The following is a 144179-nucleotide window of genomic DNA, read 5'->3' as shown; positions in this document are numbered from 1 at the left end:
TAACGTTGGAGCGCCTGTTCAATTGAACGGATATGACGAGCAACTGTTGCTCGACTTAAATAGTCCAGGGAGTTAATGGGCTTTATCTCGTTTTCTTCTCATTGCCCCCACACAGTCAGAGATGGTGCGGGACCCTGGCGTCTTTGGCCTCAGTAGCCCTTCTCCCCAGTAGCTCTGGTTAAGCACATCATGTGGAACGTGTGTGTACTGATGTTTGTGAATCCCGTGATTTTACAACTTACATGCATGGATGGAGATCTCGAGGGTTTCATAGACCACCCCGATACACTGATTCCCCATTTGAGTTGGTTGGGGTGCACTAGACTGTCTGTGGGGATTTTTTCATGGGTGGGCACAGACCCCTCTGACCGCCTTTGAGGTGTTGAATCCTGGTACCATACTGGTGGTGTAGGGGGATCGTTTGCTATGTCCCCAAAGGTTTGGTATATGTGTCTTTTTATTGTGGCAGGTCGTGCACACGATTGTGGCACGCGTTGATGCATTAAGTTGTACTGATGCACATACTGTATGTACTCTATCCTGTGTTTCTTTTTCTAGGTATTCATCAGGAGCAGTTTCTACTTTTTGCCACCCTGTATGAACTACAGGAAGCTGGCTCGCCCTGACTTATTATGAGGGTATACTTTTTGTTCACATCACTGGTATCACGTGCACTTCATATATTTTATCTCTGATCCTGAAGAAGCGCCAACGACCTCTGTGGCGACAGGGGCGCGAAACATGTTGATCCATGATTTGCTACAGGCATACATAGCCTGTCAGGGCGTTTTTACACCATGGGGTTCTAATTCTGGTGTCTGACGGTCTGAATCCAGCTCTATCTGTTTGGTTTAGTAACCCCTGATTGTAATTTTATCTTGCACGCACTTTGTTACCCTCAACACTGGACCCACCCCCCACACACCCACAGGCACCATCCGGCATTTCTCTTGAAAAAAGATCTCCGATAAAGTGACCCTTCGGGGGACCCGTAGGGCATTGCAGTGCTGGGCCCGATGAGGAGCAAATGCCCGATTATGAAGCATGACACCCTTCCAGGGTGTGTGAGGGCAACAAGAGGCAAGACTGGTGCCTCCTCTGTGTGATGGGATCTTTCTCATACCTAGGTCTTTTTGCCTTTCTCTTTTTTGCTTTGCTATAAGGCTTGTGGGTGACCTTTGGCGCCCTGCCTTTGGAACAGTGTCCTCTTTTTGGTGTTAGTATCATATTAGAGGAGCTTGGACACTGGACCGTAATGTGCTCCTTGGTCCCCCCTTCTCTTGTTGATGTACTTAGTGTTGTTAACCTATCATCTAGGATCTTGAATGATAAAGAGACCAATGTACTACAGAAAGGCCTGAATTTTTGTATAACTAAGAATTGTGACTTTGTCAATGTACACATAGATGTATTTAAATTTGTATGCAAATGACAATTAAAAAAATATTTTTCGGAACATTCGTGCACTCCTACTAATGTTTTAAGAAATGATAACTCTGAGACATTGTTGACAATTAAAGAGTTACACGATATACATTTGTTAGCGACACTTGATGAGGATGATTTGGATGTAGACATAGTACAGATGGCTGGTCTTTTAGACATAAGAGAAGATACAACCATAGATAGTGGTTTAAGAAACAAATCCAGGTTTATACCTACTGGAGTTCAAGACATCCATATCCAGGAATTCATGGAAAAGGTAACACAGCAGTTACACAAACTAGAGGATAGACATGGAAAAAATTCACACTGTTCACATCATCATAATCTCTCAAAAGAAGAGGAAGCGCTTCTCAAAAACCTACAGGAAGATCCCCAATTGGTGATACGCACAGCTGATAAAGGGGGGGATGTAGTGGTTATGGATCTAAAAGACTACTTAGGTGAAATAGAAAGACAACTAAACAATGATAGTTCTTATGAGAAGATCATTACAAAACCTATCCCTGAAATAGAATTAACAATCAATGCTAAACTATGTGATTGGCATGAAACAGGACTGCTCTCTGAGCACGAATATCGCTACCTACAGCCTCATAACTCTAGACATCCCTGTATATAAATACTTCCTAAAATACACAAAGGGGGAGTATTTCCACCAGGTAGACCGATAATATCTGGCAATGGCGGTCCAACTGAACGACTTTCAGAGTATGTTGATGGTTTCCTACAACCCTTTGTGAAAAATGTACCCTCTTACCTTAAAGACAGTAGGGACGTGTTATGTAAACTCGAAGACTTTGAATGGGACAGCCAGAATCTGAGGTTTGTCACCATGGACGTTGAAAGTCTATATACATGCATCCATATAGAACGTGGTATGGATGCATTACAACATTTCTTATATAGAAGAAATGCTCAACATCTGGAACATTCGATTTTGCTTTTGGAAATGTCACGTAAAATCTTGACAATGAATGTCTTCCTACATAATGGACTTTGGTTCCTACAAAAACAGGGTACAGCCATGGGATCCAGGTTTGCTCCGTCTTATGCAAATCTCTTCATGGGTTTGTATGAGGCGGAGCACGCCTGGGGACCAGGCGCAAAAAAATGGATCAATAATGTCATATTTTTTGGCAGGTACATTGATGACATTTTGATGATATGGAATGGTTCTGAAAAAGAACTTTTGGACTATCAAACTTATCTTAATATGAATAGATTCAATGCTAAATTAACTATGAACTATTCACATGAAAAAATCGAATTTCTGGATTTAAAACTGTATACAAGAGATCAAAAGATACAAAGTGAAGTATACAAGAAACCCACTGCATGTAATAGTGTGCTCCATGGTGAAAGTGCCCACCCCAGTGCAACCATTAACGCAATACCTTATGGCGAAATGGTTCACACACGAAGAAACTGTAGTGAGGAACACTCTTTCAACACCAACCTGGGGTCTCTAAAAAATAATTTTCTAAGGAGAGGGTACTCTAAGAAATCTCTTGAACTTGCTGAGACTAAGATCAGGAAGCTTGATAGAAAAGATACACTTATACAGCTACAGAAACAAGAGAATAAGACAGACAGGGGGAATGTGATATTCATAACTGAATATAATGCCTTTAGTAACCATATATACAGCATATTACGTAAAAACTGGCATTTATTAATGAAAGCACAACTCCCTGAGGGTACTGTTTCCGCAAAACCAAGGGTGGTTTAGAGGAAGGGTAAAACCATTAGGAATGTCTTATGCCCCAGATATGTGAAAAAACAGAATGAATGCACCAGTATGTGGCTTCCCCAGAAACCGATGGGCTTCTTTGTCTGTGGCTCATGTAATATTTGCCAATTCGGAGTGCACAAAAAATCGAAGTTCAGATACAACACTGAAAGGGAATTCAGGATTAACTCTTTCATGAACTGTAACACCACACATACCGTATATATAATCAGATGTTCCTGTGATAAAATCTACGTGGGTAGCAGTACTCGCTGCCTTAAAATTAGAATACAGGAACATGTAAGAGCAATAAAAAACAGGGATGACAGATATCCAATTGTAACCCTTATCTCTGAATCACATTTCCTATAGGACAAAAATTTGGTTTCATGCAATTGATCACATAAGGGCTCCAGAAAGGGGTGGAGACAGAGAGAAAATGCTTAAACAGGCTGAAGCAAGTTGGATATGCCGTCTTAGAACCATTAGTATGGGTTTGAACATCAACAATGAAATGTATCACTTTCTTTAGAAACCTGTAGAAATGTGTTTCCATTCGACATGGCCTGTGTAATGTAAAGCTTCAGTAGCATCTATACAGTTTCATATAGATTTTACGCTACCTTGATAGGATTAATCCTGAATAGACCACAAATGTAGTTACTAGTGGTCTCAGTTTTGAAAAAAATCATGATACTAACTTAGTCCAGTCGTTATCTAAGACTGTATACCAAATATTGTCCATAATAACACTCTGTGGGCATATTGAATCCCTATTTTCTGAATAATTGATGAACAATGATACTAATCTATGAAGGCATTGGAATTTAAGAATAAAAATCTACAGTCATTGTTCATATGGAAACAACATACATTTCCAAATCTGAATCAGATATAGTGCAAAACTAGCTGGTTTCCTCTTTTTGTGTAATGGTTATGAAATGAGTTGTGAAATTGTTCTAAGATAGCGTGTATCTACCTGATGTTTGATCCTGTATACGAACCAGGATACCGTTTGAAGATGGCGCTTATGTTTATTTTTACCATGTATATAGTATCAATATGCACCCTCATATTAGCATCAAATGTCACACAGAAATACATTTTAAGAGGGTACTTATCTTGTTTAGTCTATCCCTTTGAATATTTAGGAACCACTACATTGTTTTAAGATTACGTCTATTAACGTAAAAAAACGCTGTGGCCAAACGGTTAATGTTCACATTACATTACATGACAATTAATTTGAAACCAATAGTAGATGTGACATAGCTTCACACTACTTTGGAAATTTTGTTTTCAATATAATATCGAGGTTCAAAACACCGCTATAACATGGCGGTACCATATTCGATCATCAAGACTCCATTAAGTTGACGTCTATTTACGTAAAACGCTGTGTTCAAAATATTAATATATAAAACTATTTCATGACAATTATTTTTAAACTAGTATTAGACATGTCAATGAAATAAATTTGTAAGTAGAATACTACTCGGGGAAATTTAGTTTCAATATAATATCGATGTTAAGAATACTGCTATAAGATGGCGGCACCATATTTGGTCACTAAGACACTATTAAGATGGCGTTTATGTGCATATGACACTGTGATCAAATAGTAGATATATAAGAATATCGTATACCAGCTATTTTTAAACTAGTGTCATATGCATCATTGAAATAAATTCCTAAATCTAATACTACTCGGGGAACTTTAAGCCTAGTATAATATCGATGTTAAAAACACCACTATAAGATGGCGGCCCCGTATTTGACCAACCACATCTTATTATAACTCTAAACTCATTACAGGTGACCAATTACATGGTGTATTTAAAGCAATTCATGACCACAGCTCATTACTGCATGGACCACCGGATGGGGGGAATCTGCTCCGATATACTGGTAAGCACTAATCGACTGGGACGCTTTAGTTATTGAGATAGGGAATATTTCCCAATGCCATGTGTTTAACTACTATTGGCTGTCTTTGGATAAACTCTGGGTGATATTGATGCAACAATTAACTGGGGCGTTTTAATTTTTAGTTTTAGTTATTGAGATAGGGAACAATTCCCAATGCCATGTGGTCAATCACTATTGGCTGCTTTTGGATAAACTCTGGGTGATATTGGTGCAACTATGATATTTTTATGATAAAGAGCTTTGTTTTACATAGAATTGCACCTCCATCGCAAGTAGAGGAATTATAATTAAATGGGGACTAACAACACAATATATAAAAAATGTTGGTAAATTAGACTAAAAGTGTTAGTAGCAACACCTCTTTCAGCTTCCCCCTTTTTTTCAAAAAATTGCAGATACTATTAAAACCTACATAGGGTGAATATTATATTGATGAACCGAGACTGATCAAGTAAAATCGAAAAGGTATGCATTGCTCTTTATTTTATTTTTTTTAAACGAAGGATTAATACAATACTACTTAGTAGCCAGGATACCATACATACATATGGTTTTCTTTTCTCTCTTTTTTCACTTATATTAAGATAATCTACTTAGTCCGGCCGATCAAAGTAAGGCCTAGAGACATTTCGCAGCTTGGAGGGGAACAAGACGAAGTCCCTTTATATCTCAAATCTTTGGTAGGATCACACATTATATCTATGGCTGCTGAGAAACACAGTACTAGAAAAGAGGGAAACTAATGAGGCATTTAGGTGTTGGGTAAATGGTAAATCAGGCACTTAATGTCTGATGAAAAGACAATTAGATATATTAATATCAATAGTGTGAGGTTTACAAACAGTAATCATTGTTATTAACAAAAAAACCTGTGCCTCTTGATTAAAATAAAATAAAATAAAAAAACAACAAAGACTCTGTTCATATGCCTTCATTCGATCTGTAAGAAACTGAACTTGCGAAAATGAATTCAATTGATATATACCTAGAAAGTGATTGTCAGGATAAAACAAAACCATATAAAGTATGATGTATATTGAATTAGCAGGTGTAGAACTTAAGGATAACCCTGGACCTTTGTAGTTATTCAAAAGATATGTATAGAAGAAGCTGTAGAATATTAATTGGTGTTTTATTTAGCTCTGCTGTTGTATAAAGAAAATGTGTACATAGGTCAATAGGGTTGAAAAATGTTTTAATTGTATATAAATGGAGATGTATATTTTTTTTGCGAATATGTTTGTAAATATCTTTGTATCCATTTGTTTGTAGCCCTGAAGAAGTCCTCCGGGACGAAACGCGTCGGCTACTCTGTATGTGTACTTTTATATATGTAAAAAGGAGAAGAACTCAATAAAGAAATAATTTTTTGAAATACACCTGCTGAATGGACAGACATATTTTATGATCATAAAATGACTTTGTGGAGTGCTGGATCACAGTGATTTGTTTACATACTGTAGGATCTTTGATCCAAAGGGGGTTTTAGGGGTATTTAACCTCATAATCCTTGGCACCCGAGAAAGATATATACTTCTTTGACCTGACCTGGTTATCGGTGCAATCATTCTCTGCCTTATACCCCGTTTCTTTTGTGTTTTGACACATCCCATCAAGGTTGATGCATATACCACATGAATGTGGAGATTGTCACCCATTGTTAACATGTGATCAGACACATCTGAGACACAACATGCACACAGACTGTGTGTGCACATCACTATTGTGGCTACAGGTCTCACTGTGACATATATGCCATCACCCCCAGGACTCAGGGTGTATGTGACATGTCCTAAACATATCCAACCTAACACTGTGGCCGTGACTCATGCCCATTACTGTCCAATTGCACATCACAGTGGTAATGTGCACAACACACAAAGGATTCTGCCCCCATGTACATGTGCACAGCCTGGGAGTGGCTGCACAAAGTGCCAGCCAAAAAAACAGCTGTGGCCCCCCCAAACACCCAGGGAATGCAGCCTTCCATGCCATGGGACACTGTGTGGCCAATGCTATAGTGTGGCAGGTGTGCGCAGGTGTCCATGGCCAATATATGTGTGTTGCATCCGTATAATAGTCACACTAATGAGGTCCGACGCGGGTGACAATGCGTACGCATTGCACGGCTCTTGTCCGAGCCGTGCACACGCTTTGTCATTGAATGCAATGAGGTTCGACGCAGGTGACTATCATGCATACGCGTCGGACAGGCATGGTCCGAGACAGGTGTACGCCTTGGCCATTGAATTGTATGGAGACGGGTGCATGTGTATATTCAAAATTTGCGTTGTACAGTCAGTTGAATGAGCCGGGCACACCCATTGGCTCAGGACTGTCATGGAGACGGATGCGGATTCAAAACTTGTACGAGTTGTGCACTGGAAGTTCAGTTGGATGCCTACAACAATGTTGCAATTTCAAGTGTTCCATGAAGGTGAAGATTTGAACGATGCGGAAGGCGTATACGAGTCGTACCTTTAAATGGATTGGCCAGATTCATAGAATGCAACCGTGTTGGACCTATCAATTGGGACACATGGCACAGAGTCTGCCTCTGCAGCACAGGTATAAGGCTGGCTGGCCCCCAGGGAGCTCACTTGCCTGCACTACATGCTACTGGACCACATATCTGCTACCACTGCTGCTGTCTCTGCATCCTCTGGCTCCTGCTATATCATGTACTCTGGAGAGGGCCCCAGCCTTCACTGAGGAGGAGAACCAGGCCCTGCTGGACGGGCTCCTTCCAGAATACAGAAGGCTCTATGGGACACCAGGGGAGCAGGTGAGTGTGCAGTCCACTGCCTCCGAATTATGCATGTTGTCTGACTAGCAGTGTGTACACCAGTGGCACGCATTCTCATTGACTACTTTCATCCCCCAAAGTGTGTAAGTACATGTAATGAATAGTTTTTCTGCTGCTAAAGAGCATTATTGCAAGCCTAAACTATCCAGGCATTGTTAACATGTCAGACATGCATGTGATTTTTCATTCCCCATGGTTGCACTACCTGTGTAATTTATTTCCCTTTGTGATGATGACATGTATATCCAAATGTGTGCTGCACAAATCTGGGGCATGTGTGTTAATGTACTTTTAACTTTGTCCTCCTCAGAGGGTGATGCCCACCAGAAGCAGGAGATCTGGCTGACCATCGCCTGGGCTGTTCGATCTGTGGGGATCTACAAACGCCGGATCCGCAACTGCCAGAAGAGGTAGCAGGACCTTCGGGGCTGGACCCGGAGGATAGCTAGAGTCCAGCGGAAGCTGTCACCTCCACGCAGGAGGGGTGGACACAGGACCCTGACTCCCCACATGCTCCGTATCCTGGCGATGGTCTTCCCGGACCTGAATAGGCAGTTGAAGGCTAGACAGCAGCAGGAAGGGGGTGAGTCCATGTCTGATCTGTGTACTATGTCTAACATGCAAATAGCAGTTTTTGTCCTGGTCACACTTCCACATTACGTAGGTCTTATAGTCCCAACCTCAGGTCCCTCATTTGTGTGACGCACCCCCCTCATCTGTTCCACATGTATGGCCCCGCCAGTCTGTTGCTTGTGTCACTAGGGCACTGTGTCCCTGCAGTCAGCTATGCTTCAGGTACCGGTCAGCATCAGTTCCCGTGAATCTGTTGTGTATTTCATGGGTGGGTCAATTGTTTACACAATGCCTGGGATCTGACATGTGATCGGTGTGTGCCCTTGAGATGTGTACCAATTGCTGGTCTGACTCACAACATGTGGCTGGGGTATTCCAAACAAACCCATGCAGCAGGGGACTGCAAGTTTTGGGCCTCAGGAGTATGTATATCAAGTATGTCACACTTGCGTAGCCACCTGACTACTGTCCGGGGCCAAACACTGTTTCACTTAGTCCTGGCCAGTCATGCCCCCTCAAGGGTATTTAGAAACACTCTGTAATCCCCTGAAATTGCAGGTTGTGCTTAGTGACATGTGCCCTCAAGTGCCTGCCTCTGTGTCATAAGGGTGTGGCTTGTTGCTACGTACAATTGGGGTGTCCACGATTCAGAGGGTCAGCATGATATCTGCGATGTGACTGTGAGAGACAAGACCTGTGTGACATATAGGTGTGTGATCATCTGACAGCGCACAATGGTGTATGCAACTGTGTCCTTCATGCAGCTGGGTTACATGCATGGCAGACTGTGATATGTTATGTACAGGGAGTTGTGTTTGCTGAGACTCATTTTTTTTTTTTTTTTTCAACAAACTTTATTGGTTTCTTCAGGATTACAACTTTCGGCATCATCAGTACACCGCATAGCATAGCAATATCGACAGATGCTTCAAAGAGGCTCCGACATAGGAAGCCGCGAGAGCGATATCTACCAATTACCAATGGGCCAATCTAACACGTGTCACCTGGAAGTGTTCCGGTTGTGGCGTCATCCATAATCCCATTATTGGGCCCTCAGCCATCGTGCCGCACCCCTCTCAACCATCAGTTCCTTAGTTAGTGCACCTCTGTCAAGGCAAGGAACCGCACAGTACGAATATCGAAAAGCAACAATGCGTGGGTGCGACACCTTGGAGCGTCCATTACCTTCAATATTTTACAATCGTTTGCTGAGACTCATATGAATGATTTGCATGATGTGGGGTCTTCTGCACCCTGGATATGTTGTTTGCATGGGATGGGCAAGTGCGCCGGTCATCTGCAGAGTTAGCTTTACCCCTGAGCTAGGATTGTGAGTCAGTGCATATTGTTGTTGTCTGGATGCCCTGCCCCTGTGACAGGAGACAGTGTTGACTGACTTTCCTGGGCATCCCAGTGCCATGGCATTCAACTTGCTATGGGTGAGCCTGCATTGTGTTCAAGTGTGCACCATGCACCCCATTGTGGCATTGCCCATCAGGACATGAGTACATCATAGTGTGTGTTGCTGGCATGCATCCCAAGCATGTGAAATGAGTCTCTGCCCATCCCTTCATCCGAACACCTGTACTGAGTCAGTAGCAAGAGATGTGCTGTGTGTATAGTGACATACTCCTACATGTTCACTAGCATGTACAACTAATGTGTGGGTGGTGCATATTGGCACATTGGGGTGTTAGCATCCAACATGCAACGGACATATGTGTGAAAGTCAAGGAGAGATATGTGTGCCATGGTTGATGTTGAGAATGACAATTGTCTTATCCTAAACAGTGTTGGCACTTTGAGCTGTGTTCAGCTGATGATGCCAGGGCTTGCCCTGTGATGTGTTGTACTCACTGTGGTGTGTGCAGTCGTGCAGGTGACTGATGTAGTTCTGTTACTTCCTATTCCTATCCAGATACATCCACGGCCACAGGAGGGGACAGCTCCACGGACCAGGAGGAGCCACAGAGCCTTACAGGGACAGAAGGAGAGGAGTCGGGTGGACCCAGTGGCACGGATGGTGAGTTGAGCCACACAGAGGAGTCGTCAGCACCATCCCCCCAGCTGAGGGCCAAAGCAGCTCTGAGGATGACTCCCTTCTGGAGGAGGCGGTCAGCAGCCACCAAAGTCCAGCTGGTGAGGCTGTCTCCTTCCCCACTACTGCCACCACCACCACCACCACCACCCCCCCTCCCATCAGCTCCCATCCCAGAGGTCCCCGTGGGCTCCCGTGTTCGTGAGCATGTCTCCTTTGTGCCAGGCACCACACCCCCTGCCCCTGTGTCCCCTGCTGCCCTGAGTGAGGAGTCTGTGGACTTACTTCGACAGATCCATGTAGGGCAGACGTCAAAGCTGAAGGTCCTCCATGCACACACACGTCTGTTGACACAACTGGTGTCATTCATGGAGGCCATTTCCTCGGGCATGTCTGCTCTACAGAGGACCAATCAGTCCGTGGCCTCCTCCCTGACAGCAGCAGTGTCCCTCCTCCACCAGTCCCGCACCCCTACTACCCCTGCACCACCCACGATTCCTAGCACCCTACCTGTCCCAAACACAAAAAACCCCAAACCAAGGTCTAGACGTGCACACAAGCAAGCACAGGGGACTGATTCCACACTCACAGGGGCTGGTTTGCTGACACACACACAGTCAGGCTTGGCAGTTCGGGCTGGACTGTTCCCATGAGGCACAGGGTCAAGACTGATTTGCATATGGCTGGGTTCAAACTGGAAAGGCATGGTGAGCAAAAAAACGATGGATTTAGGCCCAGATCTCTGTACTGGGGTGAATGTATGACATTGTTCTACATTCTGTCCATCAACTGTTGTTTTTGCATTTGTCACCCCGAGTGGGAAGGGTATGCCCAGACGTGGGTCCCGTGCTCTCCATGCCACTGTAATCAAGCTATCCTGGCTGAAGAGGGGAGAAACCCCGAAACCGGTTCTAGGACGCTTGTTTCCAGTCCAGGGAGAACCTGGCTTGGCAGTTCAGGCTGGACTGTTCCCATGAGGCACAGGGTCAAGACTGATTTGCATATGGCTGGGTTCAAACTGGAAAGGCATGGTGAGCAAAAAAACGATGGATTTAGGCCCAGATCTCTGTACTGGGGTGAATGTATGACATTGTTCTACATTCTGTCCATCAACTGTTGTTTTTGCATTTGTCACCCCGAGTGGGAAGGGTATGCCCAGACGTGGGTCTGGTGCTCTCCATGCCACTGGAATCAAGCTATCCTGGCTGAAGAGGGGTGAAACCCCGAAACCGGTTCTAGGATGCTTGTTTCCAGTCCAGGGAGAACCTGGCTTGGCAGTTCAGGCTGGACTGTTCCCATGAGGCACAGGGTCAAGACTGATTTGCATATGGCTGGTTTCAAACTGGAAAGGCATGGTGAGCAAAAAAACGATGGATTTAGGCCCAGATCTCTGTACTGGGGTGAATGTATGACATTGTTCTAGATTCTGTCCATCAACTGTTGTTTTTGCATTTGTCACCCCGAGTGGGAAGGGTATGCCCAGACTTGGGCACCGTACTCTCCATGCCACTGGAATCAAGCTATCCTGGCTGAAGAGGGGTAAAACCCCAAAATCGGTTCTAGGATGCTTGTTTCCAGTCCAGGGAGAACCTTGCTTGGCAGTTCGGGCTGGACTGTTCCCATGAGGCACAGGGTCAAGACTGTTTGCATATGGCTGGGTTCAAACTGGAAAGGCATGGTGAGCAAAAGGTGAGCAAAAAAACGATGGATTTAGGCCCATATCTCTGTACTGGGGTGAATGTATGACATTGTTCTACATTCTGTCCATCAACTCTTGTTTTTGCATTTGTCACCCCGAGTGGGAAGGGTATGCCCAGACGTGGGTCCCATGCTCTCCATGCCACTGGAATCAAGCTATCCTGGCTGAAGAGGGGTGAAACTCCGAAATCGGTTCTAGGATGCTTGTTTCCAGTCCAAGGAGAACCTGGCTAGGCAGTTCGGGCTGGACTGTTCCCATGAGGCACAGGGTCAAGACTGATTTGCATATGGCTGGGTTCAAAATGGAAAGGCATGGTGAGCTAAAAAACGATGGATTTAGGCCCAGATCTCTGAACTGGGGTGAATGTATGACATTGTTCTACATTCTGTCCATCAACTGTTGTTTTTGCATTTGTCACCTCGAGTGGGAAGGGTATGCCCAGACGTGGGTCCTGTACTCTCCATGCCACTGGAATCAAGCTATCCTGGCTGAAGAGGGGTGAAACCCCGAAACCTGTTCTAGGATGCTTGTTTCCAGTCCAGGGAGAACCTGGCTTGGCAGTTCGGGCTGGACTGTTCCCATGAGGCACAGGGTCAAGACTGATTTGCATATGGCTGGGTTCAAACTGGAAAGGCATGGTGAGCAAAAAAACAATGGATTTAGGCCCAGATCTCTGTACTGGGGTGAACATATGACATTGTTCTACATTCTGTCCATCAACTGTTGTTTTTGCATTTGTCACCCCGAGTAAGAAGGGTATGCCCAGACATGGGTCCCGTGCTCTCCATGCCACTGGAATCAAGCTATCCTGGCTGAAGAGGGGTGAAACCCCAAAACCGGTTCTAGGATGCTTGTTTCCAGTCCAGGGAGAACCTGGCTTGGGAGTTTGGGCTGGACTGTTCCCATGAGGCACAGGGTCAAGACTGATTTGCATATGGCTGGGTTCAAACTGGAAAGGCATGGTGAGCAAAAAAACGATGGATTTAGGCCCATATCTCTGTACTGGGGTGAATGAATGACATTGTTCTACATTCTGTCCATCAACTGTTGTTTTTGATTTTGTTGTTGTTGTTTTTTTTACACACACAGTCATCCACAACCACTCCACAGTCCTCTGAGACCTCTCCCTCCCATCCCCCTTCCCTTGCCTCACCTAAAAACACCATCCCCCCAGAAGCTCTTCCTCTGTGACCTTGGCCTCTTCCCCACCGACCCCGCAGATCCTGATTACAAGGAGAAGAGGAAGTCCCCACACACAGAAGGGACTGCCCCTCACACCCGGACACCCTCCCCCAGGCGCAGTCAGACCGAGACGCCCACCCGCAAGTCCCCTCTGCGCCAGAAGAGCAAGACCCCCCCACCACCACGCAGCTCCAAGGCAAAGTCTCCGTCTTCCATCCCCCAGGCCACCACTCCAGAGGTTCCCCCGCCACTCCCTGCCCCAGGTTCCCCCACACACAGATACACCATCCCCAAAATGCTAAGGCCATCCCCCCTAGCACTTGTTCCTCCACACCTGGTCAGACAGTTGGTGCTAATGATGTGGGGACCATGTCCCCCCCTGCCCTCCCGTCCTCACCTGTCCCCCATTCCACTCCCATGGATGTAGGCACTGCTTTGGAGTCCACGACCACCCCATCTGACTTAGGCACTGCAGTGGTGAGTCAATCCACTCTATCTGACCTGCCCACTGGAGTTGTGCCGACACCCACCCCATCTGACTTGTGCCCCACAGTTGTGACAACACCCACCACTTCAGTCAGCTCCACTGCAGTTGCAAGTGTCTCGCCTGCATCCACCACCTCTTCACTGCCTCCTTCTGCTGCGCCCTGATCCTGTCCCTGCGGTGCCTGGCCTGCCCCCATGTATGCCCCTCCGAGGGGATGACCCCGGTCCTTAGCAGTGCAGGCAAGCAACGTGTGACACTTGTCACTCTAGTTCACTCCTTGGCATTTGGACATGGACTGGCCATTGGCCTTTTGTTTGCACAGATGTTTAGATTTTCATATACTGAATTTGTCACTCTAGTTCACTCCTTGGCATTTGGACATGGACTGGCCATTGGCCTTTTCTTAGAACAGACGTTTCACTTTTAATATGCTGAATAAAGCTTTTTTCTTTATCCATGTGAACTTGATTTAGCTGTACATTATGTTGATGTTGTTTTACATGCCCTTGCATCTGTAATGCTTGGTTTACAATGTTGAATACTGATGTGTTGATGTGAGGTACTCCCAGTGGTCCATGAGATATGTCTCCTATTCTGGTGGGTATCCATGTCATCCTTTGCAACTACCTGGGTGTGTCAGGATCAACTATTTGTGGACATCTCTCCATGAGCATTTCATTGGCATGGTCACATCTGTGGCTTGCACCCCTGCACATATGATGTGCTTCCAATTGTCCAATTTGTCACTTCCACATACTTTGTGCTCATCAAGACTGAACCTACAGGTGTGGGCGTCATTGTAATAGGAGCAACTGGGGCCTCTGTGCAACTTGCTAGACATATGTTTTGGGTATGTGCAGATGACTTAGGGGAGACTCACGTACCCAGGCTGTTGTGACCAGAGCCTTCATTGTGTGGTAATTGATGGCTGACTGACCAAGTGTTCTGCAGACATGAGTAGGACTTGCGGTGAATATGTTTGGCACAGCTGGGCTCCCACAGGAGTTGTGTCCCCTCAAGTTAGTGTGTTGTCCAGTGACATGGCCTGGGCCCGTGGTGTGTGTTGTATGAGCATGTGTGTGTGTCCACATCCCTGTTCATACACAGACAGTGTTCCCTTGATATGTTCCTGTTGTTGATGCTTGCTGAGTGGTACTGGGTTCATCCCACTACTTTTCCAATGGGCTACCAGATGTGTGGGTGCATGACACACTACTGTTAACCTCTTCTGTGCCCATGACGAGCTGGACTCGTCATGGGCCGCGGTTGCGCTGTGCCCATGACGAGCCCAGCTCGTCATGAACCCCGCCCGCTAATGCAACGCCCGGCACAGGGCGGGGAAAGGGCGTGGCACACAAGGGGTTAATTGGTGTATCATCATTGGGATATGTCAGTTCTGAGTGGTGATGATGTTGTCAGACACAGATGGGACACAGTCAGGGTTCCTCAAGGCACTTGTTTGTTCGCAATAGCATGTAGTTGTCCCAATGTGGTAGTTTTCAGTGATTGAGACATTTGTATGTATGTGTGACTGCTCCCACTTGTCGGGATCACGGCTGCAATGCTGGCAGGTGTCAGCATGTGGGCCTTGTGTTTCTCCTTGGCATCTGCATTGTCCTGGGACTGTGGCAGGGATTCTGAAGGTTACATGAGCTTTGAGGTCATGGCCATGTACCGCATACTGTGCAGTATGTCTATCATTCCCCAGGGTTGTAAACTGTCCTTGTGTGATGTGTCTGTGCACCTTAGTTCCTCCCAACATTCCTGTATTTGTCATGGGTGCATGTGCAATGTCACCTGTCCATGTGGGCTTCACAGATATACATTGTTGCAGTTCAGGGTGTGTGGTGTGGAGGGTGGACTGATGTGAATGTTTGCATGGATGGTCCCCTAGCTCCCGTTTGTCCATGGATGAGGGGCCATGCTGAGTGATTTGTATATGTGTGATGTACGTTTGTGGCACAGGACACATGTCTGGGTTTCCCATTTTGTACGACATCTGCCTTTCTCATCACAGTGGAGGTGTCATGCATGCTTGTGTCACCCCACTGTCTGGACCCTGGGGGTGGTGGTGTTGATTGTCAGTCTCTTGATGTGTTAGTTGGTGTTCATTCCAGCTTGTGTCACATGTGTCTGTTGTGCTCCATCTCATCTCCCAATGCCTGATTGCCCACTGAGGGTGTCCCAGTGATGGTTTACTTTTGTATGGCACTGTGTCCACATCTGTGTCACTGGGGTTCAGCCCCCCTCATGTGTTGTGTAGTTGCCTGAGGATACTGTGACACACACACACATGTTGTGTCCAATGTGCAGTGTGAGTTGCCTGTTTGTGTTTGTGCACCTGCACCAGTGCATTGGTATTGCTGTTGTGGGCCTTTGTCTGGATGCTGTTTCTGTGATTTTGCATGCTGTCCCTGTGATTCATTTCACATCATTGTGCACATTCATCCTGGTTGTTGGGTGCCATTGCTGGCATGGAATGTGAGTTTGTGAGTTGACACCTACAGTCTACACATGTTGTTTTGATTGGTGTGTCTATTTTCGAGATGTGTGCATGCTTGGTGATGATCACTTCTGCTGTTGTGCCATTTAGGCCTGGGCGAAAATGTCGCCATTTTCGCGTTCCGCGGAAAGCGCGAAAATGTCAAAATTTCCGCATTCCGCAGCTTAGCGATAATTTGGTTCTTGCTCACTTGTAAAATGATACATTTTCGCGCACTCGCGATCGCCTTACCTGAATCCCTGCGTTCACCGACAAGTTTTCTTGATCTGGTCGCGTTCTCCATGAGATGTTGTATTGTTTTTAGCCATTTGCGCTGTCTCGCGACAGTTCGCGCCTGCAGTGACGTCATGCGTCGCGCGATCACGTCTTTCTTCTCGCGATCATGCACCGCGAGACAACTGAAAACAAGATGGCCGCGCCCGCGAGCAACCACATGGGTAAGTTGGCGAGCTGCAACCATGCAGAAAATCTCGCGAACATGCGGGAAAAAAACTTTCGCATCTTCGCGATATTTCCGCGTGTTTGCGATAATTTTTAACATTTTCGCGATAATTTGCAAAAGTGGATTTAGCAAATTCCGCCCACCCCTAGTGTCATTGTACGCTGTATGCATTGTCAGCCCCCATGTTTGGTGCTTGTCTGCACATGGCCGAGAGTGTTATGTTTTCACAGCACTGTTAGCCTCACCACATCTCTGTGTGTATGGGACACAACCACTAGTTTGCCCCAGAAGTGTTTGATGTGTTGGGAGCAGGGATCATACATGCTGTTTGTTATTTGCAGCTTTGACCATGATGACACTTACCTTTTGGTCACTGTGATGAGGGGGGTTTGGTCCCCATCACCACAATGCTCGACATCTGCTGCATTTTGTGAGCCCCCACTTAACTTCTGTTCTACACAGTGAGGGGGTGTACTTTTTACATTACCACAGTGCTATGGTGGTGCTTGCCTTGTGTATGTCACATTCATGTGTTGGTCACACATGTGCTGTTACTTACATTGTGTGATCGTAGCCGTAATCACTGTTGTGGGCATTTGTCACAGACTACACACTGTTGTCATGATGTTATGGGGGATGAATTTTGCGGACATACCTGATGTTGGAGTATGCTGGATGTGTTGTGCATCACCCATCCTATGGCTGGGGGTGGCAGGGGTGATGGGAAACATAAGCCCTATGGCTGGGGATGGCAATGGTGATGGGCAACAGGTCCCCTGTGAGTGGGAGTGGCAGAGGTGAAGGGCAACATCAGCCCTATGGCTGGGGGTGGCAGTGGTGATGGGCAACAGGTCCCCTGTGAGTGGGGGTGGCAGGGGTGATGGCCAACATAAGCCCTATGGCTGGGGGTGGCAGGGGTGCTGGGCAACAGGTCCCCTATGGGTGGGGGTGGCAGGGGTGATGGGCAACATAAGCCCTATGGCTGGGGGTGGCAGGGGTGATGGGCAACAGGTCCCCTGTGAGTGGGGGTGGCAGGGGTGATGGGCAACATAAGCCCTATGGCTGGGGGTGGCAGGGGTGATGGGCAAAATAAGCACTATGGGTGGGGTGGCAGGGGTGATGGGCAACAGGTCCCCTGTGAGTGGGGGTGGCAGCGGTGATTGGCAACATAAGCCCTATGGCTGGGGGTGGCAAGGGTGCTGGGAAACAGGTCACCTTTGGGTGGGGGTGGCAGAGGTGAGGGGCAACATCTGCCCTATGGCTGGGGGTGGCAGGGGTGATGGGCAACATCAGCGCTATGGCTGGGGGTAGCAGGGGTGCTGGGCAACAGGTCCCCTATGGGTGGGGGTGGCAGGGGTGATGGGCAACAGGTCCCCTGTGAGTGGGGGAGGCAGGGGTGATGGGCAACATAAGCCCTATGGGTGGGGGTGGCAGGGGTGATGGGCAACAGGTCCCTTGTAAGTGGGGGTGGCAGGGGTGATGGGCAACATAAGGACTATGGGTGGGGGTGGTAGGGGTGATGGGCAACAGGTCCCCTGTGAGTGGGGGTGGCAGCGGTGATTGGCAACATAAGCCCTATGGCTGGGGATGGCAAGGGTGCTGGGCAACAGGTCCCCTATGGGTGGGGGTGGAAGGGGTGATGGGCAACAGGTCCCCTGTGAGTGGGGGTGGCAGGGGTGATGGGCAACAGGTCCCCTGTGAGTGGGGGTGGCAGAGGTGATGGGCAACATCAGCGCTATGGCTGGGGGTGGCAGGGGTGATGGGCAACATGAGCCCTATGGCTGGGGGTGGCAGGGGTGATGGGCAACATAAGCCCTATGGCTGGGAGTGACAGGGGTGATGGGCAACATAAGCACTATGGGTGGGGGTGGCAGGGGTGATGGGCAACAGGTCCCCTATGGGTGGGGGTGGCAGGGGTGATGGGCAACAGGTCCCCTGTGAGTAGGGGTGGCAGAGGTGATGGGCAACATCAGCCCTATGGCTGGGGGTGGCAGGGGTGCTGGGCAACAGGTCCCCTATGGGTGGGGGTGGCAGGGGTGATGGGCAACAGGTCCCCTGTGAGTAGGGGTGGCAGGGGTGATGGGCAACATAAGCCCTATGGCTGGGGGTGGCAGGGGTGCTGGGCAACAGGTCCCCTATGGGTGGGGGTGGCAGGGGTGATGGGCAACAGGTCCCCTGTGAGTGGGGGTGGCAGGGGTGATGGGCAACAGGTCCCCTTTGAGTGGGGGTGGCAGGGGTGATGGGCAACAGGGCCCCTCTGAGTGGGGGTGGCAGAGGTGATGGTCAACATAAGCCCTAAGGGTGGGGGTGGCAGGGGTGATGGGCAACAGGTCCCCTGTGAGTGTGGGTGGCAGGGGTGATGGGCAACAGGTCCCCTGTGAGTGGGGGTGGCAGGGGTGATGGGCAACAGGTCCCCTGTGAGTGGGGGTGGCAGTAGTGATGGGCAACAGATCCACTATGGGTGGGGGTTTTTGAGGTGCTGGCCATGCAACCCCTATGGTGGGCTGTTGCTAGTGGCCAGGATGTGCATCCCCTGTGTGTGTGTGCTATTTTGCAGGTACGTGTCGTTTATTTGTGTTGTAGGTGTCTGACTTACCGCCTGCGTCGTCGGCGTCAGTCCCTGATCCAGTCATAGATGTAGAGTACTGAGATGACCTGCGCGATGGGATTCATGATGTGTTCGTGCTGCTTGTTGCTCCGTCTCGTACCCACTGCAAGCTGGTCCGTCTCATAGCTGTGTATTGATTTGTGGCGCGAATCGTAGCTGATATGCTTGTTTTCCGGATGCTGTGACGTCCAGTGCGTGATGACCCGTCCGGCGCGTAGGAAGTACGCATCGTACTTGTCATGCCGGAAACTGCTACGGATACAGCTTCCGGGCGACTAGGTTCATCTTTAGGAGTTACGGCTCGGACGGAGAATGGGGCTTGATTCACAGCCTACGTGTCGGTGGTGTTTTTGGCAGTTATGCGCATCGTACTTACTCGACAGGACGGACCGGCTCCGGGTACGTGTCGGTCGCACGGTATGGCTACGGACAGCTGTCCGACCGGCCATCGGAATCGGCCCCTTAATGTTTGCAAATAAATACAGTTTAATGGAGGTTTATTCTTTATTTATTTTACTACTTGACAAAAATGTATGTCCATTTTTTAAACTTGTAATTATTTTTTTATAATATTCTTCTAAAATACGAAACATGTAAAGCAATTGTTAAATTGTAAAACAATATATACATATATAAAAATATTTAGATAGTATTACTTTGAAATAAACATTTGTGTTCATTATTTTTTCATAATTCTGTATACTATATGGCTGCTGTATGTATTTTTTGTTAAGTTCATTGTTCTATTATTTAATACTCTATTTTAGTAGATATTTTGATACTTACTATATTGTTATCAATTTAATATTTTTGTCTTTTTTTGTCATTTCCATTGTAGGCATATAAAGTTGATATTTTCGGTACAGATATTCAAACATCAGCTTTTTTTGCGCCATTATTTTTTATTTTGGTCTATATTGTGATATATAACCACTAACAAGAAGCTTTGCATATTGTACATGTACTTTTCAATGTGCAACAACCAACAAAGGTAAAATATAAATATCCTAAATATATTTAACATCATCTAGAATTGTTAAAATAAATACATTTACATTTTCCTTTGCAATTTATATTTCATTGAAGTATGAGGAGTATACATGTGTTGTTATGACTATTTGTGTATGTTCACTATACCATAAAGCACATGAGTACATTTTTGTTTATTGTGTGTATTTAGAGGGTCCCCTTTTGTTGATTTAAAATTATGGTTAGTGGTCTAGCATGCTAAAATGAAGGCACATTTTCTATGAGCTGTGAAGTTTTTGTTCATCCTTGTCAGTAAAATCTTCTGACAAGCAGACTGAAATATGTACTTTCAACACCAGCAACAGTCTGACATTCAACACTCCAGTGTACCACTGCAGCTTCACACAGTGTTCTAATAAGCATCTAGTGCACTAACATTTGTGTTCATAACAAAACTGTGGTGCATTTAAAGCCATCTTGATCTAATCAAAGCTGTAAAACATAAAGCATTTCCTTTAGAAATTAACAAAATAAAGGGGGTCATTTTGTAATGGAACGTATTGTTAGTTCTCTATAAAGCTGAAATGAGGACAAGCAGGTCACAGGCGCAGTGGCATCACAAGGGGAGGGGACAGAGGCATGCACACAGAGAATGCAGGGGCAGCATGCTGACCACAGAGGGCAGGTTGACATGGGCAGAGACACCAAGCTGACCACGAACGGCAAGTGGGAGCGGGCATGGGCGTGCAGAGAGTAGACAGAAGACACGTGAAATGGGAGCAAGTGTAATACGTTGATTACAAAAGGCAGGGTAGGGGCAGTGCCACGGTATGGAGATGGGAAAAGTGGGTAGGCCAGCATGGGCAGCAGGCTGACCACAGGAGGTGAGGAGTGAGGTACAGGGGCATGAATAGAAGGTGACCTTTCAGAACCATGCAGGAGCAGTACACTGGACCACAGAGAGAGGCCAAGAGGGGACAGGGGCACTCATACAAAGAATGGAGGGCATGGGAAAAGGGCCTTGGGCAGGTGCAGAAAGCTGATGTCAGGGGAGGCAGGCAGAGGCAATGGAAGCAAGCTGACCATGGAGCAGGCAGGAGCAGACAGAGATACAAAAATAGAGGCCAGAGGGCCGGGTGAGGGAGGCAGGAACAGCAAGCTGAACATGGCGTGCAGGTTGGAATAGGCAGGGGAAACACAATGGACCACTGAGAGCAGGAGGGAGGTAACAGGCTTCCACACACAGAGAGTAGAGGTTAGAGAGAAAGTGGCAGGAGTAGCAAGCTGACTACAAAGGGCAGGACGGCCTGAGCAGGGGCAGCAAGCTGACCCTGAAAGGCAGATAGGAGTGGGCAGGTGCATGCTGATAGGGAATGGATGGCAGGTGTGAGGGATGCAGGAGCAGCAAGCTTACTATTCTGGACAGGCAAGCAGGGCAGCAAGCTGACCACAGAGGGCAGGAGAGAGGCTGCTGGGGCATGGAGACTGGAGTGCAGGCAGAAGAGGGCAGGCGCAGCATGCTGACTACAGACGTCGGGCTGTTGTGGGTTGGTCACCTGTAGAGGGCTGAATATGGTAAGAAAATGACATTTACTTAAAAAATCAAAAGTTAAAGAGACATTATAGTGAGGTGTTGGGAATGAACATTTACAGATCCAAAAACACAGTCAAATTCACCAATTATAATTTAGTAAACTAACCATTACTTGTGCCCCTGCACTGCTTTAACCTTCACATACTACATTACTTATTATACGTTTAAAGACAGCATTGATAACTCTGATGAAATCTGAAATTACATAATTTATGACAGAACTGTGCATGGCTGGTGCTCCACTGTTCAGGGAACACATGGCCTAGCAGTTCTGACACAGCTGTTGCCATTTGAGTAGGGTCAAGACTGATTTGCATATGGCTGGGTCCAAGTAGAAGTGACACAGTGTGCAAAAGTGTGCAAAATAACGAAGGACGGGGATGCGGCCCCAAGTGATTACCAGTGGCTGCGATTAAGTCAAGCATTCTTTCCATCACTTTAAAGTATATTTTAGTATCTTGCCCTTAGTGGAATGGCTATGCCCAGAAATGGCCCCCGTGCACACTGTGTCACTGGAACCAAGCTATACCTGGCTAATGAGCACTAACTGCGGTGAAATTGGTCCTAGGTTGATTATGTTCTGGTTCAGGGAGGACCTGGTCTGGCAGTTTGGGCTGGATTTTTTCCATTGAAGCAAGGTCAGGATTGTTTTGCATAGGATATATGACGTTACAATGCATACCATTACAAGGCATACTGTTGCATCTCAGTTTTCACAACGCAATCCTCATCACATTGCATGTTTTTACACCGCATAGCATTACAACGCATGTTCATTGAAATATATTAAAACTACCATTACAATGCATACCATTACAATGCATACTAATACATTGCATACCATTACAACGCATAATATGTTTTCATTGTTTTTTAGGAAAATTTCAGTAACTTAGGGGGTCATTAGGATGGCGGAAGGACCGCCACCACCGGGCAGGTGGTGGCGGTCCTTCTGCCATCACTAAGCGTATTACCCATCGCCCAATTAGGATGGTGGTGGGTACCGCGGCGGACGAAAAGTCCGTCTGCTGCTTCACAGCCAAAGGCAATCGTACCGATTGGCTGGCGGATGGTGCAGTGCTCCTAAAATGGTGGTGGTGCCTAGCAGGCACCGTCCACCAAATTAGGATGTGGGTAGAAAAAGGCATTTCCATAGCGGCGATGCTGCCATGGAAAGGCTGGCGAGGATTGGGTTTGGGCCCCGTTGCGGGCCCCCCTTGTTTGGGGTGTTGCTGCACTGGGGCGTACTCATGCAAGGCATGCCAAATTGACAATGCAAATGGTGCTGCATCCATCACAACCGTCCGCAATGTTAAGGGCCCAGGATGCGCCTGCCAGTATGGTGGGTGCATCCTAATATGTGTGGTGGGACCGCACCGCAACGATGCCAGGCAGACATCAGTAATGAGTCCCTTAATATTTTTTGCATCGATCCCCTGGGACGGGGTGCAAGGGAAATAGAGGTTTTGGGTAGGGTAGATTATTAACACCCAGGTATTAATTTTAATACTCGGGTATTTTTGAAGTACATATCCATTAAAATTCCTGGGTATTAATAATAAAATGTAAAAATATTTTGAAAAAACAGCGAAAATAACAGATATTATTGCAGCATTTAAAAAAAAATACACACTAATGTCAGAGACAAAAAAAGATTAAACATACAATCAATTGGAAGCACATAAAATGACAGTCCTTCAACTATTTTTATTACAGACCCAGAGGCAGATTCTACTAAAAATGGCTGACATTCCAAGAAGAAACTTCTAAACAAACATTTTTACAGAAGATAAAATAAATATACATAAAGTCATGGTATGAATCACAGGAAAAAAACTGTTTCCAAAACATATTTTCGTTAAAATTCTCGTTTACCCCCAAAAAATATATAAAAGAAGCCATCCACCTTTTGTGTTGAGTGGCAAACTGACTTCCATAGTGACCACACACAGCAGGAGTAGCAGGAGAATGTTTCTGATTTACTAGTTGAATACTGCCATTTACAGACTGAAGTAAGTATACGTTTAAAAATAAACAGCTTCCAAATAATTACACCTTATTCTCAAGTACTTATAATATATTTTTAACTTATTTACAGCATTTGAAAAGCCCCAAATATACAGCAGATATTCTTGAAATGAAATTCCCATTGAAAAGTAAGTGAATAAAAGAGCAAAATCTTTTTTGAAATAAACAAAAAAAAGAATATTAAAATGTTTCTTTTGATATTAACAGAGATTGAACATACAGCAACACCAAATACCTACCAAGAACAAACAAACCTTTACAGAATCAAATGTACGTAAACAGTAGAAAAATGATCTGTACAAAAAAAAAACTTTATTAACGATAGAAATAATATAATAGCAGGCACTGATAAGTGATATGTATTAAAAATAAAAAAACTTCACCGTCATGACTTTGCCTCAGGGAACATGCTCAAGGAAAGTGTTGGATGGTGGTGGGGGCAAATTTACTATTCCTACTCCGACAGGTGCTTGCCTCAGGGAAAATGCTGGATGGTGGTAGGGGAACATTTACTATTCCTACTACGACCTGTGCTTACCTCAGGGAATGTGTTGGATGGTGATGGGGCAAATTTACTATTCCTACTCCAACAGGTGCATGCCTCAGGGAAAGAGCTGGATGGTGGTGGGGGCAAATTTACTATTCCTACTCCGACCTATGTTTACCTCAGAGAAAGTGATGGATAGTGTCGGGGGCAAATTTACTATTCCTACTCCGACAGGTGCTTGCCTCAGGGAAAGTGCTGGATGGTGGTGGGGGCCAATTAACTATTCCAACTCCGACCTGTGCTTACGTGAGGGAAAGTGTTGGATGCTGGTGGGGTCAAGTTTATTATTACTACTCCAACAGGTGCATGCCTTAGGGAAAGTGCTGGATGGTGGTGGGGCAAATTTACTATTCCTACTCCAACAGGTGCTTGCCTCAGGTAAAGTGTTGGATGGTGGTGGGAGAAAAAATACTATTCCTAATCCAACAGGTGCATGCCTCAGGGAAAGTGTTGGATGGTGGTGCGGGCAAATTTACTATTCGTACTCTGACCTGTGCTTACCTCAGGGAAAGTGCTGGATGGTGGTGGGGGCAAATTTGCTATTCCTACTCCGATAGGTGCTTGCCTCAGGGAAAGTGCTGGAGGGTGGTGGGGGCAAATGTACTATTCCTACTTCGACAGTTGCTTTCCTCAGGAACAGTGTTGGATGGTGGTGGGGCAAATTTACTATTTCTACTCTGACGGGTGCATGCCGCAGGAAAAGTGCTGGATGGTGATGGGGCAAATTTACTATTCCTACTCTGACAGGTGCTTGCTTCAGGGAAAGTGTTGGATGGTGATGGGTTAAATTTACTATTCCTACTAAGACAGGTGCATGCCTCAGGGAAAGTGTTGGATGGTGGTGTGGGCAAATTTACTATTCCTACTCTGACCTGTGCTTAACTCAGGGAAAGTGCTGGATGATGGTGGGACAAATTTACTATTCCTACTCCAACAGGTGCTTTCCTCAGGGAAAGTGCTGGATGGTGGTGGGGACACAATGATTGTTGTTAAATTAATTGTTAAAAATGAAAATTGTACATTTTACATTTTCATTTCTGTTCTTTGTCAAGCATGCAATCAAACAGTTTTTTTCTTTACAATTCTCCACAGGTAAAATCACATAAACCAACATGAGTAGAGGAACACATCCACAACCACAATAATCCAAACAAGCCCTTCAAAACTGAAGAAACCAAAGTATACAAGGTAAAAATTATTTAAAACCACCATTTTTTTATTACAGGTTTCAAGTAAAGAAGCATCTTTTGAAGAAAATGTATCATTGAATTAAAAAAATGAGCCTCACAAACAAAAGCAAAATGACTTTTTCTCAAGTACAGAAGCACTAATTTATTTTCAGGCTATATGCAAAACTAAAACTTTTCCAAGCAAAAAATGTATAACATTTCTTCACTTTTTTTAGGACCAAAGAATCAAAAGCTCAAAACACAAAAAAAAGAACAACTAATAGAAAAATATAAAATAAAACAGCATTTACTCAAGAACTTTCCAACCACACAACAGAAAAACTTAAAAAAGGTAACTTTTTTCATTATGTCAAGTCTATACAAATTAAACCTTTTTTTAATCGAAGGTATCAAAGCAGCAAACAATTCCAAACCAACATTATCAAGCCAATGCAATTAAAACCTGGTACAATTATGTGTAAAAAAGATGGAAAATATGTAATGTACACACATTTTTCACTTGCAGGCAAAAAGGGTTTTAAAGCAACCACACACAAAATTATGAAAACATTTTTTTTCTCTTTTTGTTCTTTCTACAGAGAATGGCAGCAAGAAAACAAGCCAACTATTTGCAATCAAGCAGGGAAATAGTCTTTAAAGTTACAGTGGCTATGTTTTTTGTAAGGGGAGAATAACTGAGCCCAGTTGTCATTGGAGGTGTGTGCATTATTACTCATCCCATTACACAGGCAGAGCGGTTACTCTTGGTGACACTGGTGAAAGGACCACCAAGCATAACCACTCTGCCTCTGCAATGGGGATAGAGGTAAGAAAAAATATCAATGAAATGAAAGCCCTGGCATCCACCTTCAATGAACCCTGTGGCTCTGTTTTGAGGGAGGTATCACAAAACATTCCTACACATGTAGCAAGTTGAATGCCCACAATTCTCAACACATGCAGAACTATTCAGCGTAAAAAAACAGACAAGTAACCCCCTACTTGTAACAACCCAAACCTCCTCTGATATTAACATTCCTCCTCAACTTACTGTAACTGTTACTAATGAACCCTTTCTTTTGCATGACAACAAAATCCCTCTAAAATAATTCTAATCTTTAGCACACCCCATAATCTTGTTAAGTTAGAGAGTGGTGATATTTGGATGATGGATGGGATGTTTAAATTCACACCCCATTCATTCACCCAAACATACACTATTCATGGCTACATTAATCATACAGTAGTGCCCTTAGTGTACAGTTTACTCCCTGATAAACAAACCTCAACATACACTGAATTTTTGTCAGTGATAAAAGCTAAAGCCATGAACAAAAGTCCTAGAAAAGAGTTAGTTGACTTTGAATTACGTATGATTAAAACAATTACCAAAATGTACACAGATACTCAAATTCAAGGATGTTTTTTTCACTTTTCACAGACTTATTGGCGAAAAATTCAAAAAACATCCTTAGTTGAGGATTACTTATCAGACAGTAAACTGCAATTTGAATTGAAGAAATTTACAGCACTTTGCTTTGTTCCTCCTGACAGTGTAGATGAATACTGCACATCTATTACCGAATCTAATTATTTTAATGCAAACAAGGACAAACTGGCACCCCTTCTAAATTACTTTGAAGACACATGGATTGGCCATCTAAGCAGGTCAGGTTGCAGGAGGAAGCCAAGTTGCCACGTGAAGTCGTGGAACTGCTGCTCGACCTGCTTAGAGGGAGGCGCAAAAACAAATAATGCCATATAGGGATGGCACAACTCCTTTAACAAATCTATAGGTAAACCACATCCTAACTTCTATCATTTTTGGAAAATTTTGAAGAAGGAGCAAAGTTTCCAAGAAGTGAGTATTGAGCAATCATTAGCTGGTTGTCTGAACCCACGAAAATCTAAAAGAACAAAAGAAATGTCAGAGCCACTATTGGGAGGAATTCAACAATATTCATTGATGGTGGCTTCAGACTACCTAGATAATATTGGACACTTCCTAAATTTCTAATCTCCACTAACTCCTAAACCACCTTGTTTGCCTGTTTTACCAATAAATTTCCCTAATTCAATTGGCATTTAAGAAAAAAATATATGATTCTAAAATAAAAGTCGGTTTCCTTACATTTAGTTGTCTTCTTTATTTCAACTCTCACATTTGTGTACAATTCCACATTTCACCAAGAGTCTTGAGCAGTCCTTTAATCCATAGGAAATAATCCGTGATCTGTGATATAAACCATGACCCGAGTTAAACTAACCAAAATGGACAGAGTTTGGCAAAGCCATTTTTTTACAGCAACATTTTTGATGTAAACTGTACTGTGCTCACCTACAAAAAACGCATCCCCCCAAAAAAATCCCAAAAAAGAATACTTGCTTGGCAAAAAACCCAACAAGAAATCCATTGTTGCAATCCTCTCTTGTTTGAATTCAAGTTAAAAGAACCTCGAAAATGTAAAAAGAATTGGAAAAAATCGCAGCAAAGAAAATCCATGGTTGAAATCCTCTCTCGGCCGAAATCCAGCGTAAGTCCCAAACACCATATATCCATGTTTTAAAAATGTCCCAGAAAGTATTTATGCATTCCATGAAGTTTTTGTCCATGTTCCTTCATCCTATCCGAAAAAACCGCGACAACGCAAAAACTTAATTTCTAAAAACATGTTGCATCAATACAATTTCTAAAAATATTGCTTACATAACACTATTGTTTAGTATAAAACTAATAATTCTTTTAAAATAATTCTATTAAACAAAAAGTGTTACGAAAGCAATTAATCCGACATGGGCCTACAACTGCTACCTGTTTAGGATTTTTTTTTTAAGTTATAACATACAAAAATATCAAAATACGACTTCCCTACATCTTACTTACTCCCTCCACTCTCCTTCCAATAAACTATACCACCCTTAACCTATTTTTATTAATTAAAATTTGCCTACCTCGACGCAGCTCTTCCTTGCTTCTGATCCGGACCGCGTTGAACCTTGCAATGACGAAACATACGTACAAGCGGCAACCTCATCTCTTTCCGTGAAAATGAAAAAAGGACGATTTCTCTCTTTCACTTCAATGGGAAACCATGGGAAAACCTACAAAGAAAATAACAATAATATGTTACAATGCATATATGTAAATTTTTTTTAAATATACAACTAATAACGTTTTTCTAAAACATTTTTGGATTATTCTTTTAACTGTATTTTATATTTATTAAACATGTAATAAGATTACCTACAATACAATTAATTGTCAGTTGATTATTTTGTTAACTATTACATTTTTTATTACTTTAATTTATGTTTTAAAACATTATATTTTCTATTTATGCAAACTAATGTTCTACTTATATGCTTTTTTGAATTTGTAAAATATATAAATAGACTTTTAAAAGATTATGGTTTTAATTATACCTTGATAACAAATCCCCCTGCTACCTAAAAACATCGCACTTTTTGCATATCACTTTTTTACATTTGATAATTATTAAAATTAATTTAACAATTTTACGATAAAATAACTTTACAATTAAGTATTAAATAATACGGAAGTATTAAAAATAATACCTGAGTATTAATACACTCCTCCACCCAAAACCCCTGTTTCCCATGCATCCCATCCCAGAGGATAGGTGCATAAGCCTTTTTTAATAATTGCAATAAAAAATGGCATTTATTTTAAAATATTATATTAATAAATTAATAAAGGCTTTGGCTTTTCTCATTTAGGACGGGATGCGTGGGAAACAGGGATTTTGAGTGGGCGGTGTATTAATAGGCAGGTATTAATTTAAATACTTGAGAATTAATTGATATTTAGATTTACTGATAGATAATTATTAAACTAATAAGTAAATTCTTTCTACCCCACCAAAGAGCTCAAAACAGTGAAAAAAGCTAAAATAACACATACATGAACATGTATATCTATCAGTCTTAAAATTCATACAATGCACTCACACCATTCATGTAGAACGCAATCAATATATACAATATATACAAAGGGCAGGGACCCACAACAAATAAAGGGCAAAAGTGCACCAGTTTGGTGTTGTTGGTAGTTTGTCGCCCAGGCTACTAACCCGTGCCTTAAACCGGACTCTCTCTCTTTATTGGATGAGATTTACTCTTGAAGATCCGACTTCACTTTGATGCCATTAACCCGGACCCTACCTCTTTGTGACCTTCCATTTATCTTGCATATACTGGCAGTGGGGTCTGCCTTATTTTGCCAGAATATTCTTTAGGATCTACTGACGACCGAACCTATACCTTTACGGAGCTGCTGGTCATAAGAAACATACATGAGACATCCAGGCAGAGCTGGCCCTACAAACCCCTCTTTATTTTTTCTTCTGCCTGGCCTCTCCTACCCTAGTTCTTTTTTCAGAATCTTAATCTCCAGTGCCCTGAGGAAGGTGGCAGCTACTTTGTAGCTTAGCACCAAACCGCGCGTCGGCACCATGCAAGAAAGAGACCCCTGGGCGACAAACTACCAACAACACCAAACTGGTGCACTTTTGCGCTTTATTTGTTGTGGGTCCCTGCCCTTTGTATATATTGTATATATTGATTGCGTTCTACATGAATGGTGTGAGTGCATTGTATGAATGGTAAGACTGATAGATATACATGTTCATGTCTGTGTTATTTTAGCTTTTTTCACTGTTTTGAGCTCTTTGGTGGGGTAGAAAAAATTTATGTATTAGTTAAAAATACCTATAAATATTGTAATTTATTGTTGTCAGCTTATTATTTTCGAATTCATATTTTCTTGTTTGTATTGATTGTTGTTTCTGTTTGCTCAGTGATTGAATCTTAGAAATACCAATAAATATGTATTCAATACTTCTAATTAAAAAATGTTTGAGTAATGCATTTCTGCGTTTGGTTCACTTTTGGCTTGTATTAGCTCTCCTCTAAACTTCATGATTTGCTTTTTTTTATCCTTCATGAGACGTTATCTCGCTCTGTGAATATTTAGTGGCAGGTGACATCTTCCTTCCTTGCCCCTGGGGTTGGATCATTCTGTACTGTTGTTCCCGAGAGTCCCTGCCTACATCCGTTTTCTCGGGGTCCCTTACATTTGGTTATGCAATGTAATGTCACCTGCATTGTAAAAATTGCGTAGTAAAGGCATTACGATGTAATGCCTGCGTTGTAATGGACATTTCCGATTTGCATATAGCTGGTTCGAAGCTGAGGTGACACCGTGTGCAAAATAACAATGGACTGGGATACGGCATGAGTGATTGCCAGTGGCTGAGATTAGTTCAAGGATTCCATCAATCACTTTTTGTATACTTTAAAAAGACTTTGTCACAACATAGTATTTTTTACCAGAAGGGTACCATCCCAGTACAAAACCTAAGCTTGACATAGTGCAAACACCCTTGCATTATGGTGCAAGTGTGTTTGTGCATAGCGCCTGGTAGTCTAAGTACTACTTGTGGGACACCCCCGCGCCGCACGGCCACCAGCTGCTGTGTGTGCCCCCTCGCCTTGCCCTCTGCCTCGCTGCCTGCCTCGCTGCCGGCTGACGCCGCTGGCGTCTGTTTTTGCTTGTTTTGTCTAGCATTTGTGCTTGTTTGAACTGCATTTTCCTCCCGTGTTAGCAGCTTTTGTCTGACTTTTGTGCTTGTTTTGTCTAGCATTTGTGCTTGTTTGAACTGCATTTTCCTCCCGTGTTAGCAGCTTTTGTCTGACTTTTGTGCCTGTATTTTTTTCTAGTCAGTTTCAGCCCTTTGCGTTCTCCTGCCTGTCTGCCCGCCTACCTCGCCGCCCTCCGCCTTCCCTCCCCGCTCCCCGCTTCCCGCCACCACCGCTGACCACGCCCCTTTTTCCTTTCTGTTCCCTCCCCGCTCCCGCCTCCCAGCTGCCCCGCCCACCCGCGCACTTCGCCTTATATGGCGACCGTGCGAACGCGCAGCGGTCACGCGCAGCGGGCGCGCCGATTGTGCGCCGAAGGCACGCCAAAGGTAAGCCCGTCTGCGCCCGTCCGCGACCGGACCGCGCCCAGCGCCAGGACCCCTGGCCAACGAAGATCCCGACCGACCCGCCTGACGTACTCCGCCGCCACCCTCACCGCACTCAACACCGGCCGACTCCCAGAATGCCATCAAGCCACTCCACGACGTACCCACGGACCTTTCAGCTGCCACGCCTGCAAGTTCACCTGCATCCGGACCAGCCTCGCACCAGCACCCACCAAGTCGAACACCAGCAGCACCCACCTCAAGTGCATCCTGCTCAACACCCGCTCCGTCCACAGACACGCCATCGAACTCTGGAACCTTCTAGACGCCACAGCCCCTGACGTCGCCTTCCTCACGGAGACCTGGATGAACGCCTCTTCAGCTCCCGACATCGCCATCGCTATCCCAGAGGGCTACAAGGTCGTCCGGAGGGACCGAAACGCCAACCAGATGGGAGGAGGCATCGCCATCATCCACAGGAACACCATCCGTCTCACGACCAGCACCGGCAACACCCTGACCAGCGCCGAACACCTGCATTTCCAGATCCACACCAACCCGAACACCACCCTCAGAGGCACCCTGATCTACCGACCCCCTGGACCACGCACACAATTCAGCGAGGACATCGCCGACTTCGTCAGCCCGCATGCCCTCCCCTCCGCCGACTACATCCTCCTGGGAGACCTCAACTTCCATCTGGAGAACAACAACGACCGCAACACCAGCACCCTGCTCGACAACCTCGCCAACCTGGGACTCAAGCAACTGGTGTCCACCCCCACCCACCTCGCCGGACACACACTCGACGCAGTCTTCTCATCCAGCACAGACATAGACTTCAGCCACGCCACAGAGCTTCAATGGACGGACCACAGCTGCGTCCACTTCACCTTCAAGAGAACGACGACCCACCAACACCAGCAACAGGCAGCCCGCAGAAGCTGGAACAAGATCACAGCAGACCAGCTCGCCACCTCCCTGAACCAGCACCCTCCTGCCAGCTCAGCGAACCCCAGCCAAGCCGCCGACAACCTCACGAAGTGGATCAGCAACTGCGTGGACGAACTCGCCCCACTGAGGACCCCGCCTAGCAGAACCGGCAGCAAGAAGGCCCCATGGTTCACCGACGAACTCAAGAGCTCCAAGAAGAACTGCCGAGCCCTCGAGAAAGTCTGGAGAAGGGAACCGACACCAGACAACAGGACCTCCTTCAAACTTGCCACCCGGAAACACCACCAGCTGATCCGCGCCGCCAAGAAAACAGCATTCAAAGACCGGTTGGACAACAACGCACACAACTGCAAGGAACTCTTCAACATCGTGAAAGAGCTTTCCAACCCCAGCGCAGGAAACAACGACATCACCCCATCGCAAGACCTCTGCAACTCCCTCGCTTCATACTTCCACAACAAGATCGCGGACATACATAACAGCTTCAACAACCAACCAACGCACACCACGACCGAACAACCACCCCCCACCACCACCCTCCACGCCTGGACCCCGATCAGCACCGAAGACACCATCCGCACGATGAACTCCATCCACTCCGGATCACCGACCGACCCCTGCCCTCACCACGTCTTCAACAAGGCCGACGCTGTCATCGCACCCCACCTGCGAGACATCATCAACACTTCCTTCGACACCACCATCTTCCCTGAGAGCTGGAAGCACGCCGAACTCAGCGCCCTACTAAAGAAACCTACAGCGGACCCCACCGACCTCAAGAATTACCGCCCCATCTCGCTCCTCCCGTTTCCAGCCAAAGTCATCGAGAAGACCGTCAACAAGCAGATGGCCGCCTTCCTCGAGACAAACGGATCCCTCGACCCCTCACAGTCCGGCTTCCGAGCCAATCACAGCACCGAGACCGCCCTCATCGCCGCCACCGATGACATCCGAGCCCTGATGGACAATGGAGAAACAGCGGCCCTCATCCTCCTAGACCTCTCTGCGGCATTCGACACGGTCTGCCACCGCACCCTAGTACGGCGCCTCAGCAACATCGGAATCCAGGACAAGGCGCTGGACTGGATCATCTCCTTCCTCGACGGAAGAACACAGAGAGTCCGCCTACCACCGTACAAGTCAGAGGCCTCCGAAGTCACCTGCGGCGTCCCTCAAGGATCATCTCTGAGCCCCACCCTCTTCAACGTCTACATGAGCCCCCTCGCGGCCATCGTACGCAAACACAACCTCAGCATAATCTCCTACGCCGACGACACCCAACTGATCCTCTCCCTGACCAACGACCCCGCCGCCGCCAGATCCAACCTGCACGAAGGGATGAAAGAGGTAGCCGAGTGGATGACGACCAGCCGCCTGAAACTGAACTCGGACAAGACGGAGGTCCTCATCCTGGGCTCCTCACCCTCCGCCTGGGACGACTCCTGGTGGCCTCCCGCCCTGGGCACCGCACCCAAACCGACAGACCATGTACGCAACCTGGGCTTCCTCCTGGACTCCTCCCTCTCCATGACCAGGCAAGTAAACAACGTCTCCTCGGCGTGCTTCAACATCCTACGCATGCTACGGAAGATCTTCTGGTGGATCCCCACCGAGACCAGGAAGACCGTCACCCAGGCCCTCGTCACCAGCCGACTGGACTAAGGCAACGCCCTCTACGCCGGTACCACCGCCAAGCTCCAGAAGAGACTCCAGCGGATCCAGAACGCCTCAGCCAGACTCATCCTCGACATCCCACGAACCAGCCACATCTCCGGACATCTGAGAGACCTTCACTGGCTCCCCGTCAACAAAAGAATCACCTTCCGCCTCCTCACCCACGCACACAAAGCCCTACACGACCAAGGCCCGAGCTACCTCAACAGCCGAGTCAACTTCCACGCTCCCAAACGCCACCTCCGATCAGCCAACCACGCCCTCGCCGCCGTCCCCCGCATCCGAAGAGCGACTACAGGAGGAAGGTCCTTCTCCTACCTGGCCGCCAAGACCTGGAACTCCCTCCCTACGGACCTGCGCCTGACCCAAGACCACCTCTCCTTCAGGAAGAAGCTGAAGACCTGGCTGTTCGAGCAGTAGCGGCACCCCCCCTCCCCCCCCCCAGCGCCTTGAGACCCTACGGGTATGTAGCGCGCTTTACAAGTGTCACTGATTGATTGATTGATACGTCAGCGCGGAAGGAACAAGAAACAACACAATATCTTAGTAGATATGACACTGTTCTACTTTCTTCTTTTTACACAATGCAGCACAACGTCTTTGGTTGCTGCGCTGTGCTATGTTGCATGAAAACTTAGTAAATCTGCCCCACAGTATGAATTGAATAGTTTACCTATGTGATTGTCACATAACACAAGCCAGACAATAATACATTCTTGACAACCCAGATGCCTTCATGTTTTTAAAGCATCACAGTCATCCTTTTTATGGCGATCAATAATTCAGATAGAAAAGCACTGAGCTAGGGTATTATTCTTAGACACATGCTCTTATTATTCAAAGCAGCACATTGTGTATTAGTCGAGATTCCCAGTTTCACTGGCGACTGCTGCAAATATGTAAGGCGTGTTTTAGATTTTGACTTTTGATTCTCGGACACTTGGTACAGGATACACTTGTCATTTCTCTCAATCAAGGCATTTGCCATTGCTCCCAGAAGCAAAGTTAAAGCAGAGCAGGGGAACAGCTTCTTTGTCAATACAAGATCATATGGCAAAAAACGACATTTGTAACATAATGAATCATGCTTGGAAAGGTGACATTGTTTTGAAAATGATCAAAGAATGTAAACAACTTTTAGTGCTAAAATTCCACCAATTAACAACATTCGTCTTTAAGAAGAATGACTTTGACTTCTTACAGAGTGATGTCTGCTACTCCAAATAAAAAATTCAAAGTGTACTATACAGATTTTCACCTTGACTGTAGGTTTCTCTATCCAATTAAATCACTTGGTATTCTCTGAGTGCAGACATCTTACAATTTTAGTAACCTTCGCTCTTATCTCAAACCATTAAATCTATTCCTCTAGTGATTTTGAATTTATTTTCCACTCATGAAAAAAACCTTTAAGGTATGGAATTATTATTGCAAGTCCAATCATGATGCCTATTTATAGCACCAGGGTCAGTTTTATTTTAAATACAATATTGCCTCTCTTCAGTACTCAGAGTATAGAAAAATAATCCGATAAACTATGAGTTAGACGTATCAGTAGTTCCTATAGAAATGTATCCAGGAGCTGAAATTTAGCATACAAGGTTTTAGCTCAGAGGCAATTTAATCGAAGGACAAGATAGGGAGAATGTTGTTGATCTAAGATGCATTATTGCTTTCACAGGTCTCAAAAAATGACTGCATTTAACAAAAATGAAATTGCAGCTTTCAATGGTAGAGTTCAAGCAGCTTATATCACAGTTCACATAATTTACAGCAAACCTTGTTATCTTTTCTGATGAAATTTGCATTTAATTTTTTAAGATATGAACTACCATTTAGAAAATGTACCAGTTAAATCAAAATTCTTTCAGTGTATCGTTTGACCAGAAATCCCTGAAATGCCAAAAGACAAAAAGGAGTCATTTTGAGGGAAGAATCCAGGAAGACAAGAAATGTCAAAACCAATTATTTTGACTTTTGTATCATCAAAAGCTTTTACCAAGCTTCGCTAGCACAAGTTAAACTTGTGCAAGAGTGTTGCAAAGGATGCTGGAAACCAGGAAAATTCGGAAAAAGCACCACGTCCTGCAAGTGGAACCAAGGAGAAGAAATGCGATGGAGGTATGTATAAATCTTTTGGCTTTGTAGCTATGTAGTGGCTATCTCACATTCTATATATGTATTTCCTCAGATGCCCTATTAAAGTAGTAACTCATTCAGGCATTGCAGCAGACACAGAGACGCTGAGAGAGAGATGTGAATTGGAGGTCCTCATATTCCGATTCTGATGACATGACATGATCCAAAGAGTGTGACAGGTTGATGTACGCTTATCATGCTGCAACGTATTCAATAAGGTACTTCTTAACCTAATTTTCTATAGCCTCCTTAATGCAAAAGGGATGTAAACGTTTGCAACATTATTCGCCTCCTACTGGAATTGGGGTGTGGGTGGTGGGTAAGCCCTTCGTGAATGGCACTGCCCAAATACCATGTGTAGCCTTGAGTGTCTAATGAGAGAAGGCTCTGAAAGCAAAGGTATAGGAGTGAAGAAAATACACACCAGGTACTTGCCAACACATGTGTGCTTTATTGTCCACAAGAGACTGACTATCTCCAAAGTTCTTGGTACAGGGTGAATACAATGCTCAGTAAGGCCCTCATCCCCTTAGTAGCCTTAGGTACCTAGAGGGAGTGGACTTTCCATGGACAGTTTTTGCAAAGGAAAAAGACTGTTCACAGATGCTACTTTCCTACTTATAAGTTGGCCAGCCACAATCAGCTTCAGTACAGTGCAAACTATGTACAGAGTATAGGCTTGGACACTTACTGGGACGTGGGTGTCTGAAGGAAATGCTTTCTCCATGAACAATTGTTCACATGATGAAAACTGTTTGCAGCAGTGGCTTTTACACTCGTGCCTCAATGATTACCTATATGAGGTTAGCTGTCCACAAAGTATTCAGACAAAGTAAATGCTGTGATTAGGAGTAGCTTGGTTCACCTAAAGAGCATTGTGTAGCTGAAGGGTAGTTCACTCTTTACAAGATTCTGTATCATTTAGTACTTACTTTCATAACTGAAATTCTGTACTGGTTTATACACTCATTTGAATGGTAGTCGCTTGAATGTTGTCATCAGTGATGTTATCAATGATGTCATTTGATATGACATCAGCGAAGCCATCTATGATCTCCCTGAACGTGTAATGAGTGATGTAATATGTATGGTCATAAGCAGTGGACAGTAGGGCACAAGTCATAGTTAGCTTGCAAAACTATAGCTGGTGAGTTTCAGTTGTTTTTTGTGGTTTAAAACGTTGTTATGACTGACATTGTTACTTAACTATAACGTCTCTATAACTTTCATTTTTTTCACTGAATTTCTTTTGTTTTTTTAAAACATTAAGGGTCCAATTGTGATGCGATTAGGAAGTCTTCCCGATCAAATCAGTTTCGAAATGATTTCCGACCGACTCGGATCTGGAAAGTCTGACTGACCGACTAACTATGATGCATCCGGATACTTCCAGATACGATTTGGTTGGACTCCCATTGACTTCTATGGGAGCCTATGTTCCTAACCGCATCTTAATCTGGCCCTCGGTCAGGAAGACACGTTCCCGATCTGATTCGGAAGGAGCAAATACCTTTAGGAGGCCTTCCTTACCACATCGTAATTGGGCCCTAGGTGGGAATGCTTTCCTAACCGCATCGTAATCAGTCCTTAAATAGGAAATTAATGCCACATCTAACTAAAACATCCCTTCAGTGTTGCATTTCCTCAGTACATTTCTTGGACTTTTTTAATACGAAGTAAGCTATTACTACCATCCCAACTGTACACATCAGGGTCTTGGCTATGTAAGGGAGCTTGAGTATGTGGAAGGAGTGGGCTCTCCATGAACAGCATTGCAGAGCGTGCAGTTGTGTGTAGTAGGGATTCTCCATCTAATGGGCCTTAGATGTCTGGAGGGAATAGGCTGTACAGACTCTGCACACAGAGCAAACCCCGTGCATAGTAGGGTTTGGGGAGGGACTGGAGTATCCACATAAGCCCTCTGCAGGGTGAAGGCTGTGCTTTGTAGAATTCAGTGGGGGATTGGCCTGTACGAAAAGACCTCTGTTCAGGGTGAAAGGATTGCATAATGGATTTGGGGAGGGACTGGCCTGTCTACAATGACCTCTGTACAAGGTAAAGACTGTGCATAGTAGGTTTTGGTATTTGACAGATCTCTCTGCAAAGACCTCTGTTCAGAATGAAGGTTATGAGTAGTAGGGTTTGGTGTAGGACTGGACAGTTTACAAAGACCTCTGTGGAGGGTGATGGTTCTACATAGTAGGGCTTGGTGAGGGACTTACCTGTCCACAAAGACCTCTCAACAATGCAAAGGCTGTGCGTAGTACAGCTTTGTGAGAAACTGGCTTCTTGGCAAAGACCTCAGTGCAGGTCGAAGGTAGTGCATAATAGGATTTGCTATGGAAGTGGCCTGTCTGCCAAAACCTCTGTGCAGGTCAAATGCTTTGCCTAGTAAAGTTTAGTTAGGTTCTGGCCTGTCCACAAGGATCTTAGCGGCAGGTGAATGCTGAGCATAGTAGGGTAGGGTGAGGGACTAGCCTGTCCACAAAGACCTCTGTGTAGGGATAAGGTTGTGCATAGTAGGGTTTTGTGATGAACTTGCCTGTCTGAAAAGATCCTGTTCTGGGGGAATACTTGTATAGTAGAGTTTGGTGAGGGACTGTCCTGTCTACAAAGACCTCTCTACAAGCTTATTGACTTTGTCACTGGATCAGCAAGGCAAACATATCGGCTTTAAAAAAAACACATAATACATTCACTACATGTGATAATTTACCATTAAAACCAATAAAATCGATAACCATAATCCAAAATAGTCTTTATTAATACTGACATTGCAATGTTATCTAAGAATCATTGTCATTAGAATATTTAAAATAAAACTGCTGCTTGTCAAAACAACTATAAACATGTGTTTGAGTCTTTCACACTTTTCAGGTCCCATAATTAAGCCATATTACTAATCATAAGGAGTCCCTGCACTCCAGCTAAATATAATACATTTTCAGCTCACAGTGCTTTGGAGGTTATAAAAACCTCTTCTGAGGTCATGAATTCAATGAGCCAGGAGAGTTAGGGTTCATATTGATTAAACACTTCTAGGGGGCTGCTAACCTCTCAGCTGCCCCCCTACAACACTTATGCTAATCACTGGTGAAACCCTTGACCCTCCTTGCAGCACCAGAGGAAGTAAACTATGAGTTATAAAGTCTAGGCAGGACATTATGGGGTGCTCCCTGCCAAAGCAGCAAATATTTAATTCATGGGTCAGCTCGCTCAGCTTAGTTTATTGTGTGGCCTCACGCCACTGTATTTTTTTTTTAATTAAAGCCCTGGTGCCCTTGACTGCCTTCTTTTATATCAAATTATTGGGAGAGTGGGGTGCCCACTCCCTCACTGCTGAGCCAATTGTGTTTGCACTGGTATGTTTTTTTTTGGGTGTCCCAGTCCTACCATGGACACCCAGAGCCTTTTTTTTTTCTTTTTTAATCGTTGTGCAGGTAGTCCATCACTGCAGTGCAAAGCCAGCTTCTCACCTGCCAGCACAATCCCTTGCTGGCATGGCAGTCAGCAGTTTCCTTTTCTACACCCATTCCATGCGGGCAAGGTGTGGAGCTGTGGTGTGCTCCCTTCTCCCCCGGTCATGGGCAAAGGGAGTGGGAGTGGCACACCAACATGCAAGGGGTTAGATGTGGTACCTTCTTTCTCTAGATTGCAGGGCCCCCAGGATGGAGTCCCAGGATCCCACCAAACCAGGCTCCTAAAGATCCCCATAAATAACTTATATGATTCCCCCAAGGGAGATTGGGTCCCCCAAGAGCCACTGGGAGCATGTAGTACTTTGGGGAGGAGGAGGCCCCATGTGTGCCCCTCCCCACATATATTTAAGTAGGAAAACAAAACAACCAACCCCTGGGCACTAGCCAACCCCAAGGGATTTTAATGAATATAGATGCCCTCCCTTTGAAAAAAAAAAGAATTCCCTGTTCTACAGGAGTGCCACGAACCATAAAACAATAATTATTTTTAATTGTTCTACCGAGGGGGGCAGGATAACCAGATAATCCAGTTACTCTTACTCTCACCTGTATCCTGAGGCCGGTGAGGTTTATACCCTCATTTTAAAACATATTCAGGACAGAGGACAAAGTCTGCCACAACTTTTCTGTTTACGTTGCTTACAGCCAGTCAAAGCACTTGCTCCAAAAGAGCCCCCTCCGAAGGCTTGAATTTTTAAATTTCAGCCCATCTGTCATTATATCTTTACATTGATTCCTTGCAACTATTGAACAAATATGCACCAAATCACAAAAAGCTTACTTTCTGGGTAAACATCTATCTTGCTGTCAAATCTGATGTAATTTGGTCAAGCCATTTTGGCTAAAATACCCTATGAAAGTTGTATAGGAAAAAAGCATTTTGAGAACCCTTCCCCTTCTTCTTGATGGTTTACCACAAAGCTATCCAGGAAGGAGCTGAGGTGTTTGAACTTTTTTTGGAAATGTTTCTTCAAGATTCATCAAACCACCAAAAGATAGTAGGTATACAAAAAATGCTCTTCCTATGGAAACTCCTAATTAATAATATATTACCTATTGGCGGTTGCCACTGGGTAGTTGTAGTTAGGACCCTGTTGCCATATAAAACATAATGCTCATGTTAGCTAATAACTTTTGCCCCATCTGACAAATCCTATTAAACCTTACCAAATATAAATCTCATCACACTCAGTTTCATCTTAGAAAGTTTCAGGGTGATCAGACAATTCGGGGCGAGTACAAGGGGCAGCTAATTAATATTTTGTAGAGGGAAGCATGCCCACTGAACCTTGGACAGGTTCTGATGACCCCTTGTCCCAGGGGATGCTAATTTTAATAAGGGGAGAGACATGTAGACCCACTCCCTCAGCTGTAGATCCAGCGTAGGGACTGCATTCTCTAGGTACTGATTTGGTTGCAGTGTCCTGGAACACCCTCCACCCACCCAGCACATACAATGTTACTGCCCAGGAAGTGTGGTCAGGGAAGACAACTTTCCTACCATTCAGGCAGAAGTAGTGAAAAATACTGAACCCACCCAGGCAGGAGCAAAGTTACTGAGCCAGCTCCTGCCTGCATCACAATGGCTTCTGGCTAGGGAATAGACTGGGGCCAAGCCCCCCTCATATTTCCAAACATTTTGGTGCATGTGGGTGTCTCAGGTGGGTACCAAGGCATCCTCTTAAAAAAAGAAAAATGTCTGTTTCCCTCCTCGGTGGTGGCTGGGGTACTGACAGGGGCCACGGGGGATCAAGGCTTTACCCACAGTCCCCAACATTAAAAAATAGCTTTTGTTTGTCCTCATATGCCATCAGAAACAATAGGTCGCTCCCCGGATGGTGTCCATCGACAGTCTGCGGTTTTTAGTGCCAAATAGAAAAGTGAGAGAAACCCATGTTCCCCCAGTCATGTGGGAAGATGTCAGGGTTGCGTTCTCTCCATGCTCCATATGGTACAATGTGACCAAAACCATTCCAACTTCCCGCTTCTGTTACAGTCCAGCTCTGATTTATGTACTCTATCTACCACCTTAATCCAACTACATAAGACAGGCAGAGCAACCTTCAGCCAGTTCACGCAGATCTGCCTCCTTGCCAGCAAGATTAAGTGAAAAATTAGGCATTTCTGTCTATGGAATACACACAAACAAAGCTGGGTATCCTTTCTAAACAAAATCAGGAGAGGGCTTTCCATGATTTGAGAACCATTGATCTCAGAGTTTGCTCTGATCACACAGTCCAAACAATGTATAGCCTAAGGCAAGAAAAACATGTGTATATCATTAGCATCCTACTCCTCACGCCAGTTTCAGCCTGAGGAAGAACCTTTAGTGATTTTTGCCCATTTTCTCTGAGTCAGATATATTTTATGGAACATGAAAGCCTGTTTTTTTAAGGGGTGTCAATTTAGCTGTGGAGTATGGAAGGCATAAGTAGACCTGTCAAATATTTGGTTGTTCCTCAACTGGCTGATATCCTTCTTAAGAATTGGCAGGGATCTTACATTTCTCATTGTCTGTCTAAACTAGCTCCCAATACCAGAAAGATATTTCCTTCTTTAGTGGCTTGGGAACTTGACATTTCTCTTCAATTCCCATCTTGCCACACTTTGCCATATTTGCCCTCACCCCCAGGAGGCCAATTGCAAATATTTATTCTAAGTAATTCGTGATCTAAGTTTTCTCCCATTGAGCCTCGCACAAGATTATCTTGAAACTTCCTTGCAACTCTCCCCAACAATTAATACCCGCTTTAATCAATGGAATGTTCAGCTTATCCTCCAGGAATGAGGGTGTGCCTGGGGAATTCCAGATGGGGCAAACTCTGAGTAGAAATATGTGCTTTGGATTTTCATAATGCAATTCCAAGCCTCTTAGAAGGCCCGTAGCACCTTCAGCCACACCTACTTAAAAATCTTGGATCCACCACATTTATACAAGAACCCATTCTGCCTGATTGGGTTCAACAACCCTGTAAAATTCTTCCCCAAATGGAGTCATAAGGGGCCTACTAAAAGAATTCTACAATTCCTGAATTGGAAGTGGAGGTAATAAAAAAGAAATGTGTAGGTGCTACCCCGCCCTTTTCCAACTTTCTTCTTAGTTTTTTCCAACTAAGTTTAGTACTCTTAGAAGCCTATATAAAACTCCCTAATCTCCCTTGTATCTTATCTAAACAAGCCTTAGGGAACAAAAGTGGTATATTAATATACAAGTAAATCTGTTTGTGGAGGATTGCCATCTTGACTGAAGTTGCCCTGCCATAAAGTGTCAATGGAAGGTGCCCCCGCTTTGTTAATAAAATTGCAATCTCCTTCATCACCCTACCCAGGTCAAACTAGGCACCTCTGCTAACTGTTACATAACTGTAATACACAAATTCTTGATATTTGTTTCATTACACCCCTCTGTGCTGTCCAAATTCCTGGTCATTACCTCTGTTCTCCTTGTTTATAGAATAACCCAAAAAGGCCACAAATTCATCAGTGATTTCCTTCATATGGACCAATGCTTTCCGTAGGTTCTTTGTATACAGGATGATATAATTTGCATAAAGACCGAACTTAATCAATTGATTCTGAGACTTTAAGGGTACTATGTCAGAATCTGCCCTGAAGACCTTTGCCAAAAAGGTCTTCACAGAAAGTAACGGGGGAAAGTGGGCAGCCCTGACGTGTCCCCCTCGAGATGTTAACTTTCCTTGTCAGGTTCCTGGTTACCAAAAGCTGAACTGAAGGTGCAGTTTATAGGGCCTTGACTGTAGCAGTAAACTCTGAGAGAAGGCCAAAGATCTCTAAAACCTCTCACAGGAACGGCCAGAACACCCTGTCAAATGCCTTGGTTGCGTTGATAATTACAATGGCCAGTGGGTCTGAGTTCACTTGCAACTGCCTACAACGCACAAAACCCTTCTGGTCTTGGTGTACAACACTACCTATTAGTAAAGAGATTCTCTGACTTAGCATTCCATCAGAGACCTCATAATCAAAATGTGTTAAAGAGATAGGCCTGTATGAGTCTGCAGTCTTAGGTTATTACGGCTTTGTTTCATGATGGAGGTATTTCTGAGTCAATTATCAACAATGTGTTGAACAATTTCTTCCGTAACGGAACATTATCTCTTTCATGACTTTATAAAATTTGCCTGAAAGAGCATCTGGGCCTGCTGCCTTCCCACTTCAAGATTTATTAATTTGTGAGATGATTTCTTCTAAAGTGATATCTCTCAAGAGGTCTTGTTGTGCTACACTAGGCAAGCCTAGGAGCTGTATCCCCACTAACCACTCTCTCATATCAGATCTTCTGAAACCATTCATCTCTGAATTGAGGTCCTCAAACAATTTGAGGAAACACTCTTTAACCCTATCATTATCTTCTGACACATTATCTTCCTGATCCACTATCAGACTCTCTATATAATTCCTCCCGCTTTTAACTCTCGCCTTCCAGGCTAAAAGCTTGTCACTCCTCTCCTCATACTCAAAGTTGACTAGCTAACAGGCATGCCACTTCACTCTGATCCTATTCTCAATAACCTGAATAAAGGCTTCATGTTTATCACACAATTTCATCTCAACTGTATCCAACCCCTCTTCTTCTTCTTTTAAACTTTATTTCGGGCAATATGACCATAAACGTATATGTATGATATAGTACATTTCATATGATTCTAAGATAAAATAGTGAAAGAAAATCCATTCATCTTGCAGGTGTGCATGTTCATCACATAAATATGACATGGAAACAAAATGTATTTTGCCCAGCCAGAACCTAAAAACTTAATTAAAGTGCATGTGCTATTTATGTGCAATATAGAAAGCGAGCATAAGTAAACACACAGGGGCAGATTTACAAGAAAGTGACGCATCTGTAGAGATGCGTCACTTTCCCTGTGCCAACATGCTAAATCCTTGCGTCACCATGGATGCGCCATATTTACAATATGGTGCACCATGGAGCAAGGATTGACAGATGCGTCAGAAATTCTGACGCATTTGTTGACGGAAAAGTCATGCATTGCTGGAGTCGTGTCGCAAGCATGACGCAACTCCAGCAATGCTCAGGGGCGCCCTATGCCTCACATGCTGCATCACTCCTTACGCCTGCATCAAGCAGGCGCAGGGTTTTGACGCAGCATGGACGTAAAAGTGACTCACACTTTTACGGGGCTTCCTGCGACGGAACGCCCACCCTGCATACATTAAACCTGCTGCAGGTTTAATGTGGCGCAGGGCTTCACAACGTGACGCATCTCCCTAAATGCGCCACGTTGTAAATGGGCTGCAACTTTTACGCTGCCGCTGCATCACAAAAGTGACGCAACGACGGTGCAAAAGTTATGCAAGGGGCTTGTAAATCTGCCCCACAGTATTCCTCGTAATTACAAGCTCAAGCCCACTGGCCCTCCATTCAATTGCCTGTGCCTATCAACTGTAAACTGTTTACATGGCATACGCCCTATCCCTGAAACCACCTTTCATCTTGTTAGGTGCATGTACACTATTCATAAAACCAAATATACATCGCTAATATAGTTACAAGAGCTGATCCACTATCACTCTCTCTATATAATTCCTCCCACTTTTCACTATCTCCTTCCAGGCTAAAAGCTTGTCACTCCTCTTCTCACACTCAAAGTTGGCTAACTAACAGGCATGCCACTTCACTCTGATCCTATTCTCAATAACCTGAATAAAGGCCTCATGTCTCTCAGACAACTTCATCTCAACTGCATCCACCCCCTCTTCTAAGGTGGGCATCAAAAGCTATCTTTCCAATGCCATAATCCCTTCTTCAAATCTTCTATCCTCTGCGTGCAGCTTCTTTTTTTTGATAAGCTTGTGCTTGCAAAACATTCCTCGCCTACTGCCTTATATGAGTCCTATACTATCTTCATAGGAGATGCCCTGAGATTGCTTCTAAAGTAACATCTAGTCTCCTCCCTTAATGCATGCAGTATGTTTGGGTCTGATAATAATGCCCTATTCACTGTCCAACTGGGGTAGTCTAAAAAGGAAAGTCTTATCGCTAAAAGAATTGCAGAGGGGTACAGTGAACAGGGAAATGTCTAACCTCCTTAATATCATTTAGCAATAATCATCTACCTGCGTAAAAGTAGTCAATCTAAGTGGAGCTTTGGTATTTATTACTAAAGAATATGTACTCTGTTTTAGCCTCTGCTTTTTTATGCTGCACGCCACACAAATTGAAATCAACCATGAAGTTCTTCAGGGACTTCCTTACTTCCGTGAACCCCACCATCCACCTTTTTGAAAATCTATCTAATACCACATCAAGCCAGATATTTAAATCACCCACAATCACTACAGGGGAAGGAAATTCCAGCTGAAGTTGCAAAATGGAATGATATCATCACAGTTAAGGCTATAAAAGCTAGCGCATGTAAACGCGTACTATCCTAAAATCAACTTGCCTATGACACATTACTGCAATCCATTTTAAAATACATGTTTAAATCTGCATTTTTCCTGATGATATGTGCTACTACCTTAGTGGACAGAGTTTGGTTAGAGCACACTACATGATGAACCCATGCTTGACCATGAAAATGGTCCTCACACTCTGGCATAGCCAAGTGTTTCTCCTGTAGGATTCTGGGCAGACTATCTTGCAAGTACTAGCTGATCAACTTCTGTCTCCCTCTAGACTGGAGACCATTCACATGCCACATCAGTATCTTAATCTCCTTCACTCCTTAACCATTTTTGCCAAGTGTCCCCCAACTCATCACCTGCATTACTACTTCTTGCGCTAATAAAAACAACTAGCTATAAATGAAAAAAGGGACTAACTCTAAAGTAGCTAAGATGGCTACGAGGACATTTGCTACCACTTATACTCCTAACCCCGTGCTCTCCTCTGAAAACCCTGCAACTATTGACTGTGGCATATTCCTATTCAGGCCCTGCATAGGATGATATTTGTCTACTAATTACTATAATACCTAACATACACCCTTACCTTAAACAAAACAATGAAAATAGACTAATAGGAAGTGGAAAGTTAACTACACCTGAGACACAGTGGGCACAATATCAGGGGACTTCTTTGGCCCTAGGATGAGCTCTGTATTTCCTTAATAAGATCATCCTCCTGCTCATTTCGCCTTATGTTATGCATCTAATTATTTCACATAACTCTGAACATGGCTGGGACCCTCAACTGAAACTTAGCTCCTAGCTTCTGCAACTCCCCCATTCTCTCAACCAGGTCCAACTACCTCTGTTCAGTGGTGCTGCATATATCTGTCTAATGGTGTATGAAAAACCCTCATCAACAAACTCCCCTTGTCTCAAGGCCAGATTCAGAATCAGTTTTTGATTGCCCGAGTTCAGGGGGAATATGGCAGCTGGCTAATGACAGTTGCGGGTGAACACTAAGGAGGCTATGTGGTGTGGCTTACCCTTTCCGCTACCACAGATCAATCCTGCTTGAGTAGGCAACTCTGAAGAGAAAAGGACGGTGCATCGGTGTCTAGCCAGAACCGGAGTAAAATGATTCATGCTACCCAGGCTGCCTGCCACAAGCGGGGAGGTTGTGTTGCCCTGGAGCTATGCTGTGGGTGAGGTATGCCAACTGAGGAGGGAGCTAGCTGTGGAAACGCTTGATGTGAGCATCAGCAGAGCCAGCACAAGTGCAGGCAAGTGAAGGACTCCAGACCTGACCTGCTCAGAGGAGGAGGCAGTGAGAGCTCTGCTGGATATCACAGCAACTTCTCTTAGAGAAGCGAAGGTAGTGAAGAAGTTGTGGAGGGGGTGTATGTAGGTGGTACCTGGGTATATGGAAACAACAGTAACCTTATCACTATCCCCAAGCAGTGGGGGCCACATCATCAGCAAATAAGTGGGACTTAGCTTAAAAAAGTCTCAGTGATGTCCTGGCCTACGCAAACATGTGGAGCCTCCAGTCCTATGGGGAAAGTGAGGTCATCCCAGAAAAGTGGCCATAGGCCCCTTTGAATCTTGAAGTGTTAGAGAACTGTAGCAGCATAAGATCTAGCGGAGGGCCTCGGAGAACTACAGACAGGAAAGAACACCAGTCAACTTCATCAGATCGTGATCCACTAGAATCCCAAATTACCCCCTCACTTAATTACCTTTTTAAAATCAGTAAATAGGGGGATTTCAAGAAGCCAGACGAAGAGCAGATATTGGAGTCAAAGCAGGTGTCTTCAAACCAAACCACTGCTGCCTGCAGTGGTCCCCCCATGGTTTGATCTGGACAAGGTGTGGACTATGATAATCTCCACAGGAGGTATGGGGGCAGATTCCTCTTCTGCCACCCTGAATGTTCCACAGGAAGTGAGTCATATCTCTGAGTTGTTATTTGGAGTTCCAGATACCAGCTCTTAATGGGTCTAGTCGACCAGGCCGTCAGTGTAGAAGGCCCTCCAGTTCAGGCAGAAACATCATCAAAGCAGGTGGTAGGGGGCCCTTCTGCCAAGGTGAAAGCCTTAGTGGCCTCAAGGAGAGTTGAAAACATTCCTCTGGATCTTTATCAGGAGATGCAGAGAGGGGGTCACTATTGCAGAATCTAATTAGAAGGGTATTCAGTGAGCTTGTCATGCCCTGGAGGAAAAGCTGGATGATGCCTGTGAGAGGAGTAAAGTGCTCAAGGCAACATTGGAGAGTATGATTAAGAGATAATGAGAAACTCCACTGACTTGAAGACGACTTGTAAAGATTGGAAAATCACTCTCAGACAAGTAATTTAAAGATCCTCTGAAGAAATTGAAGAATTATTTGGCATTAAGTTGAACATTAAAAAATTGTGTGGTTGCCCTGGGTAGGCACCAGGGCTCTCACAAAATGTTTGAACAAATGAAGAATAAATGAGCATCAGGAGCTTCTCATTTACAATTAATTTGTTAACGGAGGAAAACCCAATAATACCCTAGGGAATTAAACAATTATATATTTTCATGCTGGTGGTGCCCCTTGAAGAGGCAGGGGCACCACCAAACTATTTCTAATGCTGCTGGGGCTGCATGGAGTGCAGAAGCCCCCTACAAATTTTTTAAAAAGCCACAGTAAGTCTCTTGGGTTATTGAATCCATGACTCCAGGAGAGCTTAACATAATGTTTTTAATTACTCCAAGCTGGAGCTGTATGCTCTTCAGCTAGAGTGAAGGAGCCACTAGTGTTTGGTTCTATGGCTGCACTTTGCAGCCTGAAAAAATGTCCAACTCAAATACATGATAAAGTTTTCTTAAAATGGCTTAATTGAAAATATGTTATCACAGTCACTATTATTAAACATTGCAATGTGAAAATATATTTACTTATGGTGATTGGTGACTTTTTGACAAAGCAAATAGGACAGCTTCATATTGCCTTACCCTTTATCTTGTTACTTGACACAGCCAGCCGTGCTTAGTGGTGGGAGGGGGGTTGGGCACAGAGCCTCACCAAAGGCCTAGCCCTGATCTCAAAATCACCCTCCCCATGGCGATAGACATCTTTAATTTACATTAAAAAAATAAAAATTCACTATAAAAACTATGACAAAAGTGACTTTACAGTAAGCAATTGTGAAAATATGTTACTTTACATACAAAAAAAACCTTAGACATTCAATGTAAGCATTAAAGGTTAAAGGGCCGTTATAGTTAGGTTAAAATATCAGTCAAAACATTATTTTTTTAACGTACAAAAAACACTAAAATTGACCAGTTATAGTTATCTCAAGTCACTGTAATCACACTCTCGCCATGCACTGCTAATTACTGCATATATTACATCACTTATGGCACGCTCTATGGTACCATTGATAACATCACTGCAACATCTGAGATAGCATCATTTATAACAACACTGTGCATGGCAAGGGAGTGAGTTATTGTTACTTTAGGTCACAAGTTATAGTTGGTTGAAATAGCTATAATACATTAATTTCGGGGTTTTGCATGTTTAAAATAGTAAGTTTTAACAGACATTTTCATGTAACTATAATGTCCCTTTAGCTTTTGTTATATGTAAAATACACATTTATTTATATACATAGAATATTTTTTACATAAACACACCTGTGATGTAAATAATGACTCCTGAAAAGTAATACATATATAATTAAATATATTTCAAACATCACTTACCTAGTTTTGCCACCTCGATGCCTAGTTGGTCGAGCAAGTCCTCCTCCCTGTCAATTCAGTCAGCTGAGTAGTGTGTTACCTGCCACTGGCTTTAGGAGGCACTGATGTGATGCAGTATGGAAAACGGACATTCGGCAAAAAAAACGGATGGTATATTTATTCTGGTTGAAACCTTCAGATGGGAAGCACAATTAATGATTCCACCGCAGCGTGTTACACCTAGCAAGTTCTTTGGTGATTCTGCCGCCCCTGGGGCCCTGACGCTGCGTGTCTCCCCTGACACCGCTCCTTTCCATAGCGCGGCCACGACAGGGGGAGACTACAGCTCCCAGGCTGCATAGCGGCCAATTTCCGCTCTGGTAGCGCCCGGAGGCGCTCAAAAGGACGAGGCTCCCTCGGTGGAGCGGGTGACTTTCTCTCGTGCCTGGTGCTCCTTACCTGCAGTCCTGCTGCCCAGTTCTTTGGTGATTCTGCTGCCCCTGGGGCCCTGACGCTGCGTGTCTCCCCTGACGCCGCTCCTTTCCATAGCGCGGGCACGACAGGGGGAGATTACAGCTCCCAGGCTACGTAGCGGCCAATTTCCGCTCTGGTAGCGCCCGGAGGCGCTCAAAAGGACGAGGCTTCCTCCGTGTCGCGGGCGGCGCCGGGCTAAGCCCGGGCAAAGGGCGGGCCATCTGTGGCCGTCTGGGGCTGAAGGCGGCTGGGCTGGGCCACCCCCTTAAGATCCTTTGTCTAAAGGTACTGTAAGATTTGTACGAGGATTTGCTATGGCAAAAAGGAAAACCAGAGCTGCCAATAGTAAAGGTGGGGATGTAGCAACATTGGACTCCTACTTGGTGAAAGTTTCTAGTATGTTGAATGAGGAAATAGAAAGAACTGAGAAAAGACTGTCATTGGATTTAGGGTCTACCACAGTTGTGTCGGTTTATGCTGAACCTGAGAGCTTAGAGTCCCAGCTGGACCCCATAGTGCCGGGCATACCAAGGGATTTACTAGAGAATGCTATGTCCACCCATGATCAGTCGTCCAGATCCCCTACAATAGATGTGATAGAAGATTCCTCCCTCAGCATTACTCCCTCTCCAGCCCAAAAGAAAAGACGCTGTACCAGGGCTGGAGGGGAGGGGCTAACAAGTAAGATTGCCCCCTTAAGGGGCTAGGGTTACAAAAGCCCAAACACAAAAAAAGTAAACTGAACACCCCTCTGGAAGCCCAAATAGATCGCCTCTGGGTGGTATTTAAAGAGAAATTAGACCATATCTTAGCCCCGATAATAGATAGGTTATCCTCTCTTGAAGGCAAGACGTCTGCTATGGAAAAGAGCTGGGAATTGAAAGGCCCACCCAATCCCCCCTTAGTTTATAGTGAATCTCAACTTTTGGTCCCATTGCCCCAGTTACCCACCCCAAGTACCACTGATATGCATCGGGCACAACCCTTGAGGCAGACCACCATCCTAATTGAGGATGTTGATCCTACATTGAATGGAAAAACTCTGGGCTATAAAGATCCTCTGAATACCAGGGCTCCGGCAATATCTGGTGAGGGGGCTATACTTCCCAATCCTAATAGTAGTTTGGATGCCAGGTGTGTTCATTCTATGACCCCTATAGCTAGGGAAGTATTTCAACTCATCCCCGAGGCCACCCCCCTAGTACTAGTCTTAGCTAACGTTCCATGCTTAAGCCCAGGTAAAGAAGAACCCGCAAGTAACCTTATTGACAAAGTGTTTCACTGGTTATCTAATAACATGTGGATCTCGGATAGGGAAAAACACCAACTAGCAAAGGATATTATAATGGCCAGAAGGGTACAATGGTTGGGTACGAGCAAGAAGCGTTTTGGAGGGGTTTGTATAGTTGTAAACTTCTCTAACCCCCAAATATTGCCGTCAGTTCTAGCAAGTTTATTCCCCCCTCAACATAGGAGTTCGGCTACAATTCCATTGACCCTAGAATTTTTTTATGATCAATTATGGTGTAAAGGGCAAAGTTTAAGGCCTCGCCTACTGCCTACTCACCTTCGACCATTAATGAAAGGGGGTCTACCATCTCCTTGGGATGGAATTAACCTGAGAAACCGCTTTGGGGCATTGACAGATATGGAGGACTGTGACTGACTACTGACCCCAGTTCATAACACACCTGTAAGCACACATGGGGAGATTTATCAGAACACCCACCCCCCACCCAATAGGAGTGACCAATCCGGCCAACCTTTACCCTCATACACCCTGGAGGTTACAAAAAAGAATATTAGGGATTTCGCTAATAATCATGTAACGACTACCAGGGGCGTGGATTCACGGGGTATAGAAAGCTCCCCTATAATCAATAGTGGAAACCAAATCTCTAATCCCTTATTTGAACTAGAGATAGAGCATTGTATGGAGGGACAAGAAGTGGCCCTGCAAGGTCAAAAACATAACTATATTAAATTGAATACCCCCTAACAGGGTAAGGAGGGATTATCTTTCATTTCATGGAATCTTGCTGGAATTGGAAATAAGATTCTATCTCCAGAATGGTGTGCATTTATTGATCAATATGATATCATTCTTTTCCAAGAATCTTGGTCGATAGAGGCAGTTTTTCGGGAGGGTTTCCTAAATTTTTATACTCCCGCAGAAAAAAGGTCAAAAGTACGACCATCGGGAGGTCTGGTGATCTGGATTCGCCAGACCCTGAGCTGTAAAATTCAAAAGGCCAGAACCCCGACAAATGATATTTTGGCCGTTAGACTGGAGTGGCCCGATGGGACTAAATTGGCCGTTTTTAATGTTTACGCTAGAGGCCAACAAGGAGGGCGTGCTTCAGAGGTGGTTACAGTACTTGATACCCAATTAGAGGACCTCCCTGTACAATTTGTCCCGATAGTGGGTGGAGATTTTAACACCACCTATGAACCACTCGGCCAAGAAGATCAGGACATCTCAGCCGAACAGGACAATAGATGGGCGATCCCCAAGCTAGATCTCCCACCCATCAAAAGATGGTCAGCTGCAGCTATTCAGTTAAAATCTATGTGCCTTGAAAGAGGACTTCGCGCAGCTAATGGGAGAACCCCCTCTGACCAACAGGGTGCATGTACCTTCGATAACGGACGGTGCAGCAGTAGGATTGACTATTTACTTGTCGACATTAGAATTTGGCATAGATTGGTTGATATGGTCATCAAACCACGGCTAGAAAGCGACCACAACCCTCTTTGCGCACTTTTTAATGCCCCAACCGGGGACAAAGTTGAGCCCAAAGCTGGAGCGATTACCACCCTGAATATTGTAGCCACTAATAATCTGCGCCACGTTAAATGGGATAAAATAGCAGTAAACCTCGTTGAGCTGGCCTCTCTTAAGAATGAAGTCACCAAGGCATTAACAGAAATAAATGCCCAAAACGATAGACGGGACTTTTCTAGTTTCATGTTAAAGGCCCATGAAAATCTTTTCTCCAAACTAAAGACATTTTTCCAGAAGTCACCTCCCAGGGGAAATAGAAATTTTAAACCAAAAATAGCTAAATGGTATAACAAAGCCTGTAAGGATGCAAGGTCATTATTGGGTAAAGAACTCAAAGCAAAGAACCCTATGAGAGTCCGTGAGGCAAGGAATCTATATAGATCAGCCCAAAAGGCGTCAAAAAAGCAGTGGGATGAGGACAGGTGGCAGGACCTGAAGTCGGCATGTGCTTCTAGGGATTCCAAACAATTTTGGAACATTATAAAATGGGATAGAGATGGTCAAGGAGACCCCGCACAGAACAATGTCCCCCAATACTCATGGCTGGAATTCTTTAGACCACAAAATGCCCGAAATCAGCAGCTGCCAGTTAGTAATCCTCCACCTACTATCCTTTTCCATCATAATTTGTTTACAGCCGATGATGTTGATAGGGCATTAGACTGTGTCACTAGAGGTAGAGCCCCAGGAATGGATGGCATTCCGGCTGACATTTTCTTGAGTGATAGGCCCTCATGGTGCCAATATTTTGCACTATTAGCAAATTCAATAGCCAGGGGAGCCCCCATTCCACCCTCATGGAAGGGAGCAGAGATCATCCCTGTTTTTAAAAAAGGGGACAAATCATTACCTAATAACTACAGGCCTATTAGCCTTATAGACTCTGCCCAGAAACTGGCTGGTCGTTTGATACAGTGTAAAATACAAACGTGGATTGACGAACAAGCTATTTTATCTCCTTTCCAGGCGGGATTTCGTCCATGTACCAGCTCAATCGACCAAGTATTTTCTTCATTCTGATATATTGGAGGAATGTGTTGATTTCAAAGGGGACACTTTATGCAGTGTTTGTTGATCTAAAAACTGCCTTTGATTTAGTCCCACGATGCAAACTTTGGTCCGTTCTTTCTAACCAGGGGATGCCACCTGATCTCCTGACTTTGCTCGTCCGCCTGCATGAGAACAACTACACGAGAGTCAGATGGGGGGCCCAGGGTGAGGTTACAGAGCCATTCCCGGTTGAACGTGGTGTTCGCCAGGGGTGTGTTCTGGCCCCAACCCTGTTTTCCTTATACATAAATGGAATAGTGGAACATCTTGGGAGCTCCCCCACTGACGCTCCTATATTGGCTGGAACCCGCGTTCCTGTTCTCATGTTCGCGGACGATACCCTAATTCTATCACGGACTCCGAGCGGTCTACAGAAGGCAGTTAATTCATTTGGGGAGTTTTGTCTCCAGCGTGGTCTGGATATTAACATCTCAAAAACAAAGTTCATGTCACTGAATCAGACCAATTCTTTTAAGGGTAAAATAATGCTCAATGGTTTACCTCTTGAGCGGGTTGATTCTTTTGTTTATCTTGGCCTATTATTACAAACAAATATGGGATGGAATCGACATTTGGATACTGCCCTACTAAAATTTCATCAACTTGCAGGAGCCCTATCCCTTAAACATAGGTCTTCCTTAAAAAGGCCAATCACCCCCACTCTCGAGGTGTATAATATGAAAGTTGTTAATACAGCTCTTTATGGATCGGAATTATGGGGGCATATCAATCTGAATACCCTGGTAAGAGCAGAGAACTCTTTTCTGCGTAAATTGGTAGGTGCACCCCAAAGTACTCCAACTCTCCCTCTTCTGTTGGGTAGAAAGAATATAGCTGACCTGGCCAGATTGCGTCCATTACTGTATTGGAGACGCCTCTGGATGACTCCAGAACTAACACATTATACTCAGGGTCTCAAGGATGTGATCTTGGCCGATAAATTCCACAAAATTCAGTGGTTAAAAGAAATTAGGTCTCTATTGCTCAAGTTAGACCTGAGTATCCTATGGGTCAAGCCAGATGCACCAAATTTCCCATCAAAAAAACATCTAAAAGAAAAATACTGGGAAATGATCCAGACAGAGTCTTATAGAAACAAGTCTCTAACAAATCTAACTGGTCGTTTTATGGAACATAAATCAAGCCCAAGATGTGAACAATACTGGGACATTATTGAAAGGCCGTTGGATCGTAAGTTATATTTTCAATTTAGAGCTGGCACCCTTCCGCTTAAGGCATTCACAAGTAATTGGTCTCCAAACAAAGATGACAGATGCCAAAACTGTTTAGAACTGTGTGAATCAGTAGCTCATATCCTTTTCGTATGTCCTCTCTATGCTCTCCCTCGTTGTAGGTGGCTTAGACCCATCTGTCTTAGGCTGGCAACCCGAAATTGTAAAGAGGCACTAAGGATATTGAGCTCTGACTGTTCACCATTTATTGCGGTGGCTGTAGCTAAGTTTTTAGGCTGGTCCTGGAAAATACGCATTCGAATGCTTATCCAATATGCTGCTAACTAGTACTTTCTTGTGACTAGATTCCCACCAGGCTTAATGAAACACCAGATAATTTCATTGTTTTACTATACTTTCGACAGAAATGATTGGACTTAATGGATTTCTTAAAATTGTAAATAGTTGTATGATATTTATTGTGCCCTATTTTATGTATTAATGTGCTTTTAAGACAAACTGTCGAATAAAGCTTTTGAAATTGAATTGCAGTATGCTGCACTGCCCTCTTCTCTTCCACTGCAGTACCTGCTTCACTTGGCAGTACCCTTTTCCAGGCTTGCAGCCTGCTGCCATCATAAGGGGGAAGTGGCATTGCCCAAAGAAATAAGCACTGCCACCTCAACGTCATTAAAAATGTGGCGGGCATTACACGCCTCCACCGCCATGCTCTCCTGCACAAAAGCAATCCTGCATGCAACGGAGATACCCTTGCACCATGGTGCAAGGGTGCCTACATTGGCACTAGACAGCAAATTGTGCGCCAGCACAGTGGAAAGGACAGGAATGCACTGTATTTCATTAATATGGTGCATTCCTGCCCTTTCACATTTCTATCTGTGTGGCAGAATGCAGTACACATAGAAAGAGGAAAAAAAGGAGGCAACATGAAAATCTTTCTCCTTGTTCTAGTATAAGCATCTGAAATGGCCCCACTGTCATGTGTGGAATCTGGGGCGTTGTATGACTTTCATACCATCCTGCCTGAGGGAGGGTGCTTCCACGTAAGCATTCACGTGGCGTGTAGTAGTGCTCAATTCAGATTCTTATATTAGAAAAAATGTACTTCTCCTTATTAACTGCATACACCACCAGAAGCCTAGCCCTGATGAAGACTGCTTCAACACTGTCAGCAATAGATGAAACACCTGTTGCTGAGGGTAAAATGGGCTAATGGATGTCTAATAAAGAACATATGTTCAAACCTTGACCTCAACTTTGAATTCTTGAGTGCTCAGAGAAACCCAATTTTGATATTTATAAACTTTGATGGAAGTAAATTAGCACATAAATGCTGCTGCATGGTACTCTGACATCAAAGATACTGAATACACCTATGACCGGGTAGAAACTATATATCCAACACTAACAATTCTTTTTATATCATGGTTATCCAGTTATCATCTTGAACATGAACCAAACATTAAAAAGTTTTTTCCTAATAATGAAGGTAGCTCTTGTTACCAAACAAACTATAACTAATCCTAATTTCTATTCAGTTGCTATACAGAAGCTTACATTTATTTAGGCTCAGAAGGAAGATCGAATTTCAAATGTTATTGTAGAATGGAAATTCAGAAAGTTACCCCAAGTACATAAGAAAAATGCTTCCAGTTGAATTCTCAGAGTTTCAATAATAACTGTACTAAGGCTCTCTTTTACTTTTAGATATCAATGTTTCTGCAATGAAGATTAAGCTCAGCTGTGAAACCAGTCATTTGTCAATATCCAGTGTCTGTTCTTCTCTCTTAACCCATTCCTTTTTCACAAGGCACCCAGTATAACTCCACAATAGCATTGGGACGGGAGTAGACTGTTGCTTTGGCAAAGTGTTGAAATTGCCATCCCTCTTGTTGGATTTAGATTTACAGGTTTGTGCATCTCGGTATTTGCCAAGAACAACAAGAAAGAAATAATACAAACCGGCTTGATGTCCCTAATCCTTGATGGCTTCAAACCCCATTCTTCATCCTCCACTATGTCTCTTAGATTCACCCTGGACACCTTCCTGTCTATTTAGGAACCCAGTGGCAAGAAAACAAAGACAGACTGGTACCAGTTCTATCTAATGAAAAAAGCAAACCATTCCTCTCAGAAAGGAACTTTAGAATTGCTGTACAAGCCCTCATACTCTTGCATCTAGATAGTGAAACCCCCCTGCTGAAATGACCTCGTAGACCTCACATAGGCTTTTGTTAAGGCCTACCTATATCCCACAGCATGTCTCAACCAAGGACTGGTGAAATATGATCATATAACCCCCATCCTGATGGCCAACTCCACTGGTTTCCATGGCTTGGCAGCAACATCTTCAAAACCAACTGCATCATTTACAAAGTTATCACAGCTTGCACCCCTGTCTGTCTGGCTGTCAACATTGCCATGTCTGGGGGTTATACAGACACCCAAAGCCAGCTCATTATCCTACTGGAGAAAAAGAAGTGTAAAAAGAAAAGAAGACAGCATTCCTTTTATTTCCATCTTTGAACTTAGGACCTAGAACAACATCCTGGTATACTGCAGGATCACCCCGACCCTGCTCCAATTCAGGAAACAGTTTAAGACACACCTCTTTAAAGAACATAACACCATGTCCATAAACCACTTAGGTCTCTAATCACTTGCTGACTGCATCCATGCATTTATCAGCACACATATCAATCTCTGCTTTATTTGCTTAAACCTTGCGAACGACTTGGACCAGGAGCAGTGTAGTCCCTCGAGTGACTTTGGTTCTCCTTGACGGGACCCGTTTCTTATCTATTAGATCTTGCACATCACTAAAGCTGTAACTTTCTCAGAAAGAATGACAGGCATGGGGTAAAGTTTAAAAGTTTACTCAAAAAATATAATAGCAGAAATACGTACGCTGGAGCATCAATCAGTTAATGGTATATAAATCATAAGTAGAACGAACTCAGTAAAGTTCAATGCAAAATCCGGCATAGATTGGCCTGCTGAAGTGGGGCAAAAGTGGCCTCTCTAATACATAAGTCCTTTTGTATGACTTTAGACAAAGAAGTTTATACATTAACTACAGAAGAATAGGGTTCCCATGATGTGCACCAATGGGGAATGAACAAAAAGAAACATTTTAATGCAGAATATATTTGAAGATTCTCTCTTAATACCATTACATTAGATTAAGACATTCTCAGAGTCCATTCAGATAACATGAGTTAATACATAGTATGTGATACAGCCTGGGACAGCCTGGTTGTCCTTGGTTTGGTACATCACTTCTGTTGTGACTGGGAAAGCTTGGGTCTTTCAGTGTAAAGCTCACAATTCTTCAGTGCAGCAAGGAAAACAACAGCAGCGGTGATCATGTGGTGTATTACAATGTCACATTCAAAATAGAAAGAAGCATAAAAAATGACTTAAGTTAGCATAGACTTAATTTTTAATACATTAAACACTATAATTCAAAAATAGATTTCACAACCCCCCCCGATGATTCCTAAATCATCTCATCTACATCTTTATTACAACATAGCATTCATCATTTTTAGATTCTTTTCTTTGGATCCTTACAAGTCCTTCATGGTATGTTATGTTATGGTATAGAGATTTATATAGCGCTGGTGTACCCTAAGGTGTCTTGGCACAGCCTTGAGTAAGCGAGATCAGAGAGGGGGGATACGTACAATATGGCCCCCATAGCTTAGAAGAGCTTTTTTTTCAATGCTATCCTGAAATTTAGAAGGGTTTGGGAGTTTTTCAATTCAAGGGGCAGGGAATTCCACAATTTAATGGGACAGGTTACAAAGTTTTACTGCCCCAATGGGCAAGTCTGAACTTGGGCCTCTCAATATTTTATATGCCCGAGGAATGAAGAGGTCTAGCAGATTTAGGAGATGTGTACCAGCTGAAACGCTGACTAAGGGCCAACTGACCTTGAAGGCAGTGCACAGAGCCTTGAATGCAATCCATTTTTTCACAGGCAGCCAATGCAGTTGGTTCAATGCCATGGATGCTGAATGGGATTTGGGGAGGCCAAAAATGAGACAGGCTGCAGCATTTAGTAAGGTTTGCGTTTGGATAGCATTTTGTGTTGTAAACCTATATCTAATCCATTTAAATAGTCCAGTTTGGACAAGATTAGTGCTGACCTAATACATTTTTGAAGATTAGTCAGGATATAGGGTAGACATTTTCACAGACTCTTCAAAAGAAAGAAAACCGAGGAAGCTATTTGATTGATTTGGTTCTCAAAGGAGAGCTTTTTGTCAAAAATGACCCCCAAATTTCTAACCTTTTCCACTGGGGATGGAACTAGGCGTATATCTGATGTCCACCAGTCTGAAGACCAAAAATTGGTGTTGTTTTCAAAGAGTAAAATTCAGTCATACCTGAGTTTAATCTCGGGCAGTTTTCCGCCGTCCAGGTTCCAATATTTTCCATACAAAGGCGGAATTGGGAGGCTGTATGGGCCGGATGTCCTGTGACAGACCACACAATTTGCTTGTCGTCTGTGTAGGACACAACTGAGGAGCCAAAGGTTCTGGCAAGTTTAATCAAGGGCTGATGTACAAATTGAATAGGGTGGGGCTTAGTGAAGCCCTTTGAGAAACACCACATGGAAGGTTCCACATTGTGGAGGAAAATCTTTCTTGAGTGATCTATTGTTCCCTGTCTGCCAGAAAGGATGTTAATAAGGAGAGGGCTTTGTCTCTGATGCTAGCTCATACAAGTGGTTAGTTAGAATGCAGTGATTGACAGTATCAAACACCGCCGCGATATCTGAAAGTATCAGGCTGGCGTTGCCTCTTTTGTCAACGATAGATCTAATACGCTCTGCGGCTACTATGAGAGTCGCTTTGGTGCTGTGCTGGCTCTTAAACCCAAATGGTAAATTGTTTGACAGGCTATTTTCATTTATGAAAGCAGATAGTTGCTGATTAAGAGATTTAGCTAGTATTTTGGTTGGCAGAAGCAGGCATGATACGGGATGATAGTTTGTAGGATCGGATTTGGAAGAGTGTTCTTTTCTATAAGGGGGAGAATCGATGCTCTCTTCCATGATTTAGGAAAGATGCGTGGGCAAATAATTTAATTCAAAAATGGGTGTAGGATGTGCAAATATATTCTTTGTTACAAGATGGAGCACTTTGGGGGGGCCTGGGTCATCTGGGAAGCCTGATTTAGTACTGGACAATAGGTTCCTGACTTGCCCTTGGGTTAAGGGGGTAAAGTTAGTAAAGCAACATTGAGTGTTTAGTTCAGGTTGTGGGCTGTGGTTTTTAAATGGTTTGGGTGTGTTTGAGGAAAAACTTGAGATAACACTGAGTACTTTAGATTGGAACATTTTTGCTAGAGCATTGCAAAAACTTTGAGTTTGCTCTGCATTTCTTCAACCTTTACATCAATTTTTTTTCTCTTTCTTCCCTTCATTGCTGACAGCTTCTTGATCCCAGATTTTAACCCACTATTTGACGAAATTTTTTTAGGAATGCATAATTTTAGGGAAACAAAGTACACATGCAATACAAATTAGTATAACGAGAAGAGGAGTCAAAAGTAATTTTTGTACTCCTCCACCTTTGCTACGCTACCTAACCAGTCACCTATTTTAATGAATCCCTTCCTAATAGACCAGGAAATCTATATCTATTTAAATATAGTGTGGTAAATCTGTGGAACACTAATGTTGCATAGCAACTACCCAATTGTGTGTCAGCTGAAAGTATTTGGCACACACCTTGGGGCATATTTAGGAGCCCCTTGCACTGCTAGAGTGACACTCCGGCGGCACAAACTACAAAATTGTATCTATTAGGTTACGCAAGCTACTTTGCGTGGCATTGAATAGCCTCATTGATATGGAGTAAGGTAAGGCAGTGCAAATTTTTGCATTGCCTTACTCTGTGCTTGGGAGGCATTCCATGGTTGTTGCAACAAGTGTTTCAATGCAACTCTCATGATTTTGATGCTTACCCAGATTTACAAGACCATGTAAACATGAAGAACCGCCAAAAACCTATGCCTTCCGAGGTGAGATGTAACAACGAGAAATAACTTTATTTCTCCGCAATTATTCCTCTTACCATGTGTGCTGAATTCTGCAGCACACATAGAAAGAGGAAAACGCCTCTTAAGACTGTTTTATCCAAGAAGGTGCCCCTTCCTGCACAAAGACAATTCTGCTGACAACACAGGCACCCTTGCACCATGGTGAAAGGGTGGCTGCGTTGGCACTAGGCTGCCAAAAGGGCAACAATGCTGAGGGAAAGGACAAGAATGGACTGTATTAGATAAATACAAGGCATTCCTGCCCGTTCAATTTGATGTAGGGCAGTGCATCAAGGTGACTTGCTATCCTGCCTTAAATAAAATCCCTGTAAATGAAGCTCCTAATATATGCCTTTAATACTTACCTCTAGTTCAGCATAGATTCTCCCTTTAACTAAGTCACTATGCTCACATCCACTCCATCCCACTACTTCAACAGTCTCATTTCCTTCCTGTCTTGTTATCATGCATAAGGTTCCTTTCTAAGCAACATCTATGCTTAACCTTGGGGGTGGATCCTCTAGACTTTCTCTACCCTTCCCTTTGCTAGGTTCTGCCTTAACTACCTTACTTTCCTTCTCTTTATTTTGTCTAACTCTTTTGTTTAATTCATCTACAAAAATTCTCTCATCCTTATTGATCTTGATGCATAATTTGATTAGTAATGCGTGTGCTAGTCACAGCAATACAGAATTCTATGATTTAATCACTCTGATCCCTTTGTTTAACCTCTCAAAAAAACAATAAACATGATTAGTAGACCACAAATACATATTTCCATCCATCACAATTGGTACATCTACTAACTGCTTTTCATAATTAGCATAAAACAATTCAATAGAGTGATTCTGATAGCACAGATTCAAAAAGACACTAAAGTAGAAAGACTATGACAAGTGTAAATGGAAACATGCAGATCCCTCAGGTGCAGAGGTTGCAAGATAGGTGCACACAAAACAATTATCTACCTTTATTATTTTGACATATTAAGCTAACATCTGAAATTACATTAAGTGAACAGTAGTTCTGACACCAATTAGCTTTAGAAAGCATAAAACCTATTTTTACAATTTGTCCCTCTACTAAGATGAGACTTACCAGCTGATAAGAAGAGCTCTGTTTGACTCAGATCAATCGCCTACTTTGTACAAGCTCCCGTGCTGTCATTATCACTATTTTGTTATCAAGGTGGTATCTTATTTAAGGCCACACACAGACTCTATATATAGTCCTGAAGAAGACCCCCTACAGATGATCACACAATCCCACTAATGTTCAGGGGCCAAACCGTAGACGCATATTTTCAAGTGTTAATAATCACCCAGAACAATCAAAAATAACTAGACCAACTGGTAGTCGGGTTGAATCATATATTCATATACCTCACACTGTGTTTAAATGTGTGCCTTGAATATTTGTCCATTTGTTATGGATATATTGTGTTGTGATATGTAAATATATTTCTTTGTTTTCACCTCACATCATTAATTTAATTGTTAATAAGTGTAACTGTACCTTATATATCTGTGTGTGCATATATATGTTCTGTTTTAATTTTTGAGTACACAACTTTCACAAATTTGTTATAAAATCCAATACTGATTCAGAAGCGCATGAGTTTCTCCTGTTCGGACTTAATTTGGATATTCTTCATTAAATGAAAGTCTCATCTTAGTAGAGGGACACATTGTAAAAATAGGTTTTACGCTTTCTAAAGCTAATTGGTGGCAGAACCACTGTACAAATCCCCAGGTTCTGCACATAACTGGGTTACCCACTTGCTTTATACTAACTTCTGAAAATAGACATTATAGATATAGATACCTTCCTAATGAGGATCATGTGAGATTCTACCTTTATCCATTTACTTACTGGCAGCAGATTTATCAGCTAAATTTGTCTACATATGGGAAACATTTCCCACCAGTAGTTGAACATATAATGTCCAACATATAATGCCCAACATATAATGCCCACCCAACTGTAGAAATAGAAATGACAAGTACCAAAACCACATTCACAATTTTGCAGCATTGCTCCACCATGTTAGCTCAAATCAGATCAAAGAACAGATCGTTATGTTGATTCAAGAGGTTAGTCCTTCTACCACTACCCTATCATCATTATAATATCTCAAAATCTATTGCAATTTTTATTCAGCCTCAACTGGAGGTTCATATTTGTCAGACAGACATGTCAGGTTCAATGTCAGTTCTCGTAAAGTATGTCTAATCTGGACGTGAATATGTGTGATTTATCTTTCCCTCTCTCCTGGGTCTGTTAGCGACCGTCAAGTCTAGTCTCTGGTAAGCAGTATCTTGTCATTCAGGAAGTTCTTGTTCCTCTAAATCATTAACCTCTCTTAATGTCTCTGGTCTATTTGTAGCTGTCAACAGTCTCTTTCTTCTAGTCTTTTTCTGTTCTCGAATGTAGTCTATCATTGCCCTATGCTGGAATCTACTTGTGATTTCTGGCTTATATGAAGCTGATTCACTATCCGAAGTGGAGCTTCATCTTTCAGCATCACTCTGTGGTTCTGTTGCAACTGATCCACCTTGAGTCAACTGAGTTTTCCAGGGATTCTCGCTCTCTAGGCAAAGACATAGCCTTAGTTGAGAGCCTGGTGTTCCATCATTCTGCGTATGCCACTGTTGAGCTTCTGCTACAGGGGATTATGAGTTTTCAGACTGGTCTTCCTCTCCCTCTTCCGATGCCTCAGAAATCTCAAACATAGGTGGACTCGAGGAGTTTGTGAATATTGATTCTGCTTCTTCCTCTTCTCTTCTCACACTCTTGGAGTGGGAGGAATGTGTCCTGTTCTGCAGTCTAGCAAAATTCCCAGCAGTGCTGGTGATGAGCATTACCTAGCATGAGCCTCTCCAATGCTCTTCTAAGCACAACTTGCAAACATGCTGCTTCACATGAGAGGATGTGGCTTAATGACTACAGCGGGCGAATTTGCAACTGGGGAACCTGCTTCAAGCCTGACAGGAGGCTCAAATATCCTGTGATTCTGGGCAAATCACTTAATCTCCATGTGCCTAAATAAATTAATGTGTCCATCTGTAATGCAACTGGTCCTCATGTAAAGTGCTCTGATACCTTCGGGTTGAGTTTACACTTTATAAAACTGAAAAATAAAAACCCAGTCACTGTTGCTAAGATTATGACATGGAGATTCTCACCCAGCTAGAGTAGCAGCATCAACCTGATGAGAGATAGAATGCACCACATCAGCTAAACTCTTGCAGTAATCGAGAACCAGATCTCATATTCATGAATGCAGCAGCTGGAACAGAAGGAATTCTCATGGCTCTCCCCATCAACACCTCATGAGGAGACAATCCTATTTATTTGCATGGTGTGATTTGAATGCTCACAAAAAAAACAGAGAAAGTGTGTCGGGCCATTTGAGTGATGTGGACATACAAGCGTCAGACAATTTGCCTTGATAGTCCCGTTTATACCTGAAGCTTCTGGTCTCTAGCTACAATGGAAGGTCGCACATGGTAGTTGCATCACTTCATTCTTGAAGTGATTTCCTTGATCTGATTCAAGATAAACTGGCATCCTAAAACATCCAACAGTAGTTTGGCAACTGTCATACTGTCGCATCTTCTGGTGGGATACGCCTCCAATCAACGAGAAAACAGTCATACAATCACAAGTATATACCTTAACTGGTTACATAAGGACATCTCCACAAAGATGGTCTGAAGACAGTTGAAGGGGCCATCCAACTTTCCTATATGACTCTAGCCACTACAACCTTTTCGCCCACAGTTTGCTTTTGGCATACAACACAGTGCTGGCACAGACTTTCAGTCATTGCACAAAAGTGTGGATTAAACCGGAACTGTCTCAATGTCAACACAATCCCGTCTTGTCCAACATGTGTCGGTCGATGCATGTGTCTTACTATAGCAGGTAACATAGCATCCGGAAGCTCAAGCTTCTAGTCACTGGATACCCAAGTGTAACCAGCATCCTTCACACTTCCCATCCTTTCATAATTGCTATTTCAATCTCTGGGGTGGTGTTACGCAATTCCCTCAGCTCAGTGACAATCTGCGCATTGTTTAGCAGCATGTCTGGTACAATTTCTACCTCGGCATTGCATGTCTCATCCATGTGGAAGGTGCTAGACTCAAGAGCGCAAATCGAGCAATCTCATCTGCACAAAGGTTTTCTCTAGTAATAAAATAACTCACGGTCTTGTGTGCTGCTCACTTTACCACAGCACTTTCCTTTGGCAATTGAAGGGCTGCTAATAAGATAAAGTCATAAAGCCCCTTTGTATTGGTGAGCTAGCGGAGGTCATGAATCCTCTCTGTGACCACAGTTCACCAAAGTCATGCACAGCATTGAATCCATAGTGGCTGTCATTAAATGGTAACTCACAAGCTTTTTGATGTACAACAGGCAGAAGTAAGGGCTATCAATTCAGCTAGTTATGCAGAGGTTACATGAAACAGGTCCGGATGCTTTCATGACCCCGCTTATGGCAAATAAAGTATATGTGGTTCTCAAAATGCTGCACTGGTCTCTCAAACAAGAGCTATTGACAAACATGGTATGGCTCTGTTCAGGAAGAGAAAGATCCAGTATGTCTGGTATTGACTTTGTAAGTAACTCAGTGACACTTACACAATCGTGGTTGAAATCCCCCTCCTCATCTCCTAGTGGGGTGGGCAATAAAAAAGCAGGGTTTAGATTGTTGCACCTTCTTATGAACATATTGTCTACAGCCAGAATGGATCTCTCATAGCCGGTCAAGCAGTTGTTGGTCAAATGCCATCTGTGGGTACGAGTCATGAACATTTCAATGGAGTGTGATAGCATCAGAATGAGTGGATGACCCATCACAATCCCCTAGGTTTGTTTAGGATAACCGCTTTGACACAACCAGGCAATGCTGCTGATACAGTTGCTGAAAAGTAGCCAATTGAACATTTGATCTCGTCATGCATCTGTGTCAACTCAGATAAAGCACAACCATCTCGCTCATAGCAAAAGAGTATGAACTCTTTGGTGTATTCTGGCATTCCAAGAGAGGTTGCACCACAAAGTATGTTTTTGAGCTCCTAGAAGGCTTCCATGCTCTCTTCAATGCTTGGTATCATGTCATTGACATTGGTGTGTGCTGCCACAAAGGAAATACTTGGGATCCATTGCCCGCAGTAGCCAACTATGCCCACAAACTTTCATACTTCTGTATGGCCGTAAACCTCATATTAAGAACTGTTTCAATGTGCTTATTGGACACTCTTCTGACTCCCTTCTCAATTTGATGTTGCAGATACTTGATTTCCTACTGAGAATACTGCAACTTTATTGGGGAGACCTTATGAGTGTTTTCAGGTAAGTAGTTGAGCAGGGCAATAGTGTATTGTCTGCAAGTTTATTTGACATCTATGTAATGAGTAGATTTATGTTCTGAATTAGGGTCAAACTGCATGGCAATTGTAAGGTCTCTAAATTCTTTTTCTGTATCTTTATAGAGATATGATGAGCTCTCTGTCTACCCCAAAAGAGCACAACACCACACAAGAGTTTTCTCTTGGAACCAAAACAGGAAGAGAAACTGCCTCTTTTCATAATGGGGGACTGAGACGAATGCCTGACAAAGGTAAATAGCCATTAACCACTCCGCTTCTGGGGGAATTTGGACTAGGATAATGGCAGGGTTCAGTACCACGGGATAGCATGGAACGACTATTTGGTTTATCTTTCTTAAATCCTGCACTATCCTCCATTTTTTATTTCTTTTTGCAAAGCCATAATCAGAGAGTTGAATAGACTCCCGATTGCCTCTTTCAAGATGCCCTTTTCTAACATGCTCTAAATGACAGGCGTTATACCCACGTTCATTTTGTTAGGATGTGATTGAGGAAACACTGCTTCTGACCAAAGGATTATTTCAACCCAATCTCTTTTCCTGTGAAATTCCATACATGTTTTCTGACTTTTTCTTTTAGGTCCACATTTAGGCCTTCTTTATTAACGCCAGTGGAAATCTGACTACCGATTCCGGTGCCTGCAGTTTAAACTCATTATCTGCTGCTTGGGTTTCCCACTCTGACTGGTGTACAGTATGTCACCCAATTTTGATGTGCATGAGTTTACAAAGCAGGCCCCTGCCCAACAAATTGGACTTCCTTTCCTGAGAGGTATAGGCCACTGCAGCTATCAGAAAGGACATGTGATGTTCCTTTAATGTCTCCATCTCCATACAATTCACTCTGCTCCACTACCAGGACTTTGCCAAGCATGCATTCCCATACTCCCTCAGGTACCATCAATGCTCCTCTTCAAGCTCTGTACAACTCCCAAACATGATGGGAATCTGGGCAGTCTAGGGTGGGAATGGCTTACGTGGAACTGTGTTACTGTGTCGGAAATGGGGATTCTGCCTTGCATCTCCATGATCATAAGAGGATTCTGTGATGAACCGGGTTTTGGAATCTTTAGGGTCATTATAGGTGGTCAGGGTACTGGAGGAAGCTCTCACTGCATTGCAAAATTCACAGCTTGGACATTGACGTAGCTGTATTACAGCTTCCAATCAATGACCTTGTTACAGATGTGACAGAGGGTAACTTTCTTTAAGGTGCTTATGCTGTTTCCTGACATACATTCCTTGAGCATTTCCTGAGTATGACATGGAGACTCTCTGCATGTTTGTTTCACTACTAGGGTCCTTATCCAGTCCTGTTTAAATTTAAATCATTCACATTTAAGCTACAAATGAGATTCTCCGCACTTTGTCCCCCCTCCACACAATAAACAAATCATCTATATATCGAATCCATTTCACGATATAATTAGACCATTCATTATTATATTGTGTTCTGACAATCATCTCCTCCCGCCAACCCATATGGAGACAGGCGTAGCTGGGAGAAAAACTTGCGCCCATGGCCACGCCTCTCTCCTGGTAGTTCACTTGATGTTGAAACATGAAATAGTTGTTGTTTAAACAGAACTTGGTAAGGTCCAAAAGCATCTTGTTATGTAGGTTGAATTTAATAGGTCTCATGTTTAGGAAGTATTCTAGAGCTCTCATCCCATCTCTATGATGGATCGATGTGTATACATTTGAGACATCCATAGAAATTAGTAGATAATTCTCTCGCCATTCAATTTCCTGTATTGTTCTCAGGAAATCCGTTGTATCATGTATATATCATGGAAGTGTCCATACGTTTTGTTGAAGGAACGAGTCTATATAGATTGTCACATTTTCCATTAGACTCAGGTTGGCTGAGATAATCGGTCTTCCCGGAGGTCGAAGTCTATCCTTGTGAATTTTTGGGATAAAGTAGATGACTGGCATTATGGGGTAGTAATTTTTCATAAACCTAAATTCATCTTGATTTATCAATCCCAAGCTTTTCCATGCCACAAGTTTGTTACACAGTTCTTCCTGTATTGATTTGATTATACCTCTAGAGTTTATTTTGTAACATTCTCTATCCCCCAGTTGTCGAAGGGCTTCTTCCAGGTATTGACCTTTTTGGCCATATATCTATCTATCTATCTATCTATCTATCTATCTATCTATCTATCTATCTATCTATCTATCTATCTATCTATCTATCTATCTATCTATCTATCTATCTATCTATCTATCTATCTATCTATCTATCTATCTATCTATCTATCTATCTATCTATCTATCTATCTATCTATCTATCTATCTATCTATCTATCTATCTATCTATCTATCTATCTATCTATCTATCTATCTATCTATCTCTCTCTCTCTCTCTCTCTCTATATATATATATATATATATGTATATTATCTACTGGCGGTCGCCAGTAGATAGTTATAGTTAGGACCGTGTTTCCATAGGAAATCCGCAACATTCTATTTGGAATAACTTTGGCGCCGGTTGACGAATCCTCGCGAAGTTTTCAAAATAGGTGGGGCGCTCCGCTCCGCTCATACTCTGAAAGTCTCGGGGGGATTCGTCAAGTGGGGGCTGAGAAAAAAGGGGGGTCCCAAAACGCGTTTTCCCCATGCATTTTCCCATAGGACCTTTAGTCCGAGCGGAGCGCCCCACCTATTTTGAAAAATTCGCGAGGATTCGTCATCCGGCGCCAAAGTTATTCAAAATAGACCGCCAGTAGATAAAATATATATATATATATTACCTACTGGCGGTCGCCAGTAGGTAGTTATAGTTAGGACCCTGTTTCCATAGGAAAACCGCAACATTCTATTTTGAATAACTTTGGCGCCGGTCTACGAATCCTCGCGAAATTTTCAAAACTAATGGGGCGCTACGCTCCGCTCCTACCCTGAAAGTCTCGGGGGGATTCGTTAAGCGGGGGCTGAGATAAAAGGGGGGTTCCAAAACGCGTTTTTCCCATGCATTTTTCCATAGGACCTGTAGACACAGCTACAGCCCGAACGGCTGAACAGAGTTCCTTGAAATTTGGCAGAGAGGTAGTCTACAGGTCAAGGAAGTGCCTTTGTAGGTTTGGTGTAAATCTGTTCAGTAGATTCTGAGAAAATAGCCTTTAAATCAATATGTATATATCTGAGCCAGCTTACGGTGCGCTTACGGTGCGCTTACCGTACGCGTACGGTGACGTGCGCGAGCGCGATTCTGATTGGCTGTTAGATCTTAGTAAACATTCGAATCGGTCAAAACCAGGAAGTGGCGGCCGCCATTTTCTCTCTCGCACTCTGATCGGGGATTAAAAAACAAAGGCCAAAAACATGTAAAGGGGCTGTTTAGACAGCTCCTATGCACCTAGCCATGTTGAGGGAGTCCTCAAAGATCCCCCAAGGTAAAAAATCGGAATTTTAAATTTTTCGATCATTTCGCCGATTACGCTTACCGTACGCGTACGGTAAAATATAATAAAAAACAAAAAATATCCATACTCTCCCTACCCCATGTTCAAATGGTGCCCGAAGGGCGCCATTTGTGCATGGCATATTATGTATGTGAAAAAATAAAATATTACCTTTCACAACGAAGCGCATCATATGTCCTCCATGTGCGCACGGTGCGCAAAGCGCATCGTGCGTACATGGCTCATCTAGCGTAACGTGGGCACGGGGTGCACGTAGCGCACCACGTGCCCACCGTGCGTGCACGGCACTAACTGCGTAAAGTGGGCGCGCGGTGCGCGAAGCGCACCGTGCGCGCATGGAACAAACTGCGTTAAGTGGGCGCGCACGCCACGAATGGCGTAAAGTAACTTAGCATTTAAAAAAACGTACAAATTCACTGAAAAAACCATAGGTTTCACACACGTTATAGTTAGGAATTAGCATTTAAAAAACCTTGCAAATTCAGTGAAAAAACCATAGGTTTCACACATGTTATAGTTAGCTGGAAATTTTACTGATAAAAAACCAATGAAATTCCCCCGTTATAGTTAGTGCAGGCAACTATAACTCACGCGACCGCAATCTTCTGCTGATGCTAATACTGTATTTAGACACTTATTTGCCCATGTCTTCTTCCATTAAATTTTAGCTATACATATATTACAAATATTTTTTTTTCATAAAGACACATATGTCATCAGCAGAGGATTGCGGTCGCGTGAGTTATAGTTGCCTGCACTAACTATAACGGGGGAATTTCATTGGTTTTTTATCAGTAAAATTTCCAGCTAACTATAACATGTGTGAAACCTATGGTTTTTTCACTGAATTTGCAAGGTTTTTTAAATGCTAATTCCTAACTATAACGTGTGTGAAACCTATGGTTTTTTCAGTGAATATATATATATATATATTACCTACTGGCAGTCGCCAGTAGGTAGTTATAGTTAGGACCTATTTTCCATAGGAAATCCGCAACATTCTATTAGGAATAGCGTTGGCGTCGATTGATGAATCTTCATGAAAGTTTCCAAACTTTTGGCCAGCTCCGGTCCGCTCCTATCCTGAAAATTTCACAGTGATTTGTCAAGCGGGGCACGAGAAGAAAGGGGGGTCCCAAAACACGTTTTCCCCTTGCATTTTCTCATAGGACCTGTTGACGCAGCTACAGCCCGAAGTGCTGAACGGAATTACACCAAATTTGGCAAAGAGGTAGTCCTCAGTTCAGACTCGTGCCATTTGCTTAAATGGTGTAAATCCGTTCAGTAGTTCCTGAGAAAATCAAAAGTAAAATCACATATATATCTGGGCGGAGCCTAACCACACATCTCATCGTGAGATCTGATTGGCTGTCAGCACTTCATCCAAGAAATGTTGGCAGCCATCTTGGGACCAATCTACACGATAGCACCTCATTCAAAAGCATTGCAGTTAATAGAAGGTTTTAAGACTTTAGTTACATTATAAATCATTTGTTGATGGTACCATACTCATTTTAGGAATTGTGGTGTGTTCTAAGGTGATTTTACCATGTGAAAAAGCCTTCTGCTGTGATATCATTAATCGTGTTTGAGAGAAAACTATTTTCTCATGCTTTTCCCACAGAGGTTTGGAAGGTGATCTATAAGCTAACTGTGAGCAGATTTTCTGTAAATTCACATTATCTTTCTCAGTCATGTGAGAATGAAGTCTGACATTCTCAGTAAAACATGTACATCCAACAAGGGCAGAGACTGTCAGTTGATTCCTTTGTGGTCTACTGCAGCTTCCCAGAGTGTTCTAAAGAACAACTAGAGCGCTAACAGTCCTACTTATGACAAACGTATGGCACACCTGAAGCCATCTTGGTAGGAATAAAGTGGTAACTCTTAAAACATTTAATTTAAAAAGGAACACAATGAGGGGGTTCATTTTGCCATAGAAAGAATGATTAGTGCTGCAGAAAGAAAAATTAGGGCACATTTTGAGTGACTTCTCAAATCCTCTTCTATTTCATTAAAAAATTCTGACATGCAGACTGAAACATGCACTTTCAATACCAGCAGCAGGCTTCCCTGGTGAGCAGTAGCTTTACTACAGTGATCTAATAAGCAACTAGAGTGCTAACATTCTGAATTTATGGCAAATGTTTGACACATCTGAATGCCTTCTTGATGGAATCAAAGTAAAAAACTGGAAGTATTTCCTACTGAGGAGACTGTAATAAATGAGGAAATTAGGAAACATCATAACAAATAAGTCTCCCAAAATGTCCACCAGAGACAAAAGAGCCAAAATGTAGCCCAAATATCACCCAGATGTAGCCCAAGTATAGCCCAATGACAGAATGTCCCAGAGTGTTCTAACGAACAACTAGAGCGCTAACAGTCTTACTTATGACAAAAGTATGGCACACCTGAAGCCATCTTGATTGGAATAAAGTGGTAACACTTAAAACATTTAATTTACAAAGGAACAAAATGAGGGGGTTCATTTTGCCATAGAAATTATGATTAGTGCTGCAGAAAGAAAAATTAGGGCACATTTTGACTTCTCAAATCCTCTTCGATTTCATAAAAAAATTCTGACATGCAGACTGAAACATGGATTTTGAATACCAGCAGCAGACTTCCTTGGTGAGCAGTAGTTTTACTACAGTGATCTAATGAGCAACTAGAGTGCTAACATTCAGAATTTATGGCAAATGTGTGACACATCTGAATGCCTTCTTGATGGAACCAAAATAAAAAGCTGAAAGTATTCCCACTGAGGAGACTGCAGTAAATGTGAAAATTAGGAAACTTCATAACAAATAAATCTCTCAAGATGGCCACCAGAGACAAAAGAGCCCAAATACAGCACAAATATCCCCCAGATGTAGCCCACATGTAGCCCAATGACAGAAGTGCGCAAAACACTTATTTTTGTGTATTTGCAGTTTTATATAGTGCAGACTTGTCAGGTATTGGAGTACGTTACATGAGCATTGGTTACATCACACAAGATCAAATTCATTTTGGTTGTAGACATGGGGAGATTAAGTGATTTGACAAGAATCACAGAATGTTGAGCTGAAGCAGAAACTCCAACCTGGTTCCCCAGTTGCAAAGTCTGCATCTCTGGAAGTAACATCACATCCTCTCCCCTAGGTGCAACATTTAATCAAGTGGTCAACTGGATAAAAAAACATAAAGATTACAAATAATTTAAAAGTTCTTTGTCGCTATTTGAAAACTCAGAAAATATGTCCTCATTTTAGTTTTTTAGAGCACTAAACATAATTTTGATGCAAATAAGACCCTCTCATATATGTAATTTCTAAAGGAAATACTCTAGGTATTACAGTTTTGATTACATCAAGATGATGTCAGGCGTTCCACACTTTTGTAATAAATATAGAATGTTAGCAATCTAGTTGTTCATTGGGATACTGTTGAGAGGCAGAGGCCAGGGGCACGGACTCTGAAAATTGAAGGCAGGTAGGAGAGTGGAGAGGCAACAATTTTACCACACTGGGCAGGCAGGAAGGGCAGTGGCAGCACAACATACTATGGAGGGCAGTGGAAAGGGGGGCAGGGGCAACAAACCAACAATACAGGACTGGCAAGAGAGGCTGTGGCAATATAATAGACCATTGTGGGCAGAAGGAAGAGGCAGTGGTAGTACAACCATACATGCCAACAGACCCGTTTCAGCCAGGAAACGTTAATGTTTTTAAGCTCAAATGGGCTTTATTTGATCTGTCTCCCGTCTACAATCTCCTCTTTTTCAATGTAACTCAAAGGGGAAAATAAATACCCCAGTTTTTTTTCAAAATCTCCCTCTTACCAAGTTCAAAATGTTCACAAGTATGGTACATTGGATCATGGTAGGCAGGAGGAATTGGGGTAGGGACATGAACTCGGATAACAGAGGACAGGAGGGACATGGAGAGGTGCACCTAACTGACCCTACAGGGCAGGCATCAGGGTTTGCAGCAGCACAATACACCACACAGCGCATACGGGACGGGAGTGCAGCACAACAATCCATAGAAAGCAATAGGGAGGGGACAGGACCATGCACATGGACAACAGAGAACAGAGGGGAAAGAGGCAATGGTAGCTAGCTGACCATAATGGACAGACAGGAGAGAAAGCTGCAGCATACCAGACCATAAAGGGCAGGAGGGACGGATCAGGGGCATTACAATGGAACAGACAAGCCAGGAGGGAGGGAATAGGGGTCTGCACATGGAAACAGAGGGCTGGGGGCAAGGGGGCAGGGCAGGAGCAGCAAGATGACCATGGAGGTCAGGCAGGATGGGCACTAGAAACAAGACACACCATGGAGAGCAACAATGAGACTATGATGGCATACACACAGACCATGGAGGGAAGGTGGTAGGGGGTCAGGGGCAGCTAGCTGACCACACAGGATAGGTGGGAGGGGCCATGGCAGCACAGAAGACCATGCATGGCAAGCGGGAGGGTTAGTGGCAGCAAAATGGCTATGATGGGCAAGAAGGAGGGTGCAGGGGAATGCACAAAGGACCATGGAGGATAGAAGGGAGGGTCAGGACCTGGGCACAGACAAGAGAGTTCAGGGGAAGGGGCCTCACAACAGACCGCGTGGGGCAGGCAGGAGGAGCAGTTGCAGCACAACAGACCAGGGAGGGCAGAAGGGTGTGGCAGTAAAATGGACCATGGAGGACAGGAGGAAGGGGATAGGGGCATGGCATGTGGACAGGCAGGGTGGAGGTGGCAGGGACAGGTTACAGTCATCTGACAATGCTAGGCAGGTGGGAGGGGAGTGGCAGCTCAACAGAACACTCAGAGTAGATAGGAGTGGCAGGTCCATGGAACATGGTGGGCAAAAAGGATGGAGCAGGGGCATGCACAAAGACATCGGAGGGCAGGGGGAAGGAGAATAGGGGCAGCAAGCTAAGCACAGAGGCTAAGCAGGCGTCAATGATGGGCCATAGAATTGGGCAATGGAGGGCAGGAAGAGTGGACTGGTACATCATGCTAAATGGAGGGCAGTGGCAGCACATCAGACCATGCATGGCAGGAGGTAGGAGGCTAGTCCATGGATTCAGAAAACAGAGGATAGGGAGGAGGTGGATGGGGCAGCAAGCTAACTGTTCAGAGAAGGTGGGTATTAGGAACATTATTGTTTTTAAAATATGTGTCGGTGCGAACTACTTAAAATATGAACAAGTATGCAGCATAATCTCACTTTTATTCAGGAAGAAGAGGACGTTTGTGACTGTGACTCCGGGCTCACTTGGCAGAAACACCCCCTGACCCTCCACCCCCATCGCAAAATGTAATGCCCGTGAAAAGGGTAGGTGGACGCAGTGTTATATAGAACATAGTCCTGAGAGCACGATTGAAAATGAAATCTAGATATAGTATATGGTGTAAACTATGCACCAAAAAGTGTGATATAAGATGAACCGGGGCGTGAAATATAATATGCAATACATTGTGCGCAATGACAGATTCATTGGAGAGCGCAAGATAGCACAGGCACTAGCGCGTGCTATGCGATATGCGCCTTGGAGTGTAATATGCACAGGGCAGTGTTGTGTAACCTAACTAGTCTCTAAAGTTGTAATATAAAATATGCGCTGGGGAGTGTAACGTTGCATATGCACTGTGACAAAGATATGGATCTCAGATTGTAATATGTATGGCATAGCGCTGTGTGTTATAACATAGGCATCGAGGAAGGCACGTTAGATGGGGCAATATAACCCGTGCGAAGACAAGTGTGGCATGACATATTCATGGGGTGGTGTTATAGTGCACATGGGCTAGAGAGTGTCATAGCATACGCACTAGCTGGTGAAATACAACACAGAGGTGTGAGGCACTCGGCGGGCACTGGTGGGTGTAACACAGCATTGGGCTCAGCCCGGAGCACGCTGTGAATCTCAAGTGAGGTTCGTCTCCTTTCCAGAGGGTAAAATCAAAAGTATTACACATCCGGCGGTGGATGTGTGTTTTATTAACCTTGAGGGGGGTTTCTTGCATAGTTTGGTAGAATTTTTGTCGAATCCCCTTTGAATGGCTTGGTGTGCTTGTATATTAAATGTGCCCGTCAATAGCTACCTATGTTTGTATAAATAAACGACAAGGGTGTCTACTTGGAGAGTACCCACCGGCGGGGGCGCCGGGATTAGGCATGGTAGGGCATCAGACACGTCAGAGCTTCACTAGCGGTGTAAATACATTCCATGTGGATTCATTCTATGCATAGTCGCCTTTTAATGAATATCACGCAAATCGTCATGGTGATAGGTACATACGGTTTGTCCAGCATGTCCTAGGTGTTTCTATAAATATATATATATTTTTAAATAATAAAAAACAAAGGCCGGCCCGGGGGATGGGGTCCCCGGGGCCATAAGTGGCCTGAGGAGGGGGGCAACGCAGCCCCCTCCTAAGGAATAAAAAAACAAAAAAAAGGCCATGACCTTGGGGTCCCCGGGGCCGATTAAGGCCTTGGGAGGGCCAAATGTATTTTTTTCAACAAAAAAAATTAGGGTGCAGGCCTTGGGGGATGGGGTCCCCAGGGCCAGTAAATTAGAAAAAGAAGGGGGGCCACACAGCCCTCCTTCTTAAAAAAATAAAATAAATAAAAGACCAGAATCGCGCCGGAGGCCACGGCCCCTCCTTGCAGCACTCTGCAAACGCGCCCGCTGGCCAGTTGTAAGTTGGGGAATTAATTCCCCTTCAATACTGAGGGTCCCTGAGGGCCAACTAGCCCAACAGGTATCTCCAGTATGCGCCAGGGAGCTGCGTTGCAGACAGGTGTTCTGAGGCCACGCCCCTTTTTACACCTCTATGCAACGCAGCTCTGTGGCACTTACTGGAGGTATCTAGTGGGCTAGTTTGATCCTACGGACCCTTAGGATTCAAGGGGACTTAATCTCTCAACTTAGAACGGCCACAGGGCGCGTTTACACAGTGGTGAAGGGAAGGGACGGGGCCTGAGGTGACGTGTGCAAACACGCCCTGTGGCGTGTTTTAAGATGGGGAAATAATTCCCTTTCAATCCTGAGGGACCCTGGGGGCCAACTAGCCCACCAGGTGCTTCCAGTAAGCACCACTGCTCTGCGTTGCAGAGAGGTGGTGCAGGCCGTGCCCCTTTTTACACTTCTCTGCAATGGCGCTTACTGGATGTACCTACTGGGTTATTTCGCCCCTGGGGATCCTCAGGATTCAAGGGGACTTAATCTCCCAACTTAAAAAACGGCCACAGGGCGTGTTTACACAGTGGGGAAGGGAGGGGACGGGGCCTGAGGTGACGTGTGCAAACACGCCCTATGGCACGTTTTAAGTAGGGGAAATAATTCCCCTTCAATCCTGAGGGACCCTGGGGGCCAACTAGCCCACCAGGTTCTTCCAGTAAGTGCCACTGTGCAGCGTTGCAGAGAGGTGGTCTAGTCCGTGCCCCTTTTTACATCTCTCTGCAACGCAGCTCTGTGCCTCTTACTGGAGGTACCTAGTGGTCTAGTTGGACCCTAGGGACCCTCAGGATTCAAGGGGACTTAATCTCCCAACTTAAAACAGCCACAGGTAGTTTTAATCCCCTATTATATACTAGGGGATTACAGAGGAGGTCATGCTGATCACAGGGGGACCCCAACGCATAGTGTTCCCTAGTGTATGTAGGTGTTTTCACTGTATTCTGAGTGTCTTTTAACATAGCACTGGCTCTAGGACTGGTTAGTCAGACTCAGTTACCACCAGTATCCGTCTGAAAAAGTTGAGGGTACAGGATGATTTTGCAACAAGGCTTCTTTCTGCTCTTCTGTTTGTTCTTTCTGCACGTTATCCTTCTTCCTGCACTTTTCTTCGTTTCTGAAGACTTCTGTTGCTTCTTTCTGCATTTCTTTTTTTTCTTTCTGTGCGTTTTTTCTCCTTTCTTCACATGTCCTATCTCTGTAGGTATAGTTAGAAATTAGCATTTAAAAAACCTTTGAAAATCGCTGAAAAAAACATAGGTTTCAGACACGTTATAGTTAGGAATTAGCATTTAAAAAACCTTAGAAATTCAATGAAAAAACCATAGGTTTCAGGGGCGTTATAGTTAGCTGGACTTTTCACTCGTCCAAAACCATTGAAATTCCCCCATTATAGTTAGTTCAGCTAACTATAACTCGCGCGCCCGCAATGCACTGCTGATGACGTCACATATTACATCACTCATGACATGGTCAGTGACATCACTTATGACATCACTCATGACATCTCAAATATATATATATATATATATATATATTCCATTTACAACTTTCTCTCTCCCAGCACTCCAAGAGGGATAGTTTACTCAATTTTTATTTGAATGATGGTATCCATGCGTTCCAGCTGTCGCATGCAGCGTTGTTCACGATGCGAAGTGCCATTTTTTTAAACTTTAAATACACATCTAATAAAACACGGACCTAGACAAAGGACAATCCCACTGCACATCCAAGCTGTCATTTCACGTGAATGTGGGCACCATCTTAGAGTGTTTTCTCGCCATTGCATTTCATACAATTGCTCATGCATGTGCATCAATAAAAGCATTTCTTTAAACTTTGTTTTAATGCGTATAATTATGACTGTTTTAAAATTTCAAAATGTAAATAAATAATTTTAAAATTCCTGTTTACAAAATGCTTCGTAATCAGTCATTATTCACTCCATGTTCACCTACCATGTATATTAATACATTTCTAGTCAATTGTGAAAAACGCTTAGTTGCAGTGCTTAGTGCTATAGTACTTATTACTTAAGTGCTAGTGCATAATTTTATAAATGTTTCATCCTTTTATAAAACAGCGATTTGTCCTTCATTTAAATATGACATTTTTCTTCATTGAAACCTCATACTTATGTATATTAAAATTCATACACTTTATATTTCGATTCTTTCTTTTTCAATAAAAACAAGGGGGAGGTAAAAAAGTTTAAAGTGCTAGTGCTTTACAAATGTAAAGTGCTAAACAGTAAAGTGCATATATCCCTTGTCCTTCTCCTCAAATTTAAATAACAATAGTTTTAAAAAACTGTTCTTATGAATGTGCAGCTAAACTTCGTATCTTTCACAGGCATGTAAACAAATCTTCATCAATATTGAGCCCCTTGGGCTCCTTACTGTCCAATTCCAGTATGAAATATGTCTTTTAACCCCCCCTCTCTTTCTCAGCACTTCAGCTATACAGCTATATCTCATTTGATTGCGGTCACTTTGATGTTCTTTTTCGAAGTGCCTGGCAACAGGGTAGCTTCAATCAATGTTTATAATTGCTCATCTGTGTTGCATGTACTGGTAAAGTGGTAGTCCCTATATAAACCTTTTTACAGGGACACTGCAAAATATACACTACAAAGCTTGATTTGCAGGTTAGATGGCCTCTCACTTTAAAGGTTTTATTAAAAGGAGTTTTAAAATCAACACTATTCTCCGAATGCTGACATGCTCTAAATTCAAAACACTTTCTAAAACCATCCTTAGTTGACAACCATGTCTGTTTCTTTGTTATTTCCCGGTATTCGCTATTTACTAGGTCGTCCCTAAAGGATTTTGATTTCCTATAGGTTATCTCCAGGTATTTACTACTTTCTGGACCTAATACCGGGTCCCCTTTGATTAGGTACCAATGTTTTTTCAAGATTGTTTGGACTTCATTATGTTTAGTGTTTAAAGCTGTTATAAATCCATGGGATTTAGAATTTCCTTTCTGTTCTTTCCTTCTCCGTGCTCCTGATGGGTCAAAGAGTATTTAATCTCTCTCTAACTTCCTAGCTTTTTCTGAAGCCTTTTGAATCACCTCCCGGGGATATCCTCTTTGAAGAAAGTGATCAATCATCTTGCATTCTATTTTCCTGTACTCTTCCAAATTACTGCAGGTTCTACTCGCCATGAAAAACTGTCCGAAAGGCATACGTTGGATGAGAGTTGCAGGGTGAGCACTCCCCATATGCAAAATGGTGTTACCTGCCGTAGGCTTGTGAAAAATAGTGGTTTCCAGCCTATCCCCTTTGGCGGTAACTCGCACATCTAGAAAGTCAATAGATGTTTTACTATACTGTCCCACAAATTTATGGTTCAGGTTATTCCTATTCAAGTCATTGATGAACATGTTGATGTTTTCCTCTGTGCCCTGCCGCAGTACAAATACGTCATCAATTAACCTATCCCACAGCAGTACACTAGACATCTAGGGCCCGATTCACAGAACTAACTTAAGACGAAATCCTAAACTTACTACTTTTGGTATTCACAGAAGTTAGGATTTTGTCTTAAGTTTGTCTTAAGAAAAACTTAAGACAGACTTAAGACAGACTTAAGACAAACTTAAGACAGACTTAAGACAGACTTGAGACAGACTTAAGACAAACTTAAGACAGACTTAAGACAGACTTAAGACAGTCTTCAGCTAGGATTTTGTCTTCAGTTTGTCTTAAGTCTGTCTTAAGTCTGTCTTAAGTTTGTCTTAAGTCTGTCTTAAGTCTGTCTTAAGTCTGTCTTAAGTTTGTCTTAAGACAAACTTAAGACAAAATCCTAACTTATGTGAATACCAAAAGTAGTAGGTTTCCGGATTTTGTCTTAAGTTAGTTCTGTGAATTGGCCCACTATTGTTCCAGTTGAAGACCATGGAGCACCTGCTCCTCCCACCAGCCTAGATGTAAATTGGCATAACTGGGGGCGAAGCAGGTGCCCATGGCTGTCCCTTGCTCCTGCTGGTATATGTTTGTTCCAAACAGAAAAATATTCTTAGTTAAACACCATTCCATCATTTCTATGATCATTCTATTCTGGTGCACAAATCTCATTGGTCTTGTTTTCAGAAAGTACTCTGTGGCCCTTATTCCATCTGCATGTCTAAAGCTTGTATATAATGTCATAATATCTAGCGTTAATAAAAACATATCACTATCCCATTGTACATCATAAATACTTTTCAAAAAATCTGCTGAGTCTTTAATGTAGGTGCTTAGAGTCTTGGTAATAGGATTCAGAAATAAGTCAATATATCTGGAAGCATTCTCAAATAGACTACCACAAGAGGAAATGCTGGGCCTCCCAGGTGGATTTTTTGTGTCCTTATGCACTTTCGGCAACATATAAAAGACTGGAATAATGGGATTTTCCTGCTTTAGAAACTTAAATTCATCCCAGCTTAATAAATCTTGTTCTTTCCAACTTTCCAGTCTATCATAAAATGGATTCTTCACTGTTTCATAATATGTTCTTTCCACTTTTTTATAGCATTGTCTGTTATCCAATTGGTTCAATGTTTCTTTACAGTATAGGTTGCGGCCCCAAAGTACCACATTGCCCCCCTTGTCTGAGGGCTTCACCAGTGTCCTATCCTCTCTAGTTTAGATATTACTCTTTGTATTTGTGCTTCCTTGGGATCAAATTTATGTTTCTGTTTTCCCATTCGGTAACACAGACGTTTCAAATCCATGGCTACATTTTCAGAAAAGATGTCCAAATTATCTCTCGTTTTTTGTGGAATATATCGCGACCATGGGCGAAAAGGAGTATGATCAGTTTTTTCCAATTGAAAAGTGAAGGGATTAGAATTCTCCATCTCTGTTTGATCCTCCATGACTGGAACTACAAGAACACTTTCTTCATTCTGTATAACCCATAGTTCTTCCAAAGTCAGCATGTCCTGTACTGTTAGATTATTTTGTTCAATTTGAGGTACTATGAGCTGAGGTAGCAGTGAGGTTCCCTTGCAGTTCTTGTGTAGTTTGGACAATTTCATTTTTCAAACAAATCTATATCAGTCCATTCTGCATTCCACATAATTAAGTTCATTTATACTGCAATACAAGATGCCCAATTCCAGCACTGATTTTTCTTCCTCAGTCAATACCGAATTGCTTAGATCGATTACTGTGTTGTTAGTAGCTACTTTCTGGATACTTGTTTCATGTTGGAGCGCATTGATCTGTTTGTTGCTCCGCTTGCAGCTCCTTCGGTATCCTTCTCCTCTTCTTCTCTGTTTCCTCTTCCTCGTGCTCCTCGTCCTCCTCTTTTCCCAAGACCTCTCATTATTTGGTGATCCAATTTCTGGTCTAGTTGTAAAAAACGGAGCTCATCCGTCATGTTAAGTCTTGTACTAGGTACACCTCTCTTAGTGAACTTTTCCTGCTCAACTTCTGACCCCGTATCAGAGCTTAATTCACTCTGTGATGCATCTTGGCAGAAAGCTTTTCCACTTTGTACTTTCTTTCCCCTTTCCTAGTCAAATCTTTTAGCAAATGTATAGATACTCCCACTCTCATAGTCCAAACGGTCACGTAAAAATTTGGTTGCTTTTCTGTCTTTAATCCTTTTCTCGTATTTCTGCTCTTGAGATATCCTTTGAATTTGGTTATTCTCACTTGATCGGTATTGTTGTCTAGTGTGACAATTAACTCTTTAATTCTCATCACCACCTCTTGTCTTTCTATCTCAGCATATTTGATAAGTATTCTTACCATTTTGATGGAGCTACTGGCACTATTCTCAGCCCATTCTCATAAGAGCTCTGGATGGGGGTTTTTATATGTCGGCGTTATCATCACTCATAATCCTCTTGGGACTCTGGATGTACTGTTTGAGCGATGCAGCCTCCCACTACCATGTAGCGGAAATCACCATTTTCAGTTCCGATGCAATAAAATCCTCCTGACGCGTTTCGGGGCTCTGTGGCTCCTTACTCATAGGACGCATTGAAAACCAAGAAATAACATTGATTGCACACTGAACCCACTGTGGTATGTTAATCAGCTCGAGTACAAACTACAAGCACCAGCATGCCTTTATCGTGAGCTCCCTTGAGAGGCCTACTGGGGTATAAATAATGAACTGCATGCAGTAATGGCGCTAATGAGCACTTCAGTGGTTTTCAACACCGTCCTATGAGTAAAGAGCCACAGAACCCCAAAACGTGTCAGGAGGATTTTATTGCATCAGAACTGAAAAGGCAGATTTCTGCTACATAAATGGTTTGTTAAATCATTTTGCTGTTGTGTGCTTCCTTGCTTCAGGGTGACTTATTATGGATGTACATATATATAAATATATATAAATATATATATATAAATTTACTGAAAAAACCATAGGTTTCAGGGGTGTTATAGTTAGCTGGACTTTTCACTTGTACAAAACCATTGAAATTCCCCCGTTATAGTTAGTTCAGCTAACTATAACTCGCGCGCCCGCAATGCACTGCTGATGACGTCACATATTACATCACTCATGACATGGTCAGTGACATCACTCATGACATCACTCATGACATCTCAAATGACATCACTGATGACATCACTGATGACATCATCCAGTGAATGTGTTTTTTTCTGAAAATTAAATATGTTTTATATATGTATATCTCAAGGTCGATGGAAGAATAAATGGGTATATAAGTGTCAAAATGGATGATTTGTTTTTGAAAAATTGATTGTGTAACTGACTGATTAAGTGTATCATAGTGAATACATGGCTTAGTGAGTAATGTTTAAATATGTAAATATCTGTATCAGTCTCTCACTTTGTGTATAAGTGGCTGCATGGGTTGGTGAGTAGCTACATGGGTGTCTATATAGGTTATTAGTTGGTGTTTTGAGTATCAGTCTGAGTGTCTGCATGGTTCGGTGGGGGGTATTACGTAGTGCATAGGTGCATGAATGAGTGACTCACTGTTTGTATGTGTTGAAGACAGCGTGTGTGCAGGACTGTATGGGTGGATGAGTGTGTGCATGGGTGTGTTAGTGAGTGAATGACTGTCTCAATAGTGTCTTTATGAGTAACTACATATGTTTTAAACTAGTATATGTGACTATTGGTGTATATAAGTGAGTATATGTGAGAGTGAGAGATTGAAAGAGTTCCTGTATGAATAAGTATGTGTTTCTATAAGTGATTGTTTAAAAGACTAAGTATGGGTAAGTTTCCGTAGAAGTAAGTGTGGTGGTGTGTGTATAACTGTATGTGCAATTAAATGTATGTTTGATTCTTTATTAGCATGAGTGACTATGTGTGTGAGTAACTCTATGGATGAGTGGCATTGTGTAACAGGATGTATAGGTGTATGACTACATATGATGAGTGAGTACATGTATGAGTGACTGTATAGGACTGTTGGTGAATGAGTGGATGTGTATGTGGATCTTAGAATTACTGAAGAGGTTGTTGTAACTGGTATTGATATGTCCATTGTTTTGAAAATTTTAGTCTCTATTTTTGAATGTGTGTATCAAAGGTTATATTAGGGTGAGAGGAGGTCTGCCACTCTATCACAAGGATGATGTCATCAGTGATGTCATCAGTGATGTCATTTGAGATGTCATCAGTGATGTCATGAGTGATGTCACTGACCATGTCATGAGTGATGTAATATGTGACGTCATCAGCAGTGCATTGCGGGCGCGCGAGTTATAGTTAGCTGAACTAACTATAACGGGGGAATTTCAATGGTTTTGTACAAGTGAAAAGTCCAGCTAACTATAACACCCCTGAAACCTATGGTTTTTTCAGTGAATTTCTGAGGTTTTTTAAATGCTAATTCCTAACTATAACGTGCCTGAAACCTATGGTTTTTTCTGTGAATTTCAAAGGTTTTTTAAATGCTAATTTCTAACTATGCCTACAGAGATAGGACATGTGAAGCAAGAAGAAAAAATGCACAGAAAGAAAAAAAAGAAGTGCAGAAAGAAGCAACAGAAGTCCTCAAAGACGAAGAAAAGTGCAGGAAGAAGGATAACGTGCAGAAAGAACAAAAAGAAGAGCAGAAAGAAGCCTTGTTGCAAAATCATCTTGTACCCTCAACTTTTTCAGACGGATACTGGTGGTAACTGAGTCTGACTAACCAGTCCTAGAGCCAGTGCTATGTTAAAAGACACTTAGAATACAGTGAAAACACCTACATACACTAGGGAACATTATGCGTTGGGGTCCCCCTATGATTAGCATGACCTCCTCTGTAAGCCCCTAGTATATAATAGGGCAGGGGGATTAAAACTACCTCTTAAAACAGGCCACAGGGCGTTTTTGCAAACGTTAACTCAGGCCCCGTCCCCTCCCTTCACCACTGTGTAAACACGCCCTGTGTCCGTTTTTAGTTGGGAGATTAAGTTCATTTGAATCCTGAGGGTCCCTAGGGTCCAACTAGCCCACTAGGTACCTCCAGTAAGTGCCACAGGGCTGCGTTGCAGATAGGTGTAAAAAGTGGCACGGCCTGGACCACCTCTCTGCAATGCAGCTCAGAGGCGCTTACTGGAAGCACTTGATGGGCTAGTTAGCCCCCAGGGGCCCTCAGTATTGAAGGGAAATTATATCCCCAATTTAAAACGTGCCATAGTGCGTGTTTGCACACGTCACCTCAGGCCCCGTCCCCTCCCTTCACCACTGTGTAAACGCGCCCTGTGACTGTTCTAAGTTGAGAGATTAAGTCCCCTTGAATCCTAAGGGTGCCTAGGGTCAAACTAGACCACTAGGTACCTCCAGTAAGCGCCACAGAGCTGCGTTGCAGAGAGGTGTAAAAAGGGGCTTGGCCTCAGAACACCTGTCTGCAGCGCAGCTCCCTGGCGCATACTGGAGATGCCTGTTGGGCTAGTTGGCCCTCAGGGACCCTCAGTATTGAAGAGGAATTAATTCCCCAACTTACAATTTGCCAGGGGGCGCGTTTGCAGAGTGCTGCAAGGAGGGGGCGTGGCCTCCGGTACGATGCCAGTCTTTTATTTATTTAAATTTTTTAAGAAGGGGGGCTGTGTGGTTCCCCTTCTTATTCTAATTTATTGGCCCTGATGACCCCATCCCCCAGGGCCTGTCTCCTAATTATATTTTTTTGACCCCAATCCCCAGGGCCGGCCACTGTTTTTTATTATTTTTAAAAAATATATATTTATAGACACACCTAGGACATGCTGGACAAACCGTACGTACCTATCACCATGACGATTTGCGTGATATTCATTAAAAGGCGACTATGCATACAATGAATCCACGTGGAATGTATTTACACCACTAATGAAGCTCTGACAGGTCTGATGCCCTACCGTGCCTAATCCCGGTGGACACCCTTGTCGTTTATTTATACAAACATGGGTAGCTATTGACGGGCACATTTAATACACATGCACACCAAGCCATTCAAAGGGGATTCGACAAAAATTCGACAAATACTATGCAAGAAACCCCCCTCACGGTCAATGAAACACACATCCACTGCCGGATGTGTAATACTTTTTATTTTACTCTCTGGAAAGGGGACGAACATCACTTGAGAGTCACAGCGCGCTCCTGGCAGAGCCCAATGCTGTGTTACACCCACCATTGCCTGCTGAGTGCCACACACCTCTGTGTTGTATTCCACTAGCTAGTGCATATGCTATGACACTCTCTAGCCCATGTGCACTGTAACACCACCCTATGAATATGTCATGCCACACTTGTCTTCGCACGGGTTATATTGCCCCATCTAACGTGCCTTCCTCGATGCCTATGTTATAACGCACAGTGCTATGCCATACATATTACAATCTGGGATCCATATCTTTGTCACAGTGCATATGCAACGTTACACTCCCCAGCACATATTTTATATTACAACTTTAGAGACTAGGTAGGTTACACAACAGTGCCCTGTGCATATTACACTCCAAGACGCATATCGCATAGCACGCGCTAGTGCCTGTGCTATCTCGCACTCTCCAATGAACCTGTAATTGCGCACAATGTATTGCATATTATATTTGACGCCAGTTCATCTTATATCACACTTTTTGGTGCATAGTTTATACCATACACTATATCTAGTTTTCATTTTCAATCGTGCTCTCAGGACTATGTTCTATATAACACTGTGTTCACCTACCCATTTCACGGGCATTACATTTTGCGATAGGGGTGGAGGGTCAGGGGGTGTTTCTGCCAAGTGAGCCCGGAGTCACAGTCACAAACGTCCTCTTCTTCCTGAATAAAAGTGAGATTATGCTGCATACTTGTTCATATTTTAAGTAGTTCGCACAGACACACGTTTTAAAAACAATAAAGTTCCTAATACCCACCTTCTCTGAACAGTTAGCTTGCTGCCCCATCCCCCTCCTCCCTATCCTCTGTTGTGTGAATCCATGGACTAGCCTCCTCCCTCCTGCCATGCATGGTCTTATGTGCTGCCATTGCCCTCAATTTAGTATGATGTACCAGTCCACTCCTCCTGCCCTCCATTGCCCAATTCTATGCCCCATCATTGACCTCCTGCTTAACCTCTGTGCTTAGCTTGCTGCCCCTATTCTCCTTCCCCCTGCCCTCCGATGTCTTTGTGCATGCCCCTGCTCCATCCTTTTTGCCAACCATTTTCCATGGACCTGCCACTCCTATCTACTCTGAGTGTTCTGTTGAGCTGCCACTCCCCTCCCACCTGCCTAGCATTGTCAGATGACTGTAACCTGTCCCTGCCACCTCCACCCTGTCTGTCCACATGCCATGCCCCTATCCTCTTCCTCCTGTCCTACATGGTCCATTGTACTGCCACACTCTTCTGCCCTCCCTGGTCTGTTGTGCTGCAACTGCTCCTCCTGCCTGCCCCGTGCGGTCTGTTGTGAGGCCCCTTCCCCTGAACTTTCTTGTCTGTGCACAGGTCCTGACCCTCCCTTCTATCATCCATCGTCCTTTGTGCATGCCCCTGCACCCTCCTTCTTGCCCATCATAGCCATTTTGCTGCCACTAACCCTCCCGCTTGCCATGCATGGTCTTCTGAGCTGCCATGGCCCCTCCCACATATCCTGTGTTCAGTTAGCTGCCCCTGACCCCCCCTACCACCTTCCCTCCATGGTCTGTGTGTATGCCATCATAGTCTCATTGTTGCTCTCCATGGTGTGTCTTGTTTCTAGTGCCCATCCTGCCTGACCTCCATGGTAATCTTGCTGCTCCTGCCCTGCCCCCTTGCCCCCAGCCCTCTGTTTCCATGTGCAGACCCCTATTCCCTCCCTCCTGGCTTGTCTGTTCCATTGTAATGCCCCTGATCCGTCCCTCCTGCCCTTTATGGTCTGTTATGCTGCAGCTTTCTCTCCTGTCTGTCCATTATGGTCAGCTAGCTACCATTGCCTCTTTCCCCTCTGTTCTCTGTTGTCCATGTGCATGGTCCTGTCCCCTCCCTATTGCTTTCTATGGATTGTTGTGCTGCACTCCCGTCCCGTATGCGCTGTGTGGTGTATTGTGCTGCTGCAAACCCTGATGCCTGCCCTGTAGGGTCAGTTTGGTGCACCTCTCCATGTCCCTCCTGTCCTCTGTTATCCAAGTTCATGTCCCTACCCCAATTCCTCCTGCCTACCATGATCCAATGTACCATACTTGCGGACATTTTGAACTTGGTAAGAGGGAGATTTTGAAAAAAAACTGGGGTATTTATTTTCCCCTTTGAGTTACATTGAAAAAGAGGAGATTGTAGACAGGAGACAGATCAAATAAAGCCCATTTGAGCTTAAAAACATTGAACGTTTCCTGGCTGAAACGGGTCTGTTGGCATGTATGGTTGTACTACCACTGCCTCTTCCTTCTGCCCACAATGGTCTATTATATTGCCACAGCCTCTCTTGCCAGTCCTGTATTGTTGGTTTGTTGCCCCTGCCCCCCTTTCCACTGCCCTCCATAGTCTGTTGTGCTGCCACTTCCCTTCCTGCCTGCCCAGTGTGGTAAAATTGTTGCCTCTGCACTCTCCTACCGGCCTTCAATTTTCAGAGTCCGTGCCCCTGGCCTCTGCCTCTCAACAGTATCCCAATGAACAACTAGATTGCTAACATTCTATATTTATTACAAAAGTGTGGAACGCCTGACGTCATCTTGATGTAATCAAAACTGTAATACCTAGAGTATTTCCTTTAGAAATTACATATATGAGAGGGTCTTATTTGCATCACAATTATGGTTAGTGCTCTAAAAAAGTAAAATGAGGACATATTTTCTGAGTTTTCAAATAGCGACAAAGAACTTTTAAATTATTTGTAATCTTTATGTTTTTTTATCCAGTTGACCACTTGATTAAATGTTGCACCTAGGGGAGAGGATGTGATGTTACTTCCAGAGATGCAGACTTTGCAACTGGGGAACCAGGTTGGAGTTTCTGCTTCAGCTCAACATTCTGTGATTCTTGTCAAATCACTTAATCTCCCCATGTCTACAACCAAAATGAATTTGATCTTGTGTGATGTAACCAATGCTCATGTAAAGCACTCCAATACCTGACAAGTCTGCACTATATAAAACTGCAAATACACAAAAATAAGTGTTTTGCACACTTCTGTCATTGGGCTACATGTGGGCAACATCTGGGTGATATTTGTGCTGCATTTGGGCTCTTTTGTCTCTGGTGGCCATCTTGGGAGATTTATTTGTTATGAAGTTTCCTAATTTTCACATTTACTGCAGTCTCCTCAGTGGGAATACTTTCAGCTTTTTATTTTGGTTCCATCAAGAAGGCATTCAGATGTGTCACACATTTGCCATAAATTCAGAATGTTAGCACTATTTTTGCTCATTAGATCACTGTAGTAAAGCTACTGCTCACCAGGGAAAACTGCTGCTGGTATTGAAAGTGCATGTTTCAGTCTGCATGTCAGAATTCTTTAATGAAATAGAAGAGGATTTGAGAAGTCACTCAAAATGTGCCCTAATTTTTCTTTCTGCAGCACTAATCATACTTTTTATGGAAAAATGAACCCCCTCATTTTGTTCCTTTTTAAATTAAATGTTTTAAGAGTTACCACTTTAATCCAAGCAAGATGGCTTCAGGTGTGCCATATGTTTATCATAAGTAGGACTGTTAGCGCTCTAGTTGTTCTTTGGAACACTATGGGAAGCTGCAGTAGAACACAAAGGAATCAACTGACAGTCTCTGCCCTTGTTGGATATACATGTTTTACTGAGAATGTCAGACTTCATTCTCACATGACTGAGAAAGATAATGTGAATTTACAGAAAATAAGCTCTCAGTTTAGCTTATAGATCACCTTCGAAACCTCTGTGGGAAAAGCATGAGAAAATGTTTTGCTCTCAATCATGACATCCAAGCAGAAGGCTTTTTCACATGGTGAAATCACCTTAGAACATACCACAATTCCTAAAATTAGTATGGTACCATCAACAAATGATTTATAATGTAACTGAAGTCTCAAAACCTTCTATTAACTGCAATGCTTTTTAATGAGGTGCTATCATGTATATTGGTCCCAAGATGGCTGCCAACACTTCTTGGATGAAGTGCTGACAGCCAATCAGATCTCAGGATGAGATGTGTGGTTAGGCTCCGCCCACATATATATATGATTTTACTTTTGATTTTCTCAGGAACTACTGAACAGATTTACACCAGATCTGCAAAAGGCACTTCCCTGACCTGAGGACTACCTCTCTGCCAAATTTCAAGTAATTCTGTTCAGCCGTTCGGCTATATATATTACCTACTGGCGGTCGCCAGTAGGTAGTTATAGTTAGGACCACGTTTCCATAGGAAATCCGCAGCATTCTATTTTGAATAACTTTGGCGCCGGTCGACGAATCCTCGCGAATTTTTCAAAATAGGTGGGGCGCTAGGCTCCGCTCCTACCCTGAAAGTCTCGGGGGGATTCGTCAAGCGGGGGCTGAGATAAAAGGGGGGTCCCAAAACGCGTTTTTCCCATGCATTTTTCCATAGGACCTTTAGACAGGGCTACAGCCCGAACGGCTGAACAGAATTACTATAAATTTGGCAGAGAGGTAGTCCTCAGGTCAAGGAAGTGCTCTTAGATTCTGATTGGCTCTTAGATCTAAGTAAACATTCGAATCGGCCGAAACCAGGAAGCGGCGGCCGCCATTTTCTCTCTCGCACTGAGAGTGATTTTTAAAATATAAAGCCCAAAAACATGTAAAGGGGCTGTTTAGACAGCTCCCACACACATAGCCATGTTGAGGGAGTCCCCAAAGATCCCCCAAGGCCAAAAACGGAATTTTTATTTTTCGGTAATTTCGCCGATTACGCTTACCGTACGCGTACGGTAAAAAATTTAAAACAAAAACAAATTATCCACACTCTCTCCACCCCGTGTGCAATTGGTGCCCAAAGGGCACCAATTGTGCATGGCTTCTTCTGTCTGAGATAAACTAAAAAATTAAAAAAAAAAATAATAAAAAAAAAATTATCCACACTCTCTCCACCCCGTGTGCAAATGGTGCATTTGTGCATGGCTTATAAAATATACAAAAAATTAAAATATTACCTTTCAAAACGAAGTGCATCATATGTCCTCCATGTGCGCACGGTGCGCGAAGCGCATCGTGCGTACATGGCCCATCTAGCGTAATGTGGGCACGCGGTGCGCGTAGCGCACCGCGTGCCCACCGTGCGTGCACGGCACTAACTGCGTAAAGTGGGCGCGCGGTGCGCGAAGCGCACCGCGTGCTCACTGTGCGCGCACGGAACGAACTGCGTTAAGTTGGCGCGCACGCCACGAATGGCGTAAAGTAACTTAGCATTTAAAAAAACGTACAAATTCACTGAAAAAACCATAGGTTTCACACACGTTATAGTTAGGAATTAGCATTTAAAAAACCTTGCAAATTCACTGAAAAAACCATAGGTTTCACACATGTTATAGTTAGCGGAAATTTTACTGATAAAAAAACAATGAAATTCCCCCGTTATAGTTAGTGCAGGCAACTATAACTCACGCGACCGCAATCTTCTGCTGATGACATATGTGTCTTTATGAAAAAAAAATATTTGTAATATATGTATAGCTAAAAATGTATGGAAGAAGACATGGGCAAATAAGTGTCTAAATACAGTATTAGCATCAGCAGAGGATTGCGGTCGCGTGAGTTATAGTTGCCTGCACTAACTATAACGGGGGAATTTCATTGGTTTTTTATCAGTAAAATTTCCGCTAACTATAACATGTGTGAAACCTATGTTTTTTTCAGTGAATATATATATATATAGCATCCAGACTCCTTTCCCCTCCTCTGGAAATCAGGTTAGTGTGTGACATTGAGAGAGGTACAGGGAGGAACATGTGTCCATGTCACCTGGTCCTGAGTGACGTAATGTGTGGTCATAAGCAGTACATTGCTGTGGAGTAAGTTATAGTTATCTCTGGTAACTATAACTGCTGAATTTCACTGGTTTTGTATGAGTGAAATGTCAGGTTAACTATAATGTCCTTGTAACCTTTATTTTTTTCAGTGAATTTGTAATTTTTTTTAAAATTCTATTTGCTAAGTATAATTCACCTGTAACCTCTGTTTTTTTCAGTGAATTTCTATGTTTTTGTATAATTTATTTCCTAATTGTAATTTGTTGAGCTTTAATTTCTATCAAATGAGCAGTGTATCAGAATGAATACTGCCCAGCGTATTTATTCAAGAAGAGGCCACTGTTTTTTGCAACACCTCTACCCAAGTGGAGTACTTTTTACTGGCTTATTAGTATGTCCAGCCTCGTTGGGTAATTGTATACTGTGTCTCCTTCATTATAGTTGCCTAAAGGATGCGGAAAAAATGTCTCCAGTGACCTTGTCTGCATGCAACTTTGACAATGTGATTGTTTCTCAAGTGTCTTCACCAGATAGCTTCACAAAGTGGAACTGCAGAGAAACGTACTTGATGATTTGCAGAAGTATATGGTTCTTTGTTTGGTGGAGATGCAATCATATTTCTAGGCATGAGGAACGTGCCTCCAAAATCAACGTGAAAGTCACTGGTGGGGGCTTTTAGTAAGCTGTCCATCATGCCGGCTAAAGGGCAGGAATACATTGCATATTGTACATCTATATGAGGCACAGCCAAACGTGTTGGCTTGCTAGGCAATTTACATACTTCTAGTTTTTTAAAAGTTTAGAACACAATCTCTGGTCTCATCAGCAGAGGACAAGAAAGAACCCCCTATCACAAACACTGTATGGGATTTTGAGCTCGATAAAAGCAAGGATGGAAACACCTCCATCAAGGATTACGGATAACTTATCACAGTGGAAATGGTGAGAAAGCACACTTGATTTGACTTGGCAATGCCCACAAAGTTGGGCTGATTAGTACTTTACAGAAGTGGACCTTCAACTCGGGCACCTGCTTTGTTTATATTTGTAAGTGCTTCCCGTTGAAGTTTTTTATTTTATTTTTAATTTTTGTAAATTTTTTTAGTCCTCATATGAAGATAACCTGCTCCAAGAAAAGGAAACAAGCAAAAGGAATCTCTAACCCCATTTGGAGTCTGAAGGAATACTCCTGTAATTACCGATTTGAGTACACCCCTAAAGGCGGGGAGGATACAATGTAACTTCCAAAAACCGTACCTTCGACTCCTTATCTGGGTTATCGCATTTGTCTTGAATCTACATTGGCCCCCGGTAACACGTTGCCCAAAAAGGAAGGCCTTCTCAGCCCATACACCTGGGCTTTACCTTGGGCATGTTAAATAATCATAGGACCCAAAAAAAAGAGAAAAAAGAAAAGAAAAAAAAAGAGAGAAAATAAAAAAAAAGAAAAGCCACAAGAAATTTTAATTTCTAAACATTTTAGTTTCCTTTACCTGTCATGTCACCTCTCCCCCTTCCCTTTCCCTTTATGTCTAACTAGTCCCTGACTCAACCCAATTTTCCCATATTTCCCAGTAACTAGCTTTTTTCTTGTGGACCCCAACTTGGTCTAAAATTGCTATCCTTTGGATGGAATGTACCCATTCTATTTCCGTAGGGGGAGATGGCAATATCCACTTGATACATATTTCCCTCCGGGCTAAAAGGATCAAAACAAAAAATAGCGCTTTGTGGTTTCTAGGCTAGTCTTCGATCTTCAGAATCACTAGGAAGTAACCCAAAAAGAACCGAAACTATTGTTAGCCTTATTTCTAAACCCATAATATAAGAGAGAGTCTTACCAATTTTATCCCAAAAGGGAGTTAAGACCGGGCATCTCCAAAACATATGTACCTCGTTAGCCATTTCATCTTCACATTTGGGGCACTTCTTGATCTCTCGACTTCCCATCTTTGATTGTTTTCTGGGGAGTCCAGTATGCCTTGTGCGCTGTAAAGATGTGGTTCTTTTTTAAAGAAGCGGCATTTACATAGGACCAGAGATAGAACATAGATACTTGCCCGATATTTTCAAGGTCTTCATCCGGAAGGTCTTTTTTCCAAATTTCCATGAATGCGGCCTGGTCCTCTTCTCCACCTTGGTCAAGTAACCAGTACCAGACAGCCACTTCTTTTTCTTTGCTACTACGAGTGCATATCTTATACGCCAAATTTGAGTTCCCTTTCACATCTTTCCCGGCAGATCTAATCCAACTTGTCAGCTGATAAAATTTGAACTTAGAAATCGAACCTCCTGTTATTGATGATAGATGAGGCCAGGAGATTATTTCAGCTTCATATAGAATTTGCCCCCCGGTGTTGATCCCAGATCTTCTCAACGGAACTGCCAAGCTGTCCAATAAACATTCCGGAGTGCCAGGGGAGTCCCAAATTGGGGCGGATTCGTTATAGTATGGGATTTTTAGAATTCGTCTTACTTGTGTCCAAATTTTTATTGCCACACTCAGTATCTTAAGTTTAACTTTTTTGAAAAATGTAGGGTTCCCAAATTTAAATAGAAACTTTCCAGCTTGTTTGGAGAGATCTTTTGTGAGGGCTTTGAAGAGAGATGAAAACATACAGTCTTCTAACATTAATTGTCGGAAGTTTTTTAATTGGAATGCACACATGTACAAATACAGGTCAGGGCTTGCAATTCCTCCGTATTCCTTTTTTTTCCTAAGTTTATTTCTAGCAATCCTCGGGCATTTATTAGCCCATATAAACCTTGAGAGAAGCCCCTGTACTTTCCCAAACCATATTTTTGGGAACTCTAGGGGGATAGCATTAAATAGAAAAGTGAATTTTGGGATAATGGACATTTTCACAATGTTGGATTTACCCAGAAAAGAGAGAGAGAGCGCTCCCCATGATTGTAATTGGGAGGCTATTTCTTTGGTTGTTTTATCAAAATTGATTTGCGCTATTTTGTTGATATCTTGCACGATCGGGATTCCTAAATATCTTATCTCCTTCTTTTCATAGGGGCTCTCAAAGTCCATATGCCACTTCATAAATTCTGTTTTTTGTTGATTAAGAAGGTAGCCCGAGACCTTTCCAAAGTTCTCTATTTCCTGCCATATCCCCACATATGATTTTTCCAGATTTCCAGTAAATATGACTAAGTCGTCTGTGTAAAGGCCTATTCTTTTTTCCCACCAATTACAGTTAAAGGGAATGATTTCCTGTGATAATCTTAGATTGTGAGCTAGCGGTTCAATGTACATATTAAAGAGTGTCGGTGACAGGGAACTCTCCCAATATGTATTGCTCTAGTTAGATTCCCATTAATCATTATTTTAGCTGAAGGGTTCTTATATAATGCCTTAATTGCTGTTATACATCTATCCCCGAGATCAAAGCATTGTAGAATTTTAAATAAAAATGACCAATCAACCCGGTCGAATGCCTTGGCGGCATCGAATGTAATAACCGCCAAGGGAATCTTATATGCCTGAGCCAGGTCAATTGCCCCAATAAGGTTGTGAGTTAATTCGCTCAACTGTCTCCCTTTCATGAAACCCTTTTGGTCCATGAGGTAAGGCTGCTCATTGTTAGGGCGGCGCTGTGTCAGCTAGGTGCGGCATTGATTTTAATTATCACCTTTTGCTGTATTTGCTTTAAAATTTCTTTTAGATATTTGTCCCTGCTTTTATACGCCCCTTTACACGCACTATAAATTGGGTCCTCACCGCTGTTTGGCGGGTCCTCCATAGCGCGTTTAGCGCCCTTCCTTAATTCTTGGGCGCTATCTTGGATAGGGAAAGCTGTTTGGGCGCCAGGCGACGTAGCGCTACAGCTGTCAGGGATCAGGTGGGTTGCTTGTGGCAATCACCGGGAACCGATTTAAGCAATTCTGCTAGTTTGCTTGCAGGTAAGGCTGCTCATTGCTAGGGCAGCGCTATGTCAGCTAGGTGCGGCATTGATTTTAATTATCACCTTTTGCTGTATTTGCTTTAAAATTTCTTTTAGATATTTGTCCCTGCTTTTATACGCCCCTTTACACGCACTATAAATTGGGTCCTCACCGCTGTTTGGCGGGTCCTCCATAGCGCGTTTAGCGCCCTTCCTTAATTCTTGGGCGCCATCTTGGATAGGGAAAGCTGTTTGGGCGCCAGGCGACGTAGCGCTACAGCTGTCAGGGATCAGGTGGGTTGCTTGTGGCAATCACCTGGAACTGATTTAAGCAATCCTGCTAGTTTGCTTGCAGGTAAGGCTGCTCATTGCTAGGGCGGCGCTGTGTCAGCTAGGTGCGGCATTGATTTTAATTATCACCTTTTGCTGTATTTGCTTTAAAATTTCTTTTAGATATTTGTCCCTGCTTTTATCCGCCCCTTTACACGCACTATAAATTGGGTCCTCACCGCTGTTTGGCGGGTCCTCCATAGCGCATTTAGCGCCCTTCCTTAATTCTTGGGCGCCATCTTGGATAGGGAAGAGCGCGTTTAGCGCCCTTCCTTAATTCTTGGGCGCCATCTTGGATAGGGAAAGCTGTTTGGGCGCCAGGCGACGTAGCGCTACAGCTGTCAGGGATCAGGTGGGTTGCTTGTGCCCTATATAGATACCTCATGCAGGCGCGCAGCGTGTGCGCGCGGCGTGTGTGCCGCAGTAACGCCGGAGTCACACCAGAGTCCAGCCCGTCTGCGCCCGTCTGCGCCCGTCTGCGCCCGTCTGCGCTAAGGACGGGCTGGACTGCGGGGAGATAATTCGGGTCGACCGGGGGACCATCGGGACCGGCTACACGAGGCAGGACTTTATGACTCTGAAGCCACCTGCGCTCCCTTGTCATCATGGGTATGCGCCGGAAGGGTTCCTGACCTCCTTTAGTTGTGACTGTTTTCAGTCTTCTATTCCGGAGCAGATTCCTGTTACCGAAAGTCCTTCTCTATTGCCGAGTTCCAGGCCAGGTACCAGCCTGAGGACCGATAAGGGCTTTCTCGTCAATGCGAGGTCATTGATTAAAAATAATCTCGCTTTCAAGGACTTTGTACTGGCCAGAGAACCCGCCTGGGTTTTCATAACAGAAACCTGGGCAAAGGATTCCTCGGGCCCTGACTTGGTCGAGACGGTACCAGATGGCTATTCTCTAGTGAGGAAGGATAGAGTGGGCCGAAAGGGAGGGGGGCTTGGTATCCTCTATAGGGACTATCTGTCCTGTAACATCACTCCCCTGGAGGACTTTCAAGATTCTTTTGAGGCCCTTCAGTTCTCTATTTATGGACCCTATGCCGTACCGTTTAAGGGTTTTCTCATTTACAGACCCCTGGGACCAAAACCGATTTCGGTCTTCAAGTGCTTAACATTCTAGAGTCACAGTTTGGCTGTGAGCACATCACTGTTCTTGGGGATGTAAACTTCCATCTGGAGAACTCAGAGTCAACCAAAATCTCATCTTTATTGGACATGTTCTCTGGCTGCGGGCTGAGACAGTTAGTCAAGGGTCCCACCCATCAGGCTGGACATACGCTTGACGGGGTATTTTCCAACGATATTCGGTTGGAAACCGAGATTCCTTTCCCTCTCTCCTGGTCCGACCATTATGCGATCCCCTTGGTCTTAACAACTGCCTCGAACAGCAGAAAGGGAAATGTGCCCAGCAAGATGGTATGGAGACGTAATTTTAAAAACGTAACCAACAATGTGCTTGCCCCTAAGTTGTTGAGTCTAACGATCTCTCCGGAGGAGGATGTAAGATCTGCAGTTAATAGGATGGAGAATGTCATTAAAACAGCTCTGGCACCAGCTACTCTGCGTTATTCCGCCAGAAAAAGTCCCTCCGCCCCGTGGTTCTCCGAATCACTTAGATTTCTCAGGCAGGGACTACGGAGACAGGAACGTCTCTGGAGGTCCAGTTGGGACTTGCGTGAGAGGGACGAGCATAACATCCTCCTAAAGAACTACAAGAAGGAGGTTATTAAAACTAAACAAGAGTATTTCACCTCTCTTACCACCTCTCTCTCCTCTCCGAAAGATCTCTTCAAGATTGTTGATACACTCATCTCACTGAAGACGCCTGATCCTGTGGTTAGTTCACAGCAGCTTTGCAATGATGTTGCACAATTCTTTAATTCTAAGATTGTGGACATACATTCTGCATTAGAGCGTCAAAGGTTAACTCTATACACCCCCCTGTGTACCTCTGTTACCTCGGTAACATTACCGGAGGAAGTATCCTTAGGGGGCCTGTCTAGTTTTCCTCCCCTTTCCTCACAGGAACTTGAAGCTCTTTTGACTAAGATCAGGTCGGGGTCTCCATTAGACCCATGCCCTTTGAAACTTCTTAAACAATGTAAGGAGTGTTTTCTCCCCCCCTTACTAGATATTATGAATAGGGCAATGAGGGATGGGATTTTCCCCCCTCAATGGAAGAAGGCGGTAGTAAAACCTCTGTTAAAGAAGGCTACGCTAGACCCAGGGGTTCTTAAAAACTTCCGCCCCATTTCGCTTCTCCCAGCCCCTGCAAAGATGTTGGAAATTCATCTTAACCATCACCTTGCAGCTTTTCTGGAAACCTCTGGTCGGCTAGATCACTCGCAGCATGGATTTAGGAAAGAACACAGTACTGAGTCTGCCCTGACTATTGTGCTTGACAACATCCGCACCAGAGTATATAAGGGTCAGACTACTCTTCTTATCCTGCTGGATCTTTCGGCTGTGTTTGACACCCTGTCTCCCTCAGTCTTAACATCCAGGCTGAGAGAGATAGGGGTTGAGGGGCCCGCACTTAGCTTTCTGGCCTCTTTCCTTAACCAGAGGGAGCACAGAGTAAAGTTGGGGGAGTTTTTGTCTCCATCCCATCCTGTGATTTGTGGGGTTCCTCAGGGGTCGGCATTAAGTCCGACCCTCTTTAACATCTATATGACCCCACTTGCCAGGCTTATTAGATCGTATGGGATGGAGGTAATCTCCTATGCCGATGACACACAGATTCTTCTGTCTTTCGCCCAATCTGACACTCTTGTGGCTTCCAATCTTAGAAATTGCATGGAAGCCATTGCTCAATGGATGACCTGTAATTCCTTGAAGCTCAATGGCGAAAAGACAGAGATTCTGGTGTTTGGAGGAAAGGAGGACTTCTGGTCGGCGGAGTGGTGGCCTATCTCGTTGGGGATGTGTCCGACCCCTACGACCCTGGCTAGAAATTTAGGAGTCATGATTGACCCGACCTTGGGGATGGACCAACAAGTTAAGAGAACTATCTCCACTTGCTGGGGCCTAATTAACATCCTACGGAGGATTAGTCATTATCTATCTCCTCAAGCCAGAAAACAGATCGTCTTGGTAATGATAGGCTCCAGATTGGATTATTGTAATGCCCTTTACTTAGGCATTAACAAGGGCTTGCTAACACGACTACAAATGGTGCAGAATGCTGCGACCAGATTTGTATTGGACTTGCCCAAACGGGCTTCTGCGCAGGCTGCCAGAAGGTCCTTGCATTGGCTCCCAATTGAGGCCAGGATCTCTTTTAAGTCCCTGAGTATGACATATGGGGCTCTGGCCACAAACAGGTCTGGAGGCTTAAGGGATTTGTTGGCCCCGTATACACCCTCCAGAAATCTCCGTTCGGCCAACAAATTTCTGCTATCAGTTCCCCGAGTTCGTAAAGCCAAATGGGGTGGCAGAGCTTTTTCATCTTTAGCCCCCAGGCTGTGGAATATGCTGCCAGTGGAAATTAAATCTCTTCCCTCCACGCAAGCCTTTAGGAAGGCCCTTAAGACGTGGCTATTTGCCAGGGCCTACACTTAGCTTTGATCAGTCTTCTTATGAACTTTTTTGGTTAGGCGCCTTGATGCCTTCGGGCTTAGTAGCGCAAATACAAATTCTTTTTCATTCATTCATTCATTCTGATGAATGAGTGGATCTATCACTTTGTTTAATCTTTTTGTAATAATCTGTGAGAAGATTTTATGATCACAGTTTAAAAGTGATATTGGGCGATATGATTCGCACTCACGTGGGTTTTTATTCGGTTTTAAGAGGACTATGATTGTTGCTTCATCCCATGAAGAGGGAGTGTTGTCTCCATTTAAAAAGGATGCGTTAAATAACTGGAGGAGAACTGGGGCTAAGTCATTTTTAAGTGTATTATAGATCTCATCGGGGATAGAGTCGGGACCAGCAGCCTTTCCTTTTTTTAGGGAGTTTATTACTTGGATTATCTCTTCTATTACTACTGGGGCATTGAGAAATTCTTTATCTTCTTGTCGAACCAGTGGGAGGTCTAGGCCCCTCAAGTATTCCTCCATTCCTCCCATATCCAGGTTTTCCTCCCCCAGGTATAGACTTTCATAAAAATGGACAAAGGAATCCTCAATTTCTGATTCTTCTGTGACTATGAGCCCATTTTTGTGGGAACGTATATCTTTTATCATATTTCTCGTCTGGTCCGTTTTTGTTTTTCCAGGCGAGAAGCTTGCCACACCCTTCCCCATATTCATGATGAGCCAATTTACTGGCCTCCCATTTCTTTTTTAATATAACTTCTAAGTGATTATTCAATTTACACTTGACTGATTTTATGCTATTTACAATGTTCTCATTATCTTCGTCCATTTCAAGGATTTCATACAGTTTCTGTAGCTCCATTTCTAACTTTCCTGTTTCCTCTTTTTGCTTCTTAGATTGATTACAATTTATGCTTAGTAGTATCCCCCTCAAAAAAGCTTTGTATGTATCCCATACTGATTGAATTACTGCATAATCTAAGTTATTTTCAAAAAATTCTTTAGTATCTATTTTTAGTTTTTGAATAATAGATTGTTCCAACAATAATGTTCTATTTATAGTACACCTTCGGGATGATTGAGTCTTGCATATGGCTGCTTTTATAATAACTGCAGAATGATCTGACATATGTTGGGGGCATGAGCTACTAGGACCGTATTATGAAAAAAAGTCGTACTTACTAAAACAAAATCAATCCTTGATCTATGGCCGCACTTTTTGTTATGAAAAGTGAACTTGCTGCCTTTCGTTTTAGATTTAACCAGCATCTCACTCCATATATCTATTAGATTTATATCCACCATTAACTGTCTTAAGGCTCTTCTCATTTTTACTGTGGTAGATACAGCTCTGGAAGAGGTCGAGTCTCTACCTGGATTTAAGACCAAGGTGAAGTCCCCTCCTAAAATTATGTCATTATCGACTTCTAATAAATGGGGTATCAATGTGTATAGGGGGTTCGGATCATCCCAATTGGGGCCATAATAGCTTGCAAGCGACATTCCATAACCATTTATTTTTATTTTTGCCACCGCCCATCTACCTGCAGAATCCACAATACTTTCTTTCAGCACTGCCAATGCTGATTTTTGGATTAGTATTGCAGAGCCTTTAGAAGTGTAAGGTTGGTTTGTGCATATACAATGTTCGATCCACCTATGGTGCTTTATAATTAGCTCCCATTCTTCCCTCAGTAGATGAGATTCTTGCATAAGAAAGACCTTACACTCGGACAATCTTAAAAATTCCAATATCTTATTTCTCCTTCTGGGTACCCTCAAACCGTTTACATTCCACGTCATTATTTCTAAATCAAATTTCCTCATCCTCGACATCACTCTATATTGAGTTTTTCAGTGTTATGATTAGGATAGAGATAAACTAAATGTTTTTTGGAGATTGCCACTTCAGCTGAGGACATTTTTTGTTTTTTATCCCCGTATGCTCCCCACCCTGTGCAAATTAAAAATAAACAACATTTCCACTTTATAGGTGGGCTCCGTCCCCCCACCCCACCCCATAGGGAAACCTCCCTTTTACCTACTAGAGTGATTCCTCTATTTTCAGGCTCAGCCTCGGCTCAAGACATACAAGAATTTATTTTATTTCGCTGAGGAACTCTTAATTCGATTTATGAAGGCATTTGCTTCTTCGGGATCTTTAAAAAGGTACATCTTATTATCCCACATAACCTTCAGAGATGCTGGGAACCGTAAGGCCGCTGTAACACCCATAGTTTTCAATTCCTGTAGTGATTTCCCCAGCTCCCATTGTTTTTCCTGAGTAAAATGGGATATATCCGATCTGATTCGGAGGGACCAATCAGATCTCTTATAGTCTCCTGCTTTCAGACCTCCTGTCAGGATCTTCTCCTTTAAGGTATATGATTTGAAATTAACCAGGATCTTTCTGGGGTTTTTCTTCCCAGTTTTTTTAAAGTAGGGGTCTCTATGGACTCTTTGTATATCTCCCTCCAAGATATTTTTATCTAAATCGGGATGAATATCGCATAAGATGTTAATAACAAATGATTTTATATCGCTACCTTCCACATCTTCCGGGACATTTAAGAGGCGAATGTTGTTCCTTCTTGCGGCATTTTCTAAAACTTCTAATTTGTCTTTTAGAGCTCTATCTTCTCCTTTTAGTGCTTGTATCTCATGGGTGTTTTTCTCGACTTGTTTCGTTAAATTTTCCACTGCTCCCTCCACAGCTCCCACCCTATCAGAGATTGCGTTCAGTTTAATTTCAAAATTCTCACAAACTGCTTGTATTTTAAGTTGATTGTTTTCTGAAACCGCAAATTTTTCTCTGATTTCCGTGAGTAAAGTTGTTAATAGCCCTTCTGTGAGGGAGGCCACCCCTCCACCATTTGCTGCATCTGTACCATTTATCGAATTTAAATCATCCGGGGGGGTACTCACTTCCCCCACAGGGTTGAGGTGGTCCTGTTTGGGCGGCATGGATGGTGGCACGACAACAGTAGTGCTATTCTCCAGCTCTAAAAGCTCATATCTATTTTCAAGTGCCAATGGCTCCATTCTTTCCTTATTATTTTTGTTATTTTTTGGGGGGATCTGTATGGTGGAGCCTTCAGCTGTAGGTAGTTTAGCTTCTCCTTTTTTTAAAGCTATATCAGTCTCTGGTTGATCTGTTTTGCCCCCGACAACGAGTTGCGCAGTCTGAGCTTTAAAGAAGGATCTTAGAGAGGGTGTAACTCTATTAGCTTTTGCTTTGCCCAAATTTTTCCTTTCTTTCTTGTCAGCCGTGCTGGAAGTTGGGGTTATTACTTTCTTAGAAGTTCTATCTATTTTAGCTCTTTGCTTTCTATCTATTGTTGCCGTGTTCATGGGAGCTGCGGGGTCTAGTTCAGGGGAAGCTCTCCTCCTCCCCCAAATCTCTCTACTTCTGAGGGTATACCTGTTAGGTTTAATTTTGTTACTATCTAGCTTTGGGCTCTGATTTACTTGGACCCCCGTTTCCCTATCAAAATGGAGTTTGAGCCCCCAGTCTCTCCCCCTTCTCCTTACCGGAGTCATTGAAGTTCGCCATATGTCGGATTCAGCCTCCTCCTGTCCTTTTTTTCCCCCTGGCGTGATTGTATCTGGGAAATCCTGCAAGTGATCGAGTCTAGCGTTGCTCCCCCGATGCGAGGGGCTGGTGGGCTCCAAAAACAGCCTCGCCGATCTAATCCCAACTCTTGCTGCGACCCCTCTCCTCACTGCGAGCACGGCGGCGGCTTCGAACCATCGCCCACCACGAGCCTCCAGCTCCCCCCCCCCACTGCCTCTGCCTTGTATCAGGCGCTAAGCGCCGAGCATTAGACCGAGGGAAAGAAAGACGCCAGCCAGTTGCGTCGAGGTTGGTTTTTTTTTTTCCGCCTCCAAGACGCCCTTGCTCCTGAGCGCCGTAGTACTGCAACTCCCAAATCCAAACGACTTCACTTGCTCATCGAGCCCCTAAAGATTACTAGAGTGGGAAAAGATGCCCGTTTTGAAAAATACTTGCTGCCTTCCCGTTTTTAGCCGTTCTGTCCTCCTTCAGCGATTTAGCATGTTGCCGAGAGACGTGAGCCTGCGAATGCCTCTAACCAGCTGCCGCCATTTTCCCCCCGCCCCCTTTGAAGTTTTATATCTGTGAAATGAGCATTGTGCCTAAATGAATCCTGCCATGCATATTTATCCAACAAGAGGCCAGTGTTTTGTGCAACACCTCTACCCAACTGGAGTACTTTCCACTGGCTAATTAGTAAGTATCCATCATCCTGGGAAAAGGACGGGAAAACTTTGCATACCACAAATGTATACGTGGAGAGGACAAATGTGCAACGCTTCTAGGAAATGTACATACTTTTAGTTTTCAAAAGTTTAGAACATGATCTCTCCTCTCAGCAGCAGATGAAAAAAAGTATCCCCCTTAGAGGAGTGTGCAGTCCCCCTCCTCGGACTGATTTTGGCCCCAGGGACCCCATACCCCAGGGCCCGGCTTTTAATTTTTAAAAAAATTATTATGGGGAGGGGGTCACACATCCCCCTCCCCAAGCCGATTTTGGCCTAGGAGACCCCCTCCCCCAAGGTCTTGCCATGTTTCTCTCCTATTGGGACCAATGGGGAAGGGTGAAGGCCCCTGAGGTCCCTGCCAACACCCTGACTCCTGCAAGAGCCAACATTGCTATCAGGCATAGGTGGCTGTATGCAGCTCCCTGTGTCTGAAAGCAGTTCGTCTGTTTCCCTGCTTGCTTTATAGCAGGAAGAGAAACCGATGAATTCTCCACTTCCAGCAAGCGAGATCATTTTGTCAGCTCTCACTTGATCAATCAATCAATCAATCAATGGCATTTATAAAGCGCGCTACTCACCCGGGAGGGTCTCAAGGCGCTGGAGGAGGGGGTATGTTACTGCTCGAACAGCCAGGTCTTGAGCTGCTTTCTGAAGGAGAGATGGTCCTGGGTTCGCCGAAGGTGGGTGGGGAGGGAGTTCCAGGTCTTGGCAGCCAGGTAGAAGAAGGATCTTCCTCCGGCGGTGGCTCTGCGGATGCGTGGAACGGTGGCGAGGGCGTGGCTGGGCGATCGTAGCTGGCGGGTGGGCGTGTAGAAGGTCATGCGGTCGTTGAGGTACTTGGGGCCCAGGTCGTGGAGAGCCTTGTGTGCGTGGGTGAGGAGTCTGAACGTGATTCTCTTGCTGACGGGGAGCCAGTGCAGGTCTCTCAGGTGTCCGGTGATGTGGCTGTGTCGGGGGAGGTCCAGGATGAGTCGTGCGGAGGCGTTCTGGATGCGTTGAAGTCTTTTTTGAAGTTTGGCTGTGGTTCCGGTGTAGAGGGTGTTCCCGTAGTCCAGAGGAGCCCAGGTGATGAGAACCTTTCCCTTGTACACAAAAGGTACAATTTTCTATATAACATTGTACCAGTTCTCCCATTTTTTTCTCTCTAGGGTGTCCTGATAAAGCATTACTGTGAAACCACTTGTGAGCTTCCAATGTCTTCAGTTCTTGGTCTACTTGTTCTAAGAAGTAATTTTTATCAGCAACGTGTGTCAATGCTCCCTGGATCTTATGTACCGGTATTATTTGAGGGGGTTCATCTACTTGTTCTGTTGCAACATAACCATACCTAGAAAGGGGATCAGCCTTCTCATTTTTTCTTCCAGGTTGGAATTGAATCACAAAGTCATAGACATGAAAGAACTGCATCCAACATAGATGATGACTAGACAGAGCATGTGCTGATTTTAATAACTGCTGGTTTCTATGGTTTGTCAATATGGTAACAGTATGAAGGCCCCTGAGGAGATAGTGTCTTTGTTCTTCAAAGGCTTTCTTATAGCTAAAAGTTCTCGATCAGGCATAATTGCTTGCTGCAGGATACAGCTTTCAGGAATAGTATGCCTGTTGGTGGAATTCTCCTCCCACCGAATCTTGTTGGGAAAGGACTGCCCCTGCTGCAACTTGAGAAACATAGGCTTGAACTATAAATGGTTGAGTTGGGTCTGGGTGCTGGACATATGGTGCGTTTATGAAAGTGTCTTCTGCTGCACAAAGGTTTGTTCCATTTCGCCTCCCTATTGAATCTTTGCTCTTTTCTGAAGGAGCTTTGTGATTGGTGCTAGTAAGGTAGAGAAATGAGGAAAGAACCTTCGAAAGAAGTTTGCAAGCCCTAGGAAGCTCTGGACTTCTTTGACGGCTTGAGGGGATTTCCTTTGTTAAATTACCTAAAACTTTCTAGGATCCATATGAATTCCGGTTGAGATTAGTATGTACCCCAGGAATTCCACTTCCTGTAAGTTAAAGATGCATTTTTCAAGTTTAGCTTACAGACAGTTTTCTCTCAAATTTTTCTGAATAACTCATACGTGTGCTACATGTTCAGCATAAGACTTTGAATAGATCAGACTGTCATCAGTGTAGACAACTGCACAAGTTAAAGAAATCCAGTAGAACTTCATTAATGAAATACTGGAATGCTGAGGGAACATTGCAGACCTCAAAAGACATGACAAGGTATTTGCACAGACCCAAACATAGTTCAAAATGCAATTTTCCATTCCTCACCCTCTCGGACTCTGACTCCATGCAGGTCCAGTTTTGTCAAAACAGTAGCTGTTTCACTTGATCAATTAGTGTAGATATCAAAAGCAAGGGGTATCTATTCTTCACTGTTATTAAATGCAAGACTCAATAGTCAATTCATGCTCTTAACTCACCCTATTTTCCTGAAACAAAAAATAAAGGTGAAAAAGCAGGCAAGCACGAGGGCCTTCTGAACCCAATTGCCTACATGAGATCAAAGTATTGCCGCAACCGTGTGTTCACTTTCTCAGTTAAAGCATATATGCGACTACATGGAATTTGAGACCCAGGGTGCAGATCAATTTGACAATCAATGGAGTCTATGAGGAGGAAGAGTGGTTGCTTTACCTTTATCAAAGACATCAGAATAATCCTCATAACAGAAAGGAATTATTGGAACAGAAATACTAAACACTACATTTGGCTTTTTCTAGTAGTGTTTTTTAAAGAATTGATTGTAACAATGGACCAGTAAATGTCAGGGTTGTGCCTTTGTAGCCATGGTTTTCCTAATATGCCTTTGAATTGAGGAACATGAATTAAGTCAAATTGTACCTGTACAAAATCTGCATCTTGTATGATCAAAATCATCACATGAGAGGTATGTATAATGGGCCCAGATGACAACTTACATTCGCACTGAATCAGGGATTTTCTTGGCCGTTATGGGTATTCCCAACTACTTGGCTAAAGAGATATCTAGGACATTACCCTTAGCTCCAGAGTCTATGAGTATTTCAGTATTAACTCTGGCTGGTCCACCTCCAGCTGGACAGGAACATAAAAATGATTAAATTCAGCTCTAGAACTTGTTTGAGCCAATGTCTTGGAGACATCATGAACTGGAACACCCGATAGACTAGTCTCCAATGCTTTCAGGCATTATTTTTATTGGTCTCTCCTTCTGTATGACAAGGTTTGAGACTACAATGTTTTAAAAAATGCCCTTTCTTTCCACAGTAAATGTATACTTATGGTTATATCTCGATGCTCCTTTTTTGTTAAAGGGCTTCTCAATCCCCCTTTCAGCATTGGTTTGGATTCTGGGGCTGACTGAGTATTCTCTGATTAGTTTTCCCTTACTACTAAGACCTTGTTCTCAGACCTTTGTTCCTTGAACCCATGATCCAAATTAATGAAAAGGTCTATTAGCTCCCCACACCGCTCAGGTGGATTCATCACTTGAGCCAGTAAATTCCTCTAATTCATATTTTAGCCCTCTATAGTATAGAGAACTCCTGTTGCCTTCAGGCCAATCTGGCTCTGCTACCAAGCGATTAAATGAGGTTATGTAAGTAAGTAGATCCTTTGACCCTTGCCTTAAATTCAAGAGCTCAGTGTCAACTGACAGCATAAAAGTATGCTTGTCAAATAGTTTCTCAATTTCAGTCTTAAAAGCCTCAAAATCATATAATAGTGGATAATTTTGTTCCTCGAGAAGTATAACCAGGATGCCGTGGTTCCCCCAAGATAGGTTAAGACAAAGGCTACCTTGTATTGTTCGCCCGCAAAGAATGCAAGGCTTGACCATAAGTGCAATCTACATTTGGTTAAGAAACAAGGCAAATTTAGAGGGTTCTCCTGAAAATCTTTATGAAGGTACTAGTGGAACCACAGTAGGTATTGTTACATGGATCACTGGAGGGGATGAATCATAACCAGGTTAACTGGAAACAGGGAAAGGAAATTACATGACAGATGGATTGCTAAATGGCCTGGTACCAAACCCCTACCACTCCCCCATGGTCTTTTTTCAACTGGTATTTGCTCCTGAATATAATATACTCTCTGAGCTAAAGCCTGTGTCTCTCTCTGTAGATTACCTATCATGTGGGCTACATCAGCTAACATGACCGGGACTACATCTCGCCCAGGCAGGTAATTTAACGTGGGCTTGTCATACACTAATCTGATTTCCTGTGGAAGCAAGATGAGTCCAGATGCTAATGCTCAACTCCTCCCCAGTACCGGTGGTCTGAACAAAAAGGAACTCAGCCAGGCTCCACCAATGCCCATTGATGTAACAGAAGCACGTCATGTGATGCATAAGTTGTATCGAGCTCCATGGCACATGGAATATAGATGACCACTGGAGACTTTGTTCAGGACTGTAACAGGCAGGATATCAAGGAAAATTCCTTTATCGAGCTCTCCCTGACTTCTCCATCATCACTCCTCACTTTCACTCTTTCTTTCTTAGACCACAACTCCTTACAATTTTCCAGTACACTATAATGCCTGATGTTCTAGATCAATTCCCTTCCATGCATTTTGTATCCTCTCAGTTTTACGAGCTTCAATTGCTTTTCACCCATCATCATCCTGACATTCCTTCGCGACTTCTATTTCTGTGTTAGATCAACTCTGCATTCATCTGCCACTGTCTCCTTTTTTGAATAGGCATCACATGCCACCTTGCGACTTTCTTTGCTAATATAAAGTAATTTAATTTCACTGTAGTGCCCTAAAAAGTCCATCCCTACATTTTTCGTTACAATTTCATCAAACTCAGCTTTTAGTTGAGAAACATTAAGTCTCTGAAGTGTTTGTTTTTCGATTTGTGAAGTGATTTGTAGGCCTGGGCAGAGCTCGTGGAGTTTCACTCTGTGGAATTTTGTGGAGTTACTGAAAAACTGAGCTGAATTCCGTGGAGTTCCGTGTGCAGGCAGAGTTAGCTATACGCCCTACTCCTGTTTTTGCTTAGAAAGCCCCAGGCGGCTGTTTCTGGTAGAGAGTCCTAGCATTTCAGTTTGTTAAAATACTAGAGCTGTGGAACCTATCTTAGAAGATCTGCCTGCCACATCATTGCATCTGTTATTACAGGACACCTGTCCATAGCTGTGGTGTGCAGTGAGGTTGGAGCTTTACTGTAAAATGTTAAACAGCATTCAATATAAAGGCTAAGAATGATACAAATATCTATACAGGAAATTAGCTACATCACCCTTTTGCAGCACCCTGCACACCCCCAAGCAGGAGTCTACACGGGAGCAGCACAGGAGCAATGAGAACGTGGCTAGTGTTGAGAGCTAAGCAGCAAGCAAAGGGCAGCCCCCGGGGTGGGGGGGATTACTTCCAATAAAAAAAATGCAATACAACATGCCTGTGAGTGGTGCAGAAGTGCTCATGCACAAAGAGCTGAGAATCCACGATGGATGACCTAGAATCGCTAGAAGCCCTCCATTCACAGTTCTAAATGTAAGTTAAACAAAGAACAGCGTGTGTAAGTATGTAGCTTGTTAATGCACTGAGCAGGTGCATTGGGTGCCACCTGTTAGTGAGACAGTAGGAAAGGAAGGCAACTTTGTACTACTTCAGTTTTAAAAGACACTGGTGATGTAAATTTATGTTGTTACTCTTTCTTGGCACAGTGTGGTCACTCACCACCCACTATGTCACTCGCTCAAAGCTCAGCTACAATAGCCAGTGTCCTAGTCCAACCCGCCCGCTGTAGGAGCCTCTGTGGAAAGCTTTCACAGTTACATGCAAACTCTACAACCATTCAACACTTTGCTATTCTCTGTGACCAATCAACACTTTGGTATTCTCTGTGACGCATTTGGCTGGTCTGAGGTACCATCAATGCTCCAATCCTAGGCCACTTTACATTTCAGCAGTGCCTCGTACTCACAGAGAATCCCCAGCGTGTTAAGCTATGGGATAGTTTTTTGTTAACAGGAGACCCCAGCAGGTAACAGCCATCTGTGGTGAGACTCATACACCTGCCTTGTACAAAACTAAAAAGCTTGTGTGACTGGGACTTGCAGTTCATTTGCAGTTGATTCAAAGACCAAGCGTGGATGAGAGTGTTTGGATGCAGATAGACCCACTCCCCTGACACTGACCCACCCACAACTCAATGGCGGTCCCTGCTGTGCTGATTTCCTTCTCTCATCGAGCTTCTGGCTCGGACATGCCAGAACTGAAGCTGGATAGTTCAACAGGAGTCAAAAAACGGCAAGTTAACCAGACTTTTAAAGAGAAAAGCAGAGCCGGTGATATAACCCCTCACAGGCCCATAACTGTCTCTTAATGGCTGCAGTGGTAGCTGTGCACAATGGTGAGACTAATGCTGCTTTTCCGGCCTTTTGGTGACAGTCATAAAATGAGCCTGCAAGAGTCTGCCAGCAGGGTCGGAATACCAATTAGAGCCAACTTGGGTGCTAATATTTTCAAAGGAGCCTGAAACATCTGCATGTTATAATATGTGTATTCTATGACAGCTTCTTTGTTGATCACTTTCTGGTGGGCATTAACTCCAGTATGGAGCAGATGGTGACGTTTTTGCTAGCTGAGTTTACGGCCCACCCTTAGTGAGTTGTGAAGTCGAAATAGATGCGACAGGAGTTCCCAAGTCATCCCCTGTCAAAGGTTTAACTCAGACATACTTGGGTTATCTGATTATTGTGATTTGGCCAACTCAGCTGGTGTTGAGGTGTGGACAGGGGATGGAGTAGTAGTATCGGTGCAACTTGGAGGAGCTCGTATCCACAAATAAGCCTTATTACAGATTTTTAATGCAATCTACTTTATTTTCTTTTTGTTTGTAAACTGCTCCCAAAAATACAAGGCCTCAAATGGTGTGGGTCTAGGCTGAGGTCTCAAATCCAAAACTCTGCTTCTCAAATTCTAAATTTTTGGTATGTGGAAAGTACCACTCAATGGGAATCGTAATTCCCAGCTTTGACTGTATATTTGTGCCATTGGCTAAGCCACATGCATGTGTGTAAACCTCCATTCACTGCAATTTCCCTAGTTGGTCCGCACGCAAATCTGTCTGTCCTTTACTTGCACAATATACAACCACTACTTGGACTTGGAGTGGTATAGTACCTATATGGACTTTGGAGCTACCCCGACCGGTTCTGTCTCTCTCTCATCTGTTAGATATTATACATCGGGCTAAAGCTGTAACATTCTCAATAAAAATGACAGACATGGGCTAAGTTTTTAAGTTTACTTAAAGAATAGTAAACAAAGAAATATAAGCTGGATCATCAATCAGTTAGTATACTAATACTTAAATGAGAAGTACAAAGAACTCAGTGAATTCAAAGGAAAATCCAGCATGGGTACGTATTCTAAAGTGGGGAAAAAGTGGTCTCTCTAACAGTGAATATGCAAACCCTTTTATAGGACTTTAGATAATAAAGTACACACATTCACTGCACAAGAACAGGGTTCCCAGGATGCACACCGATGGGGAATGAGCAAGAAGAAACATTTTACTACAGAATACATTAGAAGATTCTCTCATAATAGTATTACATTAGGTGAAAACGTTCTCAGAGTCTATTCAGGTAAAATGAGTCGATACATAGTATGTAAAACAGCCCGGTAAAATCAGGTTGTCCTTGTTTAAGTACATCACATCCAGTGTGATTGAGAACGCTGCAGTCTTTCAGTGTAAAGCTCACAATTCTTCATTACAGCAAGGAAAACAACAGCAGCAGTGATCATGTGGTGTATTATGATGTCGCATTCAAAATGGAAGGAGGCATGAAAACTGGCTTATGTTAGCATAGGCTCAATTTCAAAAACATTTAACCCTACATTTCTTTCAATGTATTTATTAGAATGTATCACTCCTTTAAATAGTAAATGAGCGAACATAGGGCCCGATTCACAGAAGTAATCTGAGTCAAAATCCTAAACTTACTACTTTCGGTATTCACAGAAGGCATTTAGTAGTAGTAAAGTTAGAATTTTGTCTTAAGTCTGTCTTAAGTCAAACTTAAGTCAAACTTAAGACAAAATCTTAACTTTACTACTACTAAATGCCTTCTGTGAATACCAAAAGTAGTAAGTTTAGGATTTTGTCGCAGATTAGTTCTGTGAATCGGCCCCAGAGTCTGTGACATCAGTAAGATTTCCTTCCACAGTAACAAATTCATTCACTTGATCATCTAATACTTTTAACCATTGCACTGCTAGCCTTTTCCCCCTAGAATGCGAAGTCCCTTTTTGACTATTTGGGATAGTTTGATACTTAGGCATCCATAACTTTTTTCCACATAAGGTATCCATGCTTATCTTGCGTCCTTTTTTCCATTATCTTGAGGATTCTGGAAGTACCCATGGTTTGTGGATTTCCCTGAATGGGACAGAGAAAATAGACAAAATGTAACTATATTTTGGGGGGTTTGGGAAAAATTGGACAAAGCTACAAACAAAGTGTCTGTTTTTTCCCTAAAATTGTCATCAACAAAAGGTTTACTATGTTAAAATCTTCCTGGCTTTCAGGATCATGTAGAGATGAATCAAAAACAAGATTTTTTTCACCACAGGTTTGGCATTTTTCAAAAAGGTAGACCATTTTTCCTACTGTGATTCCAACCTATATCTACTTCTAGTTTGTGGTAGAAAGCACCGTAGAATCCATTGATGATTCTGGAAAGCTATACATTTTTGGAAAGTTGGCACAATTTCCAATTCAGCAAGGGGTCATATATCTAACTCCCTCAAGGTTTTGCCAAAGAAAGTAACCATTGAAATGAAAAGCTATTGAAAATGAGTAGGAAAAAACATCAAATTTTGAAAACATTTTTATTTGTAACTTCTTGTCACAATGGCGTATGTACAAAAGCAATATACCATTACATCCACTAGACGCTTCTGGTTGTAGGGATATGTGGTGATCCCTATTATGTTCACATTTTTACCTGCTGTTTATTATTTGTGAGCTCTTCTACTTTGTATGTTATGGTTTAGAATGTAAGTACTTTGTTGGTGCTTCTATTATATATTATTCTGTATTAGGAATGTTGGGGACAGAGGATTAGAACCCCTATGTTCAGTTGTTGCTGATACTCTGGGCCCATTGGACTCTTATGCTGTTTACTACATTAAACTTTAAGAGAAAACTACTCTGAATTGTGGACTTCCCATCTTTACATTTGGCAATGAGGACGGGAGCTGGGCTTATCATCAGATAATTTTTTTTCCTGTTTTCAAGCTGTTTTTATTCTTCACCAAGGTACTGTTGTTTATTTTCTATTTATGGGCCCAGGGATCCTCTTTGTTATTCTTTGTCCAGTTACCTATTTTATCCTCCTGCCGGTAAACACCTCCGTGTTTACGCTGTTTTGAACTTTATGATTTTCTGGCATCAGCAGTTAACCTGGACGCCTTCCTGCACAAGATGTACCTGCACAAGCCCTTTCTCACGAGCTCCCAGTCTTCTCAAGCTCCCAGTCTCACTGTTCTGCCCTGTTTGCGTCTTTTGGAATTCCTTCTGTGACGTGCTTGTCGACATGGATTTTCTCTGTGTGGTTTGGTTTCTATAGTGATGCATTCCTATCTGCCGTGACGTAAGGTCTGGAATTTCTTCACTGTGTTGCTCGACCATGAGAGATCGCTCCGGTCGTTTAACACAGCAACGTGACTCACGCTCCTCATTCCTTTGTGCTGTTTGACCGTGGGAGATCACTCAAGTCATCTGGCTTTGTTACTACTTTGCTTCTTCATACAGCACAGCAAGTTCCTCTTCCAGTATCTTTACGAAGCATTGCAGTTCAATGCTTATCTCTATACGTCACTTTCTACTGCACATGCGCACATGCGCAAAACGTCTGGCACTGCAACCTGGCATTCTTCTTGCTTTTGAATTACAAGCTATGTGGATTTGGTGATCCACACATCCGCATTGTAACATTCTAACATTTAAACTTTATTTTTGTGCAGCTTTACCTCTGTATTATTTTTACGGTAATTTAAACTCTTTACAAGGATTTTTCTTCTTTTTAGTTTCTATTTTTTTTTCTTCCTTATGTAAGCTATTACACCTCCTAACTATTTGTTACAAGAACCTGGTGAACCTTCCTCAAAATTGCATTGATGGTTCAGATCTTTCAACGCGTATTTGGGAACAATTAATGGTTTGAAGTTTAAACCAGACAGAAAACATAGTCTTCTATACTACTATTTAGGTATAGAAGGTCAGAATGTTTTTGACCATTTATCCACATATACTGGTCATGATAGAGGAGATACGGATGAATACCAATTGGTGCTCAAACAATTGAGCACATATTTTGAAGGTAGAGTCAACTTGGTTTACTCGTGTACAGGGTTCTAATGAATCTATTGATACTTACGTTACTGCCCTGAAAGTTTTAGCCAGTTACTGTTATTTTGAGGACTTTACGTCTCAATCAGAGATCAAATAGTCTGTAGATGTTTCTCCAAGAAAATTCAGCAAAAGTTACTTTCATGTAAAAGTCCATCTCTAGATGAAACCATTGACATAGCCAAGAGTATTGGACATTCAGAATTGGATTCCAAACAATCAGAATGTAATACCACCAATACTGTAGCTAAAGTTAATCTTTCTTGTAACAATCCTCAATCCTTTAATTCCACTGATGTCAAGCAAAAGAAAGGTATAGAATTTGTTGATATTAATATCCGAGCGGGAAAAACTGCAGCACTGGGTCGGAATTTCTCTGGTTTGCAGTGTTTCAGATGTGGCTCTTCATCTCATTTATCTAATTATAAAAATTGTCCAGCTGTTGCTCAAGGATGTTGGAGATGTATGAAAATTGGTCACTTTTGAAAAGTATGTAGGGGTGGCAAACATTTTCCAATTAGAAGTATTCAAGAGCATTCAATTTCGGACAACCAAGAGATTGTTGAAAAAAAAAGTGGAAGAATTAGCGCTATCTGTGGTTTCTGATGAATATTTAGAAATCAACAATGTTTGCTCCAAAAAAAGATATGGGGACCCGCTAGTAAATATTAAAATTCAAAGGTCTGACACTCCGATACTCATTGATTCTGGAGCCAAAATTACAATTATTTCAATTGACAGGTACAAACAATCTAGGCCACATATGGTACTGCTACCTCCTGATGTTATTACAACTGCATTTGAAGGCAGGAGAATTGATTTAGCTGGCTATTTTTGGCCATATATCACTTTTGATAACAAAACCATTCATGGAAAAGTTCATGTGGCTTACAAAGGTATTAATGTGTTAGGATGGTGGCACAACGTGGATGATCATCAAATCAGGAGAGAAAAATCATGTTTCTTTAGTGAATTCTGTTTCTGATTGTAATCAATTGATACAAAAATTTGAGAATGTGTTTCATGATAAAATTGGTAAAATCAAAGATTTCATTCATACAATTGAGGTTAAAGATGATGCATCTCCTGTGAAACATAAACTTAGAAATGTCCACAAAGCATAATCAGTGAACTCACTATGATATTAAATAAAATGCAAAATGATGGGGTTATTGAGAAAGTTGATGCTACCCTATGGTTATCTCCCATTGCTTTGGCCAAAAAGAAATATGGGGAACTTCGTTTACGTGTTGATTTAAGATTTCTCAACAAGTCTATTTGGTTGGTGAATTTCCCTTTACCACATATTGATGATTGGACTACAGCTGTAGGTCGGTCCAAATGGTTTTTGAAGTTGTATTTTTGATCGTAGTACCGTGAGGTAGTTCTAGATAAACAATCTCGTCACCTAACGGCCTTTTTAACACCTGATGGTACATTTCAATTTTGTCGCATGCCATTTGGACTGGCCTCAGCCGCGTCTGTGTTTCAAAAAGTTATGACCAAGATGCTTAAAAATGTACCGAATGTTGTAATTTTCAAGACAATATTCTTGTCCACACTGAAACAGAAAGTGAACACAACCAAGTACTAGAACTTGTTTTGCAAACAATCCAAAACAATGGTGTAACATTGAGGCAAGACAAATGCATTTCTGCAGTAAATGAAATTGAGTATTTAGGCCATGTTCTCACCAAGCATGGTGTAAAACCTAAACCCAGCATTGTAGAGGGCATGGTTAACGCACCACATCCTGTGGACAAAGATCAGCTACAATCCTTCCTTGGATTGTGTGAGTTTTATGCAAAATTTATAAATAACTTTTCTGCGCTTACTGAGTGTTTCAGGAATTTACTGAAAAAAGGATCTAATTTCATTTGGATGGCCACTTGTCAGGAACATTTTATTCTCATCAAAGAATGCATTTTATCTGCTCCAGCACTTCATATGTTGAGGGCAGGGACACTTACATTACAGTAGATTCGAGCTCTTATGGCATGGGTGCTGTTTTATCTCAAATGATTGGGAACAAGGAAGAAAGTAGGTTTTGCTTCAATGAGAATGAAAGTTGTGGAATTGAGGTATTCTGTTATTGAAAAAGAAATGCTGGCTTCTGTTTGGGGTGTTGAAAATTTTTAAATCATATGTGTGGGGAAGGACATTTTCATGGAGAACCGACCATAAGCCTTTGGTTCACATCCTCTCAGGTTTTAAAATTAAACAGTCTACAGCTAGACTTGCTAGGTTGGCCACTAAATTGTTAGAATTTAATTTTTCTGTGCACTATATTGCTGGTAAAAAAAATGTTAAAGCTGATTTTCTATCTAGGCTTCCTGTTGTAAATGTTGAGTTCAATGTGGAGGGACTAGAGGACATTTAAGAATGTATCACTGCCAATGTGGATGACACTACGGTCTGTCCTAACATGGAGGTTTGGAAAGATGTTTTATCTAATGATTCTATCTTGAAACAAGTCATGGATTATGTAGTCAATGGTTGGCCCAAAGAGAAGTCTGTGATAGCCGAATTACAACCTTATTGCAAAGTTACAGATGAACTTTCAATTGAAAATAGCTTACTAGTGCTGGGAGGTAAACTTATTCCTCCTAATAATTTCAAGTTTAGAATAATGGAAACTGCCCATTGTGGTCATTTCGGTGTGACTGCCACCAAACGTAGAGTTAGGAATGATTTTTGTTGGCCCAGCATGGATCGTGATGTTGAATCCATGGTAAGAGATTGTGTACAATGTTCTTATAGTGATAAGCATTTGACGACATCTAATCCTGTGCCCAAACCTGTTTTTTGTCCTGACAGAGTGTGGCAAATAGTTGCTGTGGACTTTCTTGGTCCTTTTCATATTCTAACCAGTTGTATGAAATATGTTATTGTACTAATTGATCACCTATCCAGATGGGTGGAAGTGAGAGGTATTTCTGAGCCTAACACCAAATCTGTCATTCGTTTTTTGCAAGATGTGTTTAGAAGGGGTGCCAGAGGTATTGCTGACAGATATTGGTGTGCAGTTTACTTCGTTCTGTATGCAAGAATGTTTTACAAAATTAGGGGTGAAAAATCTACGCACTCCTCTTCATCATCCACAATCAAATGGCAAAGTTAAAAGATTTAACCGGGTGCTAGTTGAATGCATACAAAGTACTGTCAAGAGTAGAGGAGACTGTGAGACAGCTGTGAGAGATGTGGTTTGGGCATGTAGAACCACTCCTCATTCAGTTTCAGGTAAGATACCTTTTGAGCTAATGAGAGGAAGAAAGGCTTCTTCTTCTCCTAATCCATTTTAGAAAATAAGAGCACTTGCAGGTGATTGTGATGTTTCACTCCAATCTAGAAGAGCTAAATGTACTAGTGATCGCATTAATCGGGAGAAGTGCGAAAAGAATATACCTCTTAGGAAAAGAAAAGAGACAAAATTTGTGGTGGGTGAGTATGTTCGAGTCAAAGATCCTTTACTATTACAAAAAGGCAAGTCTAAATTCAGAAAACCTAGTTGCATTGTTGATGGTAAGGGTCATGCTCTCAAACATGGCAATGGACAGTGGTGGAATGTGTTTCGTTGGGCAAAAATTGGACAATGTAATGATAATTCTAAGTTAAAGATTATTAATGCTGATGTTGAAAATGTACGGAGGAGTTGTAGAATAAGAAGAATTCCTAAGAAATGTTATTACTAATTTGTTGTGATGATTGTTTATATATTTAATTTTTATATATTTTTTTGTATTTTTTTTCTTTCTTCCTTCTTTCTCTCTCGTAGAAAAGGAGGGAGATGTGTGGTTTCTATTATGTTCACATTTTTACCTGCTGTTTATTATTTGTGGGCTCTTCTACTGTGTGTGTTATGGTTTATAATGTAAGTACTCTGTTGGTGCTTCTATTAAATGTTATTCTGTATTAGGAATGTTGGGGACAGAGGATTAGAACTCCTATGTTCAGTTGGTGCTGATCTTCTGGGCCCGTTGGACTCTTATGCTGTTTACTACATTAAACTTCAAGAGAAAACTACTCTGAATTGTGGACTTCCCTTCTTTACAGGATATGTAAGGTTTGAAGGCTTTACAAGACCTTGAGTTACCCAGAGCCAACAACTGAACTACACTTTACAATGGTTTCTCAGTATTTGCAGGTTATAAAGCAATTTATAAGGTAAAATGCAAAGAGTGAAAAGTGGATATCAAGGAAACTGATGTATTTCTGAAATGAGCACTAGATACGGGGTTTGGAAACATTGGTTATTTGCACATCTCTAAATTCATGGGTACCCATATTAGCGTGTGATTCTGAAATCATTTCTCAAAATGCCTTTTGTCTTGCACTGGCTTATATTTGTAAGTTACAAATGTAGAGAAATACCATTGGTAATAACAAATGTTCAGCTATTTTGTGTTCCCCAAAATCTCCTGATAACAATTGCACCTCACTTGTGTGACTATGCCCCCAACAGCAATGGTCCAAAAACACAATATGGACACATCACAATTTTTCACTGAAAACTGACCCATTATTGGTAATGTGAATAGCGGCAGATTTTCGGTCCTAGCTCAGCTGTCACTTAAGGAAACTTTCAAAAATAGATACCAGGAGCAATCCGGTGTGTGGTGACTTGTGTGGCTTGCACCAGGTTTTCTTACCCAGAAGTCCTTGCAAACATCTAACTTTGAATCCTTGCAAACATCTAACTTTGACAAAAATGCATTTCTCACATTTCTATGATGAAAAAAGCTGGGCTCTGTGGACAGCCACAAAGGTACTACCACCCAGCATTACCCCAATTCTCCAAATACAAATGATACCTCACATGTGTTGGTGGGCCTATTGTTCATGACAGGAAAGACCCTAAAATACAACATAAACACACCACATTTTTCCACTGAAAACTGACCCTTTTGTGCAATTTGAGTAGCTTCAGATTTGGTACCCTAGCTCAACTAGCTCCTAAGGAAACCTAGAAACCTGCACATTTTTTTAAAACTAGGCTCCCAGGGGAATCCAGGGTGGAGTGAACTGGGTGACTTGCACCATGTTTTCTTAACCAGGAGCCCTTGCAAACCTCTAATTTTGACTAAAATAAATATCTTCCTCATATTCCTGTGAAGGTCTAAAATCTGTGGATAGCCACACATTTCTTACCATGCAACATTCTCCCAAGCCTCCCGATACAAATGGTTCTTTTCTTGTGTAGGTATCTGGAATCTGTGAAGAGCAACACATTTCCGACCACTCGGCATAACCCCAATTCTCCCAACACAAATTGTACCTCACTTGTGTGGATAGGCCTTTTAACCACAACCTCACTTGTGTGGGTAGGCCTAGTGCCCATGACAGGAAAGGCCCCAAAATGCAACATGGAGACATCACATTTTTCCATTGAAAACTGACCCTTTTTTGCAATGTGGGCAGTTGTGGATTGTGGACTCTAGCTCAGTTGGCACCCAAAAAACCCTAGTAAACCTGTACATTTTTGAAAATTAGACATCTTGGAAAATCCAGGGTGGGGTGACCTGTGTGGCTCACACCAGGTTTTCTTTCTCAGAAGCTCTTGAAAATCTCACACTTTGACTAAACAAATTTCTGTGGTGGAAATTTCTAGAATCTGTGGAGAGTCACTAATTTCTGACCCCTTAGCATTACCGCAAGCCTCGCAATACAGATGGTGCCTCACTTGTGTGGGTAGGCATAGTGCCTGCAACAGGAAAGTCCCAACATGGACACATCACATTTTTCCACTGACAACTGACACTTTTTTTTTATAATGTGGGTAGCTGTTTTTTTTTTTGGCCCTTGCTCATCTGCCACAGTGTGAAACCTATTCAACCTGTACATTTTTGATAACTATATACCTGGGAAAATCCAGGCTGGGGTGACTTGTGTGACACGCACCAGGTTATCTTACCCAAAAGCTCACGCAAACCTCAAACTTTGACAAAAACTATTTCCTCACATTTCTGTGAAAGATAGACCTCAAATCTGTGGAGGGACACACATTTTCTACCACCCTAGGATTCCCCCATGTCTCCTGATACAAATGATACCTCACTTGTATGGGTTTCACCTAGTGCCTGCGACAGGAAAGACCCAAAAACACAACATGGACACATTACATTTATCCATTGACACTTTTGTTGCAATGAGGGTAGCTCTGTATTTTGACCCTAGTTTAGCTGCCAGCTAAGGAACTTAGCAAATCCGCACCTTCTTGAAAACTAGATAACCCGTGAAATCCAGTGTGGGCTCATTTGTGTGGCTCCCACCAGGTTTTCTTACCGAGAAGTCCTTGCAAACTTCAAGCTTGACTAAAAAAATATTTTCCTCATATTTTTGTAATGAAAGTTCTCGAATCTGTGGAGAGCAACACATTTCCTACCATCTTGCATTCCCCCCAAGTCACCCAAGGTTTTTTTAGCCAAAAGCCCTAGCAAACTTAACTGAAACTCCACATTTTGCTCACATTTCTGTGATGGAAAGTTATGGAATCTGTCAAAAGCCACAAATATCCTACCACCTAGCATTCCCCCATGTCTCCTGATACAAATGATACCTCACTTGTGGGATTTGCCTAGTGCCTGCGACAGGAAAGGCCCCAAAATGCAACATGGACACATTAAATTCTTCCACTGGAAACTGATACTTTTTTTGCAATGTGGGTAGGTGCAGATTTTGAGTCTTAGCTCAACTGGCACCTATGAACATCTAGCAAACCTGCATATTTCCACACCCTGGGAACTAAAAAACAAATTTTCATCATATTTCTGTGATAGAAAGTTCTGGAATCTGTGGAGAGCCACACATTTCCTACCATCTTGCATTTCCCCAAGTCTCCCAATATAAATGGTACCTCACTTGTGTGGGTAGGCCTAGTGCCTGCAACAGGAAAGGGCACAAAATACAATGTGGAGAAATCAACACTTCGAATCACAAAAATGACCTGATTTGGCAATGGGGGTAGCTGTGGTTTTTGGGCCAGGGCTCAGCGGCCGGCAAGGGAAACCTACCAAAAATAAACATTTCTGAAACTAGACAGACATGGGAGTCCAGGATGGTGTGTCTCACATGGATGCCACAAATTGTTCTCACCCACAATACCCTGCAAACCTCAAACTGTGATACACCACTTTTGTGTCTGGTCCTAGTGCCCGCAACAGGCATGCATTAAATCAAGGTCAATGGGAGTTCTTCAGAGCGACTTTCACTGACCCTGGTTGAATGTGTCTATTGGGGTCAGTACACCTAGCCATATAAGTAGGGTAGTAGTTTTATCAGGACAAGTGGGGAAATGATGGTTGGTATAAATTATGTCTATTCCCGTGGTTTATGGACATTTACGTCAAAGAAATGCTAGGAAAATGTGCAATTTTAGTGCAGGGTTGAGATTTGCATGGCATTGTGGTTAATAAAATATTGTGGGAACCCATGAGAGGCACACCACCTTGAACTTCCTTGGATGTCTAGGTTCCAGAAAGTTCTGGATTTGGTCTGTTTTCTTGGGTCACTGCTGAGCCTAGGCCCAAAACCCAGAGCTACCCAGATTGCAGATTTCGCCAAATTGTGTTTTGGGGCCTTTTGCATCTTGGGCACTAGGACCAGCCACACAAGTGGGGTAGCATTTTTTGGGGGACAAGTGGGAGAATGCTGAGTGGTGGGAATTTTATAGATCTCTGTGGTTTTCGGAAGATTACGTCACAGAAATACATAGTTCTAGCCAAAGTTAGAGAGTTGCAGGACATTGTGAGCAAAAACTTGTCTTGGGATCCACACAAGGCACACCATCTTGGCTGGCCAAGGTGTGTAGTAATAAAAATGCCTGGGTTTGCTAGGTTTCCCCATGTAATGTAAATGTAAAAAATGTAATGTAATGTAAAAATTATTTGTAAAGCGCAACATTCACCGGACGGTTTCTTGGCGCTATTCACTTTAATCAACGAGAGGCAGAAGCAAAGGCAAGGAGAAAGAGATTTATGAATAGATACCGAGAAAGAGGTGGGTTTTTAGGAGGGACCTGAAGTGAAGATAAGAGGAGGAAAGTCTCAATTCCAGCGGTAGAGAGTTCCAGAAAGAGGGTGCCAGAAAGGAGAACCTAAGACCGCCGTGTTTTTTGCGCTTGAAGCGGGGAGTCTGAAGGAGCGCAAGGTGAGAGGAGCGGAGATTCCTAGAGGGGGTATAGGGGTGCAGAAGGGAGGAAATGAAAGAAGGGCCGGTGCCTGCCAGAGATTTATGGGTTAGGCAACCGAGTTTAAACTTGCAGCACTCCGAAATAGGGAGCCAATGGAGGGCCTTGAGGAGGGGATGGACGTGATGGTGTTTCGGTTGGTGATAGATAAGGCGAGCTGCTTGGTTCTGAATAAGTTGTAGTCTGTTGATTTGATATTGGGGGATGCCAACATATAGGGCGTTGGCGTAGTCGATGCGGGAGATGACTAATGCCAGTAGTACCAGGGTGAGGGCTTCAGTGGTCAGAAAGTGAGCTATTTTACGAATCTTCCGGAGCTGGAAGAAACAGGAGGACACGGTGGCACTGACCTGATGCTGCATTGAGAGGTCGTGGGAGATGTAAACCCCGAGGCTTTTCACTTTGTCAGCAGGGTGGGGGGGAGGGCCGAGGGAGGAGGGCCAGAAGGTGGAATTCCAGGGATTGGAAGGGCCTCCGACAAGAACGAGCTCCGTCTTGTCGGGGTTAAGTTTGAGATGGTGTGTGCCCATCCAATTACTGATGTGGCAGAGGGTGGACTGGAAATCTAGAGCCGCTTCGTCCGAGGAGTCGAGATTGAAGACGAGCTGAATGTCATCTGCATAATTAAATGCTGTGACATTCCTACCGCGGAGGGAGCGGATCAGGGGGGTGAGGTAGAGGTTGAAGAGAAGGGGTGACAGGGAAGAACCCTGCGGGACACCGCAGGTGACTCTCGTCTGGTTTGCCGTGAACTGAGAGAGACGGACCGATTGATGGCGGTCTGCAAGGAAGGAGCGAACCCAGTTAAGGGCCGTCCCGCTAATGCCTGCCTCTTCGACACGTTCGACTAAGATGGAATGATCGACCGTGTCGAAGGCTGCTGACAGGTCTAAAAGCACCAGGGCTTGACTAGTGTTGGAGTCGGTGCCTCTACGGAGTTCCTCCATAACAGAGAGGATGACAGACTCTGTCGAGTGGGCAGGTCTAAACCCAGCTTGCTGAGAGTCTAAGAAGTTGGAGTCCTCGATGAAGGAACTGAGGACAGTGGTCACGTGCGTCTCGAGTACCTTGCTTAGGTAAGGCAGGAGAGAAATAGGGCGGAAGTTGCCCAAGACCGTGGGGTCGGCATTGGGTTTTTTTAATATGGGGATAACTTCGGCGTTCTTGAATTGGCTGGGGACCACGCCGAGCAGCAGGGAGTTATTCAAGAGGGCCAGTGGGGGGCCAGGGCAGGACAAGAAAGCAGTCCGGAGAATTGCTGGGGGACAGCAATCAGTGGGGGAACCAGATGAGACTTTATGAAGCAGGAGGAAGAAGACTTCGTCAGATATAGGAGGCAGCTGTGACAAGGAGTGGGAGTTAAAAAAGGGAGCAGCCTCTGAGGGAGACGTTGCTGAAGGGCAGGAGGAAATACTGTTTTTGATTTTACTGATTTTGTCAATAAAAAATTGGTTAAGGGAGTCACAGAGTGCCTGAGAAGGGAGGGGTTTGATGGTCACTCTGTCCGGGTGTGAGAGTTCCTCCACAATCGCAAAAATGTCTTTGGATTTATTCACAGAGTTGAGAATTTTCGTGGAAAAGTAGATAGATTTTGCGGATGAGATTGCGTGTTTGTATTCTCCAGATAGTTTGAGGAAATGGGCTTTATCTGAGGGGTCGTAGTTTCGACGCCAGCGGCGCTCAGCTTGGCGAAGTCCTAGTTTAAGAGATTTGAGGCTATCGGAGAACCAGCGGTGAGCGTCGTGAGGACGCTTGGTTTGGATAGACTTGAGAGGGGCGACTATATTACTGGCAGATTCCAGCCAATCGACGAGAGCAGCTTCCTGGGAATCTGGGGGGGCCTAAGCCGGATGGGACGGAGGATGTTAGGGAGGAAAGGAAAAGGTCAAGGTTGGCTTTATTCCAGTTGCGAGCCAGGAGGCTAGCGCCACGGCTACGGGAGGGCGGTGGGGGGACCAAAAGAAGGAAAGAGATTAAGGAATGGTCCGACCAGGGGCAAGGGAGGATTGTGAGTGCTGTAATGTCGAGGTTGTAGGTCCAGACCTGATCTAGGGTGTGGCCTTTAGAGTGGGTCGCCATGTGGACGTGCTGACAGCCATTGAGGCTACTTAGTAAGTCAGTGAAAGCCAGAGAGTGGGGGCTTTCAAGTGGATCAGACGGCCAGTAATTGAAGTCTCCTAAAACCAGGAGTTTGGAGTTGTTGAGTGTGAGCTGGGATAGAAGGTCACCAAAAAGGGGGAGGAAATTGGGCATAGGTTGAGGAGGACGGTAAACCAGAACGCAGGTGAGCGGGGACACCGAGGATTCGAGTCTGATAACCAGGCAGTCGGCCTGGGGGATAGTGAGTAGAGAGAGGGAAGAGAATCTGAGAGGAAATTTAATAATAGCGGCTACGCCACCTCCGGATTTACCAGCTGGACAGTTGGCTTGAAGAATGTAATAGCCAGGAGGAATAGCTGCCAGAATGTCAGGAGAGGAGTCCTCTTTCAACCAGGTCTCGGTTAGAAACAGGATGTCGGGGCGGTCTGAGTCCAAAAGGTGGTATATATCGTGTTGGTGGCTGATAAGAGACCGGGTGTTGAGATATACAACTGCTAGCTCCATGTTAGCAGGTAACTGGGCAGGCTGAGTGATGGAGGATGGAAGGGCCCTGAGCTCAGGGAAAATGCGACGAGCGTTAAAAATCCCCAGTTGAAGGAGTTTTGAATGGCAGGAGAGGTCTAGCGGGAAATGTGAGTGAAGTGCAATCAAGTCCCTAGGGGCATAGGAGGTAATTGGGGCAGAGTGACGGGCCCCGGGCCCCTGCCGGCCGCGGACGGGCGCAGACGGGCTTGCCTTATGTGCGCCTTCGGCGCGCATTCGTCACGCCCGCTGCGCTCGTCCGCTGCGCTGCCGGAAGTGACACATTTATATACCAGTGAAGGGAAGGGTTTGGGAGGGGGTGTGGCCTGCGCGAGTGGGCGTGGCCTAAGGCTCGCGGTAGAATGGCGGCAAGAGTGGTTCAAACACCTCACCCGAGGCAGCGAAAGCAGCGCTGTGCGGGGGTGTATGAGCCAGCAGGAAGAGAAATGCCAGGGGGGAGTTCCAGCACACAGGTATGGAGCACACAAAATACAACTTTTTTAAAATTAAATGCAGCGAAGCGCGCTACTCCCGGCTGTGCCTCAGGAGGGCAAAGTGAATCTGGGGGTGGCGCTAGTAGTCAGCGCTTAAAAGCAATCCTGGTGGAGGGGGCGTGGCCTGCGCGAGTGGGCGTGGCCTAAGGCTCGCGGTAGAATGGCGGCAAGAGTGGTTCAAACACCTCACCCGAGGCAGCGAAAGCAGCGCTGTGCGGGGGTGTATGAGCCAGCAGGAAGAGAAATGCCAGGGGGGAGTTCCAGCACACAGGTATGGAGCACACAAAATACAACTTTTTTAAAATTAAATGCAGCGAAGCGCGCTACTCCCGGCTGTGCCTCAGGAGAGCAAAGTGAATCTGGGGGTGGCGCTAGTAGTCAGCGCTTAAAAGCAATCTTGGTGGAGGGGGCGTGGCCTGCGCGAGTGGGCGTGGCCTAAGGCTCGCGGTAGAATGGCGGCAAGAGTGGTTCAAACACCTCACCCGAGGCAGCGAAAGCAGCGCTGTGCGGGGGTGTATGAGCCAGCAGGAAGAGAAATGCCAGGGGGGAGTTCCAGCACACAGGTATGGAGCACACAAAATACAACTTTTTTAAAATTAAATGCAGCGAAGCGCGCTACTCCCGGCTGTGCCTCAGGAGAGCAAAGTGAATCTGGGGGTGGCGCTAGTAGTCAGCGCTTAAAAGCAATCCTGGTGGAGGGGGCGTGGCCTGCGCGAGTGGGCGTGGCCTAAGGCTCACGGTAGAATGGCGGCAAGAGTGGTTCAAACACCTCACCCGAGGCAGCGAAAGCAGCGCTGTGCGGGGGTGTATGAGCCAGCAGGAAGAGAAATGCCAGGGGGGAGTTCCAGCACACAGGTATGGAGCACACAAAATACAACTTTTTTAAAATTAAATGCAGCGAAGCGCGCTACTCCCGGCTGTGCTTCAGGAGAGCAAAGTGAATCTGGGGGTGGAGCTAGTAGTCAGCGCTTAAAAGCAATCCTGGTGGAGGGGGCGTGGCCTGCGCGAGTGGGCGTGGCCTAAGGCTTGCGGTAGAATGGCGGCAATAGTGGTTCAAACACCTCACCCGAGGCAGCGAAAGCAGCGCTGTGCGGGGGTGTATGAGCCAGCAGGAAGAGAAATGCCAGGGGGGAGTTCCAGCACACAGGTATGGAGCACACAAAATACAACTTTTTTAAAATTAAATGCAGCGAAGCGCGCTACTCCCGGCTGTGCCTCAGGAGAGCAAAGTGAATCTGGCAGCTAAGTAACCTGAGCCCAAAAAGGGCACCCATTCAGCCTAGAAGTAGGACGATACTGGGACTTAGCCCCACTCTGATAGCCGTATGTAAAAAAATCCAAAATAATTAATATTTCCTGTCTTGCCATAGGGATGATTTAGTCCCCAGTGGGCAGAAATACTCTATTGCTCATTCTGGGGTAGGACTATTGTTTCGAGGCAAGATCATGTTTGAGTTTATTTTTATACCATGTTGAAATCCCTGGTGTCTAGTGCCCATTTCGTCCTCCAGGGGCAGAGTTTGGGTAAACTCCCTCAATCCACTTCTAGGGGGCAGAAAGACTGATGCACATGTTCTAGGATGGGAGCATGGCACAATGTCAGGGTAAGTCTAGCTATCCCAATTTTTTTATTTTGGGGATATTTTTCTGCTGGTGACTAGTGGCCTTTCTTACCCCTTGGGGCCGATTTTTGGTAAATTCCCTCAATCCAACTCAGGGGGCAGAAAGGCTGATGCATTTGTTCTGGAATGGTAGAACAGTGCTACGCCTTGTTTAACCTCTCAACCCTCTTTTTCTTATTTTGGAAAATATTTTTCCCAGGTAACTAGTGTCCTTTCTGTCCCCCGTGGCAGATTTTGGGTAAACACCTTCAATGAGGTGAGGGAACGGCACGATGCCTGGCTGAGCTGTCCCCACCACTTTTTTTATTTTTTACAAAAATGCCCTACCTGCCATTCTGTTTGACCCCTGTTTGAGCCCTGTTCTACTGTTGAACCCAGGACTACTGGAGTGACTCCAAGGGCTAGTTGGCTGGCCTCCTGATCAGAGCCTCAGAGACAGAAAAGGCTCCAACCATCTTGAATCCACACCTGGACCAAGCCTGATTAAGTCCTAATCCCCACAAGTGGCGCCCCTCCAATTCTGGGACCTTGGTGGTGGGGCTAAGGCTGCACAGAATCAAAAAATTGAAAACATCCTCATCCAAAAAATGCTCTAAGAAACTGAGAGGAGACTGGGACCTACCTGCTCATCTATCCATCCAAGGTGCATCGCCGATTGGCCTGACTTTGCGGCAACTCCTGCTACATTCTTCTCCACAGCAACAAATCCTGTTCAGCTATTTTGTGTAAAAGGGGTATCTGTCCTCTTGGAACTCTCGTTGGCTGTAACCTCTAGCCTCATTCCTCTGGAGATTTTTTACTTCCATCGAAGTTAATATGTTAGAAAAAAATAAATCTTCACCGTAACTTCATCCAGCAGCTCCTCGATGATGACGTTCCCTCCTCGGACGCCACCTGCAGCTTTGCTCCACTGAACTTTACCTTCTCAGAGTATGTTTCTTCAATTGTTTCCAAGGCCAAAGAAAAGCTCCAACTAGACTCAATCTACTTTCTGTAACCGAATTGCACTCCGTCGAGTTTAGCCATATTTTTCGACTTTGACTAGGTCTCTGTCGACTAGATGTCCACAGTTGGCGCTTTGATCTTTTAGGCACTTGTTTTTACCTTAAACTTTATAAAAATCATAACTCCGGTTCTACTAATTGAAAATTGTCATTTGGTGTCAAAACATTTATTAAAATGTACTCTATTTTTCTAAATTGGGGCATGATTTTTATTACATTGCGTTTTCACTTTATTACTGTTTGTGTGTTGCATAACTACTTCGTATATTGCCTCTAAGTTCAGCCTGACTGACTTTGTGCCAAGCTACCAGAGGGTTAAGCACAGGTTAAATTTGTGACTTTGTGGTTTATCCTGACATGGATTGTGGCTGTTGCTTAAACAAGGTTAACACCCCATTCAACTATTAACCCCATTTCTCACAGTTACTATGTAGGTTGTTAAAGAATTTGTCGACTTTTTGATCCATCTTGGACAATAATGCTACAGACGCTCCACCATGCTTCCCTGTGGCTGACTTCAGGACCCATGGTTTTTAAAATGTAAAGTGATAGTTAGCAATTGTTTAATTGTATTGGATTAAGTACATTCCTTGCTTCATTTCTGTTTACTAAATATCCAGTTTATTGTATCTAAAAACATTAAACATTTTGTGAGTTTCCAAATGGAGAGTTATTGGTAGACTAATTTCTCCTTGGATTAGATTGCAAGGTCAGATGAAGCATTATAAAGAATACATGTTTTTTTATAAACAGAAAAAAGGTCCCTGTTAGTCCTGTCAGACTTTGGGTGATCTTCCACCAAACGTTTTGCCTAATCTCATCCTGTTTGCTGAAATGTGTTTTTGTTGATTTTAGGCTCCACACTTTACCACTGCTAATCAGTGCTATAGTGCTTGTGCCCACTCCGTGAAACATGGTAAAAATAGCCTACACCTAATTAGCAAATTTAATTTTCTCACAAGTCCCTAGTAAAGTTGTACAACCTGTACCCACGGCCTGTAAATTAGTGTTTTGTTTAGATTTCTTTATTTGGTTTTAACAGTGAAATTTGTGCAATCACATACTTATTCATCCAAAATATATGTGAGGTGCACATTGTCCAAAACCTTACCATATTGTCACTGGCAATCAATTAACATTTGCAATGAATAAGAGGAAGTCAGTTTTGCATTTGGGTTCACATTTGCATTTCTGGAGGCGGGTGGGGGGGGGTTATTCGTACAATAGCGAACGTCCAATGTCAGCCAGCCTGAGCAACCTTCATAGGTTAACAAGTGAGCAGTGTACATATTGGCAGCAACTGTGGTCTAGATTTCCTACGTTATCTTTTCCCAATAACCTGCTGTCCTCCAGTGTAATGATCTCCATGGAGTTGGTGTTGCTGCAGCAGTGAACTATGATTTTTTATTATATCTGCGCATGTGCGAACAAACTCAGTGTAGGTCCATAACAGTCTGGGCTGGAGCTACCCAGCAAGGCATGCCAAGGCTTGCCAAGGGCTCACGGCTGCCTTGCCCCCCACTCCACATTCCGGGACCTGTAAATTAAATGCTACTAGTGGGACTGCAGCACGTATTGTGCCACCCACTTAAATTGCCTTTTTAAAATGTCTCAGACCTATCATTGTAGCCTGTGTGAACTTTTAAACTGCCATTTTGACCTCGCAAAGTAACCCTTTTTCCAGGCCTGAAGCTCTCTTTTTAATACATATATATCACCCCTAAGGTAAGCTCTAAACCACCCACAAAGCATGGTGCATTGTATTTAAAGAGTTTGACATGAACTTTAACATTTGACATACCCTGATAGTGAAAACTCCAAAATGTGTTTTTCACTGCTGCAAGGACTACCTCTCCCATTACATAACATTGAGCTTCCTTATCACTTTTAATAAAGTATTAACCTTTGATTGGAAAAATTAGAAAGGTCAGATTTTAAGTCACAATTCTGAAAATGTCACTTTTAGAAAGTTGGAATCACAAGGAGATGTTGGACAGAGCGCTGAAACTTTTCAGACACTCACCCCAGTCTCAGATCTGGGTTGAATCTATCATCGTTCTTTAGCCCAATTTACCACCCCAGTTGAGACCCAGCCATATGCAAATCAGTCTTGACCCTGTTTCTCATGAGAGCAGAATGACTTGCTGCTGGAGGACTGCCTTGCTGCTAGAACCCAGGACTACCAGAGGGAATCAAAGTGCTGGCTGGCCTCATGTACTGAGCAACAGGGACACAAAAAGCTAAAATAACTTGAACTTGGACCCAACCTGAAGAGAGTCCTGCACCCCAAATGTTGCCCACACCATTTCGAAGAACTGGAAGTGGTGCTAATGGTGTCCAAGCAGAATGAAACTTAAGCTTGGCACTTGCAAACTTTTCATCCAAAAAGTGCCCGGAGTACCAAGAGGGAAGGGACCTACTTTTCGTCTATCCACCCAAGATGCTACGCTAGTTGGTCTGACTTCACAACAGCTCTCACTACATTCTTCTCCGCAGCAGCAAATCCTGTTCAGCGTTCCTTTGTCAAGGAGGTATCTGGCCTCTTGAAACTCTCCTTGGCTACAGACTCCAGCCTCAACCCGCTGGAGATTTTCAACTTCCCCAAAAATTACTTAGTTTGAACGAAGAAATTCTTCATCGCAGCTGCATTCAGTGGCTCCCCTTTGATGATGCCCCCTCCTCGGACAACGCACGCAGCCTTGCCCGCTGAACTTTACCTTCTCAGAGCATTTGTCTTCAAATTTCTTCTAAGTCCGAAGGCGACGGCCAACTGGACCCAATGTACTTTTCTGTATCTGACCTTCTCTCCACCACGGTCAGCCATATTTTTCAACTTTGTCCTTCTCCCAGGTCTAGATGCCTGTGGTTGTGCTTTGACCTTTTAGGCACTAGTTTTTACTTAAAAACTTGAAAAATTGGTGTGCAAATAATTTATTACATTTTACTCTATTTTTCTAAATTGATGTGTACTGTTTAAGTGCTGCATAAATACTTAACACATTGCCTTTATGTTATGTCTGATTGCTTTTATGCCAAACTACTAGAGGGTTAGAAACAGGTGTCTTTTCATGATTTACCATGACAGAGATTCTGGCTTTTGTTTAGGAAGGGTTCTCACTGCCTCAACCAAAAACCCAATCTCAAGCAGTCCTAATTCTTTCTTCATGAGTTTTAATTGTAATCATTACATAGAAAGTACTTTGGAAACAGATTGAGCAGTATAACCTAGAAAGATGAGCAAGAACCATAGAAACATGACGGGTAAACAGCAGGGTGATCTTCTAGGGGATGGGTGCAGTTGCCACTAAATATTCTAGTTCTACAGTGGAGGGAACTCAATTACAACACAAAAGCCTTTGATTTAGCTTTAGGGTGATGAGTGAATATCCTAACCAAGGGTGTCATGATGAAGCCTTGAATTGACGTGATGAGGTCTAGGAAATGTTCCTTTCATTTTCCCTAGGATAGCAAGATCAGTACTTCCTCACACCGTGGGCTTCAATGTGTTCAACCTGAATGGCTGTTTATAACTATTAGGTAAATGCTTCAATTGTTTCTCTAAAGAATGGAACTTTCAGGTGGACGAGTATATTCTCGAAAACGTACAGGACTCACAAGAGGGGACACAAAAAGAAGAAGGCAAATTTGATCCTAAACAAGGAATATCAACCCAGGAAGTTGAACACATTTTAAATTTCCAATTAAGCTCCTGAAGGACAGAAGCCCCTATCTGTGACCTGCGACATCTACATCAAAAGCAACTTCCTCAAGTTATTGTATCCTGTGATAATGTCTGCTTAGTCTCTGTTTACATGGACATTTATCAAAAGTAGAGGTCTGTTATCTATACAGTTGGTTATGCTCATCTGCCTCTGGATGAAGGTAGTCTGCTTGATCTAAATGTGTATTCTAGAGCTGGGCAGACAGTATCTCAAAAATATTCCAAAATAATATCATCAATGTAATCTTGTGCCTTAGTAGATCCCTATCCAGCCATTTGAACGCCACAGTCCCTAACAGGGATCAATTTATTTTCTAATGATCATTCGTGGTCTCTGAGGGAGATCATGCATATGTGGTACTACCAATCAAGGGGAAAGGTCTGATTCTCCAAGGATCAGGTAGGGTTCAGGATCAGAAATTTCCACCAAACAGGTATTAACACCCTGGGAAGGATAATGAATATTCTTCAATCACCCAGCCCCTCCAGCCTCTTTGTTCTTACTTTTGGTGTTGAGGTACTCAGTAAGTCTTCCTGAGGTAGGTCAGTTGGCTCATATCCAGCCCCAAATCAGCCTGAGGGTAGAGAGCTCACAGATCTGTGTAATTCAAGGATTACCAACCCACCTGCATCCGAGATGCCTCCAGTTCCTTCAGGTTCACCATCAGATGGGGTATCCTACATCCTATGGGCTGGATTCATTTATTTGCAACAATGCCAACAATAATGCACATTCATCGGTTTCCTCATGTTGCCCAGATGTATACTCCTGATAGTTCAAAAGGCCCAGGTATAAGGACATGTTGGTACAGCCCAGTATAAAGAAACAAGAGCACACAACCTGCCATAACAACACTCCATTATCTATGTTCAGAATAAAATTCAAAGCACTAGACTTGTTCCAGAAAAACTACCAGAACAAAGTCCCAGGAAATATTCGAACCTTCCACAAACGCTGGGCCTGTCATCCTAACATTACTTATTTTATGTTCAAACAGTAAAAACATGTGTATACATTTATAGTGTGCCCATCTCTATTGTAGGAAGGTGGAATCTGGCTATATGGTTGCCCCCACTTTTTTCCTGGTGTTTTGCTGGTTTATGACTTAGTTGGACTGGGACCCTGCTTTTCAGGGCCACATTCTATCTGCTTTCTCTGTAAAATGGTTTCCATGTACATTAGGTACATTTCTAATTGGATTCTGGAGTGCCTTATAAGCCCCTAGTAAATGGCATACTATGTACCTAGGGCATAGGTACCTCAGAGGCCTACCAGGGGCTGAAGCATGTATTATGCCACCCCTGGGAAGCACATATAAACCTATAAGTCCTACGGCAGGCCTTGACAATCCTGAAGGCAGTGTGCTTGGTTTTGTGTGAGAGGGTCCCCAAGCATGAGCTCGGCTCCTCTGCAGCTTTCGGAAACACTTCCTTATGGCTGATCTGTGATACAGACATACCATATACTCTTAAGTGCATTATAACCTTGCGGTAAATGCTAACTTTAGAATGGCTGCATCAAAACATGTCATGTTTGGTGTCAAATGCTTTGGAATACTACCCCCCCCCCCTGCCAGTCCTGGTGGCGGGGGTAGCATTCTACCCTTCTAGAGGGAGAGACATTTTCACACTGGTCTACCCGGTTAAAACTTTCTAAAGCCCTGGCATCACAAAATGGATGCCACTGCCACAGACACGGGTCTGGCCTCCTGCTGCTGACCGAAACTCCGGCAGGGAAGGCCTGTACAATAGGTTTCCTGTCCCAGGGAGGTGTAACCACCTCCCCAGACAGGCAGATGTGTATTGGGGCTGGGCGGGAGCACTCTCTGGTGCTTTGAAGTCCTGCACTGGGGGCACACTTGGTGTCCCTGTGCATAGTCCAGTTCAAACCGGTTGCAGGGGCTGCCTGCCCCTGCTCTGGCGTGCAACTGGACTAAGGAAATGGGTGTAACCACCCCTCTTTCCAAACCCTCCCATAGGTGGGTCCCTAGAGTATGTCCAACCCCCCAACTTAGTATAAGTATGGGAACCCAGTCTTCGAGACTAGAGATTACCCTGGACGAAACTCTGCAACATATATTCTGGACCTTCGACTTTCTATTTCGACTAGAAGATGGAAGAAATCTCCCATGGGGTCAACAAGTGACTCCCCTGCTTGGCAGGCACCAAAGAAGCAACTGACCAGTCTGCGTTGCTGAAGCTCCCACCAGATGCCGAAGTCTTTGCATCACCAGAGGTAGATTTCCAGACTTCTCCGAGGCTACCCTGAGTCCACAGTAAAGCTGTGGTCCGTGGCTATCGTGGGTGACGTGGAACCGTGACCCCTGGACACCGTGAACTTTTGCAGCTCCATCATCTTCCTGGTCTTCCTTGAAGTTGTGTTTTGGGCTCCGAGTAGCCCCAGCCTTGAGCATCTCCTGCATCGAAGATTGCTGGCCTCCACTCCACGAGTGACCCGTGGGCCAGTTTCAAGTGCGACCACTTGAGGCTCCTTTGTGATCGCTAGCCCATTGGCTAGTGGGTCCCCACAAAGGCAACTCCTCTTCTGATTGGGATTTCCTGGTTGCTCTAGACGTGCCCTGACTTACCCTTGCTGGGTGAGTCCCCAGACCTTGCTGGTCTGAACCGACATCCTTTCTCTGTTTCCAAGTGACTTGCCAGTGCCAAGGCTTGTTGGGTCCAATCCGGTCGCCAACACCGCAGCACTCGACAAACTTCGCGGGACAGCTCGAATCTAGCTCCTGGTTGTCATTGGCTCCTCCTGGACCTCGTGGCTGAAGAGTCAAGACACCCATCAACTCACCTGAAGCACCCGACATCTGTGGGCATTGGTCCATCGTGCCCCTGGTCACTGGCAAGTGACCCAGACTCTGTCCCCTCTGCTTCCAGGTTCCTTCCTCCCTCGCTCCAGACACTTCTCTTCTTCACGGCAGCAGCACTTCCTGAGCAGCTTCCATTGAAATCGACGACGCGACCCGACACCAAAAGACACCTATGCACCCGGCTCCCCTGGGTGAGGTAAAACGAGTAATCCGGTGCTCCCGTGGGTGCTAGCCCTAGAACTGTCTAAGTCCAAAAGGGTTTGGTCCTGAGTCAATTCTAAGAGTCAATCTTTAAATTTCCAACCGCGACTTTCCCCATAGAAACTAACGGGAACACGCGGCTGTGTTCTCACACTGCACACGGCCCCGTGGGTCCCCGGATTCACTACCTTGGGTGGTTCCTTGGGGTCCCAGCGATTCTATAGGCTCTAGGCCTTGTGTTTAGTTCAGTCGTGGTTCTTATACCACTTTTTTGGTATATGGTTTGGTACGCCCCTAGGGCCCAAACGTGTATTTGTGCTATTACTGTTGAATACTGACTTGTAACTTAAGTACTTCGAACTCTAGCCTCATAAAGAGACTAGAGGGGTGTGTTTTATCTTAAATACATATATTTTAAATATATACCTGGTGTGGTTGTCCTTTCATTTGATCATTAAAGAGATTATAGACTGGTAAAACAAGCTGCTTTACATTCCTTCAAGACTTAGCCTGAAGGCTGCTCTCCATAGCTACCACTAGGATAGCTTTCAATAAAGGTCGTCTTTAACCTATACCAATAAGGGATTGTTTGGACTGATACAGGGTGCCCACTAGAACTAGTGGACAGCATATATCAGGCCAAATTCTCACATCTAGAACGCACAGCACCACGCCTTATGGTCACAAACATCCCACATGAGCCACTCAAAAATTCTTTGAGCATCAGTGACTGGCAGTAAACACAGACATGCGGATATACTCTTGCCATCTGCACCGTTCAAACTACAGCTCCTTCCCCAACTAACTGTGGAAACCAACAAAAACACAGCCTGCACCAGACTACGTCTAAAGAACGTTTTTTGTTTACTGTAATTAGGGTAAAAATCAATAGTCTGATCGCACAAACGGGTAGTATTATTGTGCTAGTATGTGCTAATTGCCCTGAGGTGTTATTTAGTGCCACAATCCACATTGTTTAGCAGTTTTTCTCTGCAGCAGCTAAACACTATGACCACATTGTGTCCACAACACACAAAAAGTGATCTTTCATTTAACTGACACAAAACAGCATTGGCAAACAAAATGGAAATGGAGGAAAATATTACACCTTACACACGTGCTACACCACAGAACAGCGAGTCGGTGGAAATTAGTACAGAACAAAAGAAATAACACCACTTGCCCAGGCCATGGTATCCGGTCCCAGGTTTCCTAGCACAGAATAAAGTATTTTACAAAATTATGCAGCAAAAAAAAAGGCACTTGATGATGACAAGTGGGTGCGTTCTGGTTGCTTTTAGCGGCGGCAGAATGTCACAGCCAGTACGTGTTGGCCTATTTCAGCTTACTGTGGATAAGCAGAGAAAAGCAGTCTTTCAATTTGATTTGATGGTGTCCTGGATGCTCTGCTCTTTCTCTTATCTCAGCAAGCAGGGTGTCTGATAATGGTTGTTGCAGATTGAAACTACTATTGGATGTCAGCTTTGAGCAGGTATTCCCATCTTGGAAGCCCGGGTCTGATGTTTCGCTATGATTAATTCACCATCAATGTCTTGTAGTCTGAAACTGGCCAATGCATTTCTGAATGCATCCGACCTTTGATTGACAGCAGCGTGGCACTAGCAGAACAGTATTTTCTGAACTTTATTTTTTTTTAATATACACGGAGCAACAGGGCACTTCTGTCGTTTGCATCAGGCGGAACCATATCCCGCGATTCCATTGGTGTAAGCAGTCAGCCAGAATGTCCCTGTAGTGTTCGGAAAGCATTACTAAGGAAGGCAGACAAAGGTCGTGAAATCTACAAAGAACGTACTATGCTTTAAGACAACAGGTGTTATTCTCCAATGTATCCTATTTACTTCTCTGTTAGCAATCTTTGTAACGTTTGCAAAAAAAAAAAAGAAAAAAAAGAAACACAATCTTGAACGTAATTGAATTAAAGAAAAGATGCAAATTATATATTTCTTTTTTCGCAACACTCACACTTCCATTTACGGTACAGCCCACATTTACTAATACTTTGCGCTGGGTTGCGTATGCAAACCTGATGCAAAGCATTATGCTGGGATTTACTATCCAAAGCCAATATGGATTTGCGATAGCTAGTTTCCCAATGTAAGCGTGGTAAAAATGTACTATATCCTTACTCTCCTCACTACTCTAACCGTACTGGACCCATCATGATTAAATAATATGCTGCATTCTCATTTACCACAGAGGCAATGATCCTCTGATGATTCTTCTCGGGACGATATGAGGGGTGGAAATTTGGGTAACCACAACATCACGTTAGATGTCCAATAAGGACCATATATTGTTAGCTAACTCATTAATTTGAAATCTGGTTTAAGTACACCACCATCAAGATCATGCTGTTGAAATAAAGAATTGCATTAGGAAGACCTAACCTTCTAAAGAAGTTAAGTCGAACTAGAATTATGCAAACAAAAAGTTCTGCTACAGACGGCTACACAGATTAAAAGAAGTAGAAATTGATATTCCAGAAAAGCTCGCTGAATATCCCTACAATGCATTTAAATCATTAGTAGAATAGCACAGTTTTTACTGGAAGAATCAACAAGACTCAATAATCGACTCAGACAGATATTAAAGTAATTTGGTCATGGTATTAAAGATTCAAAATTCATGGCATTAAGCAGTCATTTAAGTACTCCGGTCAGAAATATTACACCTTGCAATATAATGCCAAACATTTGGGGCAAGCTTTGAAGGATAGTTATCGCATAAAGCTATTTACAGAGTTACAGAGTTCTATTACAATCATAAACAGAAGGATAATTCCTTTGTCTAACAGCTCAAAATCCTAAAGAAAAAGGCAAAGGGTTCAGTTATAAAGTTCATCAAGGGTCAGTCCATTAGCATGAGACAAAAGAGGAAATAAGTAAAAGGAATATGGGTCAGCAAAGAAGGGTTTCATTCCCTTAACTACTGACTGTAGCTTTCAGAAACAGCAGTCCAAAAGTAAAAGGATGGTTCTCAAAAGTCATCAAAAGGCAATCGACCCTCTCACATGGAGAAAAGAAAAAGCATGGCGTTTGTGTCTCCAAAATCAGAATTGTGTTGCTCCTCTATCTGGTTTCTTCTTTTATAAAGTCTCTGTAAGAGTTCAATTGATGCACCATCACATCACTGTCGGACGACTGTCATGTGCTCAGATTGACATTATTTCACCTAGGACATTTGCAACTATAAGATGGTTTTTCATGCAAGTCTTGAGAAACAAGAAATTGTGGGCCTCATTTATGAAAAGTGACGCATCTCTGCGTGAAAACAGCAATGCGTCACCTTTCATTGCGACCTCCTTGCGACATGCTGGATGCGTCATATTTGTAATATGATGAATCATGTCGCAAGGAGTTACAGATACGTCAGTATTTCTGACGTATCTGTAGGCGCAAAAATGACGCATTGCTAAAGTGTGTCACAAAAGTGACACAACTTCAGCAATGGGTCATTTAAAATGGGCAAGTCCCATTTCAATGTGCCTGCGTCAGTCTTACGCCTGCTGTGAGGCAGACGTAAGATATTGACGCATTTAGGTTCTAGAAGTAGTGCAGTGAAATCTCATAGATTTCACTGTGTCACTTCTACGAGGCTGACTTGCGTCAGATCGCCCACCCTGCATACATTATACCTGGCGCAGAGGTTTACAAAGTGACGCATCTACCTAGATGCGTCACTTTGTAAATATGACGCAACATGGTGCATTTGTTACGCCGCTGGTTGTGACGCACCAGCGACGTAGAAGTGAGGCAAGGGATCATAAATAAGCCCCTTCAAGTCCACATAGGCCTAACAATGGTATGAAGTACCAGTATACAGTAACAGCTGAAATCATGTTCCCACAAAACGATTCACTGTGAAGGTTAAAGAAACATTTAGGAACATTGAATGATACACATGTTCTGAACAAATAAGGCAACATTTTACTAGCTGCAAAAGAACCATTGTCTTAGGCCAAGGATTAAGTCAGCATTAGGGAAAGAGCATATTTGAAAATGCCTTACATTAGCATATCAAATTTTAAATGAAATGAACTCTAAACCAATTTCAAATATAATGCAATAAAAATGTATTTATATAGGAAATAAAGTAAAAGTTTAATTGAGTACCGAGTATTATCACATGAAAATGACTAACGGTAAAGATAGCATACTGCCACAATTTTTCTCAACTTTCACATGAGTATTACATTTGCTAAGTTCATATAACAAAAATCATTTTAAACTTGTTATAAACTATAGAATTTTTAGTATTATCAGCTTAAATTTCAAGTTCATAGCTAGTATTTTCACAGTTTTGCACAGACTTTTCTACAAGGTGCATTCTAATGGAAAACAATAGAAAAGACTAGGCCGTATTGTTAATAGCACATTATTTCATCAATAAATGACAATAAGCAACATTTTCGTAAGAAAACTCATCAATGCAACTAGTTGATATGTATTAACACCAACCCTAGATGGTTCGATGGGGCTTGCTCACTGGCAAATAGGAGGCTGAGGAAAGCCCTAAAGGCACGCCCCAGGAATAGATCTGAAATCTCCTTGGCACGCACCAAGTACAAATCCGCCCTCGCGACTAGCAAAAGGGAGGTATACATCCAAGACTGGTAACTTTTGGAACTTGCGTCTCATGGAAAGGACAGTAAATCCTTTTGGGACGTAGTGAAATTAATACGGTCAAGGAACTCTCCCATTAATCCTGTGCTCCAAAATAATATCTCTGGAGCCGATTGGGTTACCCATTTTACCTCTATTTACCGCACCGAGGAGGAGCCTACTCTGTCTGCCGCTCTTCATACCTCATTGCAGAATTCGGCCCCACTTTTGCTAACTTTGAAGGAAGTCGAGTCTGCCATTCAGTACAGTAAGGGAGGGAAAGCTCCAGGACCAGACAAGGTCTCGATGGACCTGGTGAAATCCATGCCCGAAATTTGGGGCCCTCTTATTACGAATACTTTTAACACTTCCCTATCTCTTTCTATCCCTCCCTCATGGTCTTCTGCAGCAATAGTCCCCATATTTAAAAAGGGAGATTGATTGTCACCTAAGTGCTATCGAACATTTTCACTCGTTGATAGCATGATTAAAATTATCGGTAGAGTTATCTACGACCGTTTGGTTGTGTGGGCAGCTGATAATAACATACTCTCCCCTTTTCAATTTGGGGTTTGACCTAAATTAGGTATGAATGAAGAATGTCTGGATCTGGCTTTGACAATCTCCAAATATACTAAAGCCAAGCGTTCCCCATATATTTAGCTTTTATAGATCTATCCACTGCCTTTGATTGAGTGAACAAAACCAAACTTTGGTTAATGTAGCTGGATCAAGGCATGGATCCCCACCGGTGAACTTTTTATATCGTCTGCATTCGGACCTCAGTGCACGGATCCTTTTAACTTTGATTGGGGAGCTGTCTTCCAAATTTCTGTTAAAGAGTGGAATGAGGCAGGGCTGCATATTGGCCCCTTTATTATTTATTTTATAAATTAATGGTTTAACAGCTAACCTAGGGGCCTATTAGGATGGCGGGCGGACCTGAGTCCACCCACCATCCTAGCGGGAACGGGACCTCCAGCCTGCCATGCAGCAGTCCCGCACCCCTGATCATGATGCAACCGCCACCGCAGTGATCGCATCTGGCATTTTAACCTTGCGGCGTGTGCATCAATCTTGTAGTGCAAGTCTCCACATACTCCGCTTGGCAAGGAAGTTTCATTCATATTCTTCATTGTTTCCTCCACACAACCTTGGCCATCATCAGGAACTCACAAAAGGACAGATTACATATTTTTCATTCTACATTCTAATAAGCAAATTAAGCCTAAAAAGACTCTTGAGGCCTTCTTTGCTGAGCAGTAAAATGTGTTCTAGGAAAAACAAATACACATATGATTATCGTTGTTATTTTATAAAACTCAACTATAAACGCTCTAAAAATACTTTGGCTTGCATTTCCTTTACATTATGTACTCTATTTTCAAACAGTTGATGAAAAAGAAACTCGCAGCTTTTGGCTGTTATTTTCTGCATTAATCGTGTGCGTTTGCGTCTTACACTAATTTTCCCCAGCATGCACATGCGCAGTTTTCATCTTTCCCCTTTTTGTTTTGCACAATTAATTTTCACACCATTTTGTTAATAATCCACACAATGAGAAGTTCAATCAGGGCAGGTTTTATTTTGCAAAAACCCTGCTCCATCACCCTTAACTTGCTCAAATACATTTAAACTGAAATTTGAAATGGAATTGTTATAGGCCTTGAGCAGGAATTCAATTAAATAGGTTGGTAGTCTTTCATTTTTGCAGTGGATCAGATAACAGCAAGAAGTTAAATGTTTATTGTAGGTTCTTCGAGCCACCGCTGCTCTCACATCAACTGAGAGCCACCAACGGTCATCCCTAGAATCCCCTATGCTCAAGAGCATCACAGCAGCGCATGGGGGTTCTGTCATGAACCAATAACGAGGATTGCTAAACACAATAAAAAGTGTAGCTAGATAAATGACCAGGTTCCTTACCAGGAAAACATGCTACATTTTGGACATCTGGGATATCTATACTTTATTTAATAATTGATTTATTGATGCATATTCAATATATTTCACTGTTGATGGTAATTTATGATATCTTCAAAAATGACCTGATTCAGTAAGGTTGTTCCACAACTTGTGACCCCACCACCGACAGTGCTTCAACTGACACTGCTTCAGCCCTTTTGGCAACATTTCTCTGTGCCAGCATGATCACCATGTCATGGCAATAATGCAAGGCAATGGGGGTCTGCTTCTGAAAAACAAAAAAGTTAATGCAGCTCACATGCTGGGAGTGTACTTTCAGCAAGTAAGGAAGTTTGATAGTTGTGGCCCAGCCTCCACTAAGCATGGTAGGTCTGGGTGGGAAAAACAGTGTCAGAAGCCTGGTCCTAATTGGCCAGGCCTTCTGATGCCATCAATCAGACAATAATATAGTGGTTAACCCATGAGGAAGATTTTTCCAAAAGTACAACCGGCTATTGCACCACCATTAGATAAATTGTGGTATCCTTTACTCTGTGATGGTCTTTGTTTCCCTCAGTACCATCAAACCTACCATGTGTATTGTGTCTTTTATAATATAACATAACATAACATAGCATAATGTAACATTACAAAACATAACACAACATAACATAAAATAACATGTTGGCCAGCAAAGTATAGGATTGCTTGGATGCATTGTAAAATGTATTTTTGAGATCACCATAATTTGAACTATGGGCCTCATGATAGATGACATTCCAGCTCAGAGGGAATACATTTACTTTCTATGTTAGATTCAAGCAGTTTTGAATACAGCACTTTAATATCAAAACAAGGGCGTACGAGAAAATTATTTTTGATCTAGTACCTAACATGGTGTTCGTGACAAGCTAATAAAGCAGGTATAGAATACCCTCAAGGTACTAATATATATATGATATTTGGGCAGGATACGCTATCAAATATGTACATAACCCTGTGTGCTAAGAGTTTCATGGGACGCAGGAGTAATGACAATATTTCACTCATGACAAGAATTGTTGCATATAATTGAAAAGGCGACTGAATCTCACTTCAAATAGCTTGCCGAACTGGGACATAACCATTCCAATATGGTGGGAATTGTTTTCAGTCGGAAGGCTAGATCTGAACACACAGGTGAGGATATTTGTGGGAGGTATTTAAATGTTTATTTCTCAACAGCAGACTTTTTATTTGGCTTGAATCAGCAGCGTAGGAGTCTGACGAGAGCTACCATGTTCAATAGTAAGTAATTATAGGAGAGAATGTTTTTGTTGCATTTATATAAATGTGGCTTACAGTTGCGATAACTTTAATGGGAAAAGTTTTGTACCTTAACTTATAGCATTCATTTCTTCAAATCGAATATTTGGCAGTTGTGACTGGTAGGACAACATGGCAATAATTATATTGACATGCTGTCCCTTTTGGTTTCAGTTTTTTTTTTAACTAGATTGGCCAGGGGAATTCAACTGCCTTATATTTGTTACTCGCGCTACACAAACAAATGATGGACGGAATGCTGAATAAATCATACATTCACCCCCATTCAAGAAAACTGGGTTAAATACATCATTCTTTTGCTCACCATTTTTTTTTTTTTTTTTTATTGAGCAGAGCATTAGGCTCGAGAATTACATGGTATACTAGAAAAAGCATTTTCATTAAAACCAATTTCTACAGAGAATCGATATGACAGCCGGACAATACATAAAGAAAATGACAAAGAACTAAAACTAAAGCAGCTGATTATATACTCTTTCACAAAGCGAAATGCTAATTTATCCTAGAACACAGCAGAAGCAATAAGGAAAATTCCTAATACATCTAAAGTGCAATGGCAATAAAGTACTAGTGCCATCTTATCTCCTAAAGCCGACATAAATACAACAAGGATTTGTGGCTATAGCAGTTCCTCATATCATTGACAACAGTGCAAAATGCATTCTATAAAGTGCTAAAACTATTTAAGGGCAAGTGCTGGTAAAGTGCGTTTAGAAAAAGTGCTGATGCATTTTAGTAACAAGCTGCTACATTA

Source organism: Triturus cristatus, chromosome 2_1, assembly GCF_964204655.1.
Source record: "Triturus cristatus chromosome 2_1, aTriCri1.1, whole genome shotgun sequence".
Lineage (NCBI taxonomy): Eukaryota > Metazoa > Chordata > Amphibia > Caudata > Salamandridae > Triturus > Triturus cristatus.
This window is presented reverse-complemented; position numbering follows the sequence as displayed.